The 144,179-nt window shown below is 41.0% G+C and overlaps 1 long non-coding RNA gene across 1 annotated transcript; it reads left to right on the top strand.

Moving 5' to 3' along the window:
- Nucleotides 1-14,165: 14,165 nt before the first annotated feature.
- On the top strand, nt 14,166-16,784 carry LOC116315531. Its single transcript, XR_004199111.2, has 3 exons — nt 14,166-14,677; nt 14,801-14,897; nt 15,381-16,784. It is a non-coding gene; the product is annotated as an uncharacterized LOC116315531 (long non-coding RNA).
- The last annotated feature ends 127,395 nt before the right edge of the window (nt 16,785-144,179 follow it).

Below are 144,179 nucleotides of genomic sequence, written 5' to 3' on the forward strand. Positions count from 1 at the left end.
TCTTCTATCAAGGATTTGTTGTTTCCTGCTTGTACAATGCAGGGATTTTTGCTCTTTGAGGAAGCTTCATTAAACGTTACTGTCATGCCTTACCCACCTGTCTGAAGAATGAATTTGGATCGTCATTATGAAGGACATACATCATCTATGAAATTAAGAGGAGTTATGTGGACTACTGAAGGGGAAGTATGTTGATGCCTTCAGTGCATCATCAAAGCATGACTGCTGCAAATGAATTTCAAACGTTATGAAAAACTGTTTAATGTCCTGGTGCCACAATTCCTCACTACAAACTTTTAATGTTTTCACAGCTTAATCACTTCTAACAATTATTATATATTTAGAAACAAACCAGAATTTTCTTGACGTGTTTCTTTTTAATGTTTAGAGAGAACTTTTAGTAAAACTGACTGAAAGACTCTGGCATCCCAGTCGGATCCCCGGATGACGGGAAGCGATTTAAGCTAATCAAAAATCATTTCGTTCAAAGATGAAAACTAATATTGAACCTCAGATGTAATCATTGCATTTAATCAAAGATGCCGACACGTATGGAATCCACCTAATTTGTTTACTGATATGCAGAGACCTGACATTAATGCATCTATTTTTTTTCCACAGGCACTATTAGAGCAGGCTGAAATGGACTTTGATCAGTGATTTGGTTACAAAATGAATCGCACTAGAATTAATGATGTTCGATTACTGTGCAGGCCCACTTGTGAGATGCTAACTGCACTCATTAGCCCCTGAACTGGGCAGGCGTGAAATGGGCGCCCACTGTGTGTCGATACGAGCCCCTGCCTCAATGTGCACCGCACAGCATTATCAGCGGCTGTTTAGACAGAGCCAGCTGATAAATAGGAGGGCAGAAATGCACTTAAACTGATTCATTTGATTAGCATTGGATGTGATTTTTTTTCCCCACTGGAGACAACCTGTTCATTTCTGTGAGGGCGTTGAATCTATGCGCCTGCTCGTGTGTGTTTGTGTGTGCTGGCTGACAGATGTTCTTCTAGTCAAACCGTGAAAATACCTCCACAACAAGTGAATTTAGGTGAAGCCAATACTTATGCCCAGAAAAACAGATTCTTTATACCAGCTGGATCAATAGTTTTCTGCAGTGGAGAGATATCTTGGGAACATTCGGCTGGCCATTCCTTTTAGCCTCTGCAGCTCGCTCTCTATATATACTCCAGCATTAGAATTAAAATGAATGCTCACAAAAAAAAGAAAAATGGAGACAGTCCAGATGCCACAGAGCTGCTGTGCAAAGAGGGAAAGTGAAATCAGGGTAAGTTGCAGCTGCTTCTACCACTGTGACAGCTTCACGCTGAATGCACATTAATATTCCTGTTTTGTTTCATCCTGGTTTTGATCGTTTTCTGAATATGACTGTTTTTTATTGAAAATGAGGAGCCTGATTATTTACGTCCCCTGAATGCGTGATCATTGCAGCATTCAGGTTTCTGGTCACTGGTGTGCAGCGATCAGAGTAAAATGTTTCCATGTCCAACAGGCAACAATAAGGACGTTAGTGGCTCATAAGGTAGAGCGGATCGTCTGCTTATCGTGTTCAGTCCCCGGCTCGTCTACATGTCAAAGTATCCTCGATGAGGCTCAGAGTGGCTGAATGTTGGTTAAAAGAGCTTAGGAACAGGAAGTGTGTGGATGGGTGAGGTTTGTAGAAAGAAAGCACTCCATAACATTCAGTCTGCTATAAGCATGTTTGGCTGGTCAGATGTTTGTGTTGATATTTCCATTTGGAAATAAACTGACTGTAAATGAAAGATGGAACTATCGTGAAAATTTGAAAATCAAAGCGCCTTTAACCTGGATTCTTTCAAATAGTTAGAAAAAAAACCCAGTTATATAGAAGTCTGCAGTTTAGATTTTTAAGCTAGAAACAATTTAATCAACAAAGTCCACAATGTTGTTGTACATGTAGAATAACAATAAAGGGCTGTTCCATCCTATTCTACTCTATTCTAATATTTTATTCTGACAAATAAAAATGAGATGCAAATTTTATTTGTATACCTCCTAATCACCCATCTCGTGGGTGGGATGCGTCTGGCTTAGTTAGAGAGATGGATACGTGCCATCCATGGTTGCTGAGTAGGTTAGGTCAGGTTAATAAAGTGCTAGCATGTCATCATCAAAGCTGAAGCACACAACAGTGATTTTATATTTGTCAGAAAATCACAAACACCAGCATCCATGATTAGACAAATACAGAAGCCTGTGTCAGGACACATTAGAAAAATATTCACCACCCTAAACTGTACACAGAGGCCAAGCCCATTGTATTTCATTCTTGGGTATAAACACACTTTGTAATGCTGTGAGTTGCACCGTGGGACTCCACAGGCACTGGCACTGGGACCAGCTTCAAGTGGCCACAGGAGGAGCTGTGGTTTTTGGCACATGTGTGCTCTGGAGGCTGGCCATGGTCATTATCCTGGTCTTGGTCATTAACTCTAATGCAATTCTATTTTCACATGTATCTCACAGTGTGACAAACTCCTAAGACTGTAACTGAGGAAAAGCTCCCACACAGCTTTATTCACAGTGGCATATCCACTGCATATCATTTTCTCACTATTTTTTAAAGTAAGACTTTACCTGCTAACTCATTTCCTTATTGGCTAATGTTGGTCCTGAATAGCCAACTAATGGGGAACTATTTAGCTTTGCTTTATTTTCTGTCATAGATACAGTAAACTTTTCTAATAGCAGCTGCTCATATTAAAGAAAGTTTCAAATAATGAGATAATAATAATTAGATACCGATAATGTCTATGAGATCAGGGTGCTATAAGTACTCCATTCTTTCTCCTTTTGACTCTCTGTGATGACAGCGTGAGCAAATATCACATTTCCAGCTGTGAGCAAAGAAGTCCAACCTGCTTGTGCACCAACACCATGCACAGCTTCTGTTGTAGAGTCCAAAAAACAAATTATAGAGCTGTAAATATACATGCAGGTCACCTTGAAAGCATTTACTAGGAGAAAAAAACCACACCTGCTATTTTATAGATTTTATATATGGATATTAAAGTGCACTGCTTTGATATAAAATTTGAAAAGCTTGTTATTTACAAGAGAGAAAATAACTAGTTTATCAAATGGTCACGATGGTTACAAGATTACAAAGGAAGAATTGTGGCTCTCAAATATTTTAGTAAGCGAGGTTACATGACAGTATAAGGAGCAGTAAATGTGCTTTTCTCTACTGGGCATTATGAAATGGGCAGGTTTGTATAGATATTGTCAATTCTGTATCTCGAACGCTCGGAAGAATAGAGCAGCCAAGCACAACACTGCGTCTATGCATCTGTCTCAAACTCTTTTAACTTCATCCCTCTTGAAATCCTATTGGCAGATAATGACATACTTATGTTTCGAGGGTTTAACAAGTGGAGGCCTGATTCTCTCTGCTACTCTTTTCCTGTACTGAGAGCGGTGAGAAACAATAAAGTATGAAGCTACAAAGTAAAGTCACACAGAAAGGAGTATTTTTCTTATCATGAGACTGATAAACTCAAAGCAGCGACACTGTTCACTGTTCCTTGGTTTTGCTTGTAGGCTTTCTGTTTATCCATTCAGATAGTCATATGTCTGTGTTAAAGCTGAACTTCCCGACGGTGTGATCAAGGCCATTTTTCATGCCATGTCAGTCAACACACAGCATCCACTGCAGAGGATGACATGCAGAGGGTTGGGTTAACCTTTAATTACAGCCTATAGTACACAGTGTTGAAAGGCAAGTGATTCATAGACATTAACAAGTTATGCATTAAAAAGATGGCTTGGTATTCATGACATGCTCTAACAGAAGCATTGTGGAGATTTGAAAGGAGATGACTTGATTGTCTGTATAACATACAGCCTCAGCACAGATGACTTTTAGTCATTTTAAATGTTGTTATGAATGCGAGCTCTGCAGCTGACGCCTACCTGATAACATCACATTGTACACAAAGCTCACTTCCGTTGCCGGGCTTGGCGAGCGCACGTTGAATCCAAGGTTCACAGATCCTCTCCTATCAGTATGACTGATCGCCGGCATCTGTGCTGAGCTAGCACAAGCTAATGATGCATCGCATTGACTGTATTGATCCAAATGTCGCACTTCAGCCTTATAAAATCAGAGTGACTATAGAATAATGATGAGGTGAAAAGATAACTGAAAGACATTGCCCTATGATGGACGGGTGACCTCTCCGTGGCTCAGCCCGCACGTCACCCTGTGATGCCGTCTGTGGAAATGGTTATATGATAGTATATAGGGACACTTTTTAATCAGAGTAAGCATCGTCAATTAAACTCCTGGGATATTGATCTGGTTGGTTAAGTAGAAGAGGGAGGTGTTAATCAGTTTCAGCTGCTTTGGTGTTATGTCCCAAAACAGGAATGGTTTTACAGGTGGAGGCTCCTCGTGTTTGCTATTTTTTTCACTAGGTTTGCATTTGGCTCGGGTCAAAAGCAGAGATACTGGGAAACAGGCAGTTACTCTAGGAGAGCTAGACAGGGCCATAGAAGGCCCTTAACCAATGACCGGGACCGGTATCTGCTCCTTTGTGCAAGGAGGACCAGGGTGAGCACTGCCAGGGCTACAACATGACTTCCAGCAGGCCACTGGTGTGAATGTCTTTGACCAAACAATCAGAAACAGACTACGGGGATGGCCTGAAGGCCCGACATCCTCTAGTGGGCTCTGTGCTCATTGCCTGTCACCATGGAGCCTGGCTGGCATTTACCATAGAATACCAGAATTGGCAGGTGCAACAGTTGTGCCCTGTGCTTTTCACAGATGAAAACAAGTTCCCCCCAAGCACATGCAGATGTAAAAGGGTCTGGAGAAGGTTTAACAATCTTATGCTGCCTGTAACATTGTTGAGCATGACTGATTTGGTAGGGGGTCAATATATCTATGGAGGGGTGTCCTGACTGTCATTAATCATCAGGATGAAATTGTTGGACCCACTGTCAGCCATATGCTGGTGCAGTTGATCCTGGCTGACTTCATGCAGTGAAAGTATGCAGGCATTCCTGGAAGATGAAAGAATTGACACATTGACTGTCCTCCACGCTTGCCTGATCTAGATCCAATAGAGAAGCTCTGGAACATTATGTTTCAGTCCATCTGATGCTGCCAGGTCGCTCCTCAGAATGTCCAGGAGCTCAGTGCTTCCCTGGTCCAGGTCTGGGAGGAGATCCCCCAGGACACCATCCGTCGTCTTATTAGGAGTGTGCCCCAGTGTTGTCATAAAAATGACTGAGTACCATTTTGAGTTGTTGCAATGAAATCTCAACAGCATGGACCAAGCTGCTGCATCATTTTTTTACTTTGATTTTTGTCTTTGAATTTGTAGCTTGACAACGTTGCATCCTTTCATTCCTAACACGCTACCGCTGCATATGAATGCACATGAATTCTTCCCCATTGAGATCTGATGTGTTGTCAAAATGTTCCTTTAATTTTTTTGAGCCAGGTCTGTATAATCTGAAAAGTAATTAGTGGCTATATCTGATACTCTGATATTTAAAAAAGGTACAGCAGGAAACACACTTGGTTAATTTCGACTGGCGGTGTTATGTTCATTACATTTTGATAAAATAAATGTCCATAGCTGTGTCTGATTCCAGAGATCTCATTTTGGTATGAGCACAGCCATATAATTATTACAGTAGCTCCTAGATATCAATGAAAACCACTCATTAAAACCAATCACTTAGTTATTTGCTGATTAGTCCCCGGAAGTTAAATTACAATCATTTTTAGCGGTAGATAGCTATTAATTATCTCATTACTAATTTGCCCCTCTTCATTTTTTAAACTACCTCTGAATTTTTTCTGTAGCTTGTTCTACTGGTAGCACACTGAGTCCATCATAAAGTCTGAATCTCCAGCAAAAGGAATGTTTAGGTGGAGGTTAATGAAGGCTGACTGGGTGAGAGAGCAGAATGGCGCCAGGGAGCTCGCCAGGCCTCAGCCCCTCCAGGGAATCACAAAAGACCTGCAAGTAGAGGAGATCATGGCCCTGCCAATCCTTGATACCCCTTGAAAAGGACAGACATTGTCTGGCCTGTGCTCTCATGCCTGAAAATAAGCATTCCTCTGGGCAATTTAAGCTGTTGTGGATGCCAAGAAGCAGAAAAAAAGGATCTGGTGATGCACGGTTAATGTTGGCAGATTAAAAAGAATCCTTGACAGCTGTGCACATTTGTGTAGGTAAATTCAACCTTATGGGTAAGGATTATTTCAAAATATGAATGTGCACTGTTAGACGAGTTATAATTCTCAATTAAATGTTATATGTGAATAATTAAAAACGACACTTTTTTGCTGTTATATTTACACAGCAACTAAAATAATAGTCACGTTAGCAGCTGCTTTACCTTTTTTTACACAGCACATCGCTGTTAATGAGCAGCTTCAGAGCCTATACCACACATCACATGTTCTCCATATAATATGTAGAAATGGAAAATAATACACGGTTTAGCTATGAAAAATAATTTGATTTGTTTTCTTTTTTTGTCACACAACATTCAGTTTACAAATGATGATGTCATTCAAACTAGCTGGCCCTGTATGAAAACGTCATCAACCTAATAACTGGTTGTGCAGTGAGTCTTTCACATCGCTGTGGAGGACACGTGTCCACTCTTCTTTGCAGAATAGTTTTAATTCAGTCACACTGGAGGGTGAACGGCATGTTTATAGTCATGCAAAGCATCGCAGCTGGAATTAAGTCCAGACTTTGACTAGGCCACTCCAAAAACTGCATTTTGGTTGGTTGTATTAGACATTCAGACTTTCTGGTGTTTTTTGGATCAGTAAAATAACCCAAATGAGCTTTAACATCAGAACATGACCAATCTGCTTCAGGAATCTCTGGTGGAGACCAAGACGTCCAGGACCTGAACCAGCAAAGCAGCCCCAAATCATCAGACTCGCACCACATTGTTTGACTGTTGGTGTTATGTTCTTTTTATGAAATGCTGTGTTAGTTTTATCCCAGATATAAGAAATACCAGATGCAACTAATGTCTCATCTTTGCACACAATGTTTCCCAGTTTTGGGATCATCGAGATGTTTTTTGGCACATGTGAGATGAGCCTTTGTTCTTTTTGGTCAGAAGAACTCGCCTGTTGATGCCATTTTCGCCCAATAACTGAGGCCTGGAGGTTTTTAGATGTTGTTCTGGGTTCTTTTTTGACCTCTGGGTGAACCTCACTGGTTGATGCTCTCTTGGGCTAATTTTGGTGATTTAAGTTTTCACTGTTCAAGGTTTTCTCCATTTGTGGATAACGGCTCTTACTGTGGTTCAGCCCCAAAGCCTTAGAAATAGCTTTATAGCCATTTCCAGACTGATAGATGTCAATGACTTTGTTTCTCAGCTGTGATGTGTTGCTTTGTGAGATCTTTTAGCTTACTTCACTTTGTCAGACAGGCTCTATTTTTCTTAATTCAGCAGGTCCGGCAGTAATCAGTTAATTTATGATTTAACTTTTTCATGTAGCTCCAGGTGGTTTGCAGTTCCTTCCTCATAAAAAATAAAATATGCATTTTATTATCTTTAAGGTTAGAATTTGTTTGACAATCTGAAACCTATAAATGTGACAAACAAATAAGAAATCAGAAAAAGGACAAATGCTTTTTCGAGCACTGATCTGCGATGCAGACAATTCAAGGCACTAATGCTGCCGTAGTGCTCAGAAGCAAGCATCACTGTAGATTAAAATGTCGAAGCTCTTTCAGCTTCAGTAAAGTGAACTGTCTCGCTGTTCTCCCATGTGTTACAATCAAGCACAGTATCCACATCAAACAGAGTAGAAAATGAAAGATAGATTATTAATATGTTCAATACACCGTTCAATAAGAAAATTCATTATTCAACTAAAATCCGGTATGGAATAATTAGTGTTTGGTGTAATGGCTGCCATTTATCAGAGATGACAGGACTTTTCACATATTCAGACCAGTCATTTGAAGCCAGAGCTTTTCAGTTTTGGCACCTTGATGCAATTCCACATTCAGGGAAGTGGACCAAATGGGCCAGCTGGAGGAAGCACGACTACAGGAGTGGTTCGCTGAATGCCATAATCACAGAGAACACGTTTCAATCAGTGAGAGTACCTGACTCAGAAGCTTGACCAAAACGGTTAGCAGGTTAGAACAGCTGGCCCGGTCCTGAATGCAGCAGCTGAAAGGATCTACGTGCAGAAGATAAAAACACTGCAGATGCCCAGCCACATATCAATCACATGCAGACGCGAGCTGAGGACGATGAGCCAAGACGTCAGAGGAAATTGTCCAGGCGTAGGGAAAATGAAAGCACTCAGACATTAAAAAAAAAGGAATAATTTCATAAAGAACATCAGGATTATATATTTAACACAACGCTTGAATGTTATCTCTTTTGCCTGTTCTGTAAACTGACAGTGAAGAGCATAAATCAGAATAAAGATATAGATTTACGAGTTTACGGCTCCTTATTTTTCCTCCTTTTTCCTCTCTGCCATATTGTCCCATAGATCTACAAGGCCTGACACTTCGATGAGCCTATTCCAAGCGAGTGATATTGCACCATAGATTTTAACAACGTGACAGAAACACCAATACAGTGCTGAACAAAGAGGCATTAAGGCAAAGATAAACCTCTCTGAAAAGGACATAAATCTGCAAGGGCCTGGTTTAAGATGGAGCCCAGAAGGGTGATGGCCACCCTTAATCAATAAGAAGCTCATCAAGAAAGGTTTCTGCTACTCTGCTGAAACTTATACCGTGACTGGAAGGAGCATCTGCTTTTAGAGTACACTTAGCTTTGCTGGCCCAATTAGTTACCGATTGTGCTGTGACAGTATTCTTACATCCCAGGCAAAACCATCTGGTTGGGAGTTTGGAAAGTTTCTCTAAAGTAAGTCATTTTAGACACGTTTCTTCGTTTGGTTTGTTTGTCTAATTAAATGCGGAGGTTAAGCTGAAATACTGACTAATACAGCAGATGGACACGGGGGAAATTAGTCTCCTGGTATACATTAATGTGCTGACAAGTTTCAGCTTAACAGGCACACGACAAAGTCTCACTGGGGTTTTGATAAAAGGTCATCTCAAGTGTTAATCCCCAGAGTCCATCAGTTAAATGGACAGTGACTGGCCAATAAGCTTAAAGTTCACTGTGGGTTCAGTAAGGAGAAACCTGAGATCGAGTTCTTTTCACTCAGTGTAAGGTCAGCTCTGTGGCTGCATTTGTTGTCTAATGTACTGGAAACCAGGATTTTGTGTGTCCTTATTGCCCAGTAAAGTCTTATTCAATTCAATTCAGTTTTATTTATACAGCACCAAATCACAACAACAGTCGCCTTATATTGTAAGGTCGACCCTACAATAATACATACAGAGAAAAACCCAACAATCATATGACCCTCTATGAGCAAGCACTTTGGTGACAGTGGGAAGGAAAAACTCCCTTTTAACAGGAAGAAACCTCCGGCAGAACCAGGCTCAGGGAGGGGCGGGGCCATCTGCTGTGACCGGTTGGGGTGAGAGAAGGAAAACAGGATAAAGACATGCTGTGGAAGAGAGACAGAGATTAATAACAGGTATGATTCAGTGCAGAGAGGTCTGTTAACACACAGTGAGTGAAGAAGAAATGCATCATGGGAATCCCCCAGGAGTCTACGTCTATTGCAACATAACTAAGGGAGGATTCAGGGTCACCTGGTCCAGCCCTAACTATATGCTTTAGCAAAAAGGAAAGTTTGAAGCCTAATCTTGAAAGTAGAGATAGTGTCTGTCTTATTTAAACTGATGAAATTCTACTTTCTCAACAGCTTGCAAACCAAAAAAGTTTAACATTTTTTTATGTTTTATGGCTTTTTTGTATAAATACACATTTACACATTCCAAAGTCAATGCCGACATCGACTGTTATCTTGAAATTATCTTAACCAAGGGCAAAGCATGTCACTGAGGACGTGAAGACTCAATGGGCTACCTTTAATTTTGAAGCCAGTACAAAGGATGATAGAAAATCCTTGACAGCACGCTGGTTAATGGTTAATGTGACATCAGCTTTGATTGTATGCCCACTGGCCAAAGGTGTGCTAGAAATGTTAACGCTGTAGCACAGTCAGAGAGTTGTGAAAGTTTCATGACAGACTTGAAAACAAACTGTGTTTAATGGTAACTTTTGTGCTCACGAGCTAAACTCTGCTCGCTCTTCAGTTAGCATATTATACATCAGCTTCAAAAAGACACAGTTGTACTCTGGATTATGTTACCAGCTGACAGCTACTTTATATTTATAGATTCTGGGGTTAAAGTACATAACCAATACTCTTTTGCCTTGCTTTTGCAGGGGCTAAGTGACCTATCAAAGCTGACTGGAGACAGGGACGTCTTAAAGAGGCAGGAGATAAAACAGACCATTTGAGAGAGTGAAAAACAGCGCTGCAGCTGAATTCAGTCTGAGATACACAATGTGTTTAAAATAAGAAGGTCATGAAAAAATCATTAAGAGCTTCTTTAACGTTAACATTTTGACCATTTATCATGCTAACTTGTCAAACGAAGATTTGGACAATTTAACGATGATATTTTCTGATGCTCTTCACTTTAGCGTTGCCATTTAGAGAATAATCCAGCATGAAGTACTTCTGTGCATGAGTAGAATTTGGTTTAGTGCTAATTTGCAACATGGCTGAACTTACTGAATATGGATCAACGCTATAGCAAAGCATGTTCAGCATTTTTGCCAGGCTGCTATTTATATATGTAGCTTATATTGGGATGAGAGGCTTTCAGGTGCTCTACTGTCTAATTGAAGTCCCCGTAGAATGGAGCCTGGACCTCCTGACCTCCTAACGTCCTTGACATTTTCTGTTACACCTGAAATAATTACACAGCTTCAAAGATCAAACCGAAATAATGCAATGAAAGGGGAAAAAGTGGCATGTGATCTTGGTTATAGAGAAAATGCTAAACTGTTTCTCAGGGCTGCCCTTGAGGTGCTGTAATATTTTGCCTTTCAAGAACAGTGCATCCCTTTGTTAAGAAATCTTTGCGTTTCCTGCCATTTCAAAGATCTTCATTCAAGACTGGTTGAGCATCTGGCATTGTATTCAGGTTGCTCAAAAATATGTGTCTGTTTGGCAAGCTTGCTCCGCTTACAGCCATAAAAAGATAAGTGAGAAAACAGAGCATTTAAAAGAGAAGTTTCAGATTGTGTTTCTATGTCCTGGAAGGTTCCCGAGTTTAAACTGACAGAGAAATGGAGTCTTGTTTCCACTCACAAGGAGTACAAAACTAGGTAGATTCACCTGGAGAGTTTTAGGCCTTTGTACCCTGTGGTCAATTGTCATGTTATATTAAACATGTGAAAGAAGTTTCCTCTAAAAGAATCATCTGAAGAAAGCCTCTGGAGACTCCCACAGATTCACCTTTGGATGTTCTTTGATCTGTCAAAGCAAGCAAAGGCAGAGAGATCACAGGTTTTCTTCTCTAAGCTTAGAAACAAACATTTTACCCACACAATAATCCATCGCTGTGGTCATGCAGTAATTACACTGCTTATATCAATAGCAATCTATAATAGCACATCTATCAGCTACATATGCATAAATAATATACATACGGTTTTTCATCTACACTATGGTGCTCAGTTTGCTCAGATCAGCTTCCTTCGGTTGGAGTGAACTCAACTAACAGACAACTAATAGAAGCAAAACTGCATCAACTCTCTTCCTTATGTTCATGCATGACTAAAGGCAGAGTTATTGTGTCTACACGGGTAGTTCAGTTCTGTTGACTGAACCAAAATGAACCAAAGTACAGCTGCTTTTAGTTTGTGTCCTGCTCCATTTTTACACTGGCTTTATATCAAGGACTCTCAAAGTCCAGCCATGATTGCACAAGAAAAATGCTGACATCAAACACGAGTTAGTGTGTCTGTGTAGAGAATGGAAAAGTTAGGCCTGTGAGTATTTGGACACAGTTTTTCTAATTTTTCCCCTTTAAGTCAGACGATCAATATGAGGTTGAAGTGCAGTGTTACAGCTTTATTTCCAGGGTTTAACAAAAATATTGCATTAGGCCTCCAGAGACTGGTTGGTGAGCACCATAGCAACATCTGGCCAGGTAAAAGTTGCACCTTGACGCTGAAACCAACAGATTTTAAAATGCACAGCTGTTACTTTGAAGGCACATTTTTTGGCAGTTTAACTACCACTTGGTGAGTTTGCAAGTGTCTGCAGCAAAGTCGGCACCTTCACTGCAGAGTACTCATGACCAACGCAACACACTAGCATCTAAAGCAGTTGGCAGCTCGTACCAACAAATTAAGTTTAATTTTTAAAATGTGACTTCAGTCCGTGGGCTCAGCTTTTCTAGACACCAAATATTTTTCTAATGTTTATATGAGTTTATACCAGGAGATGGTTAACGACGGCAGTCTGTAGAGCCGGACAGGTTTTAGCGATGTCACGACCTCCCTCCATATTACCATTAGAATACAATGTAACTTATCATTAGTATTACTACCACAGGTGTTTTGGGGTCACTTGTAAACCAAAAAATACTGCCATTATTAACACCACTATATTATTTTATTGAACATCTCAGGAGAGGATGAACTGACTCTATTAATCCGGAAATGATTTATTACAAAATCCTTGTGGTCAGTGGTTGCCAGTCAGCACCGCGGTTTGTAATGGGCAGTGTCTGAGTAATTAATCCAGGCTAACGAGGGCAGGCCTTATCTAAATTAATAAGAAGATGCCAACAATGGCCACCAGGACATGAAACATGTTCATGGCACCAACAGCTTATCGGACCAGCACCTTAGTTGGATAAGTGATTGAAAAAGTGAATAAATTATCACCAACACAGACAAAAGTGGCTTTTTTATTAGGAAGAGGCCAAAAGACAAAAACAGTGGCAGTATGAGAAATGAGGCTGTGGAGATCATGTCGAGATAAGAGCTCCAAGCAGTCAAGAGCCGGTCAATATTGTTCTCTGCTGTTTTAATGAAAGCACGTTGTTCTTCAGTGGTTACTGATTATGTCTTACAGGATGAGGAAATGGACAAAGGAACGTGGCAAACCAACAATTTCCACATAGATTCATCAAACTCTGAATAACAAAGAAGGTTACAGTAACCCAGAGGAGCCACCAAACAGACAGACAAAACATTAGGAATGCAATGACATGCCCTCACCTTCATTCGCTGTTACTCATTCCACACAGACAGCTCTGCTGTAGCACCGAGAATCACCATAAATCCAATTTAACATAAAGTCACTTAAAAACTGAAACTCCACCCAGGCTAAATCTTGGAGGGGAGCACTGACTTTTTTTCTTTTTAATCAACAGCTTCTTTCTGGGCCTGGCTTTCTATCTAAGGGTCTATGAAAAATCAAGACAAAGACTTAATGTTGTAAGAAGGCAGGCAGAGATGAGATGGAAATGCCACCTGCTTGATTTTAACAGAAGGAATGATTCACAGTCTTACTCCTGAGCGCTCCCAAACTCTGCGGGCCATAACGATCGAGGCTTGGGCAGAAATGAAAAAAGGAAGGACACAGAACAGGTTTGATGTTTATTGTTTCAAACTACAGAAGCTGTATGTCCACACATAAAGTAGGGTTTTAAAGGCTATTTCAGAGGCGACTGCCATTAAACTGAGAGAAGCAGCCATGATCCGCCTTTAATAATCAGACAACTTAAAAACTCGTAAACAAACAAACAATGTGTTCATGTGCCATCCATTACTCTCTTTAGATTAAACAAACTGGTTTAAAAAGATTGCTTTATTTCTTGTCTCGAATAAATAACTAACCAATCAGGGGTCGGCATAAATAAGTAAGCACATACAGGTCAGCCACGCACATAAAGCATAAGGAAAGACTAACAGCACTGTGTAAGTCAAAGGGAGATTTCTGCGGCAGTGTTGGCAGCTGTGTGAACATCTAAACCGTCTATGCTTTTATTAATGCGACTGCGTTCACTGTGCAAGTTGGAATGCTGGGAGATTATTTAAGCCGCAAATTGGAAAAGGGGGAAAATTTGACATTAAACATGACGTCTCCGGTGAAAATGCTCCGACATGATCGGAGTCGGCTAGAAAAGTGGTTCTAGAAGTGCAGCAGGAGCAGACCTGGGATCAGCTGGATCGAAAGGATTCACAGCTGTGTGCACAGGAAAATATGTATCTGCATTCACTATAACCCCTCCTAAAGCCTTACATAGATCTGATTATAGCTGTATAAATAAGAGTCCTTAAAAATCATTGAGACATACTGTAAGTGTTTTGCAAGATGATGAGAGTAGCAGCAATGCCTCGAATGTGAACAAAAGGGTAAATAAATTGGCTCATAATATAGAATTATTTGAGTAAAAAGATAATGTTGTAGTACAAGGTTGCATCTCTTACCTTGTTTTTCATGCATTCTGCATATATTTCACTCATTGCCATCTCTTAAAAAACTGCGTGTATGCCCAGTCTGATTTGAGTTTAGTCTTTATGCAGCGTGTTTAAAGAATATGAGAACATCACGAGCTGACGACAAGCATGAAATCCATGAATGATGGGCATGTGTTTGTAACTACTGATGACGACATCGAAACATCTGCAGACCCCTGTGTCACCCTGTGAGCTCTTAGAGGTGACTTATCACATTGCCAAATACACAAAGGACATCCTCAACTGCACGTTGAACCAAATGCATGTGAACAAACTGCCTCTAACCCTCTGCCTCCGTGTTGTGGCGTTTGATTCCTGTGTTCAGGTCCACTGGCTCTCACTTCTGCAGGAGCACAAGACAGCAAATGGAAGGAGAGACCTCCAGAACTCTATCATTTTGATAAAAAACCCAGAAAATCAGGGTGAATTCTTTTGTCTTCAGTCCTGTCAGTCTGTATCACATCAGGTTTCCCTAATCTTGGTCCCTCTGTGTTTGTATGAATTCAACAGGAATGCTACATGGATTCAAATGAAGGGCGATAATCTATCAGTGATCAACTGAGCTCAGTAGAGATGAGAAAAAACTGGATGCTTCCCATTTATAAAAACTGTTAATCACAATGCTATCTGCAAAGTTCAAAAGCTCCAGACAGTAAAGGGAGCGACTGGATGGCAGAAAAAGCCGAGGAACAGTCTAAACAATATCCCACATCTTTTCTCCCTGTTTCAATCTTAATTAACTTCCACAGCAGAGTTATTGCAGAAATGTCATACTTGCTGTAGATGACATTTAATTTTGGGGGGAACTAAGTTTGAGGTTTTTGCACATTTTTGCACAAATGTATCCAATTCAAAGGCTGTTTGTCTGATAGAGGATTTTTTTTCCTGTTCCTAATGTTTTACAGCACACTTTCCCCCAAACCCAACATATCTAACCCCCCAGAAGCCCACAACACACAGACTGGAAACTCTTTGCTGCTGAGGTGACCTTATCCCCTGGCTTCAAATGGGATGCGATCACGAAAGGCTGATAAATCCGAGATGCTGGAAACGACAAGGACCTGCCAGCTGACGAGCCTTCTAATGTTATGACGAGAATGATGAGGATAAGACAAGAAACCAAAACATTTTTGTAATCTCTCCGGTCGGATTAGGTTTCGAAGAGCGATAGCGGGTTTGTGAATGGCAGCTGACGTTGATAAAAAACCATAGTGTCATTGCACATTTTTGTCCGGGCCTCATCATCATCATCACTTGTTACAGTAAAAGCCACCACGTCTCATCTGGGAACGCTGCCTGCTGTCGTAAGTCTATAAACTAGAGGACAGTGAACACAAAGGGAGCGAGATCTTTTGGACACATGTTGAAGGATCTGTGACAGCAGCAGGTGGCTTTGGAGCAAACTCACACAATTCAACTAATAGCCCCAGTATGGCCCCAGATCCACTGACAGGATGGTGCCGGGGAAAAACAAGACATTAGCATTCCTTTTCATATTCATTATGAGCTTAACTGCATCTCTAATTTATAAGCCGTTGTCTAAAGAAAATAATTGGAACATTTTTTTGATGAATACTCGGTGGCATTGTGATAGAAAAGAAAAAAGAAGCAGTGGTTGATATTTACCATAGCGCTGGAACAAGTGGGGGACGGAGCCGTGCAGCAGAAATCTGACGGTGTGTAATTATCAGCATGCAAATATCACCCATCTGTGCTTTAATGTGGACTTGAATTTTCCTTTTTTTTCCCGCACCAAAGGGCAACATTTCTAAAAAGCCAGTAATTACTCAGCTGAGAACGTGGGCCCCATTAATTTCTGCTTTGGCACAAATACTGAAAGTACATCTTATACCTTCTCAGAGCTGCAGCTGAGATTTATTAAAGATCAGCATGTGCTGTTCCACGATGAGTATTGTATTAAACTGAGTGCTGTTGGTGGGTTTTCGAAATAATCATTGCGTCTATTGGTAAACAGTTTTAGAGCATATGGTGACCATAACAGAGATACTTGAGAGTTAGCTGATGTAAGTGTGGGAGCTTTACTGCAGCACTATAAACACTGTTGAACAGCATGTTTCCTCTAAGTGAATTCATCAAGCACTCTAAGCCTCAAGCTCTTTTCACTTTGCCTGTTTAATGTTTCCTGTATTTCAGCAATAATATTGTAAAAAGAGCGTCAATATGCAGACTGTTGCATTATAGTGACATAATATTAGAGACATAAGATTTTACTGCAACGAGTCACTTCTCACATACGCTTCACTTACACCTCTTAACCTTTGAATTCGGGTGTTTTCAGTCCCATTGAACAGGCGTATAAAATCAAGCAGCTAGTTAGTTTTAGGGGAAGGGATAGCTCAGTAGGTAGAGTGGTGGCCCCATGATCGGAAGGTCGGGGGTTCGATTCCCCTGAACAGGTACCCCTGAGCAAGGTACCGTCCCTACTGCTCCCCGGGCGCCCAAAGGCTGACCACTGCTTCACTGAGTGAATGGGTTAAATGCAGAGAATTTCCCCACGGGGATCAATAAAGTACACTTTCTTCTTTCTTATGCAGTCTGCCTTTACAAAAGAATCGGTCGTTCTGAAGAGATCAGCGAACGTGATCGCGGTGCTGTAATAGGATGCCATCGTTGCTGCGAGTTCCCTCCTCGATATTCCACCATCGACTTTTAGTGGAAGTTTTGTAAAGTGCAGGTGTTGGAAATCACAGTGCTGAGGTGCACAGTGCCAACTCTCTGCTGACTGAGGCCGCGTCCACACTAATACGTTTTCGTTTGAAACGCATCGTTTTCTCTCCGTTTTGGCCTCCCGTCCACGCTGAGACGCCGCTTTTGGTCAAGGAAAACGCAGCGTTTTGAAAACGCTCTCCAAAGCGGATACATTTGAAAACGTGGCAGTGTGGACAGCGAACACGGAGCCTTTTCGAAAATGATGACACATGTTGGTCGTGTGATGCAGTCATGTGACCAATTGAACAAAGATAGCGGAGGGCATTATACAGCAGCTGTTTTGACAGCCCTATTAAATCTCAATATCAGTCTGTACAGGCTCCAGATAACTTTTCTTCAAATTCTCTCACTCGCTTTTGCAACTTTGTACTTTTGTATTACTCGCAGCAACAACTCCACCTCATTGTTAGTCCATTTAAAAAACTCGGTGCTTTTCCTCGACATTCTGCCGCCACGTTTCAAAGAGCCGGAAAGTAAATAAGCGGCAGACAGAAATGAGGCAGGTCGAATCGTCTTGCGTTTCACGCATGCGTGAGCGTCTTTGTCACGGTTCTGGGTCATTTTTGACCCAGCTTTTTCTGTTACTGTCTTGGGTGGGTTTTTGAGTTGTGCTGGTTTGATTTTGTATTCTTGGTTTTGTTCTCTTTACATTATTTGGTGTTCTGGCCTTAAGTTTAAGTCACTGTCTTCTCTGTTTTATGTGTCATATTCTTTCTGTCTACCTCTCAGTGTCAAGTTTGCGTTTTTGCAATTTGTTTCTTATTTCCTGTTTTACTTTGAAAGTTTATGTCTCATGTCAGTGTGTTCAGTTTTACTTCTCCCCTGTCTCGTTAGCCTAATTTCTCCCAGCTGTGTCTCCCTCCTGTTGCCCATTCCCTGATTACCGCCCTGTGTATATACGTGCTGGGTTTTCCTGTGCTTTTTGTTGTGTTGTACCCTCAACATGCTGTGTGTTTTTTATCTCCAGTTTTCCTGCACCTTGGTTCTAAGTCTTGTTTTTGCTTTACTTTTGTGAGTTTTATTTTATGAGAACGTTTTTCCAGCAATAAAGCTTCGTTTTCGGTTTAAGTCCTGTCTCCGAGAGTCCTGCATTCTGGGTCCTTTTTCCTGCCTGCCACACAGCCAACCATGACAGTTTTGGGCCGCTTCAATGTGGACACACAAATCTGTGAAAACGACTGAAAACGATAGTGACGCGGAGCGTTTTCAGACAAAAACGGTGTTTTCAAGTTTATCCGGGCTAGTGTGGACGTAGCTTCAGTAACTGCAAAGAATTGTGGATGCTGTTCAGTGGCTTATGGTGCTGCGGCTTCCATTATACTCAGAAAAGTGTTTCACTACAGTCAAAACCTGTAAAAAATTATAGAAATGCTCTGAATAAAATGAGTCCCACTTATTCTTGGCTGTTTTGCAAGTGCCCACTGTGAAACTGAAGTCCAGAGACTGTGAGCTGTTTATTATATTAGAGGTTTTCTGATATGTGTGCAGTGAGCGAGGTACCTGCATTTATTAATAATTCAGCTTACTTTACAGCATCTTTGATTTTGTTTCTCGGTGCTTCGTATGCAGAGTGTCATTACAAGCCTTCAAGCGTTTAGCCTCGAGCTCCACCAGCAAAGTCAGTCCAACAAAGAGAAGGGGATTATTGACAGCAGCTAAAGTTGCTCCTCGCGTTATTTTGTGCACCTCACCGTGTTTGCGTGCGTCTTTCCTGCTATGCCTGTGAGCTGGTTACCGCTTCAAAACGCACTATTATGTCTGCTGTAAGAGTCGAAAGTATAAGAGCTAATCTAGGAACATACAACACAATCACCCACTCATTTCCAACTGTCTGTCAAGCACGATTTAGCCTCGGTGCAATAAATCATTCACTGACACACAATGTAATTGGCCATGTGATGCAATGAAGTATGCTTGAGTATCTGATGGCCAGAGGGCCAGTTCTTTAGACAGCTCTCACTTGGTTGCCCAGCATATCATAATTACTCTCTTTCCCCACTGGCTTGCAATCCGTCTCCATAGCGATCCATCTTTTATATTCAGGTCTTGTAGGTCCAAGCATGTAGGTATGCACGCACACATGCATACACCCCTCCCTTAGCGTTCCTCCAAGCCCCCAATTAATCTCTGCGGCAGACCTCTCACGTTCATTTTTCGCACGTGTTTGCATTTGTGTATTTATTACATCAGTAAATGAGTATCGACAGCATGTTCTGCTCATGTAAATGAAACACGGGAGGACTGGAAGTGGCAATAATTGAGTGTAATTCATTACGAAAGGCTTTAGACTGTCACGCTCCATCCCAACTTCAACAGGAACTCGAATCCTCCCGGCAACCTCGAATGCTGCCGCTGCTGCGTTTTAATCAATAATGCATCGCGGTGTATGTCCTGGTCCCAGTGATCGCATTAGATCCCATCATTTCCACTTGACACATTTTGAATATTCAAGGGACAGAAACAGTGTAATCATAACCTCATGAATAAAAGAGCGCGCCATTACAACCTTATGAAGACTGTAATTTACATTTCATGGTGAGATGACTTAAACGATAGCCCAGGGAGAAAGCTCAGTACTTGTAGTCATCATTTATAAGACTATATAGACTTTTAAGAGAAACTTTTTGGGGTAATTTTGTTCATCATCAGCTCTGTTAAAAATTATTCCTTAAGGCTTTTCCCATTACATCGTTTCATCATTGCCTTTTTGTGTGTGTGTAGGCTCTCTTTAATAATAGGTCATTTACTTGTGGTATCCTGAGGTTGTGGATGCCGAGAGGACAAGCAGTCATTTCAGTGACGGTCTCAGTGAGCCCAGTAAAACGACTGCCTGTTAAGTAATAAGAGAGTATTAACAAAAGGCAGCAGCAATTTGGCAGTAAGAGATATGAGCAGTTTAGTCGAGGGTTGTAAAGGAAGTTTGAATGCGCTAATTTAATTCAGAAGTGTACAAACTTGTTAATCTTTAAACAAATATAAAACATACATTTGTGCAGCTTAAGTATGTCTTTGATGTGGTGGAAAAAAAGAAAACTGAAGTTACCATTTAAGGTTTTGCCAGTTAATAATACTAAAAAGATTAAAAGTAAAAAAAGAAGAAGGAGAAGAAAAGGAACAGATTAACAAAAGAAGCAGAACTATTTGCAGCCTGAAATGAACTCATAAACTTGGGTTTGGGGTTTAGAGACGCACAGCATTTAATTCACAAGATACACGACGGCGTCCATGACTCACAGAGACTGCATGAAAAGACTGGGCTGATGCAAAACGGGTGCAAAGTGTCAGATTTTGCTCCTTATGCTGAAACATATCAAGTAATAGCACTGCTGTGCCTTTCTTTTTTGTTATGTCACGGCTTATATCCTGAGATAGAGGTCATGGCACAAAAGAAATCACTAAGATAGAAACTGAAGACGAGGAGGATGTGTGGGTTTGGGCAAACATCAACAAATTCATTCTCCTTGTGAGGCCTTTGAGATGTGACAGTTTGACAAGAGAAACCTCTGGGGAGATGCTTCCCATAACCCCCCTGCAAATGAAATATAGATTGTCAGGAACGATCCATGAAGGACACCGATGGCCAGACGTCACCGTGCTGTGTCTGTATGTCTGAGCGTGTGCAAGAAATTATTTGCATTGCAGTAGCATATTTAAATCAGTCATTTTGGTACAACCGTTGAGTGAAACATTTTTTACACTAAGCCAGCAGCAAATAAAACAGGGCAGCTTATTCACTAAAGTTTTCACATGACATCACATCATTCGAGGCACGCCCACCCAGAGGGAAGGTAGGGCTGTCGTTCACCTCTGTCTGATATCGTTGGTGTTGTTCCTGCATCATCATAATAATGGTGGTAACATTACATCTGAACTATTACGTCATTGTGACATCATAGCCTTAGACTGTTTACGCTTTTGTTTATATAAACTTATCTTCTGGAATAAATAGTCAGCATTTCAGTTGTTTTACTTATTATTTAATACAACACAACAAATATCAAGTTTGCTTTCTAAGTTCTTGGCTAATGCTAACTGAGTGGTCAGACAACATGATTGGTTAGTTGTAATGTTGATCTTGGACTAACAACACCAGTAATACGCTATCAGATCATGTGTCTGATAGCTGACACAGTTGTTTGTACCGTCTTTGGAAAGTTAAAATGCTGCTAGCTGCTAGCAAAACTGCTGGCAATTCTATATAAAACACACACACAGCCACTGTGGTATCACCTGTTTCACTGTGGTATCACCTGTTTCACTGTGGTATCACCTGTTAGTGCAGCGCTCCCCAACCTTTTGTGTGCCACGGACCGGTTTATGTCCGACAAGATTTTCACAATATTTTCAAGGTGTCGCGGATAAATACAACAAAATAAAACCAGTACCAAAAAAAAATTAGATTTATCCATAACACACGGGAAAAGACCCAGGGAAACCAAGTTAACGATAAAAACCCCGAAAACCATAAATTTCACACCCGAACCTCAAGTCTCGCGGCCCGGAACCAAACGAGTCACGGCCCGGTACCGGTCTGTGACCGGGGGTTGGGGACCGCCGTATTGAAGCCTAGAACTGAATGTATTCGAAGTCACCATCTCAGTTTTTAGAAATTAGCTGTGACAGTGAAGACGAGAAAGGACAAAATATTAATTACTTGTGACTGACAAGTTTTCAGGGTTTTTATTGAAGGTCGCGTCACAGAAGAGCTTTAAATTTTCAGATCGCACCGCACCGTTCTCACATTTGGAAACTGTGGTGTGTTCAGACAAACCCAGTCATAGAAGCAAAGGCACCAAAACTGCATTTACCTTAACTTCTCCACACCAACCCCGGGCTATCAGTGGTCATTACTGCCTTGTCATTATTAGCTACAGTGTTGTCTGCAGTGGCCCTGAGATGACCAATGGATTCACGTTAGAAACTTAACTAACATTAGCTAAACGTTCGTTTGCAGTTGTACATGAAACATGTATAACAAATATTTAAAGCTTCATCTTCTTGCTGAGACTTTGTCTGCAGTGGTTCCTGCAGTGTGTCCAAAGCTGCACTTTTTTCTTCCCCCTACACACCTTTCTATCCCTTTAAAGAGCTGAAAAACTGACAGGTCTCTGCTGCAGGTCTACTGAGCTTCCAGTGTTGGCCTGCATGCCAAAACAGAAATATGCTCTCAAGGGAGAACTGAGTACGAGTAGCCTCTGTGTATGCATATTGTTTAAACTGCACATTGGTTAAATATGTTTTATCAAACATAACTTTGCTAGAAAGATGCTGATTATAACAATCCTGTGTGTCAGACAGGTCTTATTAATGTGCTGCAGTGTTTTTGTTCTTTGGTCTTTGAATAGAGATAATCCTCGAGAACTATTCAGTTATCATTTTTGGCCTCTCCAGCTTTTTATTAGCATTATTCATGTGTAGCATGTCCTTAAACTAAGGTGCAGTACGCCCCTGAGCGATATTCCCTGACACGAATACTTTATTGCTTCTGAAGAGAATCAATGGCCACACTGAAAGTAAGATTTCACTGTGGCTGTTAAGCTTAGATCACATCTGTCTTCAGAGAAGACACAGCAACATTAATGACTGACCTGCTGGGTGGAGTAATCTCAGACATGCTCAAGTGTTTTCTGTTTTTAGTGTCTTGTTTCTGTGAAGGTATTTATGTCTGCAATGACCAACATGCATTTTTTTCTGCAGGCTGTACCGTGTCTGTTGAAATAAGGTAGGTGTGTTTTTGTGCTTCATATTGACATGAATTGACCTGTTTTTAAAAAACAGTGCAAATCACCTTAAAAATGAACCTCACCTCTGAGCTCTGTTTGGGGAGTGTGCTCGTCAAAATGAGACGACACAAGCAGTGTTGGTCAAGTTACTTGAAAAAAGTAATTAGTTACTAAAAACTTAATACACAACCTGAATACGTAATAAAGCAACAGACCTTTCAGCCCAATTCTATTTTTTCTGCGTAATCCATCATATAAAACTGAATCAAATGAAAAAGTCTTTTTTTAAAACTTGTTTTATTCTTTTAATTTTATGCAAATTGCATCAAGCTATGCTCAGGTGTCCTACTTGTCTCTTCCTTCTTATTTGAGCAGTATGTAACTGCTCAGTCCACTGCTTTCTAAGTAATGGCTTAGTGTACTGGATGTCCCGGTGTTCCTCTCTGCCCCAGCGGACAACATCTGGCTCGATGACCTCTGAGAGAGGACTCGCTGGACTTCCAGTGCCACCTTCTGCTGTTTTGCATGCGAGCAAGAGAGGAAGTGATATATCAGCGCTGCTTTCCCTGGACCGGTAAAGCACACCTCACCTTCACTCCTCTTCACTTTTCCATCTCCCTTCAGGCCCGAGCGTCCCGGCCTCCAAAAACCTGAAGATGAAACAGAATATTAACTGAGTATAAATTGTCATTTCTTTCCCCCTCCTTCCTTCCTCTGTCTTCTCCCCGTGTTCCCGACCTGACATCGCTGCATTTCCGTTCAGTCTCAGATGCCGAGTGTGACGGAAGGCACAGGAGGACGGATCGCAGGAAGAAATGCGCATGAGGAATCTGGAGCGCGGTGCAGCGGTTAGTGAGATAAGTGGCATTTGTGTTTCCTCCCGTGGCTAATTATGCTATTTATACCCCAGCAATGGAGGAGACGCTTTGAGCTGGTACACCAAGATTAGTATTCTCACTAACATTGTTTATCCTCCTGAAAGCGATAACAGCACACACCTCTTGCTTTGGGGGTGAAAGCTGTGCTTGTGTCTCTGTGTATATTTGACTGCAAGGTTATGCAGATGTGTCTTCACAGTTTTTTTTCAGTGTTCAGTAAAATACCAGCTAGATAAGAATGCCAGATTTCTTTTTTTGCTATTTACTTCCTGTATCCATTATGTCTAAGTGCAGCCTGATTATCATAATTGGTGCGAATTGGGTCCCTGAGATAGTGAGTGTTCGGAAATCAAGGCAGACTTTTTTCCCCTGAAATTTATGAAACATTTCCAAGCTACAGTTACAACATGCAGCTGCCTGCCTAGTAAAGGCACAACAGCATCGCACAGTTTGATGCAACCTCTCCATGCAAGCATAACTGCCAGAAAAAGATCCCACTTCTTAGGGTCGCATGTTTGTGGAAGCCGTGCGTCATTGGAGTTAAACTTCTAGGCAAAATTCATCATGCATTAATGCCAGTTAAAGAACAAAACAGCAGCAATAATAAAATATGAATGTAAAAATAGATCATAATTTACTTTATTCCTTTGCCGCCAGTGATGCCGTTTTGTGGAAAGAACAAGCGGCGGTGGAATTACTGCAAGACCAAGATGGAGTGCAAGGAAAACAGCTACAGGCTGTTCAGAAAAATATCAGGTCCTCAGTACTGTATATCTTATAGATATGTGTACTCAGTGCATTATTCTCCAGACTGCTTCTGCAATATCCCTCCATTCTTCATGTTTTCTTCCTCCCCAGGACTGTACGCAAAATAAAGCAGGTAAAGGGAGTTATCAGAGGTCCAGATTAAACCAGGACTCAACAAAGCTGTGTGTATAATATTCTAACACATATTTACATTTTAGGCAACAGGTGGGTTCAGTGAAAGCAAAGCCAGTGCAACCAATGTCCTAAAACTTTCCTAATCTTGACACGCCCCAATCCAAGCACCAGACATCCACTGACCTGTGCTCGTCTCCCGGTCATGTCATTTATTTAACTACAAAAGTAGTCCAAGCTATGTTTAATCCATTTCATGGCTGTGTGTTTTGGACCGCATATAGATGTATATGAATGAAATGACTGAGGTGATACGCTCGTATGCCGCCCAACAAAAACAGTGAAAAAGACCCTGAAGAGACGACTTTGCCAGATGTCTGAACAAGGTTGAGCTTTATCTGACAAGTAAAACTTGAACAAGGTCCATTTACATGTGGACACACTGTAGATTAGAGGTCTGAAGGTGTCCAAATTATAAAATTGAGTTAAATTGGGTTCAAAAGTGAAAGTTTAGTTCAGTTCAGATGCTGTTAAACAGAAATGCAGATTGCAGTGGGAGCAGTTGGACATAAAACACATATGTGTCTCATGCTAGCAGCCTGGCCTCCTCACAGCAAGAAGAGTCTATGTTTCAGTCTGCTGGTCTGCAGGGGTCTGGCTCGGTGGGGTTTGTGGAGGTGTGGATACGCGTGTCTTGAATCATTTGTCTGTCTCTCTGGATATGAGCGACCTCAACACAATCTCTTAGGACATTTTAACTAGAAGTTTAGAGATAAAATTACATTTTTTAAACTTTCATTTGAAAAGTAAATCTGATTTAGATATCTGAGAAAGCAGAGTTTGATTTTTTGTTGGGTTTGATGTATTTAATTCTACCACAATCAGTTAATTCTGTCGCTTTATGTCATTACAGTGGGATGCAGTGGGATTACGAGCCATCATTCCCCCAGAGCCTATAGGTGGATGCTGGGGTGGTGGAGGGGTTCAAAAAGCAACCACCAATGCAGGGCAACATAGATTTGTCCAACTTGCATGGGGGAAAATTTGCAGCTTAGGACTGCTCACCTAAACATGCTTGGTAGGAAAAAATGAGTGTAACTGATTACAAGTTGTTGCTGGAAATTGCTAACAGTAGCAAGCAAGATGTAGATTGCTAAATCCCCGTTCACACAGGCCAAGAGACAGTCAGGGACCAGAACAACTTGTATCCCCCAACCGGTTGGTGAGTGGTTGCTGGCAGTTAGGTGAAATGGTTGCAAAGAGTTATATGGTGCTATACGGTTGTAAAACTGTGAGGAGTTCGCCTTCAAAACACACCTCAGTAGAAATACATGTTTTGAACTGTGTTGGTTTCAGTGGCAAACTATAAATTTTACTGTAGTGCAGCGGTCCCCAACCTTTTTTGTGCCACAGACCCGAGCCTCAACTCTCGCGGCCCAGTACCGGTCCGTGGCCCGGGGGTTGAGGACCACTGCCCTAGGAGGATAATATTCTCTTAATACCTTAACTGGCAAGAGTGAGCTATGTTAATGTCAGTTGAGCTAGCTGTATAAACTTGGTGTCAGTCCTTTATAAAACACAAACGCACAATAAAACATGAAACCAGTTCTAACAGTCATTCATTTTTTCATGTTTTGTCCTGTCGAACTATAAATGTTGGTAGAAAATTCCATTTCAGTGTAATATTGTGGACCAACGGAAAGAGCAACATTGCTTAGAGTCAGAGCGATGAATAAAAGGCCGCTGATGCTAAGTGAAGTAAATTAAGGTTTCATCAATAATTCAAGAAGTTAACCAGGTGAGATCCAATGCATGGGCTGTCTTTATCCTCTTGCATCATAAGAGCACAAAACTGTTTCTCAATCCACCCGATATTTTGGATATTTCACTCAAGGCTAAAGTGAATGACCAACATTAGGTCAGACAGCGCTACTGAAAGAGCAACACCCCTTGGAGACATGTAGCTAGCTACTAGCTAAAAACATGTACACTATCTTCTTTCTTTTTCGGCCTCTCTTTTTCTTCCCTCTGTCGATTTTATATGTTGCCTCCGGTTCTTCCAAACCGAAGCACAACTCGCTCCCGGTGGGAATGACTACATTTTGGAGATAGCGAAGACGCTACGCCACTTTGATATGCGGATTGCAACAGACTTGCTGCATTTGGGCGAATATTGCTCTTATGTTTGTGAATGATTTAGAGCGCAGCTTTAATAAATGCACGTCAGGTAGCTTAACAGTATCTCTGTGGAGACTTTCTTGGTATCAGGGAAACAGACCTGTGACATGCAGCCACAGCACAGGAGACTTTCCATCAAAACCAATCTTCCTGTAAGTCCTCTCACCTCTCCTTACTTCTGCTTCCCATTCTGTCATAGATGGTGTTGAAGAAGGTAGATAATGGATTCTGCTGCGGCTCACTGTGATAAAAGGCAACAGAGCTGAGTCATGTGATCTTGTAAGCTCTTTGTGTTGAGTGTAGAGGACAGATCATCCCACAGCAACAGGAGAGCCCATTGTTTCTTCCCCCTGAAAATGAATTCTGATCTGTAGTTCCAAAAATACTAAGAACAGGATACTGTGCATGATTTTGAGACAAAAAAACAATTTTTCCTCCCAAAATCTGCTGCAAATGAATCATGTCAGAGCTTTCATGCCATTTTCCGTTCCTCCCGTGTCTTTTTTTTTTCCAATGTGAGTGTTACGGAAGAGTTAAACTACCGAATGCCTTTTTAAAAAGGAAAACATTACCGGGTCTGGCTCAGGCAAAGTGGAATTATAGCAAATCGTTCGTAAAATTAAACTGTAACAATATAGCAAACACATTTTAATTTCATGTCAGGCACATAAATCGTGTCTCCTCTAAAAGGGTTGGTTTGTTTTTATGTTGTTTGGGCTTGTTTCAGGTTCTAAGCACAATTTAATCAACCATTGCAGGTGCATAAAGCAGAGTCGACTGTGGTTTGTGAGACAATAGCAAAAACACAAATTGGATTTTCCATTCACTTCTACAATTAAACAGTTGAGCTGCTGATTAGCACTTTTCAATTTCCCTCTTCACCAGCTGCAGCTGCTCTCGATCTATCTGTCTATCTATCTGTAAGTCTAATTGTTCATTTTACACATCAAAACAGAAAAAAAATCTGCAGCCACCTGTTGTCAGTTGTGCAAAAGGCCTCATTCAGTTTTGATAATCTGCATTGTGGTTCCACTCACTGCAAATTCCAGTCATTACAATACGATCGCTGGTCCTGCACAAGTGATTTACGTGACATCTGACAGTTTTGGTGCATTATTGCTTGTGATAGATGTGAGAAACAAAAGTCTATTTAGGTATTTTAAGGTAATATTAATTTTTAAAAAGGCAAACAACAAATAGGTGGTGTTATATCAGTGCTGCATCGATTGAGTTGATATTGTGAAAAGAAAGGCGCGTATATCTGATTATATTTGCTTCCTACCAGTTTCTGCTTTCTCATTTTAACCTTCATGCTGCTCAAAGTGTGATACTTGTTATTCAGAAAGTTCGTTAATATTTTATTTAAGAAAATGATCTCTGCGTTTTCATCTTCTTGTATCTCGATAAGCAAAGACAGGTGAAACAGGCTAATGGCCAGCACTTACTAAGGCAACGTGTGCCATTCTGATCAGAATATTAACACCAGCAGTCACAGAGTATATATCTCCAACAAGTCAGGAAAGTACTTTCACACAGTTTCACACAGACCAGTTATTATTCCAGCTTCATATTTGTGATGAATGCCAAAAGCTATATTTCTATTAATGGAAATAAATGCTTCCAAAAAATTCCCGTTCCTGATCCATCTCAGGAGTGACTCCAAAGGTTGATTCCTTTCAGTGATGGCCGTCGTCTGGCAAATTTTTATTCTCATCTGCATGCAGTGTTTTCATTAATCAGACAGGTAGTAATGTTGGTCAGAGTAATACGCAGCATTGGGTTTACTTATGCACACTGAGCCCAGCTTGCTTACATCCCCCATACTCAACTACAACTCACCTAGAAATAGATTATTTTCATAGATGCAGCAACGCTTCTTTTCATGCTTGTTTTTGGTTGTGACGGCAGCTCGGCCATCAAATTTAATTATTATTATTAAAAACTTTTTGTCTCTTTTCTCGCCCGGATACAACTTCCCCGAGAACATACCAGTACTTTTAGAGCCTGAAAGTAAACCAGGGAGTGCTCACTGGTTTTTGGCTTATCATTCAAGGTTGTTTAGCAGGCTGTCCTTAAATTTCTGAGTCCACCCTCCAGTTTCAAAACCCCAAAATGACAGTGGAGAAAACACTCAGCCTGAGGCTTCACAAACCAGCTGGTGACATCATGGTGTTATGTCCATCTATGATAATGACACGGACATAGCACCGTGTTGATATGTGCGACCAGCAGGTTATACCTACAGGGGCTGCTTGGCCATAGACACCCACGCCACAAAGCTCTCGGTCATGGTCCGGGTGGGTTCTGGGTTTTTTCCACAGTGCCGGTGACTCCACCTCTGGGCGGAGTCGCTGCGTGTCAGCGTATTGGCTGCACCTGTGGGTAATTAAGCTGCCGGCGTTTGAGACCAGCGCTCGCAACCACCCTTCACCAGATCTTCTGCTAACCATTGTTATCCAGGCTTCTCACTCTGCAGCGCCACCTGATATCTGTTTCCTCTCGTTGCAGCGACTCTGAGTGTCCCGGCTTCACTGCCCCGTCACACCATCACCTCAGCCCCACGCCACAGTGTTCATGTATAAACTGTTATTTGGTATTGTAAATCACAGCTCCACTTCTCTTCCAGCTAATGTTTCTAATGAGGCATGAACAGGAGTCTGGTTTATACACCAGTGGCAAAGGGAACCTAAAACACCTGAATTCAAAAATGAAGAGCTGTGGTCAGACACCTTTGCATTCACGCAGTGCTTCTGTGATTCACACTTCATTTCTGGGGAGTGGTTGATGTTAAGAACTCCTCTTTTTTGTGTTGCATAATTCTTTAGTTTTCACGTTATTGAGCATGTTGTAAAAGCTGCACATATTTGAGATCTTAGAGCCTTCCAAGATTTTTGAAGTTGTTCTGGAAATCTGTGGTAATATTTTATGACGGATCAAATGAGAAACACATTTCAGCCACAATCAAGTGTTGGTTTGACCGCTTTACAAAAGACACACTGTTCCACTCGCTGACCACAGCAGCCACGGACTTTGATTCAGTCCCTGCAACCTTAACACAATGGATGTGAATGAAGCTTTGAATGGAGCCTCTATGCTGCATTTGAAGCTGGTAGTGACACCAGTTTAGTTTAAATTAACACAGAAAGCAAGAAACCATTTATAATTGCATTTTAAATACTGCTAAATGATCTTTATTAACACATGTTGTTGTAACAGTGTTTCGATTCTTGGATCAAAGCTGCCAAACGGTGACTTATCCTTAGAAAAATGAACTACGTGTGAAACGCAGAAAGACTATTTCTCATTGATTATCGATATTTGCAAATGAGACGTTTGTGCAGTTTAATATAGGAAGATACTTAGAGGTTGCATGTGCGCACTATGCTGTAGTGGATTGAAATCTTGCATCTACAACGTCTTCCTGCTCAACAAGGCACGTGTACATGCCCAGTGAAAAAGTGCCAAGTATGACCCTAGCAACACCATCCACACGGAGGCGGAGACATCATGCTTTAGGTTTTGGAGGCAGCTGAAACTTAGAGTTGACAAGCAGCAGCCAAGAAACCCGAAGGATTTAGAGTTTCTGTAAAGACTGGAGCCAAAGTTCTTTCTAAAACGTGTGTGAACCTGGTGACGACATACAAGAAATGTTTTACTGCTGTGCTTCGTAACCCTAAGTCATGTTTTTCATGGAGATCAAATGCTTACTTCACTCAGTGACATGCAAATCCATTTAAACCTTTTATGTAATATATTTATGTCTGATTTTTGGTTGATATTCTGCTTCTCGCCACTAAAATGAAACTATTAGTAAAAGTAGAGACTGTTCACTTCTTTGAGTGAGAACACTGGACTTCACCTCACTGTACTTTTCATTCAACGATCCCACACTGTTAGTTTTGAAGCATATTTATCTGATAACTTCCAATTTAAAGAAAACTGTCTAGCTACCTGTTGGACCCGTGTTCTTTTGCAAACAGAATTTAAAACACTGGTTTATTAAAAAGTATTCTGAAGGATTTGAGTGCTACTTATAAAAAAAATCTCAGGACTTGTGAGTTTCCTTCAGGCCAAGAATTTCTCCCTGTAGGAAAAACCCTCCTTTATGTTCACATCCGACCAGCTAAAAGTAACTGATCTGAAAGATAAAATGCTAAAGTTCCTCTTGCTTCCACTTTATATGCTAAGCTAAACTAACCATCATCTGGCTGGAGCTACAGTACAAACTTTCATCAGCAGAGTGTAATCAATCTTCTCATCGAGCTCTTGATAAGAATGTAAATGTGCTTGTTTCCAAAAAGAAGAAAAAAACATTTCCCCTTAAAATCCAACCACATTAAGCTGCAAGCTTTTCTTCACTTCTTTCTGTGCTCCTCTGGGCTTCAAAGCTTTATGTGGTGATTGGAAAAATCAGGCAATTAAAGTGCAGAGGGCAACAGCAGCATTCCAATTGGACTGTACAGGCGCCCCCACACAAATTCTTTCAAACTCAAAAAGCCTTTGACAGGTTTTCTAAAAGTCTCCAGAGCCCAAACAGGCGCTGCAGTTCTGCATTCACCGACTCGCTGAGAGCTGCCAATCCACAAGCTCTGACACACACTCGGTTTTTTTGTGTGCAGGCGCGATAAAGATCTGGTGAAGGTCGAGAGAGGGATCTCATTCTCAGCAGAGATGAGCCTGCCGATAGCGTCAGTCCTGCGGGAAGATTAGGCCAGTCTGATTCCACTGCCGCCCCAGTCGTCCCAGTGGTGTCATAGCTGCAGCACAGATGCTATCTCGCGCAGCCAGCCGCTGATGACCCTTAAAGTCCATTAAAGATTCCATTTAAGTCAGTCAGTGCGTGTGTGCATGTGTGAGCCCGAGCATGTGGTTTCGTGTGCGCTTCCACTCGTGTGGGTGAATAAAATCTGTACCTGCTACAATTTGATTCGACTAAGAGCTGCCAAGTATTACCCAAAGTTTTCTGAGCAGCTCAAGTGGAGTAATTCTGGCACATGAAGGCTGTCTGCTTGGGGAGTTCTCCCCTCCTAGAGTTTCCCAGCCAGCCCCGGACTCAAGAATAATAATGTGGAGGTCAGAGAAATGGTTACACTGACAGCCTGAAGGTGAAAGACAGACAAAGAATAGAAGAAACGTTGTCTTGTCTGCGGTTATTGTAGCTGCTACACCGGCGAACTCGGCGTTTAGTGGGAGGCTGCTTTTCTTTGTTGCTCTCTCGATGATTCGAGCCTGACAGGACGATCGGCTTTAATCCCCGAGATCTTAGAACACGCTGTCCAATTCACTACTTTGAATTTCACATTATTCAGCGCTTATCGCAGGTTGTTTTTCTTTCCACACCAAAAATGTGTTTCTGTGTGAAAAAGCCAAGTTAAAAATAAAAAAGTGCTTCAAAAAGACGCTGCCAAAGAAAAGATTTGTTGTTGTTGTTTAAAACCTTTACTCTTTGTCAGTAATTAGAACGCTTTCATTAAAGTGTCACGCCGAGACGCACGTTCAAAACCATCTCTGGATACAAACACGTGTTTTGGCTGAAGACGACTCATCAGCGTGAAATATATGTTTTGCGTGGTCGACTAATTAAGGAGGGATATTAGCCGACATACCCCTATTATCCATTTAAACGTGAAAGACCTTTAGTGATGGATTACACAGGTTTATAGCAAAGATTATTATAAGGTTCTTTTTCTGGTATTTATGAATTGGCACAGGATGAAACTGGAAGGAAATATTTGCAGTGATATTTCCATTTTGTTGGACTGCAGCGTCAGGTTGTGATAATCCCTTTGGTTCTGCTCTTGTTTGATTAGCTCCTCTCCTTATTTGTGCTTTCCTGTGGCCTGATTCACGTTTCAGAAGCGGCACTTAGTGTCGGAGTCAGATGTAACACAGCGACCGGTGTTTTGTCCTAATTGTTCACCCAGAGTTCTGATCATAAGCAAAACAAGCAAATTTGATTTAACATTGACTTCAGTTAATCTGCTGTAAGAAGAGGCTGCGTGTTTGTTTTGTACAGAGTTGCTCCAGAGGGCACGCGGAGAAGATAAGTCCAGTAATTCTTATTGAATATGACAATGTCAACCTGTTATCAAGAAAAATGCCCATAAAAGTCAAATAGCTTGTTATCGTGTAGCTCGCTGCTAAACAATATTTGCCTCAAAAGTCATTTGAAGAAGTGAAATACTTACTTCATTACTGCAAATAGTTTTATTGCCTTTGAGGAACAAACTTCACGATATTCTGCAGAGAGTGATGATGGCAAAGAAATTAGCCAGAAGGAGGGTAGGACTGCTGAGAGGGCAGGCAGGACGCCAGCATAAACAAAACGTATAAATTAAAGCTAATGCAGTGATGAATGGACTCTGCACGATATCCAGATGTTCAGCAGCTTCGGAAGGAATAAAGAAACCCATTGGCTGATATCTAGTCAAATATGTTTACATGTAAGAGAATTTTTAGTTAAATAATGGAGTTATTGAATCAATAGTTCTCTGTGTGCCTCTATGTCCTTCAGATTGTTTAGTAACAGTTAATGCAGTCTGATGCTGAGAGAAGGCGACGAGTCGAGGCCACAGACAGATGTAAGGGCCCAGTCTGACCAGTCTAGAGACACGTCACTGAAAAATGAGTGTCATGCAACTAGTTGGCAGGTGGTTGGAGTTGCTGGGTGAAACTGGTCACAAATAAAACATCTCTGTGATTGTTTTGGTCACAGGAGGTTGGTGTGTTCTTCCACAGCAGAATGTCAGTTTCTCTGCGAACACTGAGACCTGATGTCTTCAAATAAACGTTGCATGTTTTGGGTTTTTTGGGGTTTTTTGGTAAGGCACAACTTTTACTTTGGCATCTTCCATGAAAACTACAAGTGACTGCTGCAGTCTGAGCAGGAAGTTCTTGGTGCAGCATGCTGTATGCAGCTGATTTCACCTGGAGCCAGCTGGTCAGAGATTACATGTATTTCTCTCGTGGTTGCTGACTGGTCTGAGGCCTGTGAGACTGAAACCTTCGTGAGACAAGCAGACTGATGCCAATAATAAAAAGTGCAGGAATGGGAGAGCTAAGCTGCTTCTTCATTCCTTTTTGAATTTGTGGGCTGGTCTTAAGCATAAAACTCCAAATGGGCTCCACTCCAGCCCTTGTTATGTTGCCTAAGGAGCTCAAAGCTGGTTTATTAAGTAATGTTTTATATCACAAACATCCCAAATACATACACCATCAACTTTTCAGAGGAAAGCTTTTAACTTGAGAAACAAAAATCTATAATTGAGATCTGCTGATAGTCAGCGTGGTATGTTGTTGACACCAGTAGTAAATTTCTCACGCAGTTATTAGATATGCTAATTTCAATATTCCAGTCTCATTACACTAATGCACATTAATCCAATTATTATTACAACTATTCTTCTACATGTTTTTCAGTTGTTTGCTTGCACTTTATTTCACTTTCCATTCGTCTGATCAAAAGTCTCTCCGGGTCACGCTGGCTTTAATTGCAGCTATTTAATCTAAAAACGTTGTTTTTCTGTTGCTCGTAAAACATTTCTGGGAAAATGTTTTGGTATTTTCAGATCTGCAAATTAAAGCTCAGTGCTGATACAATAACTCTCTCAAACCTTAAACAGTTTGCTTGCTTCACAGTAGGTACAATGTAACAGGTTTCAAGCAGTTTGTTACCAAAATGTTCTTCACAGTTCTACAAAGTCACCTGATTCCTGCTGGAACTCTAAGACTTTAATCCACTGCATGTGGAAAAACCTCTCCGTATTTCTGTAGTGTCAGCGTGCTCATGGGAATTCCACCTGAGCTCAGACAAGGTTTGTATGATGAACCAGCTGAGCTACCTGACTTGGCCCTCCACAGTTTTGGATACAGTAAAATAAATAAGTCATTATGGATAATGAAGGAAATAAATTAAGTAGATTTTCTTCTGAAGGACTGAATCATTTTGAAAAAGTCGTTGTTTCTGGTCAGGTTGCATCATATGATGACTGTACCTCACACATTGAGGCTCTCTACCATCAGTAATGTCACCTTCACTGTCATTCTTATTACTGCAAAGCACTAATATATTGTTTGTGATCAATGCTCAGTGGAGGCTTAAACATGGGCTTTATTAAAGCTGATGATAAAGTAATTTGGTGATTAGTTATTGTAAGAGTCCATCAGCTCTCCTCTTTAATGACTGACTATGGGGCAGATAATTATGTTTACCTCTAATTTATTTGTAGGTCTCCCCTAAATGCAAAACTGCTAAAGCAATGTGATTGTTTTCAGTCACAGCAGAAGATCCAGTGAACACGTAATAGCTTCTTCTACTTGGAATCCTGAACCGTATGAAGAGCTTTGATCAACACGATTAGAAAAGCGCCACGTAAGTGCCAGAGCATTTTTTAACCTGTATAATCAGGGCAAAGGTTTAAGCACATCTTACAGGATGTGTATAAAAGGCAAGTTGAACATTAAGTCGCCTGATTCATTTTCTTGAGAACTGCAAGTCATCCAAAGACTTCCAGCTCTACCTTGAAGGACACGTGTATGAGAGCAGCGTCTCACAGCCGAGGCAACCATCAAAGGAAAGGTCATTTCGTCAAAAATGTGATATATTCGCCGTCCTCCGTGTATGTCGGGCTATTTTTTCCCCCCGTTCACTGGAACTTTTTCATTTCAAAATGAAACACTGTCATATGTTTCTCCCCCCAGGAAGTGCGCCCCTCTGAGTATATCAAATACCAACTTATATTCACAGTGCGTCTGGCCTTCACTGGGAAAAACATTCGAAAATAATACGTCCTGTTATGAACGCCAGACCCTTTTAGTGCACTCAGGCTGCAGTCTGTGACCCCTGTTTATATTTGAATCCTCCAGACATGAAGAAAAATCCAGTCATTTCTGGAGGTTGTTACAGGGAACATTTAATTGTTGCAAACTGTTCTAAATATCAGTCCTGTAATCAAAAGTTTCCTTTCTGTTTCATGTAAACGTGTAAAATGTCGAGTTGTTGTTATCCTGATAGTTTCCCACAGTTTAAAGAAAACAGCCATTCCTGAATCACGTCTAATTGGTTTTGAACAGTGGAAAAACCCACTGCCTAACAATGCCCAGCGAGCATTATTAACAAGTTATCACCTCGTGTGCCAGCATTTTCATTTATGCCAAGTATGGAGATGACAGGCAACATTTTCCCTGCTGCTTTATTGAGGTAACTTTCTGGAAACAACATCATCTTAGACACGCCGAGCTGCACTGCCCAGCTTTTTACTCAGATTTCTTATACTTTTTTTTTTTTACTGATGATGTAAGTGCAATCAGCACGCAGAATGTGAAAAGCTAATCAAAACATTGTGTCACTGATCAGGTTTTGTGATGTTTCCGTTATTAGTGGGTGTTTCCAGAGTGAGCTTTGCATGTCAACACAGCACACGTTCCCCAAAGAGCTCCAAACTTTTTCAGTCAGGTTTTATTTTCTCACTGCATTTTTTTCTTTGAAAATTTCTTAAAGAATTCAGTGAAACTGGCTCATTCATGAATATATTATAATGCTGAAAAAGCTGTAAAAAAGACTGAGATACTGAAGAGCTGATTTTCTTTCTTTATATACTGTCTCACTAGTATTTCTTTCTGCACTCAGCTTTCTTGAGTACGTTGCCTAGCCAGACAGACACTATCTCTACTTTTAAGATTATGCTCAAAACTTTCCTTTTTGCTAAAGCATATAGTTAGGGCTGGACCAGGTGACCCTGAATCCTCCCTTAGTTATGCTGCAATAGGTGTAAGCTGCCGGGGGACTCCCATGATGCACTGGGTGTTTCTTGTTTCACTCTCCGTGTGTTTGTACACCACTCTGCATTTATTTGTTAGTTATTGTAAATTTCCCTTTAAAAATGAAGTGGGATTGAAATGAAATAAACTGAAATGAGACCCATTCACCCAGCGGGGATTCCCATGATGCATTGAGTTTTTCCTTTCCAGTCACCTTTCTCACTCACTATGTGTTAACAGACCTCTCTGCTGAATCATACCTGTTATTACTCTCTGTCTCTCTTCCACAGCATGTCTTTATCCTGTCTTCCTTCTCTCACCCCAACCAATCACAGCAGATGGCCCCGCCCCTCCCTGAGCCTGGTTCTGTCGGAGGTTTCTTCCTGTTTTTCCTTCCCACTGTTGCCAAAGTGCTTGCTCATAGGGGGTCATATGATTGTTGGGTTTTTCTCTCTTTGTATTATTGTAGGGTCTACTGTACAATATAAAGCGCCTTGAGGCGACTGTTGTTGTGATTTGGTGCTGTATAAATAAAATTGAATTTAAATGAATTCACATATTCCGCGTAACATTGTACTGACCAGCAGTGTAAACGAGGGACGTTTAAAGACGTACTCTTTATGAAAACATGGGAGAGCTTGTCTAATTCAGCTTAATGAAAGTTAGTCTCTATAGTGCTGTAACGTGTGACCCGTTAAGCATACGCTGGACGCGAATGTGCTGACAGCAGAACTTTTATTTGAAACTGTGGTTTTCGTTTTTCACTGGGACACAGACACTCCCGCTCTCTCTGCTGTCACGTCCGCTCTTCCTCCTCTCCGACTGTCACTGCCAACATATAAAGAGACACAATCACTGTCAGATCCCACCACACCTGTTCACCCCGCGCCTGCGCCGCCCCGGGAGCTCACTGCGTCACCCCTCCTCTGCAGCTGGCCAGAGACCACACCCACGCCACAAGTGCCAAATTGCAACAGCAATTGTCTCAAGGTACTTACTATAAGGTACCATAAATCCCTTATAGTATTAGAGCGAAAATCCCAGTGGGCGAATGATCCCCTATGATCAGAGGTGATGGTGGGAAGGAAAAACTCTCTTTTACTGGGAAGAATCTTCTGGCAGAACCAGACCCAGGGAGGGGCGGCCGTATGCTGCGCCGGTTTAGGGGAGAGAGAAAAAGAAGAGCACAGAGAGTCAGGACGAAGCACAAACTATAGGAGAGAATAATTTGATAGCAAACAGTGTTTTAGATCCCCAATAAAGCATCGACCTTGATGCTCAAACCCTGTATAGTATTTCGATCTGAAACACACGGGCTACTGATGAGCTAAACAGCAGGAAGTCCCAGTTTTGATAGCAAACCTCAGTGTTAAGCCAGTGTAACTATACTATACTAAGTAACCATAACATCCACAAGCAGGGCAACTACACAGCTGTAACGTATCATGACTGCGTCTTTGCGTACTGATAATATCGCAAATATCTTATAGGCATTCCCACAAAAAAGCCAAACTGCAAAGTGAGATTAACAGGTTAGCTTTGTATGTTAGGCCTAAAGTCCACAGAGGCTATTCAACTGAGAAAATTATTTAACTTTTATGAGGCTAAAAACTGAAGTGATTTCAACATTGCCATCATCATGCCGTGTCAGAGCTCAATGCACTTCTTAAGTATTATGTTTAAATGTACCAGCTTTAAGTGCTTTAATGTGCAGCTGTCACATTGGAAATAAACTGCAGCACCGAGAGCGCACTGAGGGGTAAAATAAATATATTCACCCATCAACTCACAAGATTAACAGTTTTCTGCAGCCTTGCTCTCTTGCCTTATTTGCCTGCGTTTTGCCTGAATAATTTTTAATATTTTTCACAACCCCCCTTATAACCTGTTCCTGTGACTGAAGTAGGTGACACTCGATGGGTTCATATTTATGTGGAATAAGCAGAAGCCTGAAACAGAGAGCCTGGGATAATAGAGAAAGATGATAACCACTGACTGTGATTGGCCGGTGACCTGTGTAACCTGCCTTTCACCTTATTATAGCTGTGATAGGCTCCAGCAGCCTGTCTGCAACTATGAACTGGATGGATGGATGGAAAACCAGCATCATGCATGATATCCATTATCTCTGACTGAGGTTTCAGGCTTTGTCAAGCCAGCCTGCTACAGTATGTAACTTGTAACTGTAAATTAGAAATGGTAAAATGACCTTATATACTATCATCACACATTTTCAAGCATACGTTTAGTTTATACCAATAACATCAAAACTTGAATAAATAAACCTTTGGTTTTATGTATTTCATTACATTCATTACATCCAAATTATTTATTTAAAATTTTTTATACACTAATTCATTATTTTGGAGTGCAGAAAAATACTGGCAATCAATTAACTGCTAGATATAAGTCAGGCCTTTAGTAAGAGCTAAAGACTGTAAGTAACAGCTCAGCTGTCCTCCACCTTCAATTTAAAGCACAACATTAGTGTAGCAACTGTGGCTACTTGTCATGTTGCTGAAGGTGTCTGTGGAGCGAGCAGAGCGCATGCATCCTCATTATTCAGTAATGATGCATTTGACTAGACCGACTTTTCACCGTCAGGTTCATCGCTGGATTTACATCAGCGCTGCACACTCAGCACAATGCCTCCCTGTCCTCTGGTTAGGTCCCAAGTGAGCCGAGCTGTATGGTTTGTAAAATTCCGAATAAGCAATGGTTGTTCCGTATTGCTTGAAAAACAATAACTGTCCTGACATTTTCGTCCGCGCCCCTAAATGGCATGGACCACTGACGAGGCAGCTGCTTGTGCACTAAAAAGAGCGCGCCCTGCTACCGCTGGCGTAGCAGAAAATGAACTTGGATTGTGGCTTCTTTTGAAGTTAAAAATAATTGACATTAGAAAATGCACATTCAAGGGCAAACGAAATATGGCTTCCAGCCAAGCAAATTGCACATCTGACTCTGCCTAACGTGCACAGACATGAAGGAAAGGAACAGGAGCTGCTGGGTTTGAATAGTAATGAGCACCGCAAATCCCCCGGACGGCCTTATATCTTGCTAACAAAGGCTAGTGGAGGTAAACCGCTATGTTTGTTGATACAAGGGGGAACTGTCATTTAGTCATATCGACAGAAAAAAAAACACAGCTAAAATCTTCCATGCGTGAAACATACTCATATTCTGACTCACATTAATCATCCTGTCAGAGTTTAGATGAAGTACATTTATCATTAATAAATTAGAGTTGGTGGTGGGGTAGACGAAAGGAAGGGGCAGGGTATATGCATGTGTGGCTTTGAGAGATTTTGCACTAATTATATCTTGGAGAACATGAAGGCTGGGATGTCAAACCGTAATACGTCTAATTCTGTGTTTCAGCCGATCGCAGGAGCTAAGTCCTCAGCAGGAGACAGGTGACATTTGAGAACAGCTGGCTGCAGTTTCTGATCTCTGTGCTTAACTTTACAAGTGTCACCGTGCACACGCCCCCGTGGTGTGGATATTTAAGGCCATCGGGTAGATCAGGGCCAGTTCGTGTCAAGAGGTGAGACTGGAGAAGTTTTAATTCTACAGACACAAGCTTTATCTTACTCAACCATGTCCAATGTGCATTTCCAATTTTAGCTGTTGGCAGAACATCCTGTTGTGCGGGAGGAATGTAGTGTTCGTGGTTGAGTGTTCGGGGCTTATTTTGTGAAATTTAATGAGACTTCTTGCTTTTTGGCTGGAGGCAAGCCCACCATTGTTGAGTCCAATAGCGATTTCAAGATCTGATCCAGACCTGTTTAAATGTGGGCCATGACCAAAGAAAAATCGTGAGGTTTGAGGTTAATGTTTTTATTTTTATATATATAAAAAGGTAGAAAAAATGACTGCAGTAATAAAACAGATTCATTTCTATCCTGTTTAATACAGAGGGGGAGAATTAGAAACCTGAACTGGATACTCATTTTTCTCATTTGTATTTTAGGAGTAAGGAAATTAATTAAGAACTGCACAGTGTATCTGCAACTGCTTACACTGCATATTTCCCCCGAGGCAGGTCATTGTGATCAGGGACTGAGATATAAGAACATTACACCTTTATTTCCTCACGACTCACGGCAGTGTGCAGATAGGATCTGTTCAAAGATCCGTTTCATGGGACACCTGAACTGACAGATAAGAGGACAGAGGCTTTTGCTTGAGTCAGACCAACATCACTCTGACTAATATCTCCTGAGGTTGAAGCCGACACAATAGGACTTTAAGGTAAACCGCATACAGAATAGGCTCAAGACAAACGGTGGGTGCTGATGTCCACTGAATCACATATTTAAACTTTGTATCAGGATCTTCCATATAAGGAGGTTTGTTTGTTTTGTTTTTTTACACCATCCTAAAGCAAACACTATTTGCAACAGTATTACAATTACTGTTTTACCTACATTTTTACGTTAGTGCCAGTTCAAGCTCTTTATATTATTTCAATATTTCAAGAGCTTGGTGCATGTATAAGTATATAACAGATATATCTCCAAGAGATATAAAACTAGGAATTAATTATTACATAAAGATGAAAATATTTACTACAATATTTAATAGAACTTCAGTGATAGTTGATGGGATGTCTCTGCAGGATGCCGGTTCTCTGTGTCTTCAATTTTGAATAAGTCCTCAACAGTGTCATAGCAAAGCCCCCCCACACCTCCATGCTTCACGGTGGGAACCATGTAGAGACCATCCGTTCTGTTAACAATCAAAGCATCCATGAAGGGGTTTTTGCTGCGGCACCTTCTTTGCAACAGATTTTACCCAGGCAGTGGTGCCTGGAGGTTGCTGGCTTTTCCTCGCAAAGGTGCTTGTATCATGTCCAATATTGTGGACAACTCTTAAGCACAGTTTGCATGACATGACATGAGAAACTTCAACACTGAAGGACCTGCCTCAGGGGAAATGTAACAGCTCTGGGCTTGGAGCCGGCTGTACAGTCTACGGTAATTATTCAAACCTTGATTACAAGCCTCTATTTACATTGAATCTGTTACTGATTTTATGAGCTCCTTGTCCTGAAGATTGCAGACATGCACTTTCAAGTTGCCAGCTTGAAAGTAGGTCATGTAAAATATTAAATTATTTTTAAGCAGTTTTTTGTCAGTTGTCTGAATGTTTTTTTTTCTTAAAAGCAGACTTATTTGATGCAGCTGCTGATGAAAGGCTACATTAACTGAGATTTGAAAGTTGGCTGTGAGCACCAGCTATGAGCTGTGCTGTTGGAAAATCAAATCCAGAAGACAACATGGAAAATGTGATTGAAATTGACAGCGCCGTAAGCTAATGATGTTGTTCAGCAGCTGTGTGTTATGATGTTTGGGGAATCAGATGATTGTAGATCAACACCGTCCCAATCAAAAGCCTGATGATGACTGAATTAAACAAGTCCACTTCTGTCTTTTACTGTTGTTTTCTACTTTTTAAACTCCTCCGGTTGTCACTGAACGCTGAATAAATTCAAGCTGTCAAAGATTTCAGCGCAAGCGTTTTCTTGTTTCACAATAACATAATAGAAATATGTAATACACTCAGGTAATAAATTTGGTTTACAGGATGTTGCTAGGAAACAACAAGAGCTTATGAAAACTGTCAGCCTTCACTTTACAATTTGTTCATCATTGTCTTTTGTCAGCTGTCATTAGATTGGGCGAGTCTCCCGCTGCCAGTTATGCATATTATGGATAATTCAATAAAATATCTCTCAGCAACATAGAAGCGAGTAAAAAGCACACAAACTCAAAGTTTTTATTCTGAAAAGCTTTTCAGTCATTAAGCATTAGCGTCAAACAATGCCGACGACATCACAGTTCACATTTTCAACACATCCACATATTATTTTAAGCAGTTTGAAGACCTCACATGAAACAGTTTGCTCTCTCATGAGCGCCGTGACATGATCACAAATACTGCAACTGATCAGAACTGAAGTTCTAAACAGATGGTCTATCACCAGTGTTGGGGCGTACATGTTACGTATTTAAAATACAAAATATGAGTAACTGCATTCTGTTACAGTTGCTTTTTTAAAAGGTGGTATTCAGAATACAGTTACTTTGTTGAAATAAAAGGATTACACGGCGGTATTTTCCTGTTTCATATGTTAGGCTATGCCCTCTATTTTTGGTAATTCCACACCGGTGGAAACCCAAACAAAACACACATTAAGAGGCTGTAATGCCTGGGTGTCGTTGTCCATGTCACCTCTACTTAGGGGTGGCTGTAGCTCCGGAGGTAGAGCAGGTCACCTACTGACTGGAAGGTTGGTGTTTCGATCCCTGGCTCCTCCAGTCTGCATGCCAGGTATCCTTGGGCAAGATACTAACTAAGTTGCTCTCCGATGCATCCATCAGAGTGTGAATGTGTGTGAATGTAGTTAGAAAAGCACTCAGTATAGAGAAAGTGCTTGTGGGAATGGGTGTGATTGGGTGAATGTGGCATGTCGTATAGAGCGCTTTGAGTACTCCTGGAGAGTAGAAAAGCGCTATATAAGAATCAGTTCATTTACCATCTACTTGCGGCTGCATAATGATGTGAAGAAATATTTTTAAAAATTATTATTCAAAATATGATTTAATATGAAGGCAATAGGCAGAGTGTTACAGGCATGGCCCTAAAGAGTGTAGCATCATGGGCAGTGTAGTCCGTGCTGCAGGGAGAATGGACTGCCATACACGTTATGTGTCTGTGAGCGAGGGAGGGAGAGAAAGGAAAAGTCCGAGCTGTCACTGAGCAGAAACGGGAGCTGGAAGCATGTAAATATAATAATAACCACAGCAGCCAAGAAGAGTGCCTGACGAGCCCATTTGTAAGTAAGCTATTAAGACTCAACTGTACACTGTGTTCGTGTTTTCCTCCGAAACAATAAGTTGCGTTGGAGCCTTTCAACGCCTCTCTCTGTCTCTGGCAAGCAAAGTTGACCCAGACAACAAAGTAAAGCTAGTTTTCGGCTACGAGCCCGACGTATTAGCCAGAGGTCCCTTTACTACGGTTCGGAGCCGCGGACCTGTTTTATATACGCGCCGAATAGTTTTCTATAGGAGATCGCTGCAAAGTGCAGCCTTACCTAATGTCCACCTACTGTTACTCATTTATATTAAGATTTAAACATCTGGTTCGTATTGGTTTGGTGAGTAACCTTCAGTAATAGTAATGGTAAATGGTAAATGGCCTGTATTTGTATAGCGCTTTACTAGTCCCCAAGGACCCCAAAGCGCTTTACACAACCAGTCATCCACCCATTCACACACACATTCACACACTGGTTCACACACCAATAGTAATAAATCACAAAGCAATAGTACATTCATGTAGTTGTAAAAAGCATGATAATATATTAAGTAATCCAAAGTATTCAGAATACGTTACTCTCATTGAGTAACGTAACATAATACGTTACAAAATACATTTTGGGGCATGTAATCTGTAATCTGTAGTGGAATAGATTTTAAAAGTAACCTTCCCAACACTGACTATCACTGCTGAGGGAACATCACAACTAAACCAGATACTTCTGCTTTTTTGATCACACCTCATGTCTCGATGATGCACGACAGATTTGGCCCTCTTCGAGCCAATAGGCTGGCAGTTATGACGTTAACATCCCCCCCATGTCCAAGCCCAGTGTGATTACCGCATAATAAATCCTGGCTCGGACAGTTCAGCTGCGCTCAGGCACATAACGCATGCGATTGCTAACCACACCCAAACACAGAACTCCAACTCTTCCTCAAGAACAGCTGCTGTCACTGTGCTGATTAAGTAATAAGACTGTACGACATGTGAGCCCGTAAACCTCGTTGTGCTCTCCAAGTGTGTTTCAAAAGTGGAAGAAAGAGAGTGAGTGGGAAAGCTCAGACAAAGTGAAGCGTACTTTGATCGGGGATCAAATCAAAGCAGCGAGGTCTCGCTCGTTCTGTACGAAGAAACCTCAGATTACAAGCTGCTGGTTTGATTGACAAATGTGGAATCGCACCAAAAAATAAATAAATTGGTCTGATCGATTTTGTGAAATATGGTGAATAAACAGACTCGACATCTGTTCATACTTTGTTTCCTGATCCAAACTGAATGTCATCGCAGGCTTATCAAACCGACTCCAACCTACCCGTAACATTCAGTGGACCTCTGTCTACAGGCTGTAACGACATTAACCAACTTTACATAAACTTACAATGAAGCAAAGCCAGAGAAGAGAGCTAGTAGCACATGTAACAGTGTTACTCATTTATAATGACAATCTCTATTAGCCGATAGAATAAGAACGAGCTCAGAGGAGAAAGAGAGATCCAGAGCTGCGTACGACAGCATTTTGACAGAGGACGCTCACTGCGTTCCAGGGGGAGTCATTATTTATGCATTAGTGATGTGAAACTAATTGCATTCATCACCACCTCACAAGAGCCTGCAGAGCTGCCATGCCATTTCAATTTAACATACAGAATCATTTACAAATACCTGCCAAGTGAACAAAGACGAGGGGTGAGGCGTGTTGGCACCTGCATGCGGTGCTTGAATTAAAATGCTGCTGTTTTTCTTGTTATTTTTAAATGTTGAAGTGTTTGTTAGCAGAATACAGTTTTTCATCTACATCAGGGGTGTGAAACATAAGGCCCAGGGGCCAGAATCGGCCCGGCGAAGTATCCAAGCTGGCCCTCTAAACAGTTTTGGGAAGTAAGGATGTGTCAAGGCTGCAGTCATGTGGTGTTTGTGTGAAAGGACCCAAAATGCAGGCAGTTGCTGTGATGCGAGGGAGCTTTATTGTAGAAGGTGAAAATAACAAAACTGAGGACAGAACTAAACATAAACCTAAACTGCGAAAACGAGTAACAAACAAAACCCGAAACCATAACTCACAGAACAACACGCAGGGAAAAACATATGGAGGTGAAAGAGGGATGAAGAGCAGAGAGACGTGGAGGTTTACCAAATTACACAGACGGAGCGACGATGAGCAGAGGCAGACACACACTATAATCACACACTGGGTAATGAGGGGTGGACACAGCTGAAACCAATGGGCATAACGAGACAGAGTCCTTCAAAGTAAAACAGGAAATTCACAGACCATTTTACAAACACAAACCCAGAGACACGAACAGAGCAAAGGGGGACGACACAGGTAGGGACAACAGAACACTAAACACAAGAACCAAAACCCTGGGAACCAAGAAAACAAGAATTAACCCGAAAATAAAGATCAAGTCAATATTAACCACAAAATGCTGGGTCTAACGACACAGGACCACGACAGGATGTCATTAATTTTGGACTTTTAATTGTACTTTAATACGATTCAATAAGTTTTGCAGCTTCTACAACTAAATACATTTCTGGGTTTTTATTTATGTTTGTCTTTTACAACAGGCCTACAGTAAAAAAAACAACAACAAAAGGATATTTCCACAGCATGTCTTTATCCTGTCTTCCTTCCCTCTCCCCAACCGGTCGTAGCAGATGGCCCCGCCCCTCCCTGAGCCTGGTTCTGCCGGAGGTTTCTTCCTGTTAAAAGGGAGTTTTTCCTTCCCACTGTCACCAAAGTGCTGCTCAGAGGGGGTCATATGATTGTTGGGTTTGTAGGGTCTACCTTACAATATAAAGCACCTTGAGGCGACTGTTGTTGTGATTTGCTGCTGTATAAATAAAACTGAACTGAATATTTCCTGTTAATTGACAGAAACATTCTCTTTTTCTGTGTAAGAAATAAATTGGGAAAATTACAGAAATTTTAATTTTTTTTAATCATGTAGAAAAACTAAGAAAAAACTAAGAAAAAATATTGTTGAATTTGCCCTTTTTTTCTTATATTTAGATATCTCAGGGACCTGAGTGACCTAATTAATGAAGTTCTAACGGAGCACTAACCTGTTACTGTATACTGAAATATCAACGCGAGGGAACATTCAAAGCGCCCTCGTTTGCTTAACCAAAATAAAACTGGAAAAATAATACAGCGGCAATTTTGGCAAATCCAGTATCGCAGACTTGGCAGGAGGATTTTCAGTAGCCTTATATCTCTTCCAAACTAGTGGCCCAAAGCCTCATCTGGGCTGTGGACTGTGACTGGCAAAGTGCTTTGAAAATAGGATGGGGGGGGACAATGGGATGAAATGTGCTGGCACGAGAAGGACACAAGTTTGGCTCTGCCTTTCCTCCACTCTGTTCTGCTCTCAGTGCCAGCCACCCCCACCCCCACCCTCTGTCATCCCACTTGTATCTCTCACTCTTTTGTCTCTTCTTCCGTCTCGATGCTACACCTCCGTTCTGCACCCCACCCCCACCTACGGCTGCACAATCTAATCTGAGCAGCTCGGCTCCCCTTTGAACCACCTTACAATTGGGCGAAGATGAGCGCTGCCATTGATGCATTGTAGTTACAGCTACTCTGCTCTGCTGGAGTTCTGACTTTGATCCCTTAAGGCTGGAGAGAAAACGCTGGGTGGCTACAGCGCTGCACGCCGCCGCTTCATCGGGTCCCGCCACGCAGCTGATCTCCATCCGAACTGGCCCGACAGCCCGCAGCCCCGAGGCCTGGCGTAACACAGATACGGAGAGGAAATCGCCGTGTTTGCTCCCCCACTTGCTCTTTAAAAAAAAAGCTGGTAAAGAGTGTTAAGGAACAAAATAAATCACAGCATCAATATTTTAAGTGCTGTCTTTTTTTGGAGGGGGGCATTTGCTTGACACACACTATAATCTACTACTTCACCTGACACTCTCTGGCAGGATGGGCCGGATAAACTGCGTGCGGGGAGAGCGATGCAAGCGCTGCACTAACAGCATCCTTTGAAGATTAGAGTGACTGGTGAGCGTAGTAAATTGCTCTCCCCATGTTCCTCGGTGGCAGAGACAGTTGTGAAACATTTGTCAGCGACCTCTTTGACAGAGCAATGTCACGAAAGGGAACTGCAGCCCAGACGAGATTTCCTTTCCAAATATAGAAGCTAAAAAGAGGCGAAAATGCAGAACAGAAATGACAGCTTGTAGAGAGATGCAGTCCTGCCACACGTGCGCGGCTTTGGCTGTTAGAGCAGAATGGATAATTAACAAAGCTAACACAATACGTCAAGGTTAATGAGTCTATATTAGAATTCTGAAAGTGCATCACAGCCAGTCAAGCTTAAAATGAGAAATGAAGATTTTTTTACAAGCACATAACGAAACCAAAAACCAGATATAAAATAAACCCCACGGGGATTTGACTCCATGGTCTTCAAACTATTAAAAGGTACAATGCCATTCTTTAAGTCTCCTTATCGAGCTACACCAAATGCCATCTGCAATCCACCCAATAATAGATTTTGACATATTTCAAAGGATAAATCAAAACCTTGACCTGCACTAGAGGAAAGGTCGGGGCGGGGGTCACTAAAGTTATTAGGATTTACCTGCTGAGTACCGTGGCTGTGCTGATAGCATACCTTAAATCCTTCCCTGTAAAATAGAGACAGACTGACATGAAAATCTACTTGTAACTAAATCTGTGATCCATCAGGCAAAATAATTTCTTTCTTTCTTTCGGCTGCCAAAAACAAATCGGGCTCCATTTCCAAAGTAAAGAAACTGCAATGATTAAAATTGTTTTCTTTGTCAAAAACTAAGAGCAGTTAGAAGCTGGTGGAGGATGGTCCAGTAGAAATGTCTGTGATAAAGCAGAGAGATTGGAAAACAGGCATGCAGGGGATCCTGGACTGAAATCTCCAGAAGAATTCAGCTGCAGTACAACTTCCAGAGGAAGAAGAAAACGAGAGATCCGTAATGTTATGGCTCAGCGATCTCTGGCACAGAAGAATAATCAGCGGTCAAATCCAATAAAAAGTTTTCACCACAAGTTGAGGATAATACACACCAAGCATGCTGCAAAATAACGACACGAAATTCACAATTTTTACAATAACTGCAATTCTCATATTACATAGTACCTATACACACCGGAAATCTTGTGTTTTTGCTTAAAACTTGTCCCCACTATTAAAAAAAAAGACGACATCGAGCTGATGTTTCTAAACAAGAAAAGGAAGAAATGGAGATTCTGGGTTCACCAAACTCTCAGGAGAAGGCGGCAGCATAACTGCACGGAGGAAAACCTGTTTGTCTCTGTAGAAAACCAAACACTGCTGATATGAGGATGATTTGACTCGATAAAGACGTCGCTTGGCTTTAATGTTCGGTTGAGTTCTTACTCTGCTCATCTGGATATTACTGCTGTCTGTTATCGTTGTTATGGACACAAAACCGTCTGTAAGGTTTACTGAGAATGGTCTGAAAAAGAGAAAGTGTACAGTGAGTTATCTGGATGGACAGTGGCCTCGTTGATGTCACAGACTAGACAACCACTCATTGCAACCAAAACTGAGCATACAGCACGTTGAGCCCTGAAGCAGAAGGACTACAGCAGCAGACGACCACATCAGGTACCACCAATGGGAACCTGAGATCAGCCGACGGGTCACATAAATTAGACAGGAGAAGACTGCAAAAGCAGTGCCTGGTTCGATGAGTCTTGACCGTTGCTGAGTCTCCAGTCATCCCAAACCAAACATGACGGCGAGTTCACTGTTCAGCACCGGATCTCAAATCAATAGCGTAGCTTCAGCATGTAGTGAAATGGGAGATCTGTATGATGGATGTGCAGCTGACAAATCTACAACTGTGTGATGCTGTCAACTCAACATGGACCACATTCTTTCACGATGTTTTCTACGCCACGAAGATTTAGAGCAGTCCTGGAAGGAAAACCAGGTCCAGCCTGGTACTAAGTAAAGGTGTACCTAATAAAGAGGCCATGTGAGTAATGTATAATATTTCCCAAAAAACAAACAAAAACAAAATAAAGAACACTTTTTGTGTGTGACTGTCTCACTGAGCACATGTGGACGACCAAGACATTAAACATGACATAATTTTTAATTTAAAGTCCTGCTAAACTTGATTTTTTAGCACAATGTGAATAAACATGACAGGCATACGTTTTAGTTTAAAATCATTTTATAAAGGTTACATCTGTGTACAATTAGTTTAATTAGAGAAGACTTAGAAACACAAATGTCTTAAATTTGACATTAAATGTTAAAAAAACAAAAGGAAAAGATTTCCAGTAGTCTGACAGGAAATCAGTGAGCAGCCCTCACAGACTCAGTCACACTTCACAGAGACACTAGAGAAAAAGCACTGAGTGTCTTTAAAGGAGAGGGCATGAGAGCTGCATCCACCCCAAAAAGAAAAACGTAGAAGTCACCAGATCTTGCAAGAAAGCCACCAAGTTCGCTGGCACTCTGTCAGATTCTGTATTTAGAGCGATTCACAGTCACCCAACTTTGATTTAATGAGTGTTCTTTGAAAACAAATGTCTGCTTAGATCTCATGCAGCAATAAAAAATCCAGCATAAAGGCAAAACCAGGCGACTCAGTAAGACCCGTAGTTTTGTGATGCCTTCTGTTTCAGCCTTATTATCTCAAAAGCACTTCACACCTTTTAAATGTCAGGCTGTGCTGTTATTCTACAATTTAAAAAAAAGTCAAATCTGAAAGGATTCTGACCTCATCTGACAAACTGAAATACAAAAACCCAACAAGTTCATTGCTTTTTCACTGATAATTTAATTTCAGCTCCTGCGACGCTAATAAAACTGTCAGGCACAACCTTAAAATTAGTTTGAATGTATTATGCTGCCCTTTATTATGAGGTTAAATTAAACATGCTTGATAATTCTGATTTATAATTTGTTTCTTTAATATTTATTCTGTTATTTGAAATAATAATAATAAAAAAGACAGGAATAATTCTCAAAATATCATTTTGTAAGTGCTAATCTGTTAGGGCCTTCGGTTTGCACGCCGGCTGTAAATTAACTGAAACTAAAGTTAAAATGACTGACGCCTCGGCTGAATGGATAAATCTCGCAGGCCTGGTCCGGCCTGCAAAGAGGAAAATGTTTGCATGATTTAAAGAGCAGGAGCAGAGAAGGAGTTTGCTGAATTCACAAATTTTCTTTGTTTACGCCTTCAACAAAATCCTGCTAATTACAAATAATTAGCTTCACGAGGCATTTGAGGCTGTGGCGATGATGCGATGCTGTATTAGCCATTCCTTTTGATTCTGGCATCATCTTTGGACGACCTGATCTAATATGGTTGGTGTTCCATGACTTATGACTAATGGATGAACAATATTTTGACCTCTGGAAACAAAAAGCTATTATATTATCTATAAAATATGAGTAAGCGATGAGAGGAAAACAAGGTGGAAAGCTTTGAAAATATTACAAGCTCAGTTTGGATCAATGCACCTGTGGGTTTTTGGTTTTCATATTTCACAAGCCAAATATGGGCATGAATTGAGGACAGAATGTAGAGCTATTCATCCAGGCTCAAAACATGTTGTTAACCTCTGTGGAAAATGGGGCTTATAGGAGTAAGCTGTAATAATACGGCAGTGCTACAGCAGCACTATGTCTGCTATAAAGGGATTTTATAAATCCAGAATTCTATCACAGCGGCAGGAATCTACACTTTCCAATGTATTCAAGTTAAAAGTAGTCCTTTAAACCGTTTTTCCAGGATATAGAAACTAATGGAAGAGTGCTTGATCTAAGCAAACTGTCAGCAAATCCTCAGTTTTGAGTTGACTGAAACGCCAGTACAGTAAGTGCTCAGCACTGCAGGCTCAAACACCATCATTTTTACAGTCTGTGGCTGGAGGTCAAATTGCATTCTGCAGAATTTATTTGTTATATACGCAGTCCATAATTTTTTATAGTCCCATTACTACACCACTAAATTTAAACTACTGAAAGAAATTGTACAAATAAACCAATAAATTATGTTTATGTAAAACACTCATTACTATGGAATGTAATTTAATCATTTGTCTTACAGTTTATTTCCCATGTTGGCCTGTTTAAGCACACAGATTTAGTAACTAGAATTCTGCATTTTTATATTATAGTTACAGTAGAATATATCTGGTAAAAACTTCAGGTCAAATTTCCCACGTGTAACAAATTTCCCACGTGTGGGACTAATAAAGGTTATCTTATCTTAGGTCATCAGGTTTTTGCAGTGTAATTAAAACAAACAAGAATATATGGAGGAATATAGTCTGTTTAGCAAGCTTGCTGACTGCTTATTAGCAAGCACATATTAGCTTTAGATTCAAGTAATAGTGCAGCGCTCCCAAACCTGTTTTGCGCCACGGACCGGTTTATGTTCAGCAATATTTCCACAGGTGTCGCGGATAAATACAACAAAATAAAACCAGTACCGGAACCAAAAAAAGAAGATTTATTAATAACACACAGGAAAAGACCCAGGGAAACCGAGTTAACGATAAAAACCCTGAAAACCATCAATTTCACACCTGAGCCTCAACTCTCGCGGCCCGGTACCGGTCCGTGGCCCGGGGGTTGGGGACCGCTATAATAGAGAATCTTGTTGTTCTTTTATTTAGTGAACATTCATAAATCAGCTAGCTGCATCTCTTAAACCCTGCCCTTCGCTGTCATACCATGAATCAATGTGTTACATGCTAGCTTGGCTACAAGGCTAGCTCAGTTAGTACACTTGTTTTTTCAGCAACCATAATGTTAGCAGGAGGCAAAATTATGATTTTAATTTAAATATTTACAATTTTTTATTTACTAGTTTGAATGCTTTTGGCTCTCCTATTAATATTAATAAATACTAAGCACTAAATGCTAAAAAATTACCAAAAGAAGGTCCAACTGAACAATCTGATGCCTGTGATATAAAATCTGCATCTTTTTGTGAGGCAGTTTTAGTCTTTAGAGATACTTAACTTTCTTATAAAGCTTCTTTAACTCTACATTTCTGTCAAAATTGGAGAAAAATTTAAACTTTTCTTTCTTCTTTTCTGTCTCCCCGAGTCCTTACTACAGCACTCACTCTCATTTTATTAAAGCACCGTGAATATGCTCGAACTGACTGAGACATCGAGGGTAATTGATCATCTCCATGTTCTGGGTACAGTCACACATTTTGGGAAGTGAAAAGAGAGGAACCGCTGCGCTTCATTGTCAGAAAGACAGCAGACAAAAGGCAATAGAACCGACGATAAGAGATCGTCTGTCCTCATTTCCCTTGCCAGTTCAATTCAATTCAAGTCTGCGGCACACGGGGGGAGCTTAGCGATGACTAAAGGAGGTCTGGATCCTTATCTGTTAAAGAGAGAAGTGTAGAGTTTCACCCCTGTCAGCAGGTTTCTTTGCAGCAGATGGCGAGCGAGGCAGCGTGCCGTGATGGACTGCAAGCCGGGATGGGCTCGTGTCTAAATGTCGTAATGTGCGATAAATAGTTAACGCGCTTCATCTTCATTCTGAGCCAGCTTTAGCCAGGCTGGAGTTCAGGCCGCATCATGAATAAGACATGCCTAGTATTATCTGACCAAGGAGATAACATATCGAAATCATAGGCACGGGCTTTCAGGTGAACAGTCTGATAAACGATGCGACAGTTAACAGAAAACAGTCAAGTCAGTTTGCTGACTTATTATTCATATGAGCTGCGGCATAAAAAGTAAAAAGATTTATAGTTTTACCAGCAGAAATATGAACACAGGAATGCAAATATCTACATATATGAATAAGCTTGAGCGGCATGTGCATGCCTCTGTGAAGTTGTACATGCTCAGCAGTGAGGGGAGCGGATAGTAAGATGTAGGTTTATTGACGTATTGATTCCAAAGCCTCGCGGTGAGGGAAACACTCTGCATTCTCTAAATCGTATAGACTAAAGAGTAATCTTCCAATTTAAACTGGCACGGCGTGCTGTAAATAAATCTGGCAGAGAAAGGAACTGATAATGACTTTGGGCTGAGTATTAAATGTTAGGTGTTATTGGGGCCGAGTTATTCGGTGCGCACGGTCAGTGCCCACATGGATCGTTTCTGAAGCGTAAAAGAACGGAGAGCACATTAAGTTAATTCTTAGTTGAATGTGATGAACTCACTGCTGAATACAGCGAACTGCTTACAAAGTCAAACAAGCAACGGCTGCCAGAAAAACTTTGGCTGTCCCTGCTGTGTTTCCTCGAGGTGGAAGATGTATATTAAATCCTTATTTTATAACTTTAAATCTTGTTGCATCACGCAGCGCTCATGAAATGCTCAGCAACAGGATACGCGTCCAATCGATATAAACTCACAGCAAATATCATTTTCATTGCACTGTGTGCCAATCTTGAACAAAGTTATTCCATCTATGATTTTGTCAATATTTAAAAAATAGTTGTAAGATGGTTTTACTTCAGATGGCCTTTTAAGGTATTCTCATTCATTGCAAATAGCTAAACTGACAATGATAGTAGACCAACACACCACCCCGTCCAACACAGCCCTGTAATGGCTTCTATATATATCACGTCTACCTGGTGATATGCTGGAGGTTATGTGTTTCATGCAATTTGCGGCCAACTACCAGCATCTAACCCAACAGCAAGTTAAAAAAAGAAGCCGTGTTTTTTTGTTATTGCCTTCGAGCTGTAGGTAAGTGTAGCAATCTTTCACAACTAGACTCACAGCTTTAAGCCATCACCCACACAAAATATCTCAACTCTGATAAACTCTTCACCCCATTCCAAATGACCACGTCGGCTGCAAAATAGACTCTGAAAAGAGAGACTGCAATTATACATGCAATAAGATCGGCCACAAAACAAACGGACAATGTTTCTGTTCAGTAAACACCGACTCACAGTTGCTTTTTAAAGCCAAAGGAAGGTTTTAAACTGGCACAGACCATTACCAGCTCTGGCCCACAGACTGCACACATGCTGTGGCTCGCTATATCTTTAATGTGTTTTTCATGCAACCACCGTTTTCCCAGACATTTGGGTCAACATCACATTATACGTCTGTCATACAGCATCTGGATGTTGAGGGGATGCAGACACCATCCACAGTGCATGCACCACGTTGCTAAGCAATCGCTTTGAAAGAAAAAAGAAGATGTTTCTGGCTATGGATCACCGACTGCAGGTGCATTTATATCCACCTGTTTTAGTTTAGTCCTCACATGTATAAAGGAGAAATTCAATGCGACATGCTCCTTAAGTTGCTCGCAAGACATGTGTGAAAAGAAAGGCTTTCAAAAATGAACCACAAGGTGTGAAAATGAAAGAGTAATATTTATATCATGCAGCCAGTTATTATTACATGGCTTCACTTGAACAAAAGTATGTGCGTAATTGTGTCATCACTGAAGATCGTGTCAGGGAGGCCTCGCTTATATGTGTTGAATGATAGAGGGCTGGATTGACACTTTCAGCGGCGTGCACCTTTCATTGTTTTATTTTCTTCAACTGTTTTTGAAAAATCCAACTTGGATTTTTAACATGAAAAAATAGGTGGAGCGTTCCATTTCACTGCCCTGTATCATCTTAGCAGTGAACAAAAACATCAAGATTTCTAAACGATTCAACAACTATGGAGCTGTTGCCAACACACTATACTGCCAAACGTATTCAGTCACCCACTCAAATCATTGAACTCAGGCGTTCCAATCACTTCCATGACCACATGTGTATAAAATCAAGCACCTGGGCATGCAGACTGCTCCTGTAAACATTTGTGAAAGGATGGATCGCTCTCAGGAGCTCAGTGAATTCCAGCGTGGTGCTGTGATAGGATGCCGCCTGTGCAACAAATCCACTCGTGAAATTTTCTCACTACTATATTCCACAATCACAGTTAGTGGGAATGGGAATGACAGCAATTCAGCCACTAAGTGGTAGACCACGTAAAGTCACATAGCAGGGTCAGCAGATGCTGAGAAGCATAGTTTGTAGAGACTTTCTGAAGAATGAAAGTGTACAGGGAGTGCAGAATTATTAGGCAAATGAGTATTTTGTCCACATCATCCTCTTCATGCATGTTGTCTTACTCCAAGCTGTATAGGCTCGAAAGCCTACTACCAATTAAACATATTAGGGGATGTGCATCACTGTAATGAGAAGGGGTGTGGTCTAATGACATCAACACCCTATATCAGGTGTGCATAATTATTAGGCAACCTCCTTTCCTTTGGCAAAATGGGTCAAAAGAAGGACTTGACAGGCTCAGAAAAGTCAAAAATAGTGAGATATCTTGCAGAGGGATGCAGCAGTCTTAAAATTGCAAAGCTCCTGAAGCGTGATCATCGAACAATCAAGCGTTTCATTCAAAATAGTCAACAGGGTCGCAAGAAGCGTGTGGAAAAACCAAGGCGCAAAATAACTGCCCATGAACTGAGAAAAGTCAAGCGTGCAGCTGCCAAGATGCCATTTGCCACCAGTTTGGCCATATTTCAGAGCTGCAACATCACTGGAGTGCCCAAAAGCACAAGGTGTGCAATACTCAGAGACATGGCCAAGGTAAGAAAGGCTGAAAGACGACCACCACTGAACAAGACACACAAGCTGAAACGTCAAGACTGGGCCAAGAAATATCTCAAGACTGATTTTTCTAAGGTTTTATGGACTGATGAAATGAGAGTGAGTCTTGATGGGCCCGTGGCTGGATTGGTAAAGGGCAGAGAGCTCCAGTCCGACTCAGGCGCCAGCAAGGTGGAGGTGGAGTACTGGTTTGGGCTGGTATCATCAAAGATGAGCTTGTGGGGCCTTTTCGGGTTGAGGATGGAGTCAAGCTCAACTCCCAGTCCTACTGCCAGTTTCTGGAAGACACCTTCTTCAAGCAGTGGTACAGGAAGAAGTCTGCATCCTTCAAGAAAAACATGATTTTCATGCAGGACAATGCTCCATCACACGCGTCCAAGTACTCCACAGCGTGGCTGGCAAGAAAGGGTATAAAAGAAGAAAACTAATGCCATGGCCTCCTTGTTCACCTGATCTGAACCCCATTGAGAACCTGTGGTCCATCATCAAATGTGAGATTTACAAGGGGGAAAACAGTACACCTCTCTGAACAGTGTCTGGGAGGCTGTGGTTGCTGCTGCACGCAATGTTGATGGTGAACAGATCAAAACACTGACAGAATCCATGGATGGCAGGCTTTTGAGTGTCCTTGCAAAGAAAGGTGGCTATATTGGTCGCTGATTTGTTTTTGTTTTGTTTTGAATGTCAGAAATGTATATTTGTGAATGTGGAGATGTTATATTGGTTTCACTGGTAAGAATAAATAATTGAAATGGGTATATATTTGTTTTTGTTAAGTTGCCTAATAATTATGCACAGTAATAGTCACCTGCACACACAGATATCCCCCTAAAATAGCTAAAACTAAAACAAACTAAAAACTACTTCCAAAAACATTCAGCTTTGATATTAATGAGTTTTTTGGGTTCATTGAGAACATGGTTGTTGTTCAATAATAAAATTTTCCTCAAAAATACAACTTGCCTAATAATTCTGCACTCCCTGTATGTGGCCCTCAAGTTAACTCATGAACAATCGAGAGCTTTATGGAATGGGTCTCCATGGCCGAGCAGCTGCATCCCAGCCTTACACCACCGGGCCCAATAGAAACAACGCTGCCACTGGACTTTAGAGAAGACTTGTTCACCGGGGTAACGAATCACGACTCTCCATCTTCCAATCCGACGGATGGATCTAGGTTTGCCGGTTGCCTGCAAAACTGACTGCATTGTGCCAAGTATATAAAGTTGGATGGGAAAGACATTTGGGGCAATTTTATGGTTTTGTGTGATCAGTTTGGGGATGTCCACTGTCTGTTACAAAATGACTGTGCGCCAGTGCGCAAAGCAAGACATGGATGATTGAGGTTGGTGTGGAAGAACTTGACTGGCTGGTAGAGTCTCAACCCGACAGAAATCTTTGGGACTAGTGGAGACTGCGAGCCAGGCCTTCTTGTCCAACATCAGTGTCTGACCTCACAAATGCACTTTTGGAAGAATGGTCAAAAATTCCCTTAAACTCACTCCTAAACATGATGGAAAGCCTTGTGGGAAAAGTTAACGCTGTTATAGCTGCAAAGGATTGGCTGACATCATATTAAACCCAATGGAGTGAGAAGGGGACGTCACTAAAGTGTTATGGGTGTGAAGGCAGACGACCAAATATTACAATACTAAAATATTACGATACAATACAATATTTCAGTGTATTTCATAATAACATGATCTGATTTGTTGCTGCAAAATCTTGTTATTTGAAACATGGATATTCGCCTTTCTTCCCTGTTAGTGAAGCAAAAATGAATGAAGATTTTACCAGAATTTAGTAAATGCTAAAAACATCATGCAGTTATTTAACTAATGCATCAGTGCTAAGTTGGAGTTCAGCTCAAATTAAAAGAGAAAACCTGACAGAATGGACTGAGTAAAAAGATGAAATTTTGCCAATCAGCAGTGCAGGAGGAAATGTGGCGAGCATATATGAGTTGTTATCAACCATCTGCACACCTCTCACCCACTGCGCTTCCTCGGCCTGCCTTTTTCTCTGCTCCCCCCTAACTCAGTGGCTGGCGTGTGATGCTTCGCCAGCTCCATCTGATTGCTCAGATCAGATCCAGGCACAGCCAGATGTGACCCCGACCCCTGCATGTTCTTGTGTCATCACCGAAGACGGTGCCAAGGAGGCCTCGCCTACACGTCTCGAGAAACGAGGGCCACACTTGATACTTTCAGTGGCGTTCACTTTTCAACTGCTTTATTTATTTTTTTCAAGTGTTTATGAAACACCAAATGGAATTTATAGCGTGTTTATGTGTCGATGCATTTTGAGCACTGATAAAATTTCATAGTCGAGTCACAACAGGTCTCAAAAATAATGGAAGGTCCTCCTGGGATTATCTATAACAAGATGATTCATCGGTCTCAGATGCATCGAAACCAGACTTGTGGCCTTTCAAGTTTTGAAATTCTGACCTTTATTAAGCACTCCCTTGAGAAACATCTGTCTAATGTTCGAATGCTGTTCCGAAGTTTCATCAGCGCTTTAGGTTTTTTCCCCTTAATGTGAAAAACCACCTGCATTAATCGTTACACACAGATGCAATCGGCTTATGAAAAAAGTACCAGCGAAGTCTTACAGTAACCCTGCTGGTTTTTCCCATGACAGTAGTGTTAATGTTGCTCATTTAAGAGTTCATAGACTCACAAATTTGCATCTGAACATCTGTCAGTATTGAATATGGATATCATTTGCATATTTTAATATGAAGGTGACCGTGCCGTTGTGTTTCACTGACGGCCATTCAGCAGGATCTTGGAACGTGCAGCATGACTTTACTCACAAATGAAACTTTGTTATACTTCCTGCACATAAATACATTTATGACAAATAAAGATTTAATTTTGTCAACAGCCTTCACAAACTCTAAGGACTATTAAATGTGTCATTTTCAAAAAGTCTTCTGTAAATGGAAATGCACAGACCCCATTATCCTTACTGTTAGAATAGAATTCAACTTTATTGTCATTGCACATGCACAGGTACAGGGCAACGAAATGCAGTTTGCATCCATCCAGAAGTGCTTTAGCCATGATATAGATATATTACAATATATATTAGCAATAATATAGATATGTAAGTATATTACAGAAATGGGTCTATTATGGTATGTTATAATGTACACGGTATGAAGTATGTTATGAATATGCTATAACTATAAGTATGTACAGGCTATGAACAGGATATAAATATGAAATAAAAACTATACAGAAATATGAACTATGCAAGTTATAAACAGTTGTAGGATTAAAAATTATCATATGTACAGAATGATTATTTACACAGAACTATACAGTAGTGCAGTTAAGATAAGTGAGATATGTGGATAATTTCAACAGAGGCTATATAAAGTGCTAGTGGTTGTGAGTGGTGGTTCAGTCCATGTTATTATTGTGTGTATGAGGGTACAGTTGTCCATTGTGTGTGTGTGTGTGTGTGTGTGTGTGTGTGTGTGTGTATGTTCAGTGCATGAGTTTAACGTGGGTCAGATGTCAGGAGGCAGAGTTCAGGAGTCTGACAGCTGTGGGGAAGAAGCTGTTCCGGTACCTGGTGGTCTTAGTCCGGAGGCTCCTGTAGCGCCTCCCAGAGGGCAGGAGGGTGAAGAGTCCATGTGCTGGGTGACTGGGGTCTGTTATTCCACCTAAATATTATTGTTGCACTGGGGTTTTGATACAGTTCAAAGTAATTATAAACTTCTTTCTCGTTATTCTTTATTAATGCCTGATCACTGTGGGCAGCACAAAGAGAATAACATTATATCCTGCTGGGTGAACCTGCAGTTATCATAAACATCTGTGCATTAGTGGTGTGGTTTTAGATTAATGCAAGCAAAGCCCATCACAACCAAACAAAAACATCCTCCTCCATATTTAGCAATTTAAAAACATAGATCAGATTAACAAGGATGTCTTCACCTTTCTGCTCTTGGCTGAAGAATGGTAAAATATATTTGCTTCTATAGTTAAATATCTCTTGTGTTACCAAATGTATTTACTATTAGCCAGCAGTGACAAGTGGTGGAGGAAAAGAAGCAAAAAAAACATTACAAAAACACCTCTGTACACAAAACTCTTTGTTGGAGAATTATGCATAAAATATAAAAAGAAAAATCAATTATTCTGCAGGAAATGTTCTCCATCAGTGTTAAACAGATTGATGTTAGTGCTACATACGTTTATGGTTGAGCTCATTTTTTATACGTCATGTTCTGTTTAATGTCTAGTTTCACATTCTATAAATTGTATGTTTGTTGTGGCTGTTCAGAAATACAGGCCTACATCTTATTTGGAAAAAAGGTATATTAAAATATGTTACTAACAAAAACATATCAGCTTAATTCAAAGGACTGAGCAGTGTATGACATGGTTAACGGACAATATCTCCAGGGGGCTCTAAATATGAATGAAAATTGAAGGGGGGGAGTTGGAAGGATCTGGTTAAACGTATTACCTGTTTCATAGATGCTAATCTGAAAGTGCTCGTGCACCTCATCATCTTTCCTGTTCTTATTATGCCGCACATGGTCAGAACTGCTGTCCCCCCTTCATAAATGTCATCTTTCCTTGCTTGTGTATTAAATTACTTATTAACAACTTTTTGATGCTCCATCTTCTCTACATGTGCGGGTCAAGGTAGCTAGCAAGCGAAAACTCATCTGTTACGATGATAATGCAGTGAAGCTTGTTTACTTTGCTAATGCTACCTGTTTTTCTCTACAAAACCTCAGATCATAACTGGTCAGTGTAAGCAGAGCCAGCAGCAGATTGCAGGGCAGGCTGCCTATCAGACTAGCGGATTGTCTATTATGTGCATTCGCAAATCACCAGAAGTAATTCTGCTGCCCTTAGCTGCCCAACTCATGTAATTGTTGGTAACGGGTCAACAATTTTACCGCCTGTAAAATGGAGAGTGTTGCATACAGTTTCCTACGAGTAGAAAACGCAGCTCTAAGCAACAATAGTCAGCTACAGTCACAAGAGGAAAGTAATGTTAAGAATAGATGCAAACAGCTAAATCACTTTATGACCTCAGAGTCTGCGAGAGTCTCAGAAAAGAGAGAAATTACCTTATTTTGGTACTTGAAAATCAACATCAATTTTTAGATTTGACAAGGCAAGTACTGCATGCTTTGCTTCCCTGACGTATTGCCACTTCTATTCACTTACACCAATAACAGCAGTTAAGGCCACAGCAGCACGCAGTACAATTAAGCATTTATGGGGCTAGTTGGTAGTTGCTAAGCTACCCATTACTTTGCTAGTTCTTTGGGCTACTTATCAGGGCTAGTAAGTCACAGTGGTTCATGTAACTTTTCTCCATATTTTGTTATATTATTACTTACAATTCTGTCATTGTTTCCTTTTTTATTGCTAGATTTGTAGCTTAAGCTAACCACCAGCTGGCTAATCATTTTGACATCGTCCAGTAGAGACACCGGAAGGGATACAGTACCAAATGAATAATAAATAAAAGATGCCACCTGTTGAAAAGTGAAGCTGGTTTGAACTGTCTTCTCTTTAACCTCCTAGGACCTGGCGTCCACATATGTGGACATCACATTTTGGGTTATTTAGACCAAAATACTCAATTTTGCTCTACAAGGGCCTGATATCCCCTTATGAGGACATTATACTGCTACTGTTCTATCAAAATTTTAAACTAATATCCTCATATGTGGCTCTTATTTTTCATAAAAACAAAAATAAGGTAAAAAAAAAAAAATCTTGTAATTCTTTGTTTTTACATTCATCGGGCCCCAAAATGCCCAAATATCAAAGAGAAATTAAAAATGCATGTTGTGGAAGAGTTCGGGTCGTAGGAGGTTAAAATCCATGAGGGTATGACAGCTGAGGTTGACCCTAAAAGACTTGGGTCCTACAGAAGCCTGTGGGAAAATGTCCCTCAGGGACCTGTGGTATATATATATATGTATATATATATATATATATATATGTACATAAATACATACATTCTTCTTGAGGCCAAATCCTGCCTCAAGAAAAACTTTTAGAGATTAGTAAAATCTCTTTCTGAAGCTTTCTTTTGTAATGTGTAATTAGCCATTCTCTCATATTTTTTAGCCCATTTTGTTCAATAAATAATGAGTCTAAGACCGAGGAGGGGAATAAAGCTTTTTATTATAATGATCTTACTACTAGTCAGTAAGAAAATGTACCAGCTTGCTAGCATCGCTTGATTAAAAACAGGAAAACAACTCTACTGAGCTCATTTTAAAGATGTACTCAGAGGACAGTTTCCATTTTCATAGAACAAATGAAGTTAAAGTGAGTGGTGCCTTACTGCTAATACACTGTAATAACTTTGTCAATTTGGGATTTCCTATCTTCTCCCTCTGTGAAGACAGCTTGCTGTTTGTTTGTAGGCTTTAAAAAAAAAGACAACCTTTCACCACATTTTAACTATTTAAAGGTAAATAAAAAGATAGTTTGAGCAAAACATGAACATTTCCTGTCCTGTAAAAAGTGTTTCCTGGACAGAGGCTCTGTAGAAATTTAACTACTGAATGAATTTAACTGTGTCCCAATGAGAGTAAGCAATAATCGAGCCTACTGAAAACTTTAAAACTCATTTTAATATCAATATTATGGATTTGTAATTGTTAACATAGAAATAAAATTGGAAATATCTGAATAAGCAAAGCAGTACTTTACATCAAAGGGATGGAGGACTATACCCACTGTTTGCAGCGACTACTTTCATATCGTTCATGTTTCTTTGGAATTAATATGCAAATGTCCGGAAAGATTCCCCGTTCTGCCATCTGTTGTCACCGTCTTTCACCCTCAGTCAACAGTGAGCGGCAAATGTCTCACTGATAGGAAATAAAAATTGGCATTTGTTAAATCTTATATCCTCTGATGCATATTTTGCATCCACTGTAACATGCTGTAAAAATTGTGCACATTGATGGATCAGCTTTAAACAATTCTATATAGAAAAACCCAGAAAAAGAGAAAGTATTTTTATTTGAATTCATCAGCATACAGATGTTATGAATCGTGGTATGCCAGTTTATAGACTAAGTTTAGAAGTTTAGGAGAAATTCGGGAACAAACATACGGATCCTATGATCGTCATAGTATGACGGCAAAAACAAAGTCCAGCTAAAGCTGTTTGAAGGTGTTAGTTTAGGAGAGCTGTTGTGGCTTAATGAAGACCAACAAACGAGAGCGCACAGTGATGCTCTGGACGACAAATTTATTATGAAATGTAAAGAACGTTGCACTGAGTCTACAACGAAGTGCAGAGATGGCAGCATACATGTAAATGACAATGCACCCTGTAGAGACTGTATTATTCTAATTAAAACATTAATACAGGGCCAGCTTTCATATTAAAAACCCGTTCTGACCTTCAGCTTTTTCATCAAGTGCTCAATAAAGAAAAGCTTATTGTCTGAGCAGAGACTTAAGTATTTGAAAACAATACAATTGTGGTTTTATTAGCATTATAACGAACTATAATACATGCAGTGAGGCCTGCAGCTCGTCAGTGGCCTGACACAAAGTAACGTACGGTGTTATCGTCATAAAGGTGCACTTTAGCTGTAGATGCATTTTTTCAAAACATGACCTAAACTTGAACCTTGGACACTCAGTTTAAAATACTCAAGAAACCTAACTGGATAAACACACTGACATCTGAACAGAAAGGCGGGTCCCATCACTGCAACCAACATCACTGAGTCTGCCTGATAACTCAACACAGTCAACAAACAAGCCATCAAAGTGCTGCTTTCTGTCCAGGAATAAGTTTCACACAAATATTATTATCAGCTCCGTTCTGTTTCAGTTGATAGTAGAAGGTTTGGATACACAGCAATAAATGTTTCAATCTGAAGAGTCTTCACCCTTTAATAAAAGCAGAACAAAGGCTGGTTTCCACATTTTAGAGACAATATTAGGCTGGAGACTCAGATTAAAACTGAGCGATATGCTCTGCAATAAAAATCAGCTGTGAGCTATGGAAGATCAGCTCTGGATAACTTTTTTGGATTAATAGATTTCAAAGCTTTAAGGCTCGCCACAGCAGGAATAGGCCTAAAAACAATCTTTTGATAAATCAGTCTGAAAGGACAGTGCTGAGACTCTGTTACATTTCAAATCAGAAGCAGATGTTATAAAATGTCCAACAGTATCAGCTTCACTCTTAATATCAAACGAGTAAATTAATAGATGTTCTGTCAGGAAGAACTGGAACATGATGGAGATATTATCTGTTTCCAAAGTTTAGAAGGATTATTGAGGTTTTCTGAAATATATATTAGTTGTTAATTTGGATTTTCAAGTTAAAACTGTGCATTTATTTATGAGAACTAGAAAGTCCTGTCAGCAGGGAAATCTGTGGTCATAGTCTTGGCCCAGGACACTTTCCATTGAGGTTAAACTGTTGTACCATGAACCGTGGACAGATATCCTAAATCTCTTACTATGAGTGGGCTCATTGCACATCATCATGAAAGAATTACAAAAAGTGTTCCCACACACACAACATCATGTATTACATTCTGCTGATACAGGTCATTTAAAAATGCTTCTTCTCCAGATTGTTTAAAGTACTTTTGAAACCATAATGAGGCTTGAAGTTGGGTAATTTTGAATTTCTTCACAGGCAATCGAACAATTATGGCTGATATGATTACAAAATACTGTGGTGGATGAAAATTGGTGAAAAGGTGCATTTGTGAGAATGTTATCTACAACAAAGATTTACTTTGATCTTTTGGGTTGAGCCATGTAGGAACAATTGGAATATCTAAATATTTAGCTCATGGTTTGGCATCCTGTAACACCTTATAGCAGTAAAATAAAGCAATGCCTGGCTTTAGTATACATTTTGATAAGGAGCTACAAAACCGTAATTTAACCGGGACGATCAGATTTATGAACACTGTAGCCAACAAAAGCAAACGGGTGGTCTGGTGCAGATTTTTCAAACCCAGTTTCTGATAAAACCATACTGTATCAATATACTGTATCAATATCACTTGCAAAGGCTAAATGGACTGATACTTATGTAGCACTTTCTGCTCTTCCAGTTCACTCAAAGTGCTTTATACAACAAAGCAACACAGAGAAAACTTTTAACATTATGCAAAGCGCAAAACGTATTTTTTTAATCTGCTGGTGTGATTTTGATGGCAACAGTTTGGTTGCACATTCTCAGATAACAATCTGGTCTTTCAGTGATGATGTATGAACCCTGCTTCTGGGCCCAAACTACTCTGTGTTTAATACTAAGGCTGTTGTGTTTTTAACATGTTTTAATGCTTTGTATCTTGCTTGATTTAATCTAAACAAGCCCCTAAAAACAGTCAGTGATCACTGTCGGCCTCTCTCGGTTTTTATTAGCACTGCTCATTTTAAAGCTCAGTTTTAAACCCTTAGATGTAACTACAGCCCAGCCCATGCAGCAGTATATTAATGACTAACCTGGTATTGTGGATGGATTATCTCAGTTGTTCTCCTGACTGAAGTTTGGTCCGTTTACAGCATCCTGCCATGCGATTGCATTTGTCCCTAACCATCAGGAACCCTCACGTTAACTTTTATCGAGTGGGAAAAAGTTAGCGTTCATCCTCCAGCTACACTGTGTTTATGCTATGCTAACATAGCTGCTAGCTAGCGATCACGTAGCATATCATTATATAGCAGCTAGCCCAACTTCAGTAACCTACAAACGTCACTGCTGTTTAGTTTTCTGTCTTCATTTATGTTGGAAGTGATATCAGAGCTGTACATTTGAATGTGTCAGAAATCTCTCAGTCAGAACATGCTATATCATGTTTAGGTGGAAGCTAGCGAGCTAACTTCCTGCTAACTTTTAACTCTGTTAAATGTAATAAATTCTGTTTTCATGGATGCCTGGATGTTAAACTTAATTGTTACACCTGGTAAAGCAGCAACGCTGATCATTTTATTAAAGATGAAAGATTTTAGACAGTTTTTAGCTCTCAGTGATGCTGCAGTGTTCGTTTGACTTTGGGACCTGAAGCGGAGTTTGGGCCCAAACACGGCTAATGACATCAGACTTAAAGAGCGGATAGCAGCAGCAAAATAAAACATTTTAAGTTCTTAGACTGTAAATTAGTTTTGTACTCTGCACCTCTGGAAGTAGAATGTGAGGAAGCTGCCATTCACTGTATATACAACAGCATCCTCACTTGTGACTTGAAAGTACAATGCTTTTACTGTCACATGGGGTGAATTAGAAGTTCTGAAACTTGGTGAGGGAGATGGTAAATATCCACTCACCCAACAGAGTGCAGATGGCCCAAAAAGGCACATGTTAATTAACAAACTAACCAGATGTGTGTTGCCAGCAGTTTCAAGAAGGGCCAGCAACAGCAATCCATGAGCCAGGATAGGATGACTAAACTGGGTCCCAGACCAACATTGGTTCAGAAGTAATGCCATCTCCATTTTATATTCATCTTATATAACTCAACATAGTGCACAGGTATAGAGGGTTGTTTAGTCACCCAGGAGTGCTCGTGTATCCCAGTAACACCTGAAATAGTTGCAACAGCCCAGCAGCTGTGACAAAATAAAATCTTTATGTCTCCTGACAGAATAAACAAGAGCAACTCAAATGAGTCTCTTTTCCAGATGTATAGAAATGTCTTCCTACTCTTGGCTGGATTTTTGGTGAACATAGAAAAAGAAGGACACAAATAATGGGCAGAACTGGTGGCCATGTTGGATTATAGGTATTAAGAATTGGATCTTTAAGATGCTTTTGTGACCGGGCTTTCACTACAGCGTCATCATGCAGTGCTATGAGGGCAATTGAATGGCTTACATGGCACCAACAGATTAAAGCAGTCAATGTTTTCTCCCTCTGTTCTGAAAACAGCTTGTGAGCAGCTTTAACACAGAATATGTACTGACATTGGCTCATTACATTCGTTTCCATTTCGGAGTCTGACTGTGGTACCTTTGATGGTCCATCTCTCTGCCTGGTATACACTCCTTTAGCTGCTCTCATCATTTGAAAGATATCAGTTCCGTGACGAGATAATCGCTGCAACTTTATTAACAATTCAACTGTGACCTGATACATGACTGTGTTAGTAAGTCATTGTTCTCAGCTGGAAAAAGTTGGCCTCATAAAAACTAATTTAACTTCTGAAGCAGGCCATTAGCCTCTTAGCCTTTGACAAAAGGCTGCATCTGAAAATTCTTATTGTATGAACCGTTCACACGCTAATCCTGTGGAATCCTCTGTTTTCTCTGCAAGGGGTTTAGGAGGCTCTCGAGCACCATATGTTGTGCATCATCACCTTAACTAGAGGCATGTGTCTCATGGCGTGTGTGGATGAGTCTCCATGTGTCCAAGTGCACAGATGTATTTGCTTGAGCATGTACATGGCTCTTAGATGTTTTGCTGTGGATAAGATACTTCAAGGCTGAGATAAAGATGCAGAACAGGTGGTCTTTTAATGACTCGCTCATGGCTCGCTTACTCTATTTACTTCACTGAAGAAAGGAAGAGCTCTCGCTGCATTACCTTTCTCTCTTCCTTGAGATTCACTCTGACGGCTGTTGTATGTGTTTGTGCTAACCGGCTAAGGGTAAACTCTCCTTAACCCCCCGACTTCAATCTAAATTTAGATCTCTTTGATTTGCTGTCTTAAAAGCAACAGAAGAAATTACTCAGCCAACCTCTGAGCTTGTTGCTCGTGGCCAAGGTGACTGCACCTGGGTTAGGTAAAACGTTTTCTTAGCATCTGGTGAACTTGGTTGGTGAGAAAGCTGCTTGTCACAGTCAATCAGTTTGCAGTTCATTATGATTGACTCGGGCGGGAAATCTTTAAGTTGCTCATGCATGGCTGGAGAAGAAGAGATGGCGGCACATCAAAGCGTCACGGATGCAGTTTGCTCATGCACGCTAACGCGGCACCAAGGTCAGGAGAAGTTGCTAAGTGACTGCTCCCAATCCAGCCATTAGAAATTAAAGTGTGCATTGATTTAATGCTACCTTGCATGATCCAATCAGCCTGTGATGTTTTAGTCGTGCAACTTCAAAACAGTTGTGAGTGCTCTATTAAATGCCCAGAAATGCTTAAATGTCTTCTATTTCATACTAAGTTGATATTAAAGGTAAGCAACCTTTGTGTTACCAAAGTATTTGATTTAGACTCTTTTTGTCTCTGTCAGTTGAAAACTGTCGATGACTTCAGTTAGTGTTGGTTATGTAACCCTCTGAGTAAGGAGATGGCAGCAGCACACACCACCGTTCAGTAACATCCACTGAATGTTCTCCACCTCCGGTTGATACAGCAGAACTTGGGTGGTGGACAAATTCTTGGTCCACAAATGGTGAGATAGAAAATGGAAAGCATGCTCCTGGTCTTGTTCCCCACCAGTAAAGCTGCCTTCATGCTTGGAAAGAGTGCACTCTTCAAAAGAAAACTGATCAGAGACCCAGCTATCAGCTGTCATCACCAGCAATGACCCTCCACATGAAAGTCTGAAACAGAAGTTGAGATTTGCTCTCTGTGCAATTTTGATCACATTTCGGTAAAATCTCAGAGCGCACTGTGTCAGTGGTCAGGATGGGACTTCCAGGTAGTGAAATCAAAATTGCAGCTATGCTGAAAGGTCTTTGGACATACATGAGAATATGATGCTGAACGCAAGATTGGTCAGATTTAACACACTGAGGTCAACGTCAAAATCAGGGGCAGTGCTAATGCTAACCTTAAATCCTAACCTGCTGTTGCATACATACATACAGACATACATTTTCTGCTGATTATCCGTGTCATGGGCACAGCAGTGTAGCAGAAAGGCCTAGCCAACTCCTCTAGTTCTTCTGGGAGACATCAAGGACTCCCTAAGCCAGCTGAGAGATGTAATCTCTCCAGTATGTCCTGGTTCTGCCTCTGGGCCTCCTCCCAGTAGAACATGCTTGAAATACCTCAACTAGGATGCATGCAGTACTCATCCTATCCAAATGCCCAAGCAACCTGGATTCTTTCATTGTGGAGGAATAGCAGCTCTGCTCTTAGCCCCTCATCAGCTCCTCACCCTATGCCTAAGGGAGAGCCCTGCCACCCTTTGGAGGAAACCCATTTGCACTGCTCATATCCATGATCTCATTCTTTGCTTAGTACCAGGAGCTTGTGGCTATAGGTGAGGGTAGGGGAGTAGATTAACCAGTAAATCAGTAGCTTCACTTTTATGCTCAGCTCTAGGGGTTCGGTGCTTTTCTAGATGTTGTGGCACCCACAGGCAGAGGCCTGACGGTCCAGTCATAGACGATTAGACTTCACAGGGTTAATCAGAAAAGCTGGACTGTCTTGTGCTTCTGTAAAAACAGCATAATGAGAAATGGAATAATCGAGGCCAAGTTTTGAGCACGGTTCCCAAATGCAGTGAGGAGACATGAGCTAAAGTGTCACTTTCAAGTGTTAACTTGCTTTACAAGGAGCAGAAAGTGATTTACAGATGTTTCTGCCCCAGCTCTCAACTCCAAGGCTCTACTACTGCTCTGTTTTCTGATTGGTGGAAACGAGTCAGCTGGAGAAGAACACGCAGAAGGTACAACTCACGACTCCTAAACTGCTGGGGATGAAAAAGAGAAAGAAATCATTATTTATACAGAGCAATCTAAAACAACTCCTGTTGAACGTCGTGTGAAGATAAGGCAACGGAGGACTGAAGAAAATGTGATCTGTCGTAAAGTGTTATGAATTACAGGCAAAGAAAACTTTTAGTATTATTAGGATGACAATTGAAAAATGTGCATTTTTGAAAATTACATTGCTCGTGGGTTTAAAGCTGGTTTTATTTCCCACCCATTTCAGTAATTTGTCATATGTAACAGGACAAATTGTATTAGTCACCACACCTCCGGGTTTCATGCTGCTGCTGATTGATTTGAAATAACTCAGAACCATCTGCTCCTTGAATACCTTACTCACCACTTTGCTTATTATTACAGTTTCTCCTTGTACTGTGCAAACAAAGTATTCCATCATGAATAGTTTGTGATGATAATTGACTGAAATGCAGTCATAAAATATGAGGTTTACAAAGGTCCTTTTAGAAAATTGATCTGCAGATGAAACTCATAGCCATACATTTACTACACTGTCTATCTGTACACTAAAGCATAGAGTCAGCTTCCTCATCAGTCCATTATTTATTAACTACCTGTCAGAACAGGTACCTTCAGCTAAATAATGTATAATAGCATTTTTCTTTGTTATTCATAGAACTCAATTTACCTTTATGCTCTAATGCCTTGAATCAACTGAGATTGATTTTTCAAGACTGGTTTCCATTCTAGTCATGTTAGATTTGTGTTCCTAATGTGTGTGTGTGTGTGTGTGTGTGTGTACTGGAGGGGGCTGTTAGGTTAAGAATTTGCATTTTAAGTGTTTTTGCCCCAAGAAGTGTTATTATGAACCATAAATGAAGAGCATGTGGTTAAAGCCAAGGATTGAAGGAGGGCCGGTATTTGTGATGACCAGACACAACACAGATATATCCTCGATGATAAAAAACTCAGTGTGGCTTTAATTCAATTGTATTTCAAGCTTTAAATTTGTTCAGATGGAATATTGGTTTTAAAACATACCCGATTGCTTTCTGCTTCCTTTCCAGGCACCAAAAAAGTCAAAAAAGTGTGTGTGTGTGTGTGTGTGTGTGTGTGTGTGTGCACGTGCAGCGTTTGGGATGATTGAGACTACATGTCTCTGCTTCACAGAGTAGCAGCCAGCTTTTTGTTTGTCTGTCCCCTGAATTCTCTTAACAGATGCGTTCCTAAATTAACATTCCCGTCCTTTCCCCTTTTCCCACCTTGCCTTAAATGCATCTCCAGAAGCTCTCATGCTTGACTGTGGAGCTCCCTGAGTTGAGTGCGAGTTACGCCACAAATCTTTGTTGGGGGACAGAAAAGGGTTTATTTCATATCATGCTCCATAAACCAGCACTAAACCGGTGAGGGCGAGCAATCAGGAGGTGAACACATTGTGGGCCGCGGGGACTCTCCAACATGGCTGCACCTCCAACTCCCCTGGATTCACACCAAGCGTTAAATCAAAGATGGGGGAGCTGGCTATACTCTGGGCCTGAGATTAGTGCTGGAGAAATGATTCCATGCTAATTGGAAAAAAGAAACCCTATGACACCTTTATAAGCACAAAACCCATTATGGGGCGTCATGAAGAGAGAGGGAGAAATTGAAAATGCGACGAATACAAATGACGGCAGAGTTTAAAAGCGAGCCTGCAGAACTTGTGATGGACGGCTCGGCGTAATAAGGGATGAAAGTATTTAAAGTGAAAATCACAAAGTAACCCCAGAGAAGCCTGATTTGAAAGCAGAGGACTCTGGGATATTACGGCACCAGGTGGGATAGTTTAAGTTAAGCCATTAGGTGGGATGAAAGGTTGCCCTGAAAGTAGACGGATGCACCCTGCCTGCTCTGCCATTACAACACCTGGCACAAAAGGACAGCAGATTTCAACATTTCATGATCGTACCCTCAAAGCCTTTCTTCGGTGTGAAAAGGAACGGACATAATGTACTGCAGGGAGCAGGAGCTGAGAGAAGCTTCGGAGAAAATAGAAAACCATACAGACAGTGTCGCGCCTAATAACGGGCAGAGGTTCAGCTGAAAGGTTGGGGTTGTACAGTTAATTCAAGCTGACAGGGTAGGGGATAAAAATTGGTTTCTCCTCTGCAGCCAACTAGAGGGCCAACCCTGTCCAATCTCCGTGATGAAGAGGAGTACGTGCCCCTCCCCTCCCTGGTAGATGGTGAAGTAGGAGCGAGAAGGAGGCGCTTTATTGAAGGTGAAAAGTTGCAATGTTTTCTGAGTGGACAGCCTCAAGGGCAGCTGGCATGAGATTAGAGGATGTTATTAGAAAGCAATGGGCTGTACCTTCCACTCATAATCCTCCCACATGGGAACGTGTGTGTGTGTGTGTGTCTAACCCGATGCTATCAGTGACATTGCATTCCCTGGACTATGAAAAACAGTCGTTACTCCTACACCCAGCTAAATGTTGTTTTTTTTTCTTTTCCTGACACTCAGCTTCACCTCAGCAAACCCTGAGTGCACCACGTCCAAGCAGCCCCAAAATCCTGCAGCAGGCTGAAGACAGCTGCCTCCCCCGCATGTACCAGACACCCAAGGATGCTTTTTTGTCTGTTAAATTGGTTCAATCTGATCAACAAGTCACTGCCGTTAAAAATATGTTCAATTTATGTATAAATCAGGTTTAAAAGGCCTTTCAACACTTACCTAACTGGGAAATGTTGTCACAGGACAAGAGGTGGGGTCCTTCCTGCACAGGTCCTCGCTCCATCACAGGGCAAACACAGACAACTACACACTCACATTCACATTTAATAGATCAGTCACCATAGAGTGGCAGCAACCTCCTAAGAAAAGTAAGTGGCTGCATTTGGTGACAGGTTACAAGTAATGGTCACATCTGATTGGTTGATCGCAAGGCGATTGCACAGGTCGCAGCATGAAATGCATCCTTTGTCCAATAAGCCACAGTCTGAGTCTGACAGACTGCCAAAGGTTTGCGAATAACTGCCATCTAATTATGTAATAATAAAAATATTGCAATCAATCTGAGTCAACGAGCGCACCTCGTCTGCAGTGCATCTCGTTGCAACAGCGGACTCTTGACTCTTGTCTGGTTGGTTTTTCTGTTCTGAGTATATTCCTGTATATCATTCAAGGCTGCCAAGCGTCTGTGTCATTCTGCAGTGAAATCATCGTGCTGCAGCAAATGTGTTGCTTTTTGTAGAGGTATTCTGTAGCTGCTTCAGATCTGTGAGGTTCTGGCGGCTCTCCATCCTGAAATACCAAAGTCGTGTGAAGAAACCATTTCAAAGGCAACTCGACTGCAAGTTCACTGCACACGGTCGCAATAACTCTGGTTGTGCCACCGTCTCCACACAGTGTGACTGTAGCATGTGTGGGAGTTTTTCTTCTGCATTAATAAACATATATAGATATATGCATTTAGCTCTAACGTGACACATACCTTCCTAGAAATGTAACTACAGTTCTTAACAACTTTTTAAAACAAATATGTGCAAATATTTTAGAACTCTGCTGTTCAAAACAAAAATATTGTTATTTCATGACAACAAAAAGGACATCTCTAATGTGTGAGTCAGAAATTAAACAAGCACAATGTTCAGCAACTAAAACTGATTTTTTCGGCTACCAAGGAGTTGTTTTACTATTTTTCATAAATAACTAGGTAACATTTATAACACCACCTGCCAATGAGGCACAAGTACCCTGTCCTTATGTGCAGTTTGCAGGAAAGTACAGGGTGCATAAGATGTAAGATGGGGAAATATTGTTTGTTTTTCCAGAAATTTACCATGAAATGAAACCCAGTACTTAAAGTTACTTTTAATGAATGAATTAAATTTATTTTATATAATTATTTTATTGTTTCCTGCAAAAACCTGACTTGCTGCCTGCAAAATGCACCTAAGTAGAGGCTACTTGTACCTTATTCACAAGTTGTGTTATAAAGGATTATCAATAATTATTTTTAAAATATAATTTGTTTAATAATTAAAAAAATAGAAACACAGTTGTTGCAGGAAAATTAGAGCTTTGTGTTTTTCTTATATTCAGTGATCGTCTTTGTTGTTAGTTTCCCTGCACAGCTTTTAGACTTGCAGGAACTAATGCAGCCCATTGATGTATTAAGGAGGACTAAAGTCTGTCCGGGTGAACCTGACTTTTCATCCACTGACAGCTTGGATAGGTTCTCCTGGGATCATACGTCGGACAGGTAGAAGAAAGTGGATGATACATACTGGACTCAACAATGGCATCCTGGTCATTTAAATGAAAATCGATTACTATGTATTGGAAAAGAAAAGTGTCCTAAGCTGTGTGTTTGCTTCCTATTGTGTGTCACGGTTCTGGGTCAGTTTTGACCCAGTATTTTGAGTTTCTCGTGTCTTGGTTTAATTTTGTATTTTGTATTGTATTTTGATTCTTTTACATTGTTGACCATTGTGAGAATTATAGGTTTCTGTTTATTCATGTTTTGCATAGTTCAAGTTCCATGTGTTATATTCGGTCTGCCTCAGTCTGCGTCTTTGTTTAGTGGTTTCTTGTTTCCTGTTTTATTGTGAAGGTCTGTGTGTCATGTGAGTGTGTTCTGTTTTACTGCTCCCCTGTCTCGTTAGTCCAATTTCTCCCAGCTGTGTCTCCCTCCTGATATTAGCCCTGTGTTTTCCTGTGCTCAGTGTCGCGTCGTACCCTCAGATCCTGCCTGTGTGTTCCTGTTTGGTTTCTGTTTTTGTATTGGTGCCAGCAATAAAAGCTGAAGTTTTCAGTTACATTCCATCTCAGAGTCCTGCATCAGGATCCTCATCTCCGCCTGCCCGCACACACAGCCTTGACATTGTGCTCATTTTTTAGGTGGACCCCTTCCTCAACAGGTCCCCTAAAATCCCAGGACATAGACTTCACATTGCTCTGTAATCATGGAAATGCAGAACATGTTTCTATGTTGTGTAGAGGTTTTAAAAATATGAAATAAATAATTAAAATGGAAAGAACAGGAACCCTCGTTCTCTTTCTTTTCATTTGAATATTATCTGCCAGCATACAGACATCAGTTTCATTATGGTGGTCTATAAGGAAAACGCTTTCTGGGCACAAGGGAATTTTTGTAACGAAAGCGGCCCGGGACAAAGAAGAAGATAAGCAGGTGGGCGTGTTGGGTGAGTGATCGAGCAGTGCTACACGAGCGCCTGTAAGCTAGTAGCAGTTACTGTAGCCCTGCTAGCCACAAGCAAAGATAAGAAGCAGGTGAGTCCCAGAATCTTCCTTTAATTTGTCATTTTAAACTTGTAAAAGCTTGTGTGGGTAAGTAATTTAATTTAAATATGCAGTTATATGGTGAAGATGCATTTAAAATCAGTTTCAGTCAACACTGTAGGAGTATGGTAAAAAAAATCCAAGTAATAATTGGTATGAAGCCCCTCTGCCTTCATCAGTCCATTCAGGCTGTCTCAGTGTCTTTGGCGACTTAATATAATAACAGAATGACTCCATGATGTTGTAATCAAGGCACTGCGGGGGGGCCATATCGTCTGTGAGAGATTTATGACTCTTTATGACTGTGCATTTGGGGCGCTTGTCAGAATGAATTTAGGTCAGACAGAAAATTAGCTTGATAAACCATAAAATGCTTTGAATTAACCACATTTACATTGACAGGATATTTTTCTCGTGTCAGATCAGAGTGTAAAAATGTGTTTTTCCTGCAGAGCCTTTCACATACATCATGTAAGTAAATCGAAATGAAAGCCACAACCTAACTACGCATGGTCACTGCTCAATCTATAAATTAGCTTTTCATTTTAATAAATGGTGACATTGATGAGAAAATATATCATGGGATACATTATAGCCATCTTCTAATAAATGTTAATTGCTGTTTTGAGCATGACGATGCCTCGCACTTGCACCGGTCATTAATTAATTCTTCAACTGCAAAATCGCTTTAATTTCATCAAAGATGCAGTTTGTAAGAGTGCTACGAGGGCTCCTCTGTCTTAATATCATTATGTACCTGAATCATGTGCAGGATCATGGTTGCTCTTTTATGTTTTAAGTGTTATAAAACATGTAGAATTCATATTTTATAATGCTTAATGCCATGTCTGCTTACATTGGACTACAGGCGTTTTGGGCCAGTTTAGGCTGGATATACCCCTCCCTGGCATCCAGACTAGAGACTCTCTAAAAAGACGTTTGGTGACCGTGTAACAACAAGCTGCTGTACCTGGGAGACCAGTTTCCAGCAAAGTAAATATGTGGTGAAGAGCACGTTTGTATGGAAAAGTCTGGGGCTTGTTGTTGAGAGGTGGTTGGACATTTTTACATGTGTGACCTAAAAAAACCACACGAACAGTCGAGGCCACAGCTTTGATATTGGTATCTGTGTCCATAATTAGTAGCCATAAAAGAAGTCTGACACTTGTTCAATAGTCTTTTTAGACTCTTGTATTCCCCTTCCTATTGCAATAGAAATCTTTTCTATTGCAGGAGCAAAGCTGAAAAAATCGCTGGTTTCAGTAAGAAACCACGAATAGAGAAAATATGAAAAATGGCAACAAAAATAAAGCTTTCCACTGGATTCACACACTTGCACCCACAAACATTTCCTTCATGGAGAAAGAAGCAAAAGACGTCAACACGTTAACATCCACTTGACCCATGATGACGAACAAATCTCAGAATATTATTATTGCTGTTCCCTTTTGTTTTTTTTAAAACAGTTTTTATACATTATTGTTTTTTCTGCATTGTTGTTATTTATTTATCTTTTTTAATCTTCAAATAGCTGTTTAGCACTTTTTCTGAAAGTGCTTTATAAATAAAGTTGTTGTTATTGTTATTATTATTATTATTATTATTATTATTATTATTATTATTATTATTATTATAATGTAGCAGTTTGTTAAACAGCTTGGAAGGAAAAGGTTGGCCTGTACAGAATTAGCCCTGAATAAGAAATAGCTAGCTAACGTTACCCTGTGGTGCTTGTATCTAATGTCAGCTAGCATACAAGTGTCAGCATTGTATTGCTGCTATAGACCATATGCTGTTTTCAGAGCATTCATGATGTGACCTGCTCTCTCTGTCTTTTGCCAAGTCAGCCTATCCCGGCTGAATCTAAAGGTAGAGCCGGTCAAATTCACCCAAAGCAACAAAGTCAGAGAAAAAGTGAAGGTGAGAGAAGAGATTCAGCGACATGTTGTAAAAACACACCAGGCAGCAGGTCAGGTAAAAAAAATACTTGCTAACACGCACACAGTGAATGTATGTGTGAAGTTTTTTCAGTATAGTTGATTCAACATAAAACAGTCATTTGAAAGTCTGAGGTCATTCTATATTTCATTCACTGTTTAAATGGTGTATGTGAGTCGTTTTGTACAGTATGTCAGCGCCTGGCCTTGTGTTCTGCTCGCGCTATTGCTGCCGTTTTCCCACTGAGTGTTTGAGGGCGCACTTACAGCTTTAGCATACCTTGAAATCCAAGTCCTCGGACAGGCTTGCCCGTTAGTCCTAAACATTTTGCATTTGCAACATAATGAATATTTTCCGCTTCAAGGGTGTTGCTGGACTTTATATGGTAGATATATATTAGTATCTGCCTCGCCAGGACTCCACGAGGTGGTGCGTTGCTCCGTCTGGCCGAGTATCTTAACAGTATCCCCGTGGTGTGTGCCGTGTAGTGGCTTTCAAATCCTGCACTGTGTGCTTTGAGATATGGGACAAAGCATGTTTAAGTTTATCCTTATGTGGATGCTGCAAACCGCTTTCAAAATCGGACAGGATTTCAAAACTCCTGAAGACCGAGTATGTGTTTTGTAGTGAGCTGGTCTGGCCGAAGTCTTTCATCAGAAAACTTATAATGGTGCTGTTTTCCACCAATGACATTAACTGCTGTTGTCTCCATGGTAAAGCTTTAAACGGGTTCCTGAGAACAAGGTCATTTCAGGGGACACAACTCTCACAACGCTGCTTCCTATACTCATTCATGCATCTCTATTACTACCAAGGCTCTTTCATTTACAATTCTATTAGTATTTGCCCACAATATCTCATCATGATGTATATGCAGCACAAAGGTTATCAATTCACTTTCACTGACCCTTGAATTGACCCGTTCTTAACCTGAGGGCACGTCAGTTTTACAGCTAGGAGAGCTTCATTTTCTGCAGTGCGCCGTTTTCTCCATCTTAAAGGAAACAGGATCCGAGTATCTCAGTAATGATAGTGCTGCTGTTGTGGATGAGTCCTGCCTGTGCTCATCTCAAGTATCCTGTCAACAAGCCTTATTGTTAGCATTATCCAATATGTTCTTTTTAGCCAGCATCAATTGAAGTTATTCTTAAATAACTCATTTGATGACTCACTTCGAGCAATGCCTTACAATTACAAGGCTTGAATAGTTTGAATTCTGATTAAATTATATCTGTGTGTATAGCTGTAACCCATTTATCCATCAATACTCTGTTTTCTGTCCAAGGCTAGGTTTTTAAAGATTAGCAATGGCAATAATGGCAGTTTGAAGAAGCCAACTGCTTTATGTGTTTTTCTTTCGGTTAAGCACATCTACTCTCAAAGTTTATTTTCCTTTTAAAATATATTTTGTTTCTACATGCATCTAACTGGAAGTCTTCCATTTGTATATAAAAGTTTATAACATTTACTTGCAGAAATGCTAAAAGTCCATAAGCACTGTTCAACATCCCAAATGCTTCTAAAACATATATATTAAATAACATTTACCTCACTGGAATGCAGGGAGGTTACATGCATGCATGCATACATAAATACAGAGGGGGCATGGTACAGAGGTAAGGACGTTCTACTTTGCAGTGTTCTGCTGGGATGTGGGAGCTCATAGAGGGACCGGAAGGGACTGAATAAGCTGGTAAGGAGTGCTGGACCTGTTGTGGGCTGCTCCCTGGACTTCACTGAGGAGGAGCATGTTGGTCAAACTCACACAACCTTCTTGCGCTCTGCATGAGGCAGTGAGAGTGCTAAAGTATAGTTATTAATTGTATTTTCTGGAAGAGAGAAAAATGCATGCTTGTTGTAATTAATTCCATTAATTATAACAAGTCATCCAAGTCCTGAAGCAGGTCTCAGATAACAGTATTCTCTGTTGCTGGGGTAAATTTTTTTTCCCACCTTAATGTATATCAAAAGATTTGGCCCGTCAGTCCATCAAAGGATAATCAGTGTTTCTTACCTGTTGGCTGGTGCCAGTCGAATCCAATGAAGGAGCGGCGGCCATCTTTAACCAAAATACTAATTTTTAGCTTGTAACGAAAAAGCTGTCAGTCATTAGTCTCCGCCCCATCGCTCCCCTTTGATACGCCCACAACACAAAAATCAGGGTCAAAAGTTTGAAGCTAAAAAAACAAAACAAAAAATTCAAAAACAAAAATTTATTCAAAATAAAATAATTCATTTTTTGAAAATATTTTTCATTAAAAAAAAACTAAAAAACAAACCTACAAATAGTAATTATTATTATATCACACAATATTTGTCCCATCTAGACACAACATCTTGACCTCAGCAGCCTTGCTGCTATTTTCTTTTTAAATTGAAATAACTCTACTATCTGATCTAATGTAATGTTTCATATTACTTCTTATCATTCTATCTGCTGCCACTTTGTCAATTTGCGAGGGGGGTGGAGCCTGTGCTGGACAGGTACTTCTGGACAGGTCATCAGTCTGTCGAGGGGCTAAAGTTCTTCTCGTTACATCAGTTTGGACCTTTTTAAATGGCTGCTAATGAAGAAAGGCACAATATTATTACAAGACGCAATCATAAACAGATGAGAAAACATAAGCTAACAATTTATGATTAACACTAAATAATCTAAACAATGCACATATGTATACAATGTATCCCATAAACAGCAGCTGATCAGCTGTTTTAATTGTCAAACTTAAATAAATCATCAAAATCCATAAGAAACATTTGATCTCTGATGCAGAAAACAAATCCGCTCTCCGTGTAGCCTCACTGTGATTATTGAACATTGATTAGTGAAGCAGAACATGATAGGCTAAAAAAAAACTACCACAGTACAGTCACAGAAATATGTTAGCTTACTCTTTGAGCCTGCCCACCTTTTTTACTTTGCCAACTAGACAGGATTCGGTGCTCATTCTGAGGGAACTGAATCCTAATAATAACAGGGCTGCTAAATCCTGCACATTAATCCTGAAATTCAAATTCATAACTGATTAAAAAATAAAAGGAAGTCAGCAACGAGGAAGAAGCCGGAGCCGTGCAGCATCTGGCTGTTATTGAGACTAATCCCGAGGAGACTGGAAGAAATATTCACAAATATATTATTCCAGAATTTATTACCACACATGCTGCTCACAGTTATCTTGCCATGGGCAGCAGCGTGAGTGAGTTATAGGAATGCTGTGTGACACCGTCACTCTGAAATCCTTTTTTCTATTTTTCCAGTTCCAAGTTTTCAGATATCGGAAACCAAGAAGGCGCGTAGGCCTGAAATACACCTCACAGGTGAAGCCGTTACTGTAACACGTTTAAAAAATGACTATTTCCTTACATAATTCCCAAAACCGAATATATTTTTATAGCTTTTTGTCTTTGTGTCTTTCTCTTAGTTTCCTACTGACATGCAACATGTGATACATGTTCTATGACTTTTACGTCTGACAACAAACATTTACATTTACTACAGGCAGTTCCCAGAGTCGCTGTATAGCGTACAAAGATCTTTCAGAATAATTATTACAGTGCATATCACTTTTTTGTGTCTAAAAGTTTCATGTGGATGTAGATCCACTGGTATTCCTATTTATCCATATTATATATTCTGTATTTATATATGTATATGGTATATTTCTGCTTATATCCTTACTCTCATTCCCCTTTATTGTATCTGTGACATGCGACTACTGTCTGTGCTACTGGAAAATGAATTTCCCACCTGAGGGATTAATAAAGTTTCATCTAATTTAATCTAATCTAATGTCCAATTTTTTAAAAATAAAATTGAAGCCAAATATGAGTTTATTTCAGATTTCATTCAGAACTCATCCAGTGTTAGTGCTAATGGCATCCATTGGTCTTTATGAGTCATATCTAACTAAGCTAAGGCTTTAGTGAAAACCTCAACAGGGTTTTAATAATATAGATTATTGTAAACATCAAATATCAAGCTTGAATTTATATCGTGTAAAGTTGTGGTAGCTTGTAAAATGTGTCCATATATGAAATACTAAGTTATATGTTTAAAGTGTGAGAATGCCGACAGCCACAGCAGCTCCCTCGTAAACATCGGAGCGGTTTTGCATCTCCTTTTCCCTCCTCGTCACAGCACGTTTGGCAAAATTTAAAAATTCAATAAAAACAGCACAGCTGATGATCTCTCTTCATCTATAATAAAGCACAAATTTGTCGACATGGTGATAATTATAAGAAATTTAACTGAGCGTCTGCACGGTGGAATGGCTCAGCATAATTGCAGCTACTATAAATGCTTACTTTATTGCCATTATAAAGTATTCATGCTCCGTGGTTGATGTGCTCAGAATGTTTCACGACAGCGGCACATTGACACACAGCATGAATGATCAGAGCAATAAACCCCCCAAAAGGGCAAATGGAGGATAATTCGTGGGAGTCAGTGCAGCCACAATACTAGTAGTTTTACACATTTGAGTTAGTACTCTGTTTAAACATGAATCCAATTTTGTACCTTCACCCTGCCTTTATGCATCTGAGCAGCTGAGGAGGTGAGCAGTGCCAATTCAGCCGAGTCCTCAAAGACAGGGAAAAGGAAAAGCCAGAGGGAAAAAGGCCTTTTGCCTTCCTCGCACCATCCAGCTAATAATACCTGAAGTCAAACGGACCGAGCGTTCCTCAAAGATAAGGAGTATTTGCTTTTTGTTTAAAAGAAGTCTGCCATCACATTGCTGTGTAACAAATCCCAAATTAGCATTTGAAAAGCAAAATTATTCACCGATCAGTTTGTTCCACTTACTGTCTAATCTAAGAACACCGTGTGTTGTATGCATTATTTGCATTATATATGCATCATTTCTTGAGGTGAAGTATGTTGTAGTTGGAGTGGAGAATGGCAGATATGAGCTAATATCTTAATTTTCTTTTTGTTTTTTTCACATCATGGTTAAGTGCACAAATACTCCAACAGTGATATTTTCTGTTATGGATATTTAATAGAAGATGTCGTCAACAAAGGTTAATTTTCTGTGGAAAAACAGAAACATTTAAATTATTCCACAATGTTAACATTAAAGTTGCATTAAGTGGAGAAATTTAACTTTTCGAATCATAAGACAATCTTTAGGGTTTAAATATTAAGCCATCACTTAAGTATCAAAACTGTTGTTTCTCTAATGACCTACTTGGCATCTCTGACACACCCCTGTCCTGGTTCCAATCATATCTCTTTGACTGCTCCCAGTTTATCCAGCTTAAACCATTCCACTCTCGTCTATTCCCAGTCACTTCTGGTGTCCCCCAAGGTTTGGTCATCAGTCCTATTCTGTTCATAACATACATCCTCTTTTCCATAAATCTGATCTTTAGTTTCACTGTTTTGTTTGTTTGTTTGATGTTTGATGACGCCCAGTTATGTCTCTCCTGCAGGTCTGATTCCTCCCTCCCATCTTCTTCTCTTACAGGATGCTTATCCCAGTTAGAGCTTTCAGCTCCCAGGCTGTGGAGCTCTCTACGCCCGGATAGAAGACACTCTGCTTCTCTCCCCCACTTTAAATCTCAACTCAAAACCCATCTGTCTGCATACTCACTGTGAACTTATTGTTTATTTATTTTATCTTGTCTTTTTTCATTATTCTTCATTTTGTCATTATTCTACTATGTGTTTTATTCTATTGTTAAGTGTCCTTGGGTGTCTTGAAAGTCACTTTGAAATAAAATGGATTATTGTTACTAGCCAAGCAGCAGAAACAAAGAACCTTCAAAGTAAAAGTTGCATAACATGTTGTAGCCAACACCAAACTCTTACTTTGAATGCAAACAGTCTCTATTTCCTGTTTGTGTTGCACTCACAGATTCACGATCACTCTGAGGATAGTTGGCACGTGTTTACAGACAAGTCGGCATCTTCCATGATGCTACGGTCAATAAAGCAATCATAGATTTGGTGCAGCATCCTCTTTGATATTAGATTTCTCCTACAAACAGCTAGCAACCTTCAGCAACCACTTGTTAACTAGTTAACCATAAACATGTTTCCCTAGCAACCATTGGTTATCAGCTGGTTACTGATCATTATGTGTGACTGGGCCTTTCAATGCCAGAAACTACCGGTGTTTGCCGGATAGTCAAGTGACTGCAGCACTTGAACCTACATCGTTACCATGGATGTCACATGTCCAAAATGTCAGGTGGTTAGAAGTCAAATGACTTCAAAACCTTAATACACACTTAAAAATACCAAACTTTAAAGCAGAAATATGTTTACAGCCTCACATGAAACCAATTTAGTCTCTAATTTCTTCAGTTGGTGTTTCTAATCTAAGTGGTGTCTATTTTACCCGTTTGCGGTGAGTCTTGGGATCCACTGCTTAGAACTGCATAAACGCATGCAGCTTTGGATTATTGTTTAATGTGCATCCAGTAGCTTTCCAGTCAAGCTTCTTTGCTGACAGCTAGTTTCTCCACTCTTATCCAAATATCCACGCTTTTATTGAGTTCCAAAGAATACAACTTGATGCTAAACTGATATAAAATGGAACTTCCCAAACCGATGCGGCTCCATCTGATAATTACAGGCTATGGTTTTAACCATAACTATGCTCATGCTCACATCAGAGCTGATTATGCGAGACATGGAGGTTTTAGCCATGTGATTCTTGAAATTTCTCAGTGCTATCTTTTCATTTCTAAAACTAAAAAAAAGTAACCTCACCCACTTTAGTTATTGTTTTTTTATCAGTGGTCTGATAAAACCACACCCACATAGTCCAAATAATGACCCTGATTTTAAACTGCCATAGCTGCCACGTTTCCTCCTGTTCTTCTCGCATCTTCACCTTTCCACCTTCTCCCTCTCATTAACACACATGTATCGTGTCTCGCTTCTACTGGCTTTCATTCCTCTTCTCTCCAGTGCATACCTTCACCTCTCCAGGCTCTCTTACACAGTGATCACAATGTCATCTTCCAGTATCATAGAGACTCCTGCCCGACCTCACCTGTCACCCTGTCCATCACCATCGCAAACAAGACATGGCTCAGAGCTGACCTCTGATCCCCCCCGAACCCATCTGTGGCTGCTACCTCACACCTTACCGCTGTCTCGTGGTCCTCATATGTCCTGCACCACCCTTACATCACTGCTGACTTTCTCGTGCGGTACCTAAAGTACCTTTTGCCAACCAAACTTGCTTTTTTAATTATAAATATATAATCTAGGCTTTTTCAGACATGAAATAACATGATGTTAAGTTGGGAGTCTTGTTTAATTTTTAATATGCTGACATGGTGAATAAAGTGCTTTCCTGAATATTCCTGTACTCAGCATTTGGTGTGATGAAATTTAAGCACACAGAGACGCCATTCTGCTCTGATTTCTTTCTTTTTTTTCTATTTTAACCTTTCCTGGTTCGGTTATTGCACGAGGAGAAGCTGGTTCTTTCACAGTGTGTATGTAGCGTTAGAGATGATTGAAATCTGAAAGGCGGCAGGTTTTCCTCTGTGCCGCTCCAGCCTTTTCATTAAGCTGACTGCATTCAGTTCAGACTTGCGCCACCCTGAACGTGGAATGGAAATGTTACAGGTCAGAGCTAGCAAGATTGCAGTGGCGACTTTTACGTTAAAGTGACAAGGGTGTTTATTCAGACATAGTAAATTGTCATCAGGTGTGCACGCCTAGCCTTGAAGGTCACCGAGGCAATTTGCCGATTTGAAACCAAGTGTTCTGGTGCTTCAGCAGCTCACCGGTGGAAGCAGACTGGGTCAAAGATGTACGTGTGATGCAGCATCCACCTAGCTGACCTTTAGTCTCTGAAGTCTCTGCACTATTATTACCATTCAAATACAGAAAGTCTAGACTTTAGAGTCATTCCAAAAAACCGACTGTGTTACTGTAAACAGTATTCTCACCAATCCATTTTATATACAACCTGGATAGCAGAGAGGCTGAAGCCAATCCCAGGTGACTCTGGGTGACAGGTGTTCACATCCAGGACCAATTTAGAATCACCAGTTAACAGGACTTCCAGGGGGTGATGTAAATATAGCAGGTGCAGTATAACCTGTCCAGACGCTTGCTGATTCCTGGAACTTTTCGATGACACCTCATTTGCATGTTTTTGTACTGTGGGAGGAAGCTGGAACAATCCGAGAAAACCAATGTAGGCTTACAGTATATCATCATTAAGTAATCCGGACTATTAAAGGCAATTTAAATGCATCACTAAATCATTTAGATGATGTAGGAAAACTTGGTAATTTAACTTTGGCATTTAATGTGACTCAATTTGTTGGATTTTTCATTATCTTAATTAAAATTATACACATTAGACATTCTTTATTCCCAATGAACACTTGATGGCTGGTGATATTTAACATGGCATACTTTGGGGTGTTTTTTCTAAAGCTGGATTTGTTCACTGAAAATGTCAAAGTAACAATTAAAAGGTTAGAATAACATTAACGTCTGTTATTCAGCCTAAATTATATCTCACCAAGCAGAAGGCAGAAGTTGTTTCGTGCACACCGTGCAGTGAAACAAAGAAACTTTTTATTTTTGATAGTAGACTCAGACACGGGGAAATTATATGTCTGCAGTGCCTTTATAACTGCTGAAGCCTAGTTGTCAATGCAACCTCCATTCCATCAGCGGTACACTTTGGCACACGTCGCTACATCAGATGTTTAATTGGCCGTTCCTCGGTATAAGTGGGGAGCACTGAAGAACTGCAGTTTATCCATCAAACAGTACCTTAAAAATGACTGCCTATTCCTTCTTTTCTTTTTCTTTCTTTTTTACACAAAATTACACCTTAGCGAGCACAAGAACACGAGTGGATACTAATCTTGACATTTCTTCTATGACTAAATCGAGGGAAAATTGACAAAGTAATATGTTCCTCGATGAAAGGAGCAAAAATGTGCCGGTTACAGTGAATAGCATTAATAGTTGATCAAGTGTCTATTCAAACAGCCACTGAGGGTCAGAACTTTGGTATAATTTGGAGGTTATTTGTCCAACCTGAGTTTCTTTTAACACAGAGGACTACACAGGGCTGTAGGCTTTCTCATTAGGTTGTTATGGCAGCATTTTTAAAAATAATTTATATTCTATTGAAAAAGAAACCCTTCATAAACCTTTTGCAGTAAGTGCTGCTCATTTATTGGCCTCCATAATAATCATCAGTTGTTGGGAATATGTGAATTTGTGCAGACTAATAGGACTATTCCATTCAGGGAATTTTATTTTATTACACTTGTAGGTTGATGAATTTTTTTTTTTTTTTTTTTTTTTTTTTTTTTTTTGGTTGATGAATTTAAGTATGCAGAAGTATTCACTGCCACACATAAAAGCCCCAAATCCCCGGACCTTGGATGGTGTCATGCAGCCTTGGCCCCTCCTTTTGGCAGCATGCTGCCTCCTGGCAGTCAGAGCTCATTTTACTCGCTCATCCACACCCCTCGCATTGATCTGTGTCGCCCCGGACATCCTTGCATGCAGGCATCAACTGAGTACCGCTTTTACATCCAGTCTGGTGCGCAGATGGCCTACATGGACCCAAAAGTGAGGACTTGGTGTTCCAGATCTTTAGTAGTGGGAGCAGGGGATGATTGGGGTGGGAAACTACTGGGCAGTGCGAGGCCACTGGCAGTGTCAAGCAAGATGGACCAAATGATGATGCTGTATAATGGTCTGCGGTTGGACAGATACGTGGTTGGGTTGGCAAATGGGAAAGAACTGATCCACCATACACTGTGGCACACTGGGTAGATGAAGACAGGGTGTCATAATGATGAGGTGGGTTCGGCTCCAGAGATGAATGCTACCAGCTGCCTTGCTGAAGAATTGGACAGCACAGTGAGCCTCTAGCAAGGATCCAACTAACAATGTAAAAGTGAAGGAATGACCAGGCATCAATCAGGGTCAATTACAGCACGAGCTGTTAAAGTCATTTACGGCGAGAGGAATTACACAGCTGATTCACAGTTGCCCACATTTAGCTATAATAATTCAACAAAATTGGTCTTAAACTCCAATCCAGGTGCATGACATTATATAGATTGATATTCACTAGCAGGAGCAGACCGAACACACACACACACACACACACACACACACACACACACACACACACACACACACACACACACACACACACACACACACACACACACACACACACCACGACGTTGTGTTTTTGGAAAAGGGGCTGCTATAGGGATGAACTCAAAGATCAGAGAATGATGCTGAGATTGAACCTTGGATGCAGACGTGTAGCCGAGTTGTTGGTTAGCAATTAAAATAGCTTCACATCAAATTGGAATGAGCTGCTAACCACAATCACATTCAGACAGGCTCAGCGTGGGGCTGACTGAAGATTAGGCTTTCTAGATGTCATTGCCAATCATCTATTTGTTGTTTAAGGAGGATGGGATTGTGGTCACTACTGTTACCACATTTTCAGGCATTGCTATAGAGTGAAATTTATCAGCAGAGCAATAAACCTGTCAAGTGTGAAGTAGATTGGATGAACAGTTGTTGAGAAAACTGAAAAACACACACACATCATATTACACAAGAGTCCTTCTTTCATTAGTAAGATAGCATGATGAGGGTCTATAGGGTGGCTTAGCAATCAGACCTAAAGTTCACTGGGTTTTAATTGCTATTTGGTAATTTGATTAACTGGAAATTTTCTGCACTGAACAACATTATCAACCAAGGCAGGTCCATCAGTGTTACATAAAAGGCCTTGTCCTTTGGAGGAGCTTAACAGCCCGTATCTTAATGTGTGGCTGCCTGTCATGGGTGTTGCTTTTGTTTCCACACTACCTGCACTGACGATGCAATCCTGGCAGTGAATTTTAGCAGCAGAACACAGCCTTAGTAAAATAACATGCAATATTCTGATTTTGTGTTTTTCTGCCTGTGTTTAGTTCCTAATAATGTATGAAATGTGGCAGTGTTTCCAGTATTTAATTACTATTCCCATTAAACACATTACGGGTAGTTAAGTGCAACAGTGCAGCACGCTTATAATTAAAGAAAGAGTGGGGCATTTCGGTTTCTTGTAAAACAGCAGGATGTTTTCTGAATTCTTCATAGGTTACACAAAATTGATATGATGTGTTAGTTCGAGTGTATACTAGTGAAAATGTCCTTGTTGGAACTTCTTATAAAAAGGACAGAGATGGTAACTGTATCAGTCATCTTATTTCTCTTCAACAAAGCAAACAAGCTTATAGTTGGAACATATTGGGATTCCTTCCCTTGTTATCCACTGAAGGTTATTTAGGAAAATCCTAAATAACCTAAATAACTTTCAAAGATGAAGTTAAATGTGTTTTCAGAATTATTTACATTTTTAACTCAAAATTAATAATTAAAATATCTAATCTGCAAAATGACAGGACTCCTGCTGTTACTCTGGAAGAATATGATCTTTCTTTAGATGATCTGTCAGGTGGGATTGTATAAAATTCCCATTAAAACTTTGTCTTGAGATTTTCATTTTCTTATTAAAAATCATGTTTTCATTTTTCATCAAGTCATTTGTATCAATTTTTAATTATACGCAATAAAGTCAGCAAAAATATACATTTCCCTTTTGCTGAACTATGTTTTCAATTTCAGTTCTCTCACCCCAGCCGGTCTACCCTACGATATAAAGCACCTTGAGGTAACTGTTGTTGTGATTTGGCGCTGTATAAATAAAATTGAATTGAACTGCGGAGGAAACCGATTTAACACCAAGTAAGACATGGACCGTGTGCATCACTCGAAATATAAATTTACCATATTAGCACACATCGAAGGCCTTTGTTGAAAGCCAAGAAGACAACAAAATTTGCACATCGGTGAAAAACAAACCACTTCTTGTGTGAAGTACATCGCAACCCTCTACCGAACAAAGAGAAACTACTGTATGTAGAACCTGCCTGTGTTATTGCTTCAGCTGGATCAGGGACACAAGCAGCCATCTCTACCAATGCAGATTAGATGGTGCAGATGTGTTAGTACTTTCAATCAAAGCAGGAAGTGATAATATTTTAGATGATATAAAGACTATTTTTCACCGATATGAAAACAGGTGTGCCTTGAAACTTTGCCCTGTCCTTTGGTGATCCTTGGGCATAGAATGTTTGAAAATCGCTCCCACAGAGGTGTCGTTGTAAAGCCTTGAGCTAAGTGTTTTCGCCCTCTCCATCTTGTGCTGTTTTTAAAGTGGACATGATGAGTGGGGCTCTGACCAAAAGTATACCCATTCTTTTTTTTCTAATTGTCCCAGGAATTTACATCATTTTGTATTCACTAAGAGCTGAAACCACATCATCAGAAAAGGGTTTGTTAGGGTCACAGATGAGTGGAGATGAACTAAACCTCTACAGATGAGTTGCCACTGAATTACCATTTAGTTTAAGGCTCTCCTATTGGCTTCACTTTCAGATCCAGTATCTTCTTTGTCTTTTATGTACAGTTATGGTTCACACACAGTTACACAGGGGGAGAGATGACTGAATGGGAGCCAACAGTGACCTTTTACCCTGAGGCCCGCTAACGTTAATGAGGCCTTGAAAGCTAGTCAAGCACATTCTTATCACAAAACTGACAAGAAATAAGATCATTTGTCGGGTGCACAAGTCCCCATTACACTAATGAAGTCTATGACATCTGTGATCCACGTTCATTGAAACTCTTTTCTTTAGTTTTTCTTCCCCAGTTGAAGGGGGAAGAAAACCCCCTCACTGGGGTTTGCAAAAGTTCACATACTTCTAGAAATACTTCAGATTACGCTTGCTGTCGCTGCACGACAGGAACAAAAACATCTTAATTTGACACTGCAGATACAGCAAATAACAGACAAATCACTGATCTGACTGACTTGCGAGATTGTTGGATTCCACAAACACTTGAAAATAATGAGCTGCTTCAAACACAGACAAAAGAAGCACCGTGTTCTGCATAGCAATGTGTATGTAAGAAAAACTTGACTGCATTGAAATGTATTTGTTTGTGCCAGCTGTGACTTTTTTTGTTAATCTTGCATCGCCTCTTGTAGATGAAAAAGAAAAGAAAATGAAATGTTGTCAGGATTAGTAGACACAGTTCAGTTTCGGGTTGCCATATAAAATGAGGTCACTTGCTCCCCTTCGGATTCTAATGGCAGTTATTGATGTCTTTAATAAGTTTTCCCCTTTCTGTTGGGTATTAATGGACGGCTTGATTCCGGGTGGTGCCGGTGGTGCCACGAGAAGCTGAACAGACCAGACAGGGAGGCAGATGTGGAGAGAGAGAGACGACAGAGATTGAGAGAGAGAAAGTGGAAGAAATCCCAAGAGTTCAGTCATACTAATCCCTTTGGCCGAGAGCTGTGAGTCAATTATTCTTCATTTGTCTTTTATCTTGCCACTACTGTCTGAGAATGGGGCTCCTCCAAGGGCTCACTTATTGATGCTGTCTGCCCTGAAGGGCTCACCATAATTCTGAAGATGGGACCAGTGGTGTGCAGGGTTGAAGGGGGTAATTGTGTCAGGAATTGGGCTTGGTCAGTGAGCGGGTACCTCATATTGGGTTGTAAAAGCTGACACGAGTGGAGGCTATATAATATGGAGTAAAGGGTGCTTGGCAATGTTACAGTTTTGATAAGGTTGGAATTTATGGGAGTGAGGTTTGTTTTTTGTCTGGACAGAACCATCCGCTGGACCGTTCAGTGTAAATTACAGTAAATGTGATTATGTGTGCTTATATATAATATGTAATGACACAAAAAAGGGGCTTTATATCAAGAAGTCAAGGAGGTTCGTGAACACTGCCAGGATACAGTCCACAACTATAATAACTAACTCAGGAGTAGTTATAGTTGCTCAGGAGTATTGTGACTACATGGTCAGTGTAGCAGTGTTTAATAGTAATGACCATAGATATGTTAATGTATTAGCATGTCATCGCATCGACAGTATTACTGATGTTAACATAATGGTTGGCCCAGGCTCACGTTAATAATGTTAGAGTTTGGCATAAATGTTAGTGAGTGCATCAGGAGTCAGAATCGTGTGCATCAAGTTTATGCTGTGATAATGAAAAGTGTACATAAAATGACAAATGTGACTTTGGGTGAAGATTCTTTACGTGAGTTTGATTAAATCTGACCAACAGTGTAGGAGGTGTGATTCCTGAAAAACTGTCGACAGACCTATGGATGGACAGACGGGTGGACAGATGGATGGATGCCTCGCCGTGGCGTGAGCTTATTGGTCCTTCAGCCAGATGAGCCAAAAGTGGAATTCTTAGAATATTTCAGCAGCCCTTTCTAAAAAGTCGTTTCTGTACCATTGCTGTTTTACTCCATGAGCCTTTGACTGAGAAAATGTCTTAAACTCATGTTACAGACTATTTCAGCCTGTAAATCTTCTCAGTGACTTACCGTGCCCTACACTCATGCAAAAATACATTTGCCAGCGATTATCTTAACTGCATATTATGCCAGCGATGGAATGAATCCAAGTCATAACTACTGAAACGTTGAAGTCAAGCACTTACATATTGATCTTCCAATTTAGGGAAAAGGTTGCCATGGCACAGAGTGATGAAATGAATCTGTGTGTTACAGCAATTCCTTTGAATTTGAGCGCCAGTATTTTTCTTTTTAGAATAATAAAAGAACCAGTCAGAACTGTTAGATTAAAGGAAACCTAGTGTTCTCATTTCCAACTCCATATTTTTATTATGGATTGAACTAGGGTAGCTTTGCATAATTCAGAATTCAAAATAATCATCATTTATTTCTTCCTGGGTCTTAGTGTAGCCCCTTAATTCCCCCACTGACTGCGAGCCATTTGACCTTCCTTTACCCTACCGTGAAGGTCGCTTTCTTCTTAGCTCATTGAGGTTTTGCGTGTCCATTAACCATGTGATGTTAACTTATCTGACATTTTGGACATGAAAACTGTGGTAACGACGCATGATCAGCTGACTAAAGTGTCACGGTCCGCCAAGCAGACCGTGGGGATGTGGGGGAAGGAGAACCCAGATGCGGTGCTCTGCGATGCAAACAGTGCGTTTATTTACAGTGTAGTAAATAATAATGCACAATTAATCCCCGTGCTCCCCAACACTCCCGTGTGTGTCTTCCAGTGGCGTCCGTGTTCGTGCTCCCCGCTGTCGTGACCCTGCACACCCTGTGCGTGCTGTCCTTCCTCTCCACGCTCCTCCTGAGGGGGAAAAATAATGGAAGCAGCCGTTAGACACTGACCCCTGCGGGCAAACACAATCAGGACTTCCTGCACTGACACACTGACTTGGGAGTCTAACTCAATGATCCCGCGTCGGTGGGAGCTCCAAGACTCTCTTAAGTAGCTCCCCCGACGAGGCCTGATCAGGAGCAGGTGTGTGGCTTCGGGTGTGGCCAGTCCACCAGCAGGGCCACACCCACAAGGCCTGAAGGCGCCTGCAGAGAAACACATACACACATCCAGACAGGGAGAAGAGGGACAGCAACACCAAATATATATACACAACATAACCAATCCATGACTGCTCAGGGGTCCTGGATCGCTCAGACCCAGGACCCTGACAGTACCCCCCCTCTAAGGGTCGGCTCCCGACGACCCCAAAAGAAAACACAAAAAGCAAAAACAGGAAAACCAACCCAGTGCGGGCGGTGGGGGGTCCAGGACGGAGGGCCCCAAAACCTCTCCGACAACACCACTAATCAACAAAAACGAAAAACACAGTTCGACAGTCCAACCCCGGTCCAGTGGCGAAAACAGTTCTGGAGGCCGACCCAAAGGACGGCAAGACCAGCGGGACCTGCTGTGGGTCAGGCGGTGGCGGCAAGACAGTTCAGGCGGCCTACCTCTACCCCTTGGAACAACGCTGCAGCTCCGGCGGGCGGCCATGGGTCCGGCAGCCCCGATGAAACTGGTCTGGCGGCTTGCCCCGGCTCCAGTGACGGCGGCGGCGGCGCTGCTGCCCCTCCGGCGGCTTGCCCGGCTCCAGTGACGGCGGCGGCGGGCGCTGCTGCCCCTCCGCGGCTTGCCCGGCTCCAGTGACGGCGGCGGCGGCGCTGCTGCCCCTCCGCGGCTTGCCCGGCTCCAGTGACGGCGGCGGCGGCGGCGCTGCTGCCCCTCCGGCGGCTTGCCCGGCTCCAGTGACGGCGGCGGCGGCGCGCTGCTGCCCCTCGGCGGCTTGCCCGGCTCCAGTGACGGCGGCGGCGGCGCTGCTGCCCCTCGGCGGCTTGCCCGGCTCCAGTGACGGCGGCGGCGGCGCTGCTGCCCCTCCGGCGGCTTGCCCCGGCTCCAGTGACGGCGGCGGCGGCGCTGCTGCCCCTCCGGCGGCTTGCCCCGGCTCCAGTGGCGGCGGCGGCGGCGCTGCTGCTCCTCGGCGGCATGCCCGGGTCCAGTGGCGGCGGCGGCGTTGCTCGATGAGCAACAGCGGTGGCACGTGGCCTATGAAGCGCTGGTCGCTGGCGTGGGCGTGCTGGGCGTCGATGGCGTGAGAGAGCGCTAGGCGTGGGCGGCGTGGCGGGCGCGCCAGACGTGGAGGTCCCTCTGACACCCTGACCTCCAGTTCCGGCTGAGTGGGTCCCTCCAGAACTCCGAGCTCCTCTGCTGGCAACGCCAGTCCCTGCGGCTCCTCGAGGTCCAGCAGCGGCGCTGGCTCCTCAGCTGGTGGCTCCGGCTCTTGCTCCTCGAGCTGGTGGCTCCGGCTCTTGCTCCTCGAGCTGGTGGCTCGGCTCTTGCTCCTCGAGCTGGTGGCTCGGCTCTTGCTCCTCGAGCTGGTGGCTCCGGCTCTTGCTCCTCGAGCTGGTGGCTCCGGCTCTTGCTCCTCGAGCTGGTGGCTCCGGCTCTTGCTCCTCGAGCTGGTGGCTCCGGCTCTTGCTCCTCGAGCTGGTGGCTCCGGCTCTTGCTCCTCGAGCTGGTGGCTCCGGCTCTTGCTCCTCGAGCTGGTGGCTCCGGCTCTTGCTCCTCGAGCTCCGGCTCCGGCTCTTGCTCCTCGAGCTCCGGCTCCGGCTCTTGCTCCTCGAGCTCCGGCTCCGGCTCTTGCTCCTCGAGCTCCGGCTCCGGCTCTTGCTCCTCGAGCTCCGGCTCCGGCTCTTGCTCCCGCTCTCCGAGCTCCGGCTCCGGCTCGCAGGGTTCCGCAGCTGGCGGCGCGGGCTCCTCCCGCTCTCCGAGCTCCTGCTCCGGCTCGCAGGGCTCCGCAGCTGGCGGCGCGGGCTCCTCCCGCTCTCCGAGCTCCAGTTCCGGCTCGCTGAGCCCCCGCTCGGGCGGCGCGAGCTCCTCCGGCTCGCTGAGCTCCCGCTCGGGCGGCGCGAGCTCCTCCGGCTCGCTGAGCTCCCGCGCCGGCGGCGCGAGCTCCTCCGGCTCGCTGAGCTCCCGCTCGGGCGGCGCGAGCTCCTCCGGCTCGCTGAGCTCCCGCTCGGGCGGCGCGAGCTCCTCCGGCTCGCTGAGCTCCCGCTCGGGCGGCGCGAGCTCCTCCGGCTCGCTGAGCTCCCGCTCGGGCGGCGCGAGCTCCTCCGGCTCGCTGAGCCCCGCTCGGGCGGCGCGAGCTCCTCGGCTCGCTGAGCTCCCGCTCGGGCGGCGCGAGCTCCTCCGCTCGCTGAGCTCCCGCTCGGGCGGCGTTGTAGCTGGTGGCATTGCTACAGATGGTGAAGAGGTGAGCGGTGAGGAGATCGCTGAATGAGGTGATGCTAGCTGTACTGTTGGCTGGCTTACAGCAGCGTCAGCGGTGTCCCCATCCACTGTAAACAAAGAAGCAGATGGGGTGAGAAATGGAAAAGTGTCCTCATTACTCACCACAGCCGGCTCTTGAGATGTCCGGGAAGTCGGCTGCGGTGAGGAACGCCGGCGGCGCGAACGTCGTTCGGGTAGACGCGTCGGGGCGGCGTATCAGGCTGCGAATCCCCAGCTCGCCGGGCTGGTGGGCAGCCTGAGTAGGAGAGTGGAGGTGGAGGGTAGAGAGAAGAAAGTCCAGGACAACTGAATTAAGTGAGTCCACCAGCCAGGGGAATTTAAACAGCGTCTCCTGCAGCCGCTTCTCCACGGCGCGACGCAACCCCTCCTTCTCCCACCATAGCTCACAGAGTCTATAAACCTTGTCCATTACCTCCCTCCGAAGCCTCTCCTCAGAGACCGCTGGGTCCATGCTTGGCGGGATCATTCTGTCACGGTCCGCCAAGCAGACCGTGGGGATGTGGGGGAAGAAGGACCCAGATGCGGTGCTCTGCGATGCAAACAGTGCGTTTATTTACAGTGTAGTAAATAATAATGCACAATTAATCCCCGTGCTCCCCAACACTCCCGTGTGTGTCTTCCAGTGGCGTCCGTGTTCGTGCTCCCCGCTGTCGTGACCCTGCACACCCTGTGCGTGCTGTCCTTCCTCTCCACGCTCCTCCTGAGGGGGAAAAATAATGGAAGCAGCCGTTAGACACTGACCCCTGCGGGCAAACACAATCAGGACTTCCTGCACTGACACACTGACTTGGGAGTCTAACTCAATGATCCCGCGTCGGTGGGAGCTCCAAGACTCTCTTAAGTAGCTCCCCCGACGAGGCCTGATCAGGAGCAGGTGTGTGGCTTCGGGTGTGGCCAGTCCACCAGCAGGGCCACACCCACAAGGCCTGAAGGCGCCCGCAGAAACACATACACACATCCAGACAGGGAGAAGAGGGACAGCAACACCAAATATATATACACAACATAACCAATCCATGACTGCTCAGGGGTCCTGGATCGCTCAGACCCAGGACCCTGACATAAAGCCACAGTCAAAGAAGCTTTCAGACCAGTTTACAATCGTCTCACAACCGCCACTCATGAGAGAAGATTGTGTATTCCCCAACTGGCTTGGAAAAGCCCCTCGTTGTTGCTTTGGTTGCTAGTATACAGTTGAAATCATCATTTGAATAGAAGCGACAGATTCAGTGATGAACGCAGTCCAGCTACTCTCTGAACTGCAGTGAAACTGAAAACTGTGAGGCAAACCGGAAACAACAAACAAAGACAACTGTGGCATCAAAGCAATCACAGGAGGTTTTTGGTGCAGCACCTTCTTTGCAACTCATTTTGCCCACTGAAAGCCAGCAAGCTCAAAGAAACGCTGTCAACTTGTCAGGGAAGACACGTTTTTCACAAGAAACTGGTTGTGTCACGTCCAATGCTGCAGACAACTCAGCAATCTGGGAGCAATGTTGTACTACACGAGAAAACTCCACAGGAAACTATCTGTGAGTTGGTAAACTCAACCATAGCATGCATATGTATTTGTTTTAATGTATAAACTAACTATTTCTTTGTTGTAACAAAGCCTTAAATACTGGAAACTGATTGTTTCAGATTCACTCTTATTCTGTTAGTTTTGCTGGTCGGCGTCATGGCTTGCCACAGTGGCCCTCGGCTGCTAGTAAGCAGCTGAAAAGATGATGTTGAGTTTATATCAGTGTGTGAAAAACAGTATTTTAATCAATGTATTTGTCCTAATATAAACATAATTTACATAACAGCTAAGGAAAGTTTATGATCTTTTTCAATCATTGGGATTTATGCACTAATTACCCATCAAAGTATGATCAGATCATTATCTAACTCAGTTATAGACAAGCACAATCTGACTAAACCAACATCACACACACTTTACATGTCTTTATTGAACACACGGAGTAATGACTCACAGTCCATCCTGAAAAAGTAAGTAAGTAACTCGCTGAACCTTCTTTATCGGGCGCGAACTCCAGCAGAAAGTTTCTGTAGCTCTTTATGTGACCCGTGTAATGATGAGGAGGAATTTTCGACCATACTGATGAACTGAATCGATTTGTCAGTATTTTCAGATTTTGATTGGCTAATCATTAGTCTAGTCTACTCTGCCAGTGCCTGTAACTTAACCGTGAATGTACCTTTACCAGTCTCATGCCAGGCTCTGAACAAATACAGACACTAACACTTTTAACTAGATGTCAAATGAGAGAACACAAGGAACCAAGTGAGCCCAGAAATGAGAAAGAGGCAGAGAAACATGAAGGACATATGACATAAATCAAAACTCATCCCTGGAATAACCACAACTACCTAAACCTCTTTGTTCCAGGCAGCTCTGCGAAGCCTGAAATCTCAGTCATCATAACGGTGGTTATCAACTTTGTCCACTAACTCAGGCTGTCTGCTTCAGAGTCTGCCGCTCTGCTCACATATATGAAAGCGGCGTTTGATTCGTCATTTGACTTCTAAGTCCACACAAATTGGATCAATTGAGGGCCGCTTGGTCCAATCTGTGAAACTGTCAGAAGGATGGATGCTAGAGATCATTAAGGACTGGGAAATACTGCAGAAAAGTGTTATAGTTGCAATTTCATGTTTGTCACAAGCGCACTGAACATTTGCATTGCATTTAAAGATACAATATTTTATACTTTTTCCTCACTGTCAGTGATGGCCTTGATTTATAACTTGACTACTGCAAATTCGAGCTATGAAACACTAAACTGTACCCATTTAAACATTTAGGCTACAGTACAGGTCCAACTGTCTCCCATAACCTAATAAAGGAAACTCACTGATCACTTGGCAGTTTGCTGCCAGATCAAAAGAAAGATTTCACTGATTAAAAATTATTGGCAATCTATGATCTACAGATCAAACAGATTGATGTTCTGGTCTGTATTCTGACAGCTGCAGCTCCAACAGTGTCAAACAGCAGCTGATCAGGACCAAGCATATAAACATTTATACGTTTTCTACATAATCAGCTGAACACTTCAGTGACAGCGTGACGCACCATATAACATACTGCTATAACTTTACAGCTGGCCTTCATTTGGTTGCAGTAGTAAAGCTATAGTTCAGCAGGGTGGATGTGTTCCATTAGCAGCAAATCTGTATAGTACAGCTTCGTGTAAATAAAAGAATCAGAGAAAATCTGGACCTTTGATTATGTGTTCAGCATAAGTTACCATGTCGGACTAGCGAGGTAAAAAGAACGTCACTTTTGTGACCCTGGTGACACTGAAAACTCTGGCAGTACACTCGTATAGCTCACTAATCCCTTCAGTTTGCTTCATACTACATGCCTCAAGACTCAGTATTACTAAAGCTAAAGCTCACAATAATAACAGAAATCAGACCAGGAATAAAAATAAATTAAACAAACATAAATTAACGTGAGGATAACAATAAAAAACAAACAGAATCCAAGACTCAAATATATCAACCAAGCATCCAGAACACATCAAAAACTGAGGCTAACTGCTCAATGCAACTGATTTAAATGTCCGAATTCAGGAAACAAACAATTCAGTTAAGTTTCTGTTCAATTTGATTTATTTTGTGCCAAATCACAACAGCAGTTGCCTCAAGTTGCTTTATATTGTAAGGTAAAGCTAAATACACTACATTCTTCTGTAGAATCTATTAATGCAAAGTTGAAGCCTTTTTTTTGAAAGTAGGAAAGAGGTAGGAACCCATGATGGTCCCTCCACCATGCTTCAAAGCTAGGCTTGGTGTTCACAGCCCTTTTCCTCTTCCTTGCTGTAATCTAGAAACACTGGTTTCCATCATGGTGTTACTGCATTAACACCTTTCTTCTTTGGTATATTCCCCACAGTCGGCAGATGAAAAGAGGTTTTAGCAAACAAAAATGTTACCCTTTGGTTCTTTTTCACCTTTTTTAAGGTTGCACACTGTGATCTTTAGATTTTTGCAGGAAGCTCCGATGGAGAGTACGAGTAGTTCTGGCTTTGTCTCCATTTGTTGTGTCTTTGTGCCTATTGTGGACTAACGTACAGCCAGGACTTTGTGGCCTGTTCATAACAACCAGTTTGAAAGCTGTTTATGTCTTTATCTGTCTCTTGTCCAAGCAGTTTTTGAGGAAGTTGTTAGCACAGCAGTTAACTTACTCACACACAGGTCTGTTTGTTAGTCGCATTTTCTTTGTCTAAATGTGACTTAGGTGACGATCAGGGACCATGTTGATATTATTCTGCAGAAAAATCCAGATATTCAGTGAATTAACATGTTTTTGTCTTTTTTTTGCTCTTGTAAGTATAAACATATGAAGATGGATATGGCATTGGAGATTGGGTGTCACAAGGATGGAGCTGTTTTTTATTGGAGGACAAGATCTGTTACTATGGCCTTGGGCTGATAATGAGGCTTTAAATAATACAGTGAGCCTTCATTTTAAACCTGCCCTAGTTAACCTTCAGCTGTTACTACATGCGCAATTATAAATGATTTAACAAACCAGCATGTCAATAACAAATGTGCTGATTCCCTCCAGGTCAGCGTGTCAGATCTATACGCTGCTTGTAGCATATTCCATCAGTAGCCTTTTTGCTTTCATTTACTCTAAAAGCCATGAGATAACACAGAGTTACAACAGCTAGTTAGCAAAACTGCTGACAGAGTGATGGAAGGAAAGAGGGGGGAGAAAGAAAGAAAGAAAGAAAGAAAGATTTTTGATTTTTAAAAACACATTTATTCACTCAATAGTGAGCCATACAAACAGTCAGCTCAAACCAACACATTGCTAAACACAAGTTCAGAGTTGTTTAAAGAAAACAGACTGCCTTTATAATCCCAAAGATTTCGAAAAGCATCCAATCCATCCATATTGAAATAATATTTATACTCTAACATCACTCTGGCTCTCGACAAACCTTTGAAGAGCTCAACACAGTCAGTATTTCGTCCCTTATCAATCCTATACTTTCTACTCAAATAAATTGCCAACTTTGCTTGGCCCAAGAAAAAATTCAGCAATCGCCCCTTTTTCTTCTTCCCTTTATCATATGAAAACCCCAAAATAAAACACTGTTGTGTAAAACATTCTCCAAAGGATTCCCAAATACCAGTAAGTACCAAAAATAAATCAATCAACCGGAAACGTACAAAACAATGAAAAACAGTTTCTCTCATCGAACAAAAAGGACATGCATCTGAAGACCCAGGCTTAATGATGGACACAAAAGCATTTACCGCAATGATACCATGTAAAATCCGCCACTGTAAATCACCAGCGTTCTTGGTCAATGGTGCCTTGTACAATGACCCCCATGCAGGGCCCACATCAAAACCAACCTTAAAATGTTCCCTCCAAGGCGTATCAGTTTTACCATTTAACTTTGCTTTGTTTATTGCCTTATACAACACCTTCCCAGTCACCGAATCCAGTGGTGTCCAGCGGTACTTCTCCAAAAAAGGACCAGGGCTTTCAAAGTCCGTGAGCTGTGGTCTAAAGCACAGGCCAAAGAAGCTGTCCGTTTTATCAGGAATCAATAGTCCATTAGACCAGCCATTTAAAAGTCTCTTATCATCGTCTGAGAGTGCCTGCTTGAATCTTGTCAACATCAAGCTCACAATTCGGAGAGAGCGAACCTCAAGAAGCATCCTCCATTTTGGCTCCAGCAAGTTCAAGCAAAAGCCGTACCGTTGTAACTCCCCCTCTCTTCAGTAGCGCCGACATCATTGCCGCATCATCCCAGCCTGAACCCAAACGAGACCCTTTGAGAATAGGTTCCATTAAAAGCCAATGCAAAGATGTAGACTTCCCACGTCGTTCTGTTTCCATCAGCCCCCAAGCCTTTAGCACACTAACATAGAAAGGTGGCAAATACTTTACCCCATACCTTGAATGATCAAAAATAAACAAGGTCTTACCAAACCCCAAATTACCAACTTTAGAAAATAAGTATTCTGTGACCTGCCTCCACAAAACATTTTGATCCCCATACAAAAAACTCTGTACAAACTGTAACCTAAAAGCTGCTTTCCGACTTTCGAGATGAATCAAACCCAGCCCTCCCTCCTCCTTTGACAGAAACAAAACGCTTTGAGGTATCCAATGAAGCCTGTCCCAAAAAAAGTTCAAAATAATAGTTTGTAATTTGGCCAACAAATTAGGTGGAGGTTCCAAAACCGATAAACGGTGCCACAACGATGATGCAACAAGATTATTAATAATAAGTACACAACCCCTGTAAGACATTCGTGGTAAAAGCCAATGCCATTTCTGTAACCTACCCTCTAGCAGTTCAACAAACCCTTCCCAATTTTTCATGACCTCCATGTTATCCCCTAAATAAACACCCAAATATTTTAAATCAGTTTTTGTCCATTGTAGGCCATCAGGTAAACTGGGTCCTGCTCTTGTCCATTTACCTACTAACAAAGCTTTACTCTTACTCCAATTGACTTTAGAGGATGAAATTTTACCAAAACAGTCAAGAAGTCTCGTTAAAGCAAGTACATCTGGCTCTCCCGTTATAGCCACAATAATATCATCCGCATATGCAGAAAGTTGAAAAGGTAAAGAAATGCCACTCAGCTGTATCCCATGCAAGTTCTCCCTAATTTGACATAATAAAGGTTCAATACTCAAAGAATACAACATACCAGACATTGCACAACCTTGTCGAACACCTCTCTTTACATTAAAGGGAGCACTTAAACCACCATTGACCTTCAAAACACTTTCAATGTCACAATAGAGGGTCTTAATCATGGCAATGAAACCAGAGGAGAAACCAAAAGCCTTCAAAACATTCCAAAGATATTGGTGCTCCACCCGATCAAAAGCCTTTTCTTGGTCGAGGGAAATCAGACCAAAGTTTAAGCCCAATAAATTAGAGACATCCAAATAATCCCGAATTAGTGCCACATTGTTTCTTATTAATCTGCCAGGAATACAATAGGATTGATCCTCATGCACAACTTGATCAATCACTTTTCGTAGCCTGCATGCCAGTGCTTTTGAGAAGATCTTATAGTCAGCACACAAGAGGCTGACTGGCCTCCAATTCTTCATTTCATAAAGATCCCCCTTCTTGGGAAGAAGAGTGAGCACAGCTCTGCGACAGCTCAGGGGGAGCTTTCCCCTAACCACACTGTCATTAAGAACCTCCAACAAATCACCAGCCAACACAGACCAGTATGATTTATAAAATTCCACAGGCAAGCCATCTATTCCTGGCGCTTTACCATTTTCCACACCTGACAATGCGTCCTGCAGTTCCTGCAGAGTCAAGGCACTCTCCAAGATGACATTGTCTTGCTCTGAGACCTCTGGCAAGTTACTGAGAAACTCAGCACCCACCACGAAGTCTTCTCTAAACTCGCTGACATACAGCTTTGAAAAGTAATCAACAGCCCTTTGACGCAATGCAGTGGGTTCAGTCAGCTCCTTCCCATCCTCAGATCGAATACAACGAATAAGACAATTCTGTCCATTCTTTTTCTCCAAGCTAAAGAAGAATTTCGAGGGAGCATCCATTTCAGCAAAATTCTGAAAACGTGAACGGACCAGGGCTCCCTGTGCTCTAAGCCCTAGCAGATCAGCCAAAACAGTGTTTTTAGTTTTGAGGGCCTGCAAATGGCCTCGATCTCCTGTGGACTCACTCAACCGTTGAAGATCCACTATATCAGTCTCTAATTCTTCAATAGATTTCACCACCTCTCTTGTGACATTACGTGTGTATTAAATACAGAACTGCTGAATTTTTATTTTACCAATGTCCCACCATTGCTGTAAGGAAGCAAACTGACATTTCATAGTTCTCCATTGATTCCAAAAAAAGAAAAAACCTTTTCTAAAACACCCATCATTCAGCAAAACCGTATTGAAATGCCAGTACGCACTCTTAGGTCTTAGTCTATTTATAAACACACTAGCTTCAACCATGCTATGATCAGAAAAACCCACCGGACACATGTTGCAAGAATTGAAAATTTGCAAATGATGACCAAAACAATAAAACATGCTTAGAACGCCACACATCAACTAAGTTATAGGTCTCGACAATGCGTTTCAATATCCTCCTTGAATGCATATGTGGCTCCAAGTGATTCCTATCCAGATCATCAATAGTACAATTAAAATCACCTCCTAAAATCAAATAATCAGTCGATGTGCAATTTAACAGAGTACTCGTTAACTTGTCGAAAAACACACAGCGATCATGTGGAGACACTGGAGCATACACATTTAATAATGTTAGCTTTGAATTTTCATATGTGACAACGACCTTTAACAACCTCCCAGGTACAATATCATCTACATCAATAGAAACTGGAAGAAAGGTCTTTGAAAAGAGAATAGCAACTCCAGAACTCAGTGAGGTGTGATGACTCAAAACAATATTACCATCCCATTCTTTCTTCCAGTCAACTTCGATATCAAAACTACTATGAGTTTCTTGAGCAAACGCTATGTCAATGCATTTAGATTTTAAAAGGTCAAAATACATCGCCCTTTTTTTCATGTCTCTTGCACCATTAAGGTTCAAGGATGAGATTTTAAAGCTATTTATAGCCACACAGAAAAAGATCCATGAAAAAACAAGAATACAGCATCTTATCTGCTGTTTTCCCCCTGTCAGATATAACATCAAACTCTGGCTCTAATTTTCTGCATCAGTTTTCGCAGTCTATACACTTCAGTGTCCCTCAAACCATCAGGGGTCCTTTGTCGTATCAACCATCTAGCTGAATCAAGAAACAACTCTCTATCAGGGAAAAAATCCTGTACAACCACATCTCGCTTCCCTTTGGTTACTTCCAAAAAACTCCTAATTTGTTCTAAACTGTACCCATTGCTTCTCTGACCATCAGGAATAGAAGAGTCAGATGACTCTCTATCACTATCAGAATCGGATAAAACATCCGACTCACTCTCTCTTCCACCCTTTTCTTTCGCCTGCATCTTTTTTGGCTTTGCACCTTTAAAGTCCTTAGATTTCCTTTTTGAATGTGGAATCTTAAAAACATTTTCATTATCCCTACACAAATTCCCGTCACTGCGGACCATTCCATCCACATCCATTTCCTGTTGCACTCCTACTGACGTAGGTAGGTGTCTGGCCAAACTCCTCACACACTTCAGCAGAAGTAGCGGCAACCTCACTGGTATCATGACTGCCAACAGTCTCACATCCTGAAACTCCGCCCGTCTCTCCATCTCCGACATCGAAAGCTGGGGCTCCGTCCTGTGCGTCACTCGCAGCAACACCTTTGTCACCCTCACCTGCTGAGACCCTTGCCAAAGTACCTGCCAAAGTCCCCTCCCCTGTGTCGTCAGGGACCTGCACAGTTTCAGCCTCATTATGCACCTTCTCAGGGCAGTTATGGACCGAATGCCCTTCCTGATGGCACCCAAAACATCTCATGTTTTCCGTCGTTGCAAAAATGGTGTAGTCAAACCCGTCAACCTTAAATTTCATCACGATGTTCAGCTCCTCATTCTCATTGTTTGGAATCATATACACCCGTCGGCGAAATGAAACAACATGCCGTAACTTCGCAGATTTACACCCAGAAGGGAGCATAACCATAGTTGACACAATCTGACCATGACATGACAACTCTTTCAGCAAAATATCATCACTGATGAAAGGCGGCAAATTAGACAGAATGATTATCTTCGCCGGGTTCATTAGAGGAAAGACCGTGGTATACGTACTTCTCAAAACAACTCCCTTCTCAACTACGCTATTCACTTTGTCAACAGAATCCAGAAACATAACAACCGCATTATTCATCCTAGAAGCTGCCTTTATACTTTCATACCCAACAACCACCCCTACAGCCAGACCACACTCCTCTACAGAAAAATCGGTACCAACCGGTATTTTAATACCATGCTGCAGGGAGAGGCTCTGAAAGCCCTCCGTCGCATGATTTCTTCCGGCCATCGCACCGAGCTAAGAGCCCAGCGCTGCCGAAAAGAACACCAAACAAAAAACAAGTGAAAAAGAATTTTGCAACAGTTTTTGCAACATTCTCCGTCCCCCACCTGCACCAGACGCTCACACATGTGCACCTGACAGAGAAAGAAAGAAAGAAAGAAAGAAAGAAAGAAAGAAAGAAAGAAAGAAAGAAAGAAAGAAAGAGGCGTCCTGCTATGAAAAATCTCTTTGATGCTTCAGTACAACCTGAGATGAAACGTCTGCTCTTTCATCTCCAGGTTTCTGGAGAAATATGGAAAGCCTCCATCCTTGAAATCGCTGCAAATATTGTCACATTCTTTGAATGCAGAATTGTTCTTTTTTTCTCTTTTTAAATATATCAGTTATATAAACGATATACACAAGGCATCCTACTGCATGTGTCCACAACAGATGTATTTGTTGCAACTAGAGATTTTCTCACATTAACTGCCTCTATGTGTGAACAGAGTTCAACAGGATAATAACAACAGGAGCAAATTAACACTTGAAATTCAGTGTTTGTCACACAGCGGCTTCCATATTAAAGGATGGGAATGCAGGCTCGTTTCCATTTGACATAATGTCATTTAATATGAATTCACATGTTTGGTTGGTTTGTTTTTTCTTTTGTTTTAACATATAATGATTAATAAACCTTGTGTTATTTTACTCTGATCTGTGTATGTCTGTCATTATATATACTGTACACACACACACACACACACACACACATATATACATATACACATATATATCTGAGGAAGGTCTTTAGCCAAAATAAAACTGATACTGATTTTTTATTTATTTATTTTTTTACTTTTACTGTTTTAAAGTTAAATGTGTGCTTTTACAATTTAAAAGTCAATTTAATTATTATGAGAGTAGGCTTTGTTTTATTAATTTGGATAAACTGATAAATAATTGAACTGTTAAAATAGCCCAAAGCTACTCTGTGTAAAAGAAGGCATGTTTGTTTTCCTCCACCTCATTTTATTTGTCTGTATAAAATCTCATTAAATTCATAGTTACTGTAATCAAAAGTTAAAAGAATAAAATCATCAGAAGTAGCTCGGTCGCATGTCTTACAAGATTCAAATGTTGGGGTAAAAAATTGCTAGTTGATAATAAAGGTTGCTGATCCATCTGCCACAAAGTGTGAAACGTATTCTTTCTTTTTTTTGTCTCATTAGATTGAATTTAAGTATCAAGAACAAAGACACCCGAGGAGCCACTGGCCAATGTTTCCATGCTGATGCTCCATAAAAACATTATCCTATGGGTCTATTTCCAAAGACATGTTCTGCAGCTTCAAAGCCAGAGGACTCCTGTGAATAAGAGACCTGCAGTATTTTAAAAATGACTCATAAATGGAGCGTTCTTGTAAGATGTCATCATGACCGATGTCAGTCTAAATTTGGTTTTCACTGCTTATTTCCTTAAAGGCATGAGTGAGGCTCCTGGAGAGAGAGGCTCACAAAAATGTCATGCAGCCAGTGAAAATTTAGACAGAGCTTGACAGGAAATGTAGACAGAGAGACAGAACGAGACGAGGCAGGTTTAGAATCTGTGTGATGTCCTCTGTGGAGACACAAGACTCACAAGACAGAACCTCAGTGTTTCTTCACCCAGTTATGGCTGATTGACAGAAATGTGAAACTGAGAAACACATCAAACAAGCTGGTAATGTATAAAAAATGTGAAGCATCCACCTACACTTTGTGGTTATGATGATGTATCATTCTTTTCTATTAAATTTTACCAACACATTTTAAAGTAAAGGTCCCTTTGACCTTCTCTCTTGTATAAGCGTTGCATACAGTATATAATACATTCTTACTTGGCTGCCTAAGGTCCGTGTAATCGCCACATTGCTGCAGCACAGTCTGTGTTATGCTATGCTGCTTCGAAAGAAAAAAATGAAAGCATATTTCTTGTATTTTTGTATTGTTTTTCTCCTTTATTATGTTCCCTGATGAAGTATTGATTTCACAGAGTTGGAAATGAATATCAGCCGGGCGCTGTGGGAGTGGGCTCTGAGGTAAATCTGTGTGTGTAGATTTTTTTGTGTAACCCTTGTTCTTCTTACTGAAACAATGACTCAAGTGTTAAGAGGCATGGCGCTCATACAGCTATCATTTATCTTGTTATGAATTTAAGGTTCATTTGCGTGATCCAGCTTCAGTTTGAAGTTTGCTGTGACAAGTGCAGAACGCACTGCGCTCATTGCTAATTGCTGTGAATCCAGCAATTCAGTGGACGCTAACAAAACAACAGGTAACCTCAAGCTCAGTTCAAGACATCCATCTTGCACCGATGCTTATCCAATTAAAAGTACATTTACCATAAACTCAGTTGCTTTCTGAGGCTAATTGCCCCCCAGCCCCACCTCGCACTCATACTCTACCTGGCAGCACTCCATTGTTTGTTTTGCACTTTGCTTAAGTGCAAGGTTGGAAGTGCAATACCATGAAGCATCCTGTGAATCCGCTCATCCGTGGTCTCATCTGATTACAGCAATTATACTAATGTCTCAAAATTAATGCAGTAATGATTTATTGGCGCTGAAAATGGTAAATGCAGGTCTGCCCACACTAGCACATTTAAGGCGCATTGGTCAATTAGCCAGTCAATTAAACAAGGCCCACATGTCATTTCCATTCAGATTCTTTTAATTAATACCATTGCTGTGTGAAAACAGCTGACCCATACAACGTGCGTGTGTTAGAGTGCACTTGTGCTTATGCTGTGGGGCAAATTGGTTTATTGTTGATGAAGAACAAGGTTAGGAATCGCATAATGATTCCACAAGATGTGCTTATGGTGAGTTTCCAGGAAATAATATTTATACAGTGTCACAGAGGACATTCAAACCATGCTAAAGTCAAAATGTATGTCAAGTATTATGATTTTGGGTTCTCACTGTTAAATAAGCTTGTGTGATTGATACTGTATATGTGTGCTCTGCCAATAGTCCTCCCTACATCTGTACCTGACCACATGCCTAAATGTGCTGATAACAGCTGTTTCCTTCATCGCGCAATTTAAAGTTCAATTTGAAGTTTTCTGGTCTAGTTTGGATGAGCAACTAATGCTAAAAGACACAATATGTCAACTTAGACCTCAAAGTGAATCATGATCTGTTGTTGGGAAGTGTCACAGCCCTGGGTGGGTGACCCAGTGTTTGTTTCATCATTATTATTATTACTAATCTTTGGTTTCTTCTTGGTTCATTACCAGTGTTTTGGTTTCTGTTTTGGCTCTCTCTGTTCTGTGTCCAGTTTGTCTCTGTGCCTGTCGTGTGCTTCCTGTTTTACTTTGAAAATCCGTGTCTCATGTCTCATGTTTCTGGTTTTGCGTCCCTTGTCTCGTTAAGTCTGATTTCTCCCGGCTGTGTTTCTCTCCTGTCTCCCATTCCCTGATTACGCCGGTGTGTATGTAACCTGAGCAATAAAAGTTACCCGCTCCTGCCTGCTCCACACAGCTGATCCTTGACAGGAAGTGAAAGAAGAAATCAAGCCAAGACGGCTGTGGCGTTGTGTCTGCACCAGCAAGCAGCACAGCATGTTCAACTGCAAGAAAATTAATACATTAAAGCCAAGAAATAAGGTTTCGCTTACATTAATTCTCCAACATTAACTCAGACGTCCACATTAACCGTGCATCTCACAAAGACACAATGAAATCACCAAAACAGTCGAATTCCATTTGGCCAGAGATATGTATCCAATAAACACGGTGTGCAATGACGGCGTCAGTGAAAAGGTCAATATATTGGGCAAAAGATTTTTTTGTCCTCATGTAATTATTTTTTCCAAAGTATCAATAACCACACACTGCAAAACATCACAGGGGGACTAGAGAGGGCTCTCACAGCTGTACAGTTTTATCCATCATGCAGGGACAATGAATGGAAAGACTTTAAAGCGCTTAGGCCGCGTGAATCAAAACCTGATTTGTCTGAAAAGAAGTTTGAATTTACAGGATTTTAGGACAATACACAGGTGAAAGCAGCGCCCTGTTGATTTTGTGTTTGGGGACCATTTTTTATTTAGTTTTTATTTTTTTCCGAAGGGATGAAATTACAGATATACACATGAAAACATGAAAGCAGTGTTATGTTTGAATGCAAGTACAATAAAAAACATTTTAAACTAAAATCAGTCAATCGTGACAAATATTTGTGATCTCAATATTGATCTAAACATTTTTGCGATGATCATTTTTGGCCATAATCGTCCAGCCTCATGATGAAAATTTCAGATATGTTGATAAAATTAATCCGGTTTTCATCTGATGAACAGTGTTAGCTTTAATAATATTTATGTAGCACTTTTTAAAGATACAAATCACAAAATGTTCCACATCAAACAAAATCAGCAACTTAAAAAATAAGTTGTTAAAAAACATAAAATGACACCAGGATGTCAGAAAGTTTAAAATGGAAACAAAGGGAAATACTTCCACGTTATAAAACACGAAAGTTCAGCTTTTTGAGCTCACAGATGTACACGGGAGTGCAGATTTCCACAGTGTGGGGTCCACGACTGCAAACACTCTCACCTTTGGTTTTTAGCCCAGATGTAGGGATGGACAGCGAGCCCTGAGAGCCCAGCTGGTGACATATGGCTGCAAAAGTTTGCCAGTGTTGGCGGGTGCTTCTCCATGTAGAGCTCTGAAGGTTAAAACCTGAACTCTGGATTGATTTCTGAATTTATTGGAGAGCCAGAGGTGTGAGATCAGCAGAGGTGAGATGTGGGACCACCTGGAAGATCTTCTAAGGAGCTTTGCAGCAGCATTTTGTACAAGCTGCAGATGGTCCAAGGAGGCTTTACTGAGGCAGGTGAACACTGAGTTACAAAAGTTCAGGCCAGATGAAATAACAGCATGACCACCTCAGACTCTAAACCTCAGATTTTGATATTTTGTTGTTATTTCTCATCAGATAAAAACAGCATGGAACCAGACAGACATTTCCCCATCACATTCTTAATATTTGCTTTAACATAGCAGCAAGGATGAAACAGAAGTGGTGCGGGGGGACTAAACAATTTTGTTCATAAATGCCATGTTGGTTTTTTACTTTTGGATTCATTGATCAGATACAGTCAGGTGGGCTCCTCTTTGCAGCGGTATCAGGAATCCTAAATATCCATAAATCTGACAGAGATAACAGAAATACTGCGCTTTAAAAAAAAACAAAAAACACACACAATAAAAAAACAGAAACTGCTCTGTTGATTGTTGACTGCAAAACGGAAACAGGAGCTGGATAATTTTCATGCATTTTTCACAGCCTGAGCACTGAAAGCACAAAAGTTCAATCTGTATTTACACTTTTTTCCATTCCTGAACGTGTCCAAAAACTGAAATTCTGCATCACGATTGGTGAAGACGTATCTATTTTGTGCTCCGTGTGAGGAGCACCACATTACAAGACGTCCAAGGGAATCTTGGATACAAGAGATTTTGGTACCGTTTTTCTATTTTTTGGGGATTGTACTTTAACAAACTCCTCAATCAACTTCATAACTGGTCTATCTAAACTTGAGGTCTTAGTCGTAAGTGTAATTTGCTGTGGCAGCACGGTGGATTCATTCAGTCATTCGTCTCAGCACGAGAAGCTGTTATAACTCACAGGGACACGGCCCAGTCCCAAACTGCTGAATCGAGTCCAAGTCTGGAGACGTCTGCATGCCAGTGTTTAGTCACAGACACGGTGCCACCGAGTAGCTTTAATTTTTATTGAATTCTCACAGTTTTGAAACGAGGCTGTATATTATTTAACTGTTACGCCAGTATTTTACTTTAAAATGATCATCACAAGATCATTTACATCAGGCGTGTCCGACTCCAGTCAAAGAGCTACCGTCCTGCAGCTTTTAGACACATCCTTGTTCCGACACACCTGAATCAAATGAGAGTTACAGGCGTTTGCCAAACTTGATGGCATGCTGACGAGGTAATCCAACCATCTGATTCAGCTGTGTTGGAGTAGGGACGCGTCTAAAAGCTGCAGGACAGCAGCTCTCTAACTGGAGCTGGACACTGACACATGTTGCATGTTAATTTCCCAAACCTTGTGTTTTTAGAAATTAAAATTAAATTATTATTTTTTGGGCTGTCAGCACTGAATTAAGTTTATAGTTTAAGCAAAATTATAATCTGAATAATATTTTAATTTTAATATTGTTATTGTTTTTACAGTTAAAAATAGAGCTACGGTCGATATTTTAAGAAGAAAATGTTTTAACTTGAAGAAAAAAATAATGTTTTTCCCTCAAATGAACATGAAAATAACCCATAAAATAAAGTTTGTGCCACAAAACACAAATGTTTTCCACTGTAAAATTAAATAATAATTTATTTAATTTATTTATTATTTAATAACTTATTATTATTATTATTAAATAATAAAATAACAAAAAAAAATTGTTGCAGTTTCCCTTTTAAAGGTTAACCCTTCTCTGTAAATATTATAGTGAAACATTTTTAACCAGTGTGACTAAAAGGCTGTTAGTTCTGTTGCTTTTACAGTTAATGTTTTATGAATTAATTTAGTTTGAATAAATTATTTTGCTATTTATAAACACCATTGTACTTCATCATTTAATATGACACAACAAACTATCGTGAGCTTTTATCAAAGTGTTTACCTCATGAAATATGATCACCTTTCACTGTTCAATTCATAGTATGAATTATCAACTACTTTATTTCATTCATACAAATATTTTCTAGTGGAATATTCAGCTAGCTCAGTAGTTCATTTGCTGTTATCGGATGATACCGAACTGTTTTTAGACTAGAGTGCTTTAATCGTTCTGCTCTGTAAGCTTAATACACAAAGCATGATTTTAGTCAGATTCCTGAATGTAACAGAAAAATGTCCACCTTAAATTTCCAACAAAGTATTTTATTTAACATCTTTGATCTTGTGAACATCAGATGTTTACATTTATACTCAACAAATCACAGATACCTACCTCCATGACAGCAACAGTAAGGAATCACTGAATTCTTACAAGTCAAACTGTGCAAAACCAAAGTTGTAAGTAAACAGCAGCTTTAGCACATTTTTCAGATATAAAACAGTGAAATAAAAGTAGAACATGTACTTTTACAAATTGTGTCTAGTAAAACTTCACATTGTTAAAAACTTCCCTCTCACAATCAGAAACAATTGTTTCAACTACGAACATCTGTAGAATATGTAACACATTATACTTTTATGACTTTGTCTGAAACAAGAGGGGGAGGACTGGATCCACTCAGGATCAGCAGTGTCTGAGATGAGAGTGAGGACTCTGGGATTGACCTGCTTTTTTCTTCCTGGACTCAACCTTGGTGCCTCTCTCAGGATTTATGGAAAAGAAACACCTTTATTAATGAAAGGGCAAGAGAGATTGAGGAAATTAACACTCTGAGGTGGGATATTAAATGACCTGATAAACACACAAATCCATAATAAAAGAAATTTCACTGTTGAAGGAACTCCAGTGTTGATCTTAGTTCCACAGGGTAGGGTATGTTAAAGCAGTAGTAACTGGCAAACATTGGGCAGATGGCAGAGGTCAAGGTTGTGATGCGGTCGTTGACAATCTTCTCGTTGATGCTCAACATGAATGTCTCAGCAGTGAAGCAGGAGGAACATGAGAATTAAAAACAAAAACAAATAATTAAAACCTTTAATAACAAAAACTTTAATGTCACTCATATATACAAATACTTGTTACATGAGTTTTCTTACTGGCTGAACTTCTATGGTTGTGTTAGCCAGTGTATCAGTGTGGAAGCAACAGGACATGAAACTAAACAAGCCACGAGTACAAGAACGTGGCCGGTACAGCAGAAACTACTGTCTACTTACAACAAGCAACGATGAAGGGTGTTGGTGGCACGTTCTCCATCTCAGCATCTTCTGCAAGGCTTGTCGTCTCAACGCAGTGCAGCAGAAGCTCTTCCTTCTCATCAAATCGAGCCAGTAAAAGACGCATCATGTCAGTCGCTTCTTGCAAGCAACCACTGGACTGACCTCTCTCAGGCTGAAGTTTGAGAAGAGCATTCAGGACTTGTTTGCGCTTTTGTACATCAACATATTTGAGGAACTTTGGCGGAAGGTCTTCATCAGATTCACACCAGTCAGTTGTGGGAAATGTGCCGTTATACCAACTTCATTGAAGAAAAGGGGCCATTCCTGGCACAGTTTCACAACATCTATACCTTAGTTCTTCTTTTTAAACAGCTTCTTCATTTCTTCTTTTTTCAGGCTGAGTCTCCACAGTCAAATGATTTGGCTCCCACTGAAAACTTCCATCTAATCCATTATTATTATGTGAAATAAAGCATATATCCATTACCAGCACAGGCATGCTTACATTCAGGAATTAAAACCTATATTTTTTTTATAGGCTTTTTACATAAATGTAAAAAAATAATAGCGTTTGACTGTTATAAACTTTATGGAAATCCTCCGTTAATAAAACAACGCAAGTGTTTTGAGTAGGGTTATGTATTTTTTGTTTTTTTTTCTGAGAAAAAATGTACAAATTACTGTTTTCACAGATTAATTTATTTACAGAAAGTTCACATCAAATCAGCAGATTTAAACTGTTTTATAGCTGACAGGTTTTTTTTGTCACTGTTAAATATACGGATATTTTTTACAGTGAAGAATGAGGCTTCTCACTAATGTTTTGCTCAAATGAAAGGATCTAACATTGTAATTGCTAAATTCAGACCTTTCAGGGTAACAAGGGTGAGCTGAGGCAGCATATCATCAGGTATCTTTGATGCTGGATCAAAGTGAAATTATTTTCCATCAAGCTTTACGGCCAATATGTCCTTCTTTTGTGAAGAGCTTTTACATGTACTGTGTGACCACGGGCAATTCAAAACCACTTTTCATTGATCTTGACCTCCACCCACAATATAGAAAAAAAACATACACAGTGGCTGAATATCATTTTTAGTTTCTTAGTATTTTCTCTTTATTCCCACTTTTGTAAACCTTTAACTGTTACACAGATATTGTTCAGACGCTGTTAGTTTCTGTTTCCTTTGTTCTGCTTGCAGAAGAAAACTAACTCGAAAGCAGTCGAAGTCAGAGGTTATCAAACTGGGAGGTTTGCCTAAGCCAGGGGGCTGCAGAGGGAGGGACGTGGGGCAAAGATGCGCAATGTGAGAGGGGCAGGTGTGTGTGTGTGTGTGTGTGTGTGCCTGTTTTAAAAGCAGCAGGAGGTTAATTATTGTAGTCTGGCCTGTAGATTTGACCTCCTCATAAACACAGAGGTTGCTGACGTCTTAGTTTCTGTGACAGCCGTAAAAATAAATGGAAAAAATAAAGTGTGTCAAATGCACGAGAGGCCAGGAGCTCCAAATCAGGACAAAAATAGCACTTTTTCTTTGAGTCATGACTCTGTCAGACCTGAGCACAGAAGCATGATGCACTTTCTTTCTCATTCGCAGTGAGTCATGCTTCATGCTGTGAGATGGCCATCGCAAATAAACGTCCAGAAAAGGTTCAGGAACTATCGCATCAGAACTTGGCTGCTAACTGTTGTTGTTTTTAGGTTTTCTTCAGTAAGCTAATCCCACGATAGCTGCCTGCACGTCCATGAATCCACTGCAGACAGGAACCGCTAATAGCAAAGATGGCACGTTGCCAGTTTGCTAAAAATGTAAACAAAAACAGGCTTAAGGTGTGTGTGTGTGTGTGTGTGTGTGTGTGTGTGTGTGTGTGTGTGTGTGACAGCCATACTTCTATTATAAATCCAAAACACAGCTGGCTGGAAAGATGTGAGTATAACGGCATCTGCTTCTGGCCTTCGTCTCATTCACACACACACCCGCACCTCAAGCACCGGACTATAATTCATAATGAGAAAAAGATTAAATTGGACTTATGAGGAAGGCAGCGCTGTGTTTCCGGCCAAGTGTGTCTCTTAAAAATGCATCAACACTTATTACGTTGTGCTTAATGGGCTTCGAAGAAATTTGTCCCTTTGCCATTTTGGTCACGGCTTAGGAAAAGTGGTCATAATGGATGCTAATTAAGTCATGACTAAAGCTGGACACACACACACACACACACACACACACACACACACACACACACACACACACACTCTCAGACTCTGCTGTTGGAATACGATAGACTTTCCCATCCATGGTTTGACTGAAATTGGCCAGATATGTAATTCACAAGAAATAGCAATAAGTTATGATTACAAGATGATGGAGAACCCCCCAAATTAGGGCAGAGATTGTTTCCATCATCTGAAAATACTGGCTGCACTTCCTCATGCGCTGATGTTCCAGACATATGCGATTGTTGCCTCGAGCCAAAGCGTGACACACTGAGGCTGTGTATGCGCCCGCTCTGCATCACTGCTGGCCAAAAACTTTGACTGGAGTATCAACTGTTACGGATTTTTTTTTTTTTTTAAAAAGAAGGAAGAAAAATACTTTTACTTCACACTGGCAGCCACGCGAAGTCACACAGACTCCAGTTGTTTCTTTTACTGTTTTTTTTTCTTCCTTATTTTGCAAATAAAATGTTTGTCAGTGTGGGAATCAATTGAGAACAAATACAATGACGCCAGGACTGACTTGAAGTGGTTAGCGGTTCCATTGAACAGAACTATAATTATCTACTTCTCCATCTGGTCATGTGGCCTCCTGTGCCAGGAGTGAACCTCCTGCTGTCTCCTGTCTCAGCACAGCCAAACACAGCTAAGCTTCTCAAATGAGGTCAAAGGAGCGGGCTTGGCAAAGCTTAAGATACAGCTTGGACCTTGTAGTTTTCAGTGGTATCCATGTTGGCCAAATAACTGTGGTCATGTCGCTCTTGCTGGAATTATTCATTATTATTATTATTATTATTCTTTTAACTGTTTTGTAATATTTTAGTTTTGTGAATTGGTGCGATCTGAAAGTAAAGCTCAGCACTTTAGAAGAAATGTGACAACTTTGTAGGCAGTTATGTCGTCTGATGATGGATATACAGCTGTGACGTGTGTGGATGCTGACAACTACAACTGTAGTCAGACGTTTACATGAACTCTTTGTGTGCATGTCATGGTAATTGGGGGCTTTTATTTATTGATTTTTTGACTGTACAGGAACTGTGTGCATAAGTTTGAATTGATTTTAGATTTGTGTTAATCTGCCAATATCCAGCATTCATATAAGCTTTGGACCCTGTGCAAAGTTCATTCAAATTGGTTGGTTTCCTGGAAATACACCTGACATTAAGCATGGTCCACACATTTTAAATAGGACTGAGGTTGGAGTGTTGGGATGGCCATTCCACAAGCTCCTTTATCCAGTCCAAATCCAGTTTTGATGTGTGTTTGACCATTATTCTGTTGGAATACCCAAGTTTCAACTGTTGATTTGAGGTGGCAGAAGAATTTGGAGGCAGGCCTTCTTCATTATTTCATCCCCTTTGTGCAGCTTACCAGTACCATTGACAGAGCATCTTGCTACCACCACCATGCTCGACAACCAGGACACTATTCTTAGGTTTGAAAGCCTCACCTTTACTGCTTCAAACATCTGGTCTCATCTGATCATAAAACATTTTTCCAGGAGGCTGCAAATCCAGTCAAGCTTGAAAGTGTTGATTTTGGAGCAGACTCTTCCTTCGTTCAGCGCCCTCTCAGCCCATCGTGGTTTGGTTTCCAGTTGATTACAGGCTTGAGCCTTTGTTGGTTTGTGAGTTGTTGCCAAACAGCCAAACCAATTTCCTCTCCTCTGAGAATGACAATTTGGGTCTTCTTCCAGAGCTTGGAAAGCAGAGACACATCTGAATAAACCTACAGTTCTCCTTCTTAGATCTTTACTGAGTTCCTTGGATTTCCACATTGTTCTGAGTCAGTCCAGTGACTGCAATGAAAGAAATGCCTTTTATAGTAACAGCAAAGAGAAACCAGCTTTAGTCAACCATGATCAGCAATAAGAACTTAATAGACCTTGACCATGTCAAGTTAAAAGACGTTGCATCTTCAGCACCGTTTATTAAAAGATTAAATTGGGTGTATATTTGAGCTAGTATGTAAACTCATAACCCTGTTTGTCTGTGGACTCAGTTCTTGTTTTTTAAAGTCATTAAAGATGTTGATGTGTGTTGTTCAGTCATGAAAAGCCTCAAACTGATGAATGAATATAAGCATCTGACCACAACTGTGTATTTAGATGTAAAAAAAAGTTTGTTAACCAGGAGTATCTAGGTGTGCGACAATAACTGTGATATTTAATAATGAAAGCTCAAATCTACACACATAAACGCAACTTTGGAGGCATTTCATTTACAAAACAAACAAACATATGCACACAATAATGAAACTTTAAATTAAAAAATACTATTGTAATTAAAATTTAATGTAGATATCAAACTATTACGGATTTTTTTCTGCACCAAAATTATTTCAACATGACAACAAGAAGAAACAATTTTCTCTCTGCACGTAGGCCGTTTATGTGCCCGTATTTATTGTGTAATGTTTACATAAGAAGTTATTTAGAGTTAAAAATGGGAATGTAAAATGTGTCTGGAACAGCTCCCGCAGAAAAGGGTTGAAAGAATATCCTGTTGTTCAGAAGAAGTAAAAAATCAATACAGCAAAACCAGAGAGATACTTTTTCCCCTTCCTCTTGGTGTCTACAAAGCACTTCAAACACTAAGAGTTCAGTTAAAGAATTGGATGTGTTTGTGAGCAGCAGCTAATATAGCCTTGACCAGTGCTGACATATCAGATTTCGTGCTGCTCCCTCTGGAGCCCCAAAGGGTTCTAAACAACTTTATTTCACATTTAAAAGCCGATACTGAGGTGGGAATATCGGTAGAGTGGAGTTGGGACATTTAGTATTTATCTGAAGGCACCTCGAAAAGCCCATTAAGGTTAAGAGAATGCCAGAAATACACCAATAAACTATTAAACATTTTCATTAGACAAACAAATACAGTTGTTGAATAACAGACTCGATAAAGTCATGTCTGTAAGTCACAGTGTGCCAGTGTTGGCTGACCATCAGCATTTTCACTGGATTTCTTCTGCCTGTCTTTTTTGTGTTATATTATAAAAAATCACTTTTTTATTTTCCTGTATGAAAAGTTCAGCTTTTATTGATATGGTGCTAACTCGCATGAAATATTAATCTCAAGGTATTGTAAGGTAGCGACTCTCTAACATAACTGATAGAAACACACTAATCGAATGAGGCTGGTGTTCATACATGTGGAAGATTGTTACGTAGAGCCAAAAAGATGATATTTGCATCACAAACTTTCAGTATGTAAAAATACATTTTCTGGAAAATTCCATACGATTATTGTATGAATGCTAAATTAGCTTTAACCATGTCAAGTATGGATTGTAAAGTGAATTTAAGGAAATAAATCGTCTCTCTTTGCTCATCTGTCATCAATCCAGCGGCCTCCTGATGTCACCACTTTTAATCAAACAAAGAACCAACACAGAACAACATGTCATACATGATATTGCAGCTAATGCCCATAAACACAGCTCAGAGACCGAGACACTCTTTGTGTTTCACCTTTGGACCCTTTGTTGTCGCTGCATGCTGTAGCAGACAGACAGGTGTATGGGCGCGCTGCGCTCACTAACACTGTGGTTCTTGTCAGAAGTAAAAATGTTGTGTGTGCAAAAAGATATGCTCAAATTACATACATATAAATACATATTTATACACTGATTTAAAAAAATGCAGTTTCCTGTGCTGTATATACACGATTATATTAACGCACAGAGACAGACCTGATTGTTTTATGATCTACGTTGTGGCTGAGATTTATTTTTTACAGTGTAGAGAATATTAAAAAGCATCATATCAAACTTCACTACACTTAAAAACCAAACTATGATTTTCTGCAGTCACCCAAAAACATAAAGATGAGCGCTCTCGTTAGCACTCTAACCACGGAAGATTTAAAAGGCTGAAAAAACAAAGATGCAAATGGCATCCAGCACATCGTTGTATTTATTTGCTTTTTATAAATGTATTACTGAAAAACATGAAAAACATGAATGTTAAAAGGGCAATTATTTTTGCTTTTTGTCTTTAATGACTGAATTATAAGTTTTGCTACGTGACATGAATGTTTCATTCCAACCACATCACTGTGCAGAACACAAAGTTAAGAGGTGTGCTGCGTTTCATAAATGTGTCTTTATTATTCATGAAAATTGCAGGTGGGGAAACTGATACAGCAAAGTAGAGAACAATTGTTTTTGTTTGATTTTCTTTAGGCATGTTTGAACTTCCATACATAATATGTGAACTTTTTACTAAACGTGTCAGCAGAAGTAATCCAACATTTTTACTTTTGGGAATTTTGGGCACTGCTTCCTAAAGTTTACACTTCTAGACATTAATGACCTGATTACACCATGCAAACATTTATTTCATTAAACTTTAAATAATCTACTCGGTTTGCAGTTCTGGCTGTCGACGTTCCTTCAGTTCATCTTTGATTGACATGGATAAAGAGGAATTGATCTTTGGGTGAAAGCAACAAGCAGAACAGCTTGCCTCATCATATCCACCCCGAGCCTCCAGCCATTCCCATCCATGCACGTTACATGCTATGACACTTTGATTGTGTTTACATGTAATGCCGTAGTGTATTGATTCCATAAGAAAAATCCATCTGTATAATGCATGCTGCTGACATCAAAACACAAAACAACTCCAGCTTGCTGAACGAAGCTCTGCAATATTTCCTCTCTGTAAATGATTCCCTGTGTGGTCGTGTTTCAAGCTGTTACGCTACATGATGCAATAGGACATGCGCTGTGCTGGCCACTCTACTATTTATGCGCCAACACATAAGTTTCCGTGCACACACACACACACACACACACACTACTGAGGGCTATCGCTCTCACTCTGCATAAGAGTCTGTGTTGTTCCTCAGTCAGTCAGTCATTCAGTCAGAGACACTATCCAAACAATCAGCCTCCCTGTCCAAACATGTTAATCCACCTACTTCATCCTTATTCCCATGGACACTGGCTGCTGTCTGCAGCAGCACTCTTGTTCTCTCCTGGGTGCACACACACATGCATGCACACGGGCGTGTCAGCACTTTAGCGAGGCTCTTCTAACAAATATCCCTTTTTTGCATATTCAAATGAGGAGCTTATCAGATAACACTGCAGGGACTTTGCATGATGTGAGGGGAAAAAGGGTGGATTTTCTATCTGGAAACAAGTGAACGGCTCTATGATTTTTCCAGTGCCCAGTGCGTTCCCTCTAATCAGTGAAGAGGCACATTACAGTGGAAATATACGTTATCTTTTATACTAACCCTTTATACTTAATAGGAGATGATCCGCTTTTAACTTTGCACCACTTCCAGCGCTGATGTCACGCTGGTACAAAAGTCACTGTGAAAAGCGTTACCATCTGCTGCGGTAATGCTGATGTCTGAGTATGCACCCTGATGCAGCGTAAGTCATTTGAAGCGTCTGGCAGCAGAGGCCACTGGCTATAGAAAAAACAAAAACCAGTTTCCTTTTGATATTGCATTCAGTGGGAGGGATCAATAAATTTTGTGTGCAATTCATATTGATTGTTTGGGCATGTTATATGTACTGCAGTTTAAAAGAAAAGCATTGAGAAGATGGATGGGGTCGGTTATTTTTCACGTCCGAGGCACGATGCATGTACTGTAACTCTGTGGGGACATGAAAGCACCCTGCTGTCAAAATGCCAGCCAATTTGATGAAAACAGGTTTTCAGCTTTTATTTTGATGCCAGTTTCATTATGTGATCCATCTTTTCACAAAAGACTAAAAGTACTGTGACTGATGTCACTATTCTTCATACTAATTCTAGTGCTTTAGGTATGTTTTGATGCTAAAACCTTTGCAGGAGTGTTTTAGCTTCATATCTGTTACTTCAGTAAGAGGTCTGTGTAAAATGTAAATTAAAAACAAATTCCAATGTGGACAATTTCAAAATGATGTTCATGCTGTCAGATTGTGAAGACATTGAATATGTCATCATCTGCAGAATATAGCATCATCAAAAGATTGGGAGACTCTTTGTACACAAGGGAAAAGACTAAAAGTCGATGCCTGTGATGGTCGGGCCTCTGGCAGCACTGCATTGAAAACATGATTTTGTCATGGAAATTACTGCATCAGGAACACTTCCAGAAACCACCGTCTGTAAACACAGTTCACGGTGCCATCTGCAAGTGCAGGTTAAAGCTCTACCAACAACAGCATCTTCAGTCCATTTGAAACGGACCGAGGGAAAGTGGAAAACTGTTCTGTGGTCGGACAAACGGGAATTTGAAATCCTTTTTGGATGGATGCCAAATCCTCCAGACTAAAGAGAGGAGAAACCATCTGCCTTGTTATCAGTGCTCGGTTCAAAAGCCCGGCTTGCTGATGGTACGGGGGTGCGTCAGTGCCGATGGCATGGCAAGCTCGCACATCTGGAAATTCATCAATGCTGAAATGTAGTTGCAGCTTTTAGAACAACATATGTTCCCATTCATCCTTCTCAAGGAAGACTTCAGCAAGACGATGCTAATCCGCATACCGCATCGATTCCAGCAGCATGGCTTTGTTGTAGCGGAGTCCAGGTGCTGAAGTGGTCCAGGCCTTTTATCCAATGAAAACATCTGGAGCATCATGAAATGAAAAATTGTAACTGTTGAGCAGCGAGAGTCCACGAGCGGGACAGCATTCCCCTCCCAAAAGTCCAACAGCTGGTCTCCTCAGATCCCAGACAGAGAAGAGGGGATGCTACACAGTGCTACACTTTTTTTGCTTTAAATGCTACATTTTCTCAATTTAAACATTTGATACATTTTCTGTGTTTTATTGTGAATAAAATATGAGTTCATGAAATCTGGATTCATGTTATTTGCACAGCAGTTTTAGAAGAACAGAAGCCAGGCTGTCATAGAGAGACAGACACTCACTCAACCTAACCACACTAAATGCATGTCTTTAGACTTTAGGAGGAGCACAGGATTCAAACTCAGGCCACAAAGATAACCGCTGCACCAACATGAAATCCACGCACAGCAAAACAATGAGCGTGACAGATCAGCCTTACATCACACGCCGCTGCAAACACCTCGTGCCTCGTGCACCCTAACAAGAAGAATCCTCATAAACTGGAAATAATAGCACCTCAGTGACAATTCTCAGCTATATATAATCTAAGATAAGTGCATACAGTAAAAAGAGCAACATGTGATCTTTGCTAAAATGTCACATAAACATGCAGAATCGTTCTTTACTTCCTTGGTTTCTTAACTGTGCTCGTTCTTTGTATCATTGATATTGAGTCATGATGCAAAAAGATAAATACTCACTTCATAAATAATTAAATGCCTAATAAAATCTCGTCTAGGTTTACAAGAAACCGTAGATTGATCTACACAGTTTTATCCTCAGAGCGCGGCTTTCCCGTCATACCAGAGAGATTTGCTGGGCAAGGTTGTGGGGCAAACAGTGCGCTGTTTACATGCAGCTACAGTATCTGTTTATTTCAGACACAGTTTGAAGACATTTGCAGACAGTGAAGATACGATAACAGACACAGGAACTATCGGGAGGTCTGGTTGTTCTTGATGCTGCTTTTGTTTCTACTCTCGGTCTGCATCACAGGATCCTAACCGTAACCCTCGGTCTTCAGCTTTTGGCTGTGAACTCTTTAAAGGGACACCTACTCTCAAGTGTAAGGTAAACTAACACACACACACACATCCTCCCCATAATGGTAGTGACACCAGCGCTGATCCACGTTTCCATCTGGAGAATCGTGTTGTCCGTGTAACAGCCGTGATCTGACAACGCTGTGATCGAGACAAATCGATCCTTTCTTGAAACTTTATCAACGTCTCTGACAAAGAAGCTTTCACTAACATCTCCTATTGCTGTTATTAGCTTCCAATCCATAGCCCTCCTAGCAGGGACCTATTTGGAATCACCTGCTGTTACGTTGACCTTGCTGTGCTCAGAAAACCAACGAAGCTGAGGTAGAACACAGCATTTTGGGGGGGTTGTTTTATTGGGATTGATGGTATCTAAAGAAGCTCCTGCTGAGAGCGATGTTGCTGCATAAAAGACTGAAGAAACACGATATGAGAGATCTCTACAGGCCAACTGCTTCATGTTATTCACATCTGCTGGTAATGGAAAACAAAAAAAACAAAAAAAACCACTCCGACAGAAATCCATAAATTTATCAGCACTATTCATGAATCATAGATCACATGTCACTGTAATCCCAGATTCTCCCAAGCTACACCAAACATTTTTTGGGGCGGGCTTTTAAAGCATCTTTGTTTATGACTCTTTGTTTCAAACCTACTGTGGCACTTCAATGGCGTCCCACAAGACGACTTAAAAGTAAGCGCCGCGGGCACGTCAGGGATGGCGGTGACATTAGCTCTCAAACCAGCAAACTGTCATGCGTATGTTTCTAGTGACATTTGTAAACACGCGTGTGTAGATTTGTAGGATGTGATGGTGTGTTAATGAACTGTTTCCATACTGCCAGGCATTAGAGGGACTGGGATTTGCAGTGACATGGAAACGTGCACGGTGCACAGGCTCACCGGGCTGCGTGTACATCCACCGCTGAGGGAGCAATGTTTTGTGGTTAGACTGCGATCTCTGAGATTTTTGTTGTGGGTGGCGACGCTTTGAGGCTACATTTCCCACCAGTGTGTGGGAGGGGCACAGCAAGGGATGGACTGAGGACGGAGGGGAGGGTGGGCAGTGAGTGAAAATTACACAGCTCTCCGGTTCACAATGTAGCTGTGTGGGCCTGCGTCTTTGTCTCGTTCTGTGCAGAAAAGAAAAGAAAAGAAAAGCAGCCTTTGGTCAGACACCAACTGCCCCCGCGCACCTCCAAAGCTACAGCTTTTCACAGCGTCTGAAAGAAAAAGGAAGGAAAAAAAATAGGCGAGGGGAAGAAACTAGAGCCACAAGTGAGTGAGTGGGAAAGAAAAGAAGGATTGAAGACAGCGTTACCAATAAACCCAGTGAGGTTCCTCGCTGCGTGACCTCGTGGGTATAAACTGATTTTGCTGCGGTTCGGTTTTCCGCAGTGTCTGCCACCTGAGAGAATCATTAAAGTGGCTTGCAGAAGGCTGGCAGCTCTCCCTGACACATATATCAAGAACAGGAGTCTTATTAATGCACGAAAAAGGAGGAAGTGCAAAGGCCTCCATTGATACTCTCTGGTGTAATTAAAAACTAATTGGCTAGGCTGTTTTGATGACATATTCCGTCTGATTACCAAATGTGCGAAGGAGGAACTCTTGAGATGGTTAAAAAAGAAAAAAGTTGTGTTGTTCTTTAATTAGCCGTCAGAGGAGGGTGTGTGATTTACAGCGAATGGGATGAAAGTGGGGTGGGAGTTTTAAAGTCTAAAAAAATATGATCAACTTCCCCTCGAGTAACATTGTTATAAAACTGGCTGAAAGTGTAACGCTTCAGTGCTCAGTGATGCAGACAGTAATGCTGAGCTGATATAATCACATTTGCCGTTGCTGAACCCGAAACGTCACATTTGCTGCCTGGTTCTCGCTCCTGCAGCTCTTACTTCCGTTTAACTTCTCCTTTCTGTCTGCGAGATAACGTCTCTCTTGTACGTATAAATGGGAAAAGGCAAGAAGAATAAAAAGCAGTCCGAATATGTACAGCTGGGAAATTATCTAAAAGCACATCAGCGTAATTCACTTACTAGACCTTCAAAGACGTGCTGAAAAACAGTGACGAGAGAGGATTGTTTAAGAAAGAGAATCACATCAGATTTATTTACATCCTGTTCAGAAGAGAGATGACATTCTGAGCTGAATGCACAGAATAAAGATTTGGAGACGGCCTTTTGAAGTCTTTTAAATGCTAATAGCGTGATTTGGGGGCAGGGAGAAAAAAGCGCTCTTGAACTAAATGTTTCACACATTTGGAATGAAATGATGGCAAACCTTCCACTAGAAAGAAAAACATTATCTGCATACTGATGGAGAAACAAAGGAAGTTTTGAGGAGGGTTGAGGACTTTAATGGAGGATGCAGATCTAACAGAAAAGGGTTTTTTTGGTGCAGTTGTTCGTTTGGGTGCAATTGGAAAAAAAATGCCACGTTTAGCTTTTTTTCAAGAGTTGAGAATATGGATTTCATGTTTCTGTGTGTTTTTATTGTCATTATTGCTTTAAATAAGATATCTGATAAGATGTAGAATCTGGCATTCAGTAGAGATTATGAACTGGCAGAATGTCTCTTAACTGTCAGAGACAGATCCTAACCAAGTATAAGCTCAGTGACCGCAAACTGTCAGCTGAGCAGGAAGGCAGAAAAAGTCAAGGAAGCCACGAGGAAAAGGAATATGTGATCACTGCGTGACAGGTGAGGAGGAAACGGGGAAAGTGTACATCCTTCAATGAAGTCAGGAGCACTTTAACCAGTATCCAAATCCACTTTATCCAGATTTCAGCGAGTTAACGTCATCTAGAAATGAACAAGGAGCAGTCAGGGAGCAGCTCCCTCCTCCTCAGTATAGTTTGTATACATTCACTTTCTATTCAGCATATTTTGTTTTCTTTGTTCCTTTTAAATGTACTTTAAGGAGTTTGCAGTAAAAACAAATTGAGCCCAAAAATAACTTGAACTTGAAAGAAAGGCAGATGTGGAATTTATGTGTGAAAAATATAATGTGAAACTAAGACTCACCACATACATGGTTCCATTTCCTAAAAGTTGCAGCACAATTTTAAGCATAGCTTTAAAAATAAAAGACAATTCATCAAAGTCTGACCTTATTTGACCCTGAAGAAGACGTCAAAGTAACCTGATGTCTGGAATCATAGTTTCTAAGTTATGAGGTGTCAACCAATATATCCTAAAGTTGACCTTATAGTCCTTCGTCGATGTAAGACAGATTCTAACGGATGTTCACATCAGCCCGCTCTACACCTCGACACAAATCATCACCATGTTGGCGAAGGTAAAAATACTAGATGAAGGAGGAAGGCATGTCTGACAGACCAGTGTACTATACGAACACGTCACAACCTCAGGGACACTGAGTGACCTGCAAACGCACACACGTACACACACACACACGCACACAAACACACGCACGCACACGCACACACACACACACGCGCACACACACACACGCGTTGAAATTCTGCTTTATTGTCATTGTTATTGTGTTATTCTACTACAAATTGTATTTCAGTGCTTTGGAAATACTGTTTTCAAAAACTGTAATGCCAATAAAGCACCGCTGGATACTGATGGTAACAGAGGGTATATTTTACATTTAGCCAAGATTATGGAAATGATTTTGTTACAAAAGTTAAAAAAAAAACTTAAATACACCAATCACCATTTCCCCCATGAAAAAGCTTAAACAAGCAGAACGATATGAAACCAAAGAGACAAAACAAAATAAATACGATGCAGGAAAATTACATCAAAGCTACAGGAATGAAACCTTCATTTGGAAACCAAAAGTGTAAATCACTACAATATGGAGCTGCTATAAAGTCAATAAAGTAAAATATATGTGAACACAAAAAATAACTGGATTCTTGAGAAAATGATTTTTAAAATTTAAAATATGGTTTAAAACAAATAAACAAGCAGACAAATAAAAGCCCATCTGTTCTGATTGCTGCTGTTTCAGAAATAATCTCCATCGATACGGCTCGAAGCACGTGCAGCGTGCCGTCCATGCACAGAGAGGCTGCAGGTGTCGTTGAAAACATGAGGCACAGTTGGTTTGTTGCAACGATTCAGTGAATCACAGGAAGCAAATGATGGTTTCTCTGTTATCATTTCCAAAAGTCTGTCTCTGCCCCTTCTGCAACTCAGCACTGCAGACCTATGTGCTGCATAAAACTATGCACAGGCTTACACAGAGCTCAAGCCCACAGGATAACAATGTTAGCTAAAAATGCTCTTAAAAACAACTTGACTGCTATGATTAGTGAGATTTACCAGCAGAAATCGAAAGCTGATTGCTGCATGCAGCAGTTTGTAAGAGTCTTGGCTCTGAGTTGGTTATGCCTGCAGCATTAAACAGCAGCAGGATCCATCCATGAGTGCCTCCATAAGAGATGGCTGTGCACATTTATGCTTGTGGCATATACAATAACTTCATTAATTATTCATAACTATGAACCATTCCCAACACAGAGACATAATCAATCAGGTTGTAACACAAAATGATATACTGCACTTTTAAAGTCACACTTTATAGCTGCCTAATCACTTGTTCCAAACCGAGAGTCCTCAGGCTGAGTCCTGAGCTCCATCACAGCTGCTGGGAAATTCATTTAGTTGATAAAAAACACACTGATTGAAGACAGACACAACATATATTTGCTGCATTGTGGTTTTGTTAAAGGCAAACAAGGACCGAGCGTAGTGCTATGTAATTACATCCCCTCTGTTAGCTCACCCAACCTGCTGACTAGAAGGACTGAATTTAGACCAAAAATGCAGAGCTGCTTATTTAATGATACCAACCAGGGCGAGCAGAGCTATCTGCAAAGATCTGAATTATATTCAGCCCACATTTACATTAATATTCACATCCATATGTCAGAGCTCACACAGCCACACTAAATCCAGTCCAGACTGTCACCACACTAGGATACACAATACACACTCATTTAATAAATATCCCAGGAAAATAAAGTGTGGGAGAATGACATTGACATTTCATTAGGGACAGCAGGATAATATGGGGAAAAGATTACATGGTTAAAATGTATTTAACACCACTTCACTATCCGTCAGTCCAATTTCTTCAGCGTATCAGGTTCAGGATTGCCTGAATCTGGTTAATCATGTATGTCTGTGAGGGAAGGTGGACGACTTGGAGGAAGTCCAGTCAGCCCAGTCAGCCTGGGGATTTAAACCCATGAACTCCTTGCTGTGAGGCACCAGCGCTGTCCGCTGCACCACAGTGGCACCTGAGCCACGCTAAATGCCTTTTTAATTTTCTGCTTCTGGCTATGAAACGCTATTGCTATCATTTAGTTATCCCTAACAATCTGCCTTAAGTAGATCCATAGGGTGAATATAATCTATGTAACAATAATAGCATAAATACTTCAATGATTCAATAGACAGAATCACTGTAATGTCAACCACTGGTTTGAGAAATTGTGTTATGAAGCCATAAGCTGAGATGGTTTTGGTCTTTGGTTGCGTGTTTTGAAACTAGACGTAATGATGCTTGCAACAAGTAGTTAACCAATGAAGATGCCCCAGATAAGCCTCCTGACTTCAATAATATCCATAATTTGCTAAATGAATTTCATGTTTCATTAAATATGACCTAAAACTAGTGGCTGAGCCATAAAGTCATTAGCAAAGTGTGTACTGATGTCACAGGGAAAGGGCCGTAAGTCTTCCCACAGACTTATGCACAGCTAACTTTTTGCAAACAATGGAGTCGTCGCCCCCGCCCCGCTCATCATTTTCATTTTTTTTATACAATATGTGCCACATGCTTGAAAATCAAAGACACTAAACATATTTCATTTTTATATTATTATTTTCATGAGGTGAGATGAGCAATTAAAACTGAAGTACAGACAGTTCATTTGTGTAAGCAAATTAATTAGCTAACATTAACTAGCTTCATGGTCGCTGTAGTCAGTGTTCTTGATAAGTAGGAACAATAATAACACATAATGTCAGCAACAGTAAGACAGCTCCAGTCAAAACTTTATATTCTGAATTTTTAAAAAGCATGTTGTGCTATATTCTGTGTTTTGCTAGCAGCTGCGAAAAATGAGTAACACCTTGAACACCATACAGGCTTTTACTGTGAAGCACCTGCAGGAAATGAGTTACATCACCATCAGCCAATCTGATCTTTTAGGCTACGTTCACACTGCAGGTCTTAATGCTCAATTCTGATTTTTTGATCAAATCCGATTTTTTTTTGTCTGCTTGTTCACACTACAAATAAAATGCGACAGCAAACGCGCTCTAGTGTGAACCCTCAAAGCGGCCCGCATGCGCAAAAGAAGACGTCACACACAACGCGCTCTGTTTAGACCCAGACTAAACAGTATTGTTTGACTGATGCCCCTTAATATAAAGACTTCTTACGGACTTTACGTTTCCCAATTTTGCTTTAAGTTATAAAGTTAATTTGTTATTTACTTATGGCCTATTAATGATCCTTATTGCTGTTTTAGAGGAGCGGTGCTTCAAAGGATAGCTGCAGATTTCTGTCAGAATCTGCAGATTATACAGTACAAATAAAATGTTCACGTTTCTCCAACATTGTCTTCCAACAGTTTCACTGACATCTACACGGGATGACCAAGAAGCGTTCACGATGTCTTCTCGGGCGCTTCTCCGGCGCTGATAATTGGCGTCTGTCTTGTGTCAATGACGTAAAAGACGGATTTAATGCGACATCACCATTCAAACAGCAGTCGCTTTCTAAAACATCAGATATGTATCGGATTCAGTACCACATACGAAAGTGACCCAGATCGGATTTGAAAATATCGGATTTGTGCCGTTCACACTGTCATACCATGATCGGATATGGGTCGCATAGGGTCAAAAAAATCGGATTTGATGCGCTTTCGCCTGCAGTGTGAACGTAGCCTAAGTCTGACGTCATTAGCCGTTTCCGGGTCCAAAGTCAAACGAACACTGCGACATCACTGAGAGTTACAAAGTATCTAAATTCTTTCATCTTTAATAAAATGATCAGTGTTGCTGCTTTACCAGGTGTAACAATTAAGTTTAACATCCAGGCATCCATGAAAACAGGATTTATGAAGTTTAACAAAGTTAGAAGTTAGCAGGAAGTTAGCTCGCTAGCTTCCACCTAAACATGATATAGCATGTTCTGACTGAGAGATTTCTGACACATTCAAATGTACAGCTCTGCTATCACTTCCAACATAAATGAAGACAGAAAACTAAACAGCAGTGACGTTTGTAGGGTTACTGAAGTTGGGCTAGCTGGTATATAATGATGTGCTATGTGATCACTAGCGACACAGCTATGTTAGCATAGCATAAACACAGTGAAGCTGGAGGATGAACGCTAACTTTTTTCCACTCGATAAAAGTTAACGTGAGGGTTCCCGATGGTTAGGGACAAATGCAATCGCATGGCAGGATGCTGTAAACGGACCAAACTTCAACCACGAGAACAACTGAGATAATCCATCCACAATACGAGGTTAGTCATTAACATACTGCTGCATGGGCTGGGCTGTAGTTACATCTAAGGGTTTAAACACTGAGCTTATAAATAAACAGTGCTAATAAAAACCGAGAGAGGCCGACAGGGATCACTGACTGTTTTTAGGGGCTTGTTCAAGATACAAAGCATTAAACATGTTAAAAACACAGCAGCCTTATTAAACACAGAGTAGTTTGGGCCTGGAAACAGGTTTCATCACGTCATCACTTAAAGACCGGATAAAGCACCGACTTGTCTCTGATTTTTTTTTCTATTATTATTATCATTCTGCACATGCATTTGTTCCAAATCACGATCTATAGTGGGAGCGAAGTAAAGCCGAGTGGATAAAGCAGCGATGCAGCTATCTGTCAGACGACTAGTAGAGCAAGAACGTAACTGTAACTTCAAATGACAACAACTCCTACATTATGCAACAACTAGCGGCACTCCGACAGCTTCGACACGCCCTTCTCTTTAAATGTTGAGGAAAGCAGCTTGGAAAGAAAGCGTGCGCCGTAAACTCGGATAAATGACAGGAAACGCGAGGAGGTGAAATAAAACTGGAAAGAAAATGAAATCTTTATTTTTAGTCTTTTGCTATCCCACACAGGATAGAGGGAGTTTTGGGTGTTTATATTCATTAGTTTTTCTGAAGACTGCGCAGTACAGTGTGTTACTATAAATGACAACAGCTGACCTTTTTCATGTTCATGTTTTCCATCCTACATATCGCTTTAGAAGTGAAGCCTCTGATGGATCATTTCCATGTGTGCAGGAGAGAAAGTACTCGTCTCCTCTTGTAAAAAATGAACAGCTTCCCTCTGGCCTTTTTGAAATATTTGATACACCACCTACCTGAGGTGCAGTGTGAACGTCTGACGAAAGACTCAAATAATATTTTCTTAAATATTAATACACCTTAATGACAGTCTTACTGTCTTCGGTAAAGCGGCGTACTACAAAACAGCTTTCTCTTACTGTTTACGTTTGAAAACATCATTATCACTTCCTGCTGACATCATTCAGTTTACGTGATCACAGGTGTTGTAACTCAATCAGCAGGTTTTTCCCCAAAAGGTTCAGTAGTAAAAGATGTGCCCTTTTATACAAAAGATGTGATTAAAAAACAGACATTAAAGACATTACTTGATTTAAATGAGGGTTATTTCCCATTAAAGATCGTCTCTGGACAGTTTCAGAGCACTTCCAGATTGTTTCATGGCAGACCTGTTATCTCTCTTTGTACTTGTGCTTCTGTGGCGAGCTGGGTCTCCTCCAGTGTGTCAAAATGCTGACCTTTCAACTCGATTTTGGCATGTGGAGTAAGTTACACAGAAGCAAATCTGGCAAGTGGGGCAGGTGGGGAGCAAAGGTCAAGTCGGTCTGAACCAAAAAAAACTGCATGCTGGTTTGGCACATGATGGCTTTCTGGCAAGCAGTTCTGGTTGTTTCCACTGAATGTGTTACCTCAGCTGCCTCAGGACATTACAGTAAAACTCAGTGTCTGCAGTCTCACTCTGGGTGACACATTCACAGTCCACGATATCATGACTGCTGGAAAAACAAACACAAAAGGAGCATACCGACAGTCTCACTCCTCACATTTCATGCTGCCTTCTGGCTTTCTGTGCATTCACTTCAACTCAGTTTTATTTATGTAGCACCAAATCACAGCGATAGTTGCCTCAAGGAGATTTATGTTAAGGTAAAAACCTTTAGTAAAACAGAGAACACTGCAACAACCAGACAATCCTCTATGAGTAACCTCTTGGTGACAGTGGGAAGGAAAACCTCCCTTTTAACAGGAAGCAAGACCAGGCTTAGGGAGGGGCGGACATCTGCAGCGACCGGTTGGGGGTGAAGGGAGTGAGACTGTGGAAGAGAATTAGAAATTAGTTACTCATAAAACATGGAGCGTGAAAAAGATGAGTGAAGAAGAAACAGCCTAGATCAGCGGTCCCCAACCCCTGGGCCACGGACCGGTACCGGTCCATGAGTCGTTTGGTACCGGGCCGCGAGAGTTGAGGTTTGGGTGTGAAATTTATGGTTTTCAAGGTTTTTAGATTTAACTTGGTTTCCCTGGGTCTTTTCCTGTGTTGTAGTTGTGTCTTATTTTGAAAGAAATGTTCGCACGTTACCATAGCGACCAGAGAGCATTAAGGGACAGAGAGGAGGATGTTACTCTCAATGTTGTTGGCGCATTTCAGGAGGACGCTGCTAATAAAGTTACACAATTACACAATGAATTCATTTTTTTATTATATTTACAAAATACCACAGTTTTTGTCTTGGTCACATCATTTTATTTGGTTGTATTTATCTGCGACACCTTAACAGCCGGTCAGTGAAAATATTGTCTAACATTAAACCGTCCGTGGCACAAAAAGGTTGGGGACCGCTGGCTGAGGCCTACTGCTAATCTTGAGATTAGAGATAGTGTCTGTCTCCTGAATCCAAACTGGAAGCTGGTTCCACAGAAGAGGGGCCTGAAAACTGAAGGCTCTGCCTCCCATTCTACTTTTAAATACTCTAGGAACAACAAGTAAGCCTGCAGTGTGAGAGCGAAGTGCTCTAATAGGGTGATATGGTACTAAGATGATTATTCAAGACATTGTATATGAGGAGAAGGATTATAAATTCAATTCTGGTCTGAAAAGGGAGCCAATGAAGAAAAGCCAATATGGGAGAAATATGCTTTGTAGGGAGTTTTATGGACATCCTGATAATAATAAATTACAGTAGTCCATCGTAGAAGTATTGAATGCATGTTACTCTGAGGATCTTTCTAGTTTTAGAGATATTGAGATATTACAGAAATGCAAGAAAGCAGTCCTACATATTTGCTTAACATGCACATTGAAGGAAATATCCCATTCAGAGACTACTCCAAGATGCAAAGTGTGCAATCAGGTCAATCCTGATAAGAGATTGCAAAGTCTGCAAGTGAAATAAAATATCCATCTATTATCTTAACCACTTCTTGTACTTTAGCAGGAGTCTCAAACTTGAGTCCTCGAAGGCCGCTGTCCTGAAACTTTTCCATGTGTCCCTGTTGCAACACACCTGAATACAATTAGTAGGTCATTAGACTTTTAGAAGTACATTTTACCTATCACTTACATTTACTTGAGTAGGGTTAGGGGTTGCCACTTCAGCATGCAGTCAAGTTCTGTACTCTATACCTGCTAATTGTATTCAGGTTTGTTGCACCAGGGACACATGGAAAAGTTTCAGGACAGCGGCCTTCGAGGACTGGAGTTGGCGACCCCTGCATGGTGTTCATGCAGTTTTCTACCCAACAGCTTATTCCAGCTGTCACAGGGCGAGAGGCCACCAGTCTACTGCAGGACTAATACAGAAAGTCAGACAACCATTCAGGCTCCAAGTCACACCTATGGCCAATTTAGAATCTCCAGTAGAAGCACAGCAACCCGAGAGAAGCAACACAGGCACAGGGAGAACATGCTCCACTCGGGTGGATTCAAACCCACAACCTTCCTGCTTCAGCTACACCACCACGCTGCCGTGAAAACAGCACATTCAGCTGTTAAAAATAGACTTCCTATTGTCCTATACTGTGAACAGATGGTTTTAGCATATTGCCTAAAGAATAGAGTGCAAAATGACAAATAATTTTCATCACACACCAAGTTGCAAAACCACTTAAACAACAACACTCACCACAGCCACTAAATGAAATCTGTTACTCCAACATCTTTAATATGACTTTCTAAATCAAGAATGTAACAGATGGCTCAGAAACCATCTGTTACATGTTTTAATTTAATGGAAAAAACACATACAGGAGGTCTAAACTTATGTCATTTTTACAACAAAAAGCTTGTTTCTCATGCATCGGAACTGCAAACGCAACTGATCTTTAATTAGGTGAAGATTTATGACATGTATATGTGCAAAAGTGTTATTTTCCTTCATAAAACTCTCTCCACCCAAACACTTATCAGTGACAGAGTTCACGAAGAGGCAACGGCAGTAAGGAAATTACCCCCACCTCCTACCAGCACCCCCCGCCAAACCCCGCTGCTTATGAGCGAATGAAGTCCCCAATTACTCTGTGCTTGCTCAGGCTTGCTTTCTGCAGGAATCTGAAGCAGCCACCAGCAATATGGGCAGCAGTTTGAATGGAAAATAAGTGCTGACTAATTCCAGACATCCGTGGATGAGGTTACATCTCTCATTTTGAAAGACACAAGTCCAGGCAAGGACAAAGAAGCTCTGTTGGCCTTACAGCTACAGCACATATCTGCAGTGATTACAGATGGTTATTCATCTACTCATACCCTCTCTCTCTCTCTTTTAATACTCTTCATTTTGTCCTTCCTCATTTTAATTTTTCTCATTTTCTCTGTGCTTTACTTTCACCTCACAGCCTCCCCCGCTCTTTCTCTCTGGCCCCCAGACAGCTAACATCATCAACATCCAATAAAAGATCATTTCTATCTCAGAAAAGGTCGAGATGAGAACCCAAGGTTCAGCACCTTCGTTTTAGAAGCTGATTAAATGGAATTTCTAGCAGCTACAAACTCGATTTTATTCCAGTGTTTTCCTTAAATGAAAAGAACTCGTGCATTTAAAACTTGAACCCTATTTAAATTCTGGATCCAACATGGAAAAAAAAAATGTGGTAACGCACACATGCAAAATGATTTTGCGTTCTTTACACAATCGAATGCTAGATGCTGGATAAAAAGAAGGGAGAAATGTCAAGCTACCCCTTGAAGACTATGTGTTCTCTCAAAGAAGCAATTTCATTATCTCGAACCAGGCAGTCACGACGATGAGGATGTCATGACAAAAACAAGCTGCTCAGCATAGTGAGTTTGGATTTTATAGCCAGTATGGATTGGATTTTATAATGAATACAAGAATGAAGCACCTTTATTTAATGGTAAGCCCAGAGGTGCACAGCTGGAGGGAACAAACCAGCGCAGGAATGAAACTCCAGACAGTGATGAACACCTGACTGATGAGCGATGATGTTGTTACATCACCTAAAGAAGTTCAGTGATCTTTCACAAATGTGCCACATGTCTGAATCATGTGCATGTAAATAAATCACAAAATCAGTCGTCAGCTTTTTTGATTATTGATCATTAACTCGACCAAAACTTTGAATATCTCTCATTTTGCATGTTTTGCATTCCAGGTTTATCTGCCCTGGATGGATCTGTATATCGTTTCCAAGGATGTTTCCCGTCCTGTTTAGTAGTAACATCACATTATGTGCATCGAGCAAAGACTCACAGGACTGGAAATCAGCTTGCCCCATAAATAGTTAATCTGACAATCTATAACCTGCCACGCTGTGTTCTTATACTATCAATAACAAACATATGTACTTAATGCACAGAGGCTGAAGGACCGCTGTTTCACTGTATCTGGCAGAGGCATAAAAAACCTTTTGGAGAAGATTATTGTCAAAAAAAAGTTTCATTAGACTCAAAGCAATTTCCATTTGGCTTTGATCCCAAAGAACACAATTATAAGAAAGAATAAACACACTTTAATGAACATCTGTCTTTTAAATGCCAAAAAAAGAAGAAGAAAGAAAACTAAATATTAATCACTGGATTAGACAATTAATGTCAAGTTTGCCTCTAGAAAGTACAGACGAACCAAAGGACAAACATAATACTGGAAAGGCTCGCAGCCCTTTTTGAGATAGATTTTGATATTTTTCTACTTACTGAATTAAGGTTTTGGGTTTTTCTTTATGTGAACTTGTGTATTTTGTTTTCTGGGATTTGGTTTGTCCTCTCTGGAAGGTTCATTTAGTTGGTTTGCCTCCTGTTTTACATGGAATTTATTCAGTTTAGGCCTTGAATTAATTCATTTATGTTTATTATTATTTTATTTTTATGTTCTGCAGCAGAAAACATGTCAGAGTGCACTTTTGTCTTTTGTCTTCTTTTGAAGTACAGCAGGAGAAGAATGCTGGATCTCGACTTGGAAACTACCCAAGTACTCCGAGTACTCTCAGTTTTGAACAGCTGAATGCTTAAGTGGTTTTACTTGACATTTTTATTTAAGCATATTTTCACATGGCCGTAATGACACTTTTAGCTAGATGAGGGATTTGAATGCATCATCCACCGCTCTTAATTAACGGCGCAAAAAACTGACATCGTTAGTTACACAACTAATTACTCCTGCTTCTCACATTCTGTTCAGGTAAACATTAATGTGCTGTCCACTCCCACATCCCGTTATTAGTCACCGCGCTACCATTCGTCGATGACGGCGAGAAATTAAAATAAATGAGAACAAACGTTATTTATTAATTACGTCCATGTTTTATTAAATATAAATACAGTTAATGAGGTTTGGACTGAAGTGAAGAAATGCACATTGCAGTAAATACAAGACAGAACTGTTGGCAAGAAAGTTTACTCACCAACCAGGTAATTATTATATTATATGTGACATAATTGTATTTAAACTGCCGTGAGGTCATTTCTATCTGCGTGTATCATTTCCAGTGTGAGTTGGAGTGTTTCTCATTTCTTTTGCAGCTCATGAATCCATAAATCTGAATGCTGGAACTAAAATGGACTCCAGAAGCCAACGAGCGCAACAGGACACCATTAGTCCTTTTGTATGCTTTCTTTAGTGTAGTATCCCTGGCAACTGCAGTACCTGTGAGACACTGATTAAAGTTCTTTTCCTCACTGCCAAGCCTATGAGAGCTCACCATTAACAGGCCATAGGGCTGCATTGTCAGCACACTAATGAAGCCAGTGTGTTCTTTTTAAAGTGTCATTCTGGATTATGGCCATAATGTGAGGGTGAGAGTGGATCTGTGTAAGTGTCTCCGCGAGACCTAACAGCATGCGTCCATGTGCTCTGCAAACCACCCCCCCCTCCCCTGACGTTTCCGCAACACGCCGTGGGTACATGTGGAGCCTCGGCGCCTGCACGGCCCAGGATCCCTGCCGTCACCTCACCGGGCAACTAGCATCAGAGTAATTTCATCTGACAGGTGACTTAACAAAGCTTTGGTCCGTGGCAGGCAGCAGACTAAAGGCTGGAGGATAGATGTCGGGCCTGTTGGACCTGTCGGCCATGTTTTCAGCTGGGAGGTGTGTGTCAGTGTGTCAGTATGAAGTCGGCCAGATCCTGATGGTCTGTGTTATAAGAGTAAAGAGAAGGAGATGTTGCCGATTATCTACAAACTTCACCTCAGAGGTCCGATATTGATATCAGGTAACTGTGTCCTTGTGTCTGGTGGGTTTGTTGGTGCCCTGCTCTCTCGCACACTCCAAAGACATGCGAGAGATAAGAGATAGAGATAACTCACTGCTGTTATTGCACAGTCATACCGAGGGCAATAGTACAATGAAATTGGAAACAGTGAGTCAGTTCAAAAAGCTCTGAGTGGTCAGTAAGACTGTGCAAGTGTCAGTATGTTCAAAGCTCTCCAACTCCAAAAAAGTCGTGTTCCTGTGTAAAATGTAAATGAAACCAAAATGTAATGAATTACATTTTACATTACATCATAAATCCATAAAGACATTTTTGACAGCAATGCACATCAAACAAAAAAAAAGCAGGACAGGGACTGTGGAAAAATGAGTGGTATTAAAAAGAAAGCTGAATTGACAGCTAAATGTGTGGGTATAAAAAGAGCATCTTAAAGAGATGCGTCAGAGGTAAAGATCATGTAGTCGGGGTTAAATTCAGATTATTGTTCTTCCACGTAAAATTGTTAAAATTGTGACCATCGTCTTCTGCTTTATACTCTTCTCTTCACTCAGTAACAAAGATTTCAAAGTAAAAATATCTATTCGACCGCAGCCGCCGTGTCCTCACTGTGGCCTCGTTGAAATATAAGAACATTTACGGGGTTTTATCAGACGGGACAAATGAGATGCACTGGCCTCTGCGTGACAGCAGAAAGGATCACAGACAGCTAGCCACTCAGCCTCTGAATATGTGACACATTTATTGGGCATGACAAATGAAAATATCGATGGATTTAACTTCAGGGTCAGAATTAGCAGAAGAGACAGGTTAACTAAATGACTTGGACACAATGGAATTGAGAAGAATGCCTCACTGTGGACGGAGAGCCCACACAATCATAATCAGCACTGTCACTGTACAACTGTCTCATTAGGCGAGCAACAGGTGTAAGCAATCAAATGGCAGGTGTTGCTAATTATTTGACGGCAACAGTACCAGTGAGCATTGTTTCTGGTGATGCAGCATATTGGTAGGAAATGGATGAAATTAAAGTTTTCCCACAAGTGCTTTTTCCTCAGTATGGCATCAGCTGACAAATCCACATCCTCAAGGACAAAACGCTTCAGTCTGTCTAACCTGCACGCCGTTGCAGCATTTTAGCCTTTTTAATGTCCTTCAGCCAGAGACGAGGAACGTTGTGGATTTTTGTTTTGTAATTTAACCAATATCTTTTCTGGACCCTTATTTTTGTTTTCATTTTACAGATGACTCTAGAAACTGTTGCCAAGACAGATGCCATGCCAACAAACAGGATTTGAACCAAGGACATTGGTATACATGTTGACCACTGATGGCATCTGCACGTTGTTGATATTCAGCATTTTATGAGCTACAGTATCTTTGCACTGGGTCTTTTCTCTCTTTTTTCAGTGATTGTCAAAAAGAATTTACTTTAAAGATTATCAACAAACCATAAATATGAATTGAACTGAATTGCAGGACAATGAATGTCAGTTGGTTTTTATATGATTTATTGCTCGGGTATGTGCACAAGTGCATATATATTGTCAGGGTCCATTTTTTTCAAGCTTCTGTAGATTTCATAGTAAAATAATAGGATTTTTTTTGTAATGCACTATATCAGAGCAATGCGGGTTAACCCAAAATGCGAGCTCTGGTGTGACTCATGCAGTGAGTTTTCATTTATACTATGTTAAGTCATATTAACATTAGATTATTACAATCCCAAACCTGTTTTATGTCTTTTATACAATTTATTAGTTACTTTAAAAAGCAATTCTATTTATAAAGCACCACAAATGAAAATTCAAACTCATTTGAAATGAATGTTGGTGAAATAATTATATATATGAAAATTCTGTTTGGCACCAGCCTTTTTGCACATTTTCTCATATTAAAATATTGCTAGTATTAAAAAAGCGAGAAATTGTGCAGCTTTGACACACGAGATCTGCATGTTTGTAGGTGTTTTGTCATTTTTTTGCAGTGTCTGCTTGACTGTCAGAGCTCCTCTTGAGCTGTTCAGTTTTAAATTTACGTGTTTGGTTTTTTAAGGTTATTTTCTGTTTTATTACAAATGTTTTTCGGCTGAAACAGGGAGACACTGTATGTGACAGTGAGCTTTACAAATAGGTTCAACTTGACTTGCCGTGAAAAATAAAAACACTTTTTTATTCATTTACTGTAGCTGTGAAGCTTGGAGACAATCCTGTTTTAGTATTGAAAAAGAAGAGGGATAAGTACAAAAACTACTGCAACTGTACACAATCTGTACATGCTTTTGCAGAGCAATCAATGTTTTACATCAAGGGAAGGTTACAGTTTATTAGCACGAGGGATTAGCTGCTCCTCTGGAGCTGATACCACTCAGAGAGAAATCAAGCACACTGAGGCTGTAGGCTTGGTGGTGCAGGGCTGGGGGATGGTTTGACAAGTGCTTCAGTATAAATCAATAGCAGGCATGCGGTGATAAATCCTCCCAGCTCCAATGACCGACTGGCCCTCACACCTACGCACACAAAACAATCTCGGTCCCCCGTGTCACAACAGCCAAAAGTTATCACTGCCATGGATCAGCAGTGCGTTGATGTGTCAGCTGAAAGTCAGCTTAGAGCCCAGCTAGAGAAGGCAGGAAGCCTCAGGTCTGGTCGATTTAACTATGGGCCGCGGATATTTCAGGAAAGCAGCCTGACATAAGGTTAATTGTCAGAGCTGGGAAGTTTGAGTACAGTTAAAAACCTTCATCTCCTCCTCTCTCAAGTTGATTAAGTCTAAAATGATATCCATAAATCGCAGCTTCTTTGGCAGCACTCGTGATAATCAGCCTCCTGTATCAAAGCATCATACATTCTCAAAGCTGAGAAACTGGATGCTTCTGGCTACATCATAACTAGATCAGTGTCAGACGGCTTGAATCGCACGAGTTGTGGTGACAGACTGAAGGAGCTGCAGGTTTCGATCAGGCGGCAGCGCCGGGTTGATCCGCCCACACGCACCGGCTCGCCCTGACGTCAGCCAAACCCACAAACACATTTATTAAACAGAGACGTGTGTCTTTGTGATTCAGCACAGAACTGTTTGACATCTTTCCCCTACACGTGTCACAGATCAGTCTGCCTGTTTCGACTAAAACACAAAAGGTGCCATTACACAGCTGAGCAGGCTGGCATCAGCTCATCTGAGATGGGCATGTTGATGTATTAAGAGTGTCATCATTCAAACAGCGTGCGGGCTTCGGTGCAAGGCCACAGCGCAGGTAGCTATTTGAAAAATCAATAGGAGCCCAGCAGTTATATCTGTGAAAAGGCTCAAATCAGCTGCAAAGGGATTCACATGTTATTTCAGGTAACAGGTAGTAAGCCTGCAGAAAATGCACTGGTATCGTTCTTTTATGCATGCAAAAGCTCCCAATCTTAAACGTGATGCACTATCAAATCACACTGAAGCAGGTTTACGGCATCCAAGTAATGGTGTAGCACGCTGAAATGGAAGCTGCAGTGTTTTCAGGGATGATATAATGTTCTACATTCACACAGCTGATGCATTTTTTATGTTCAAAACCAGAGGGGCTTTCTCACCTTCAATTTTAAAAGTGTTTACTCAGCAGCAGTCCTGAGAGCTGATAAAATAAGTTAGGGCACCTGAATTAAAAATGATTCCTCGGCTGAGGATCTGTCCCCAAAACAGTCCCCCGCGGCGCCTCTCTCCTCGCGGTAATGCGAATGGAAAAAAAGGTCTTGCCTTACCAATAAGGGCCAGCTCACACACACTCACTCCTCTGTGGTCTTACTCTCTCTCTCTGCATTGCCATTGCATAGATCTATTTTATACTCTATTTTATGCCATAGAGGGGTAGCACACAGTAAAATGAGATGACAGAACGCTGGAAAACACAAGAAAACGATTAAATATGTCATCATCTAAATAATAATGTGTGTAAAATACAGTATTAAATATATTATTTTCATGGTATAAGACTGGGGTTCAGGTATTTTTTATGATTATCTTTCAAAGTTTGAAACAACAGCTGTAATGCAAAAGTAATGAGGAGCCAAAGTGCAACTACAACTTCCTGGTTCTTCTCCTGTGGACGTTTGAAACACCGTCTGGAAATTCAGGTTTGCAACAGAGCCTGTATTCGCTGTCTGTAGCCTAAAGACAAACGATCTAATATTGTTGTTTATTCAACATTAATGTGTTTTTAAGCCTTTCCCTACACCCTTTCCCTGCAGGTTGGAGGTTTGCGAGATAGATGTCACCGCTCGGCCGCAGAGGCGCATCCGTGAACGAGCGGATTGGTTGCGGCCGTGTCTGTAATAACAGTTGGACCCTTTAGGGATAAAATACTGTAAAAACGAACCCAGAATTGTTATAATTAAAGAAAATGCATGTATCAGAGTTCTTAATCCAAAGCTCAGTTATGGTTCATTTTAATTGTGAAGCAATTACTTTACACTGCGCGCATCATTTGTCCTCGTCAGCTTCTTAGCTGAATATGTGATTTTTCACACATGGGGAAAGGAGCATTTGTTCCACTTGTTCCATCTCAGTGTGTTTTCAGGCTACAACTCTTTCCAAGCTACTGTAGATGTTGTCCAAACAGTGGATTTACCGTGACGTGGACACCAAAGTAATCTAAACTTTTCAGTGAAGTGACACTTTGAAATTTACACAAGATAAGGAACAAGTAAAGTAGCAAATCCGATTTGCCTGTCACTTTTGGCACCTAATAGAAACTACATTTGTAGGGCGAGGAGTAATGTTCTCCTGTTGGAACGTGTCCCCAAGATGGCTGCCCTGGGTCAATGTTGTGCCACTGGGGAATTTCCCAGTGAGCAAGATGGAGCACATGTTGGCTTGGGTGTACGCTGGCCCCGGGAAGCTAGCTTTACTTCTGTGAATTATTTACAATGATGTATAGGTCCCGGTGCTGGGAAGCCATTCTGTTTTTGGCTACCAGCTCACATCTGTTTTCCAAGACGTATCCGTCACTGGGAGAAATTCAAAAACGGTGGACTTGATGTATGCTTTTGGCTCCATTTTTTGTGCAGGACACTCCAACACCTAGAATAAAAGAGCTCAAGCTGGATTTCATAACACACTTATGAGGATTAGAGAAACAATGCATTAAGCCCTGGACAAAGTCCGTTAGGAAAATGAATGAAAGAAGAAAAATGACAGCTGGTTTCTGCCTGCGTGTCTGCAGATCGCTGCATTCATGTGCTAGCAGAAAGCTCTGGAGCTGAGTTTTAACTGCTTTCTGAGCTTACTTCCTAATAAGACAACAATCAAACAGAAAACCTGTTTGCCATCTCAAGTGTTAATTTACCCAAATCTTTGTCAGATAGTAGCAATGTTACATCTCTGATGACGGACGAAAGAAACAACAATTTCTCACATCTCTTGGAATCTTTGTTTCATCATGTCATCTTCAGTATTTCATGATTCTTTTTTATATAAAAAGTATATAAAATTGTAAATTTAACATCCAATTTTTTGTGTCTGGTACAACATGGCCTGCATTAAAAGCGCTCCAGGGTAATGCAGTAACAAAGATTCTTTACCCAAACCTTCCCTGACCTTTACCACCAACAAGCTTTCCAAATCGAGTTCTACCAGTTTGCATTTTGCCTGGTTACTCACTTATTTCACTAAAGTCCTGAGATTTTAGTGGTGGCTTTAATTAGCCAATGGGAAACCTTTGGTTTCTCCAGTATATCCTAGTGACCCAATTACAAAAATGTTAGCTACCTTCATGTGGTGTCGTTTTGTTTAGCGTTGGGGGGAATCAGATTACCTCTGTGGACATATTACCTACATTTTGTGACCCCTAAAGCTCAGGTGCTATTGGATCTCTGACTAAAGTTGTAGACCCTGGTCTTTTTCCTGCAGCAGATGCAGTAAGCTAGTAGAGGATTTTTTTCTCCCATAGTCATTAAATTAAAATCTGTTCATTTTGATGCAGTAGCACAGTTTAGTTATTGACTGTGAAAAAGGAAAATTAGGTCAGAGAAATGTGGAGCACGAGCCATTCTCAGGACACACAAAGACAGTCTTTAGCTTTATAGGTTTATCTTCCAGCTCGTTTGAAGTCGGTGATTTCAGGTCATTGGCATTCAAGCACCGATGAGCAACAGAGATGGTTACTTAGCGTCTCGGGCTGACTGACGGCTTCGATTAAAGTAAATTTTGTGAGTTAACTTTAAGAGGTAGCTATTGATTGATCTTGTTTTTTTTTCTTTTAAAAAAGTCTTCATGCGTGTGATTGAAACTGCTCAATCGCTCCTGGTTTCCTGGCCTGAATGTGAGTCATTGTAAGCTCCCCGAGGAGAAATGTGGCGGTTTGAAGCCGAGATCAAGAGGACTCGGCTGAATAAAAATAACACAAAAATACATTTCGCATTGAACACTTTCCAGGCTTTTCAGCACCAATTGATTGTGGTTTAAAAGAATGGACAGACCATTTGAGTTCTTGGTGAGACTACAGCTCAAAGGCATGTTGGAAAGATGGGTTCTTCTATCTCAGGTTTTTTTGTGTGGCACTGTTCCCGTATTGAATATGTTGAAACTGTCAGCCACATATGCATACTGCACTCGTTTTTGCCGTGGGCGTACACGGCATGAAAGGGACTTTTCACTTCTCTTGTAACAAATATAACTCTGTGTTCAAAACAGTGGATACATCATGCCAACTTATAAAAAGTAGTTAAGTAGTTAGCAGCCTTGCTAGGCCTCATACTCTGTTTATAGAGCAGCAAATCATAAACACAAGCTTTATATATTATTTTTTCACGAAACTATCGTTCTACGGGGTATAATTGTTCCTTTTGCTCAGTTTTGGTCTCCACCAACTCCTGAAGGAAATATTTGGCTCCCAGCAGCTCAGTGTTGGCTTTATTCACAAGCCCATTTTCAGCTTTATCTTTTATCTGCCTTTCTTAGCTGGTAGGCTTCAGTGTGTTTTTATCACAATCATTTGGCATGCCACCAGAAAATATATGAAAGTGGAGAGACCAACGACTCAAGCCAAAAACACCAAAGCAATGATGAAATCGAGAACAAGAGGACTTTCTTATATTTCCAGGGTTTGTTATCTTAACTTCACTGTCTGTAAATATCTGTCAAAATTGTGTCGGAAAAATGTGGTTTATTGAACAG

Source organism: Oreochromis aureus, linkage group 15 (assembly GCF_013358895.1).
Source record: "Oreochromis aureus strain Israel breed Guangdong linkage group 15, ZZ_aureus, whole genome shotgun sequence".
Classification (NCBI taxonomy): Eukaryota; Metazoa; Chordata; class Actinopteri; order Cichliformes; family Cichlidae; genus Oreochromis; species Oreochromis aureus.